Here is a 144,179-nt window from a genome sequence, read left to right as displayed (position 1 = left end):
CAGAGAGCTAAAACAAACTGGGTTTTTGAGAATGAAATTATTTTGTGTCCTCCATACTTAAGTTCCCTCTCAAGCTCTCTTGTTGGTACAAACACCCAATTTCTGCTCATGCTGGTGTTGCACCAGCTTTTATGTGGTTTTCAAGTAACTTGGTGCCAATTCCAGTTTCAATTTCGCATGACAGTTTGGCTCTACATAATGACTCATCCTTTAAGTTTTAATTCCTAATTCCTGAAACAGAGAGTCTGATTGGCCCAACTGGAGCCAGGCACTTACTCTGGATACAGTCACTTGTAGTGGGGAGAGAATCATGTGGTACCCAGGGCTGCCTTTCCTAGCTGTGAGGAAGAAGGAATTTCGAAGAGGAGGAGGAAGAACATCAAGGGTTGTTTAGTGCAGAGAAACATGTATACTTAGCAGGAAATGCTTGTGGTTGAAAAACAAAACAAAACAAACACTCCAAAAAAACCACAAAAGCAAATTACAGTATTATAGAATTCCATGTGAGGGACTGGAAGATGTTACTGTTTCATTTCTTGTTTCTTTTGTTGATTGCTAGCATTTACTAGTGGGAAGCAGAAATGGGTACCAACAATATAAGAAAAATTTACTGAAAAACCTTAAAGCTTTAGTCACCAATTTGTTTTTTGTTCAAATTAAGGAAAGCTTAAATTTTTACTTTAGTGGCCTGATATTTTGGGTTGGCTTGTAGAATATCATAGAAGCATGGTGTTAGATAATAAAAGCCCAGGTGGTCAGGAGGATAGGGATAGACAGAGGTTCTGATCCTTTTCTACCCATTAACACTGAGGGAACTTAATATAATACATTCACGTACCCAGCAAGATGACCACACAAGAAAACTGACAATGGAAGATGTGGGTCAAGATGTGGGCAACCCAAACCACTTAGGTAGAGGGTATACATTGGGAAGTCACTTTAGACAATTGCCTCTCAGTAACTAAGCTGAACATAGGCATATCCAATGACCTAGCAAGTCCATGCCTAAGTATTTACTCAGAAGAAATGAACATATATGTTCACAAGAGATATGTGGTAGAATGCACACTACTTATAATAGCCTCAAACTGGAAACTACCCAAATGTTCATCAATAGAACAGACCATAAATGGAAGCATATTCACACAATACTATACTGCATGAGAATGAACAAACTATAATGTAGCAAACAATAAGGATGACGCTCATAGACATAATTCTGAGCAAAAGAAATCAGGTACAAAAAAGAACATTCTGTATAACTCATTACCAAAAGGAGGCAAAAGTCATCTATGCATTGGAAATCGGGATAGCAATTAGTTTTGGTGGGCGTTTTAGGTGCTAGAGAGATTCTGTTTCTTGGTCTGGGTTCTTCCGTGTTTGTGAAAATTCGTTAACACATACACTGATAATTTATTCACTTTTCTTTGTTATAATTTGATTTAAAAAAAATCTTTAAAAAATTAATGATGCCGGGACCCCACTTCAAGCAATTATGACCCCCCTGGGGGTGGAGCCTGAGGACAGTCCTTTACAAAGCCCTCCAGGCAATCGATTGCCTGTACAGTCAGTGGGGAGAAGGACTGATTAGTAGGATGACCCTGGCCTGGGAACTGGGAAAGCTGGATTTGGATTCTGGTCTTGGGCAAATCATTCTTATGCTCTGGCCCTTGGTTACCAAGTAATTTAGCAGGTGGACTGTATGGTCTCGTCTAGCCTGTTAATCCTAAAGCGTTAGCATAGCTCTGTTAATCCAACAGATCAGTTGACCTAATAGGTTCGGAGGGAGATAGAATGAAAAAACCGATTTGGTGGGAGGCATGTGATAGGACTATGCTCCAGCTATTTACTGGCTTAGCCCAAGAGTGTGTCCGAGGGTGGTGATACGAGAATGAGGGCTGTGCTGAGGATACGGGAACCTACCTTAGTCTCCTTCACAATTTTACCTGTAGGTAAAACTAAGGACATTGAATTCTCTTTTTCAGTTTGAATTCATCGTACCTTTGGAATAGGCTATGAAGAATCCAGGGAATTAAGTTTCAAAAAATATCAACACTTGATGGAATCCCCTTATAGAACATCTAGTTTGGTAGTTTTCAGCCATTTAAAAGTAAGATCTGCCTCCTCCCACCCCCACCAAATAAACTTAGGCAGAATCCAAATTTATACACAAATAATAAAAGTGAATGCATTTTCTTAAATGAACAACACTTCATTTCTTGAGAAACTCTTACTACATAGAACTTATATAGTAAACTTTCTAATTTTAGAAATGGGGACGTGAGGTCCAACAAGGAGAAATTACTTGTCCTAAGTCACATTCACTAGTGACAGAGCCAAAGCAAATCCTAGTCTTCTGACTCAGGGATTTCTTTTTTTTTTTTTTAACTCATTCAGTGAGCATCTGAGAGCATCTACACTTTCCAAGTACTGTGTCAGGCTTGGGAGATCTGGTGCTCAACAAGCTATGTGAGTATGGGGTTACTAGTCTCTTATCTGGGCCTTGTCATTTGGGGTCTGAGCTGGTGTCTGTCACCTCCATCTCTGCTTGTTCCCTGAGCGGAGTCTGGCTCTTCATAGTTAGCCTCGGAATGGCATCTATGGCACTTGGCACAGTAGATTCTGAAGAGGTCTCCCCCCGAGCATGCTTTGGGAGTGGTTCAAGACAAGTGTGGTTGCAGGAGGTGTTAATGATGGGAGCAGTGCCACTTCAGTTTGCCCATCACTGACACATGTTATGCAGTCTGGGAACCAGTGCCAAGAAATGGCAGAGTCTTGGAACACCAGGCATCAACGGGCCCTCATGGGAGTGCTCAACACAGATATAGAAAGTGGCCCAAGAGGGGCACACAGAAGACATGTGATCATTACTCTAGTTGAGCCAATGACCTCAGCCAAGGACATGGACCTTCTTCTATTTCAGGGCAGCTGTGGTTCAGGAACCTGTGTTAAAAGCAAGGTTCATAAGAAAGACGGGACTTAGGCTTAGAGTCTACTTTGCCAGACCACACTTTCTACCCCAGCAGTTTTTAAACTATAGTTTACAAAGTCCTAGGTATTCCCAGGAGCTCCTTCAGAGCCATCGTAGTTGGGGGGTGGGGGTGTGCAATGGAAGGTCTTGATACTCAAGGCTCAGTGGATCTTGCTGCCAGGTCCCTAACTGCTCATTTTTCTCTCATCTAAGTAGAAGTTTTATGTAAGTGTTTAGTCTAATAAAGATTTTCTTGACTGAAGATGTTTTACAACCTCCACTCTACTCAGCACCTTTCCCTGATGACTGGTGAGAATCAGTTATTATATCTTCATGGAAAGCAATCTCACAACCTTTCTAGATAACCTACATTAGGAGAGTCTGCCTTATAAAAATTAAATTCTGTGTGTTGTAGTTTAAGTCTGTTCTGAGTATCTCTATTATCTCTGCAGTGGAAGATGGGGACCAGCTGATGCCAGGGCTGTGTCTTCCATGGCCCCAGCCTGCTTTCATGCTCCTTTCTGCTGTTCTGATGCTGCTCCCCAACTGGGCCCCACCCTGACACACCCTCTGTGGAGTGACAATTCTTTCAGGCTCCCCGATCTTCTCCCATACTGCATCTAACCAGTCAACTGCCTCATTGCCGCCAGATGTCACTGGGAGAGGTCTTGGCTCATTCCTGGAGAACTGTGTCATCACTAGGTTGAAGTTCAAGCAAGGTCACATCTCAACCATTTTTTTACCAGTTAGGTGTTCTAGTGCCTCTGCTCTTAGAAAGTCTGATATCCTTCTTTGAAGCATACGTCCTTCAAAATGAGCCCTACATCACAAGTGGCTATCAATACTGTTTCCAAATCTGGGCAGACAGAAAACTGGAAGGTTCTATCCTGCTGCGAGTGTCACCATGTTGGTTGTGGCCCCCATCCTCACAGCATGGTGCTGCAGAGCACTCTAACTGCAGCAGGGCAGTGCTCTGGACCCAAGGTCACAGGGCTCAGTTCTCTCATGTGCTGAGTGGATGCTTCCAGAGCATAAATATGGTCAGGATGGATCAGGATGGCTGGGACCTGAGGGATCCTGTGTCCTCTTCTATGTCACATCAACTGCCTTAATTCTGTGTTAAACTCAGGGCTCCAGCCCAGGACCCCCTTTTACCTGTGGCAAGTTCTTTCTGGGGCCACTGGCAGCCGGGCCAGTCAGGGCTATTTACTTCTACTCTTCCGTTCTGGGAAGAGGGGTGTGGTTGTGGTCCCTTCCCTTCCAGAACGGCTCCTTGGGGAATTGCCTCTCATCCTTTCCTGGCCCCAATATCCATGGCTCTACAGACGAAGGGGCAGGGAGAGGGAGCCGCCTTGGCAAGGCCACAGGAAAAACTCCATGTTCCTCCCTTTCCCTGGACAGGGGTTATTTTCAAGTGAATTTCCCCATAAACACAGACGTCCACTCCAAGGGGACTTGCCATCTTCAAGTCTGGACACTGAAGAGGCTGGCGTTGCCCAACCCTGCCCCTTCGGCCACCCCATGCAATCTACTTTCATTCCAGGGGTGGCTGGGCCAGTGTGACTCAGGCATGTGTCACCTTCTGTGGCGTTCCTGTCCCAGGAACCCAGCTTGCTCAGAACTTTCCTGTTTTCAGCCCCGTTCTCTACGTCCTTCGTCCTTCCTCTTCCGATAAAGCTCTTTTCTATCTCCGCCCACACACGCTGCCCATCTTTGGAGGCCACCCACTCAGAAACCCTGCTTCCACCCAGCACCTCGAGGATACCAAGTTGAAGGTCACAGTACCACCCAGTCTCGCTCCTCTTCTTTGAGTGCCCATTGCCTTTGCTTATCCCTCTCACTGCACCTTGCTGTTTAGTCTGAATCCTGGATCACCCTTTTTTGCCTGGTGTCCTTAGGAAATGTGTTTAGCCTTCGTGGCCCTGGCCTATTTAAAAAAAAAAAAAAAAAAAAAAAAAAGATGGTGATGGTTCTTGCCTCATACAGTGATTGTGAAGCTTAAGGGGGATCAGCCATGCCTGGCACACAGAAAGTTAGCTCTTCATTCAATAAATATTTATTGCGGGCCTGCTCTGCACCAGCCCCCAAAGATGCCATGGTAAACAGACCAAGTCCCTGCCTTCATGGAGCTCACATTTTAGTGGGGAAGAAACACAAGCAGCAAACAAATAAGTGTAGTAGCTGTTACGTATTAAGCAGTTTCTATGTACCCGTCATCGCTCTAATATTTTCATTAATCATTCCCTTTGATCCTCACAAAACCCCTCTGTGCTACATACAATTAGAATCTGCTGACAGACAGGAAACAGAAGGTCAGGGAGTTAGTAATTTGTCCCAAGTAATAGGTTAGAAGGTGGGGAAGCCAGGACGGAACCCAGGCAAGACTTCAAACCTGCTCTTAAGTATGAGGAAGAGAATAAAGCCAGCAAAATAAGAGGGAGGGGCTTGAGGGGGTGTGTGCTGAGGGGACAAGGGAGGGCAGGGAAGGCTCTGAGAAGGTGAAACTGAGCGAGGGTAGGTCAGGATAGGCAGAGGGAAGGGCAGACACGAGACTCGGGGTGGAACTGAGCTGGACATGTGTGGACCAGCAAGGCTGGTCTAGCCAGACCTGGTGATCGAGGGGAGGAGGGTGAAAGGTGAGGCAGAGGAGCTGTCAATACTGACTATTTTATCTGCTATGAGAGTATTTCCAGCCAATATAATTAACAGGTCCTGCGTCTCGCATTGGCCTGGAAGGAAGGGACTGTGCGTCTTATTCGTATTTGTATTTGCCCACAGGCCCAGCTCTGTCTTATTAAACAGTAGGCATTGAATGTTGTTGTCCTTGTGGGATTAGATTTTCAGACTAATTGGGAAAAACAGACTCTGCCAAAAATGAGAGCTGGGTTTGCATCCTAACCTGGCCACTTACTAGCACCAATGGGCAGGCCCTTGTCTCTCAATCTGTCCCACCATTGGTCAAATGCAGAGGTCATATTTTCCGCTGAAGCATTTTTTCAGGATTCAGAGAGAAACTGCATATGAAACAGCTGGTGCACAGTTGCTATTCTATAGTTGTCATCTCTTAACCTATTCCTTCTAAAACTCTGATCTCTTGCCCTTAGAACCATTCACCAATCACCCCAAGAAACTTTTTCATTTTTGGCTGCCTCGTGGCATATCCAGGGCCTGGGATCAGATCTGAGCTGCAGCGGCGACCTAAGCCACAGCTGTGGCAACACTGGATCCCTAACCCACTGTGCTGGGCCAGGGACTGAACCACATCCCAGTGCTCCCAAGATATTGCCAATCCTGTTGCACCACAGTGAGAACTCCAAGAAATTTTTAATTCCTTGAATGCCTTGGAAAGGGGGCCTACCCTGTACCCCAGGAGATGGCTTCTTCCTATTGTCTGGGCTCCACAGATGCTTGAGGGGTTACCCTGGACAAGATGTCCTGGCCAATCCTGGCTCTATGTGTCCTGTGTGGGGATCACCTTGGCAGCAAGCTAAGGTTTCAGGACCATGAAGCTAACCCATGCAGGGGCCCACTCTCAGCTCACTAATGCTGGCCAGTTGGGGGCAGCAAGGGCATCTATGGGACCTATCACTTAGAGCCCATAGGGGTTTGCAGTGCTGAGAAGGAGATCGGGTCCAGTTCACATCCACTGGGCCCCTGCCCAAGTGTACGTCTTGATTGCCTTCTCCCTGCCAACAGCCCTTTACGAGACCTCCTGGTCTCTCCAATAGACAAATGATTCTTAACGTTGCTCCTGGTTGGTTCCTAGATGGTAACATTACCTGGACACCATCAAATGGGAGGCGACCGCATTCACCGTTGGTCACTCTCAGCCCTTCCAGGAGCGGAGGCCTTTTCCTGGTCTCACCTGTGACCTAAGGCCCAAGACTCCTGTGACTCCTTGTACCTCCTGTCCTTAAACTTCTCTTGTGGTGAGTCACCTGAAGCATATGCTCCTCCTCGAGCTAAATTTGACTCCCCTGTGAGGAATTTCAGGGCATATGTGTTATGTAGGAAGGCAATTTACAACCATGCTTCAAAGTTAAGAGGTCCAGCTGGCCTGGCTGGGTGCATTCCACTCACTGCCCCCTCCAGCCCTCTTGCTGCTCAGCCCAGATCTTTCTGGCTGGCCCTCCAGTCCAGCTCTTCTGCAGCTGCTAAAGACTATTAGTTCTTTCTTCTGGATTCTATACTGACTGGGAAACCTCTGATATGTCCTCTACCTGAGGCCCTAAGCCCAGGGAAAATTACCAAAGTCTAGCATTTCAGTTAACTTCAAACAGCTACCTTTTTTGTAGGCAGGTACCCACTTACTCCTAAGGCCTTTTTTCTTTTACTTCCTCTACAGTCAAAGAGAAACTCACATTTATAAAACGACTCATCCAGAGGATTGTATATTATTGTATATTAGGATTACTGTTAGTCTCAACAAAACCAGGGAATGTCTAAGATGTTATATATTGCAATAGCCAAGACATGGAAACAACCTAAACATTCATCGATAGAAGAGTGGGTCAAGAAGATGTGGTACATACACACAATGGAATATTACTCAGCCATTAAAATGAATGCAATACTAGCATTTTTAGCAACATGGATGGCCCTAGAAATTATCATACTAAGTGAGGTCAGCCGTACAATGAGAGACCAACATCCAATGCTTTCACTGATATGTGGAATTTGAAAAAAGGACAGACTGAACTTCTTTGCAGAACAGATGCTAACTCACAGACGTTGAAAAACTTATGGTCTCCAGAGGAGACAGTTTGGGGGTGGGGGGATGTGCTTGGGTTATGGGATGGAAATCCTGTAAAATTGGATTGTTATGATCATTATATAACTACAGATGTGAGAAATTCATTTGAGTAATAAATTTTTAAAAAAAGATGTTAATTGAACTTTTTCATCAAGGCACATGGAAATTACTATTTGTGGGACTGAGTTTGGTTTTTGAGGTGCACACCAGGTTATGTCCTTTTCAGAAATCCAACCCAAAGTGGATTGGTTGCTCAGCTAAGGTGTTTTCAGTCTTACCACTTACAAATACTTCTGTAGGATAGTAAGAGTTCCTCTTTCATAGTCCTTTCAAACAGAGCAGGTGCCAATGGGCTGGGGTCAGAAAGACTAAACAGTGATGATCACAGGAAGGCAGAAGCTGGGCTGCAATTTAATCAAAATGGCAACTTTACTGTCATCCACCAGATTAACTGTAACAGAGCAAGCAGGCCTTCTGGCGTTACAATTATGGGCACAGGGCCTTGGCAACTGTTGCACTGACCAACACAGCTGAATATAAAATCCAATGGCTTGGTATGTTCTGGAGCCAAAGGCTGTGGCCCATTTAATTTTTCATCCTTAGTGCCTGGGCCTGGTCCATAGTTGGTGCTCAAATATTTGTTCAAAAATGAGTAAAACAAGATATGAACTATATATAAGCAGTATGAGAATTTTAGAAGAGACATTACTTTAGACTATCTCAGGGCCTTAAGGATGGGACATGAGGTGGCTCTGCAATAAGTTACTGGGTAGGAAAAATCTAAAAATCAACTTGGAGTGGGAAGCTGCCAGCATGCCTCCAAGATGGATACAGCCAGTCGCCTTGGTCATGGCAAATCTCTCTAACAGTGTCTCTTGGTTAAGCAATATAAGCAGAACCTACTGGCCCGGGAGAAAGGTGAAATGGGGACTTGCTTTCTTTTGGGGGCTTAGCAGTAGCTGCTTTATCCTTTGGTTTGAAGTGCACCAAAGGAGATAGGGTCAAATTCACATCCAAGGCCCAGGAATCTTCTGGGTGGGAAGGGACCAAAGCACAACCTCCTTTTGCAGAGGTTGGATGTGAGAGGGATCTGATGGGGGTGGCCTGGGGTGGCCAGGACCTTTAACTGACTGGCAGAAAATTCACTCCAAGGTCTAGAGTGTTTTGCTTTGTAACGGGCTTAACACAGACGGCTGTGGATAGCCACTGGAATCCAGCTCTGGGGATGTGGCTCAGCAGACAGGTTTGATTGCAGGAGCTGTAACCTGCAACCTGGGTCGGAACAGATATGTTCTAAAATGGTTTAGGGGCGATCTTTCAACTGCATTAGGGGACAAGAAGCAAAGGCAGAAGTGAACAGATTTTCTAGTTGTTTGCATTTAGAAAGCTCCTGGGATTCTTATACATATTATAAGAGGGCTTAAGATAAAGTTCCAATGGGAACATATAGGACCCTCCAGGGGCACCAATAAAAATTAAAAAAAAAAAAAAGTGTGACTATGTTTGTTCTCCAAGCTAATAAAGTGGTTCACACCAGTTATAGGCTGAGAAGCAAAGGAAGTTTGCCAGGTGGGAGGCACCCTGTGAGCAGAGTTGTGGAAATGGAAACAAGTCTGCTGTGTGGTTTGTGGGGTGGTGAGAAGTCTTGCGCTCACAGTGGGATGGGCTGAGTTGGCCAGTGGTCAGATATGAGCCTGTGTAGGGAAATGAAGTTAGATTCTGGATGGGTTACCACAGGGCAGGGCAGGAATGTGCAGGTTATTCCTAAGAGGCCATGGCTTTTGGAGCACTAAGGCCAAGAAGTCATTCTGGTGGTGCCCTGAGGGATGGGTGTTGGGGGGCATAAGCTGGGAGGCAGCGGGGCCAGGAGAGGCTTTGGTCCAGGGGAAGACTCTTTGCTGCCTTCAGGGTAGGGGTTGTGTCTTCTGCATCATGAATCCCCAATAGAGCCCCTGGCACATAGGTATTCAATAAATGTTATTGAATTCAATATCGGAATGCCATCATATGGTGGGAAGCAATATCTAGGTGTCATGCAGAGCTCTTGATTTCTGAAGTCAGAGACTCAGATTCCAAGTTCTAGCACTTCCTGTCAACAGGATGTGATGCAACTCACTGCACTTAGTTGGAATTTCAGTTCCTCAGGTCCAATGACCATTCAGCCACTGATTCACCAAGAATTTTCTGAGCACTCATCACGTACCACATGTCCTCTCTAGTCTCAAAGAGGAATGACTTGGGGCCCTTATCTTTGAAGGGCTCAGGACGTCACTGGAGTGATAGGTATGCAAACAAATCATTACTCTATGGCATGTCCTTTCATGGAGGATGAACAAGTATGGTTCCAGAATGACAATTAGGGACTCAGAATGATCCCTAACCTCTATTGAGCACTTACCACATGCCTGGAACTCTTCACAGTGCTTGCAGGTATTGGTTCATTTAGTCCTCAAAACAGAGCTGTGAGGGAGCTACTCATTCCATCCCCCATTTTCTGGAAAGGGAACTGAAACAAACAGGTTAAGTAACTTGCCCACGTTTCCACCATCAGTAAGTGGCAGAGCCAGGACCTAGTCTGACTGTGGGGTCAGAGGTTGGGGCTCATTGAAGGATTCATAGGGATGTGATGTTGGAACCTGCAGGCTGAGTAGGCGCTTGAAAGATGGAAAGGGGCAACAAGCAGAGGGACGAGCACATGCAACAGCATAAGAGGCTGAAAGAGCATTTGTTTGCTAGAGAAGAGACTAGCACAGAGACTAAAAAACAGAATGGACCCACACCACCATGGGCTTTGAGTGCTGTATGGGAGAACTGGAACTCCAGGAAAGCTTTCCAGCATTTTCCAAAGTCTACGAAGGAGGCCAAGTCCTAAGGGACATTAAGGTGGATTAAGTCATTAAGACATTAAGTCAGGATTCTCCACAGAAAAAAGAACCAATAGTAAATATGTGTGAATAAAGAGATTGTAAGGAATGGGTGGCTGAGAAATCCCAGGAGAGCCAATAGTAAATGATCCAGTCGGAAAGCCAGCAGGCCTGGGACTCAAGAAGAAATGGTGTTTCTGTGTGAAGCCAGCAAAGTCCCACGACTCAGCTCACCAGCCGGGCAGGAGGGGATCACTTTCACGTGGCCTTGTCATCCCATTCAGGGCTTCAGTTGATTGGACGAGCTCACCCACACTGGCGAACGCAGCTGCTTACTCAGACTACCAACTCAGACGTTACTCTCACCCGGAAACATCCTCCGGACACACCCAGAGTAATGTTTGGCCAAATGCCAAATGTCTGGGCCCCCCGTGGCGCAGCCAGGGGACACAGGAAATGAACTGTCACAGGTGTTGGGTATGAAAGAAAGGGGGTCTGCACTTGAAGAAGCTGCCGTGGGCTGCCCACCCTTTTCTCCTGCTTTACTAAGAGTTCCGGTTTTGTTCAGAAACAAATGCCATCTTCATGCAGCCACCTGCTGCAGGGAAACTGACCCACCTCCAGCCTGAGGGAGACTGGGCAGAGGGAAAGATCTTTCCTTTTGCCAGTGGTCGATTCAGGTGTGGACATGTGACCTGATTCTGGCCAGGGAGACCTGAATAGATGCCAGGGGCCTTGTGGAAAAATGTCTTCTCCTGCAGAAATGGTCTCTTTCTGCCTCGTATCAGGCCTCAATGGGATGCCTGGAACTGCCATTTCACGATGGCCTGAAGAGAAAGCTGACACTGGAGTTGCCAGTGTAGAAAACCTGGGGTAGAGAGGTAGGGTGGGCTCTGGAGGCTACGTGTCTGTCTTGTGAAGTATCACGAGCCTTATCCCAGTTTTGAGGCATCGTTTCTGTCACTTGCAGCTGTATCCTATCTGATACCATCATAAAATAAATGGGGGCTTGGCTTTACAGTGAATAAGGCTTTCTGGATTCCAGGAGTTCTCCAGGCAGTATGTGGAGGTGAGTCGTAACGACCCAAGAGTAGGAGAAAACGGGCAGCATCTCCCAAACGTGTGTGACCAGAGGGGAGTCCTGGTCCCACAGGCTGATGTTCGCAGAGATGCTGCCCCAGGTGGATGGAGGTGCGAAGCAAGCAGGCGACAGCATCCCAAAACTCACCCTTTCCTTCTCCAGACACACCAAGAGTTAGGTCTCTGGTGACCAAGAAGCATAAGGAACCTCAGAAGTAGCCCCACCTACCCCCAAAAAAGGTTACCAGCCCCAACTTCCTCTACCAATGATGCTCTTGTTTCCCTCCAGTTCTCGGATCCTGTGGGGCTTGTAGAATGTGGTTCATGTATCTGAACATCAAACCAAGTTTCCCTTCCTTTTCCGTCACTCGCCCACATCTATGAATGAAACTGAAGTTGGTGAGAGAGAGAGAGCGACACATATACACGTAGTCAACCAGTTGTTTTTCTGGAGTGAATTATTTACAACAACCAAATGACTGAATCCCTGCTCAGTGAGTCTTGGACTAGCATTCAATTTCACTCAGGCCCTGATCACATTTTTTTTTAAAAGTGCCACAGCCCCAGAGAAATGGCTTGAGGCCATAAAGGACAGTGTTAGAATGTTTTCTCTGCCGTTAGTGACAGGGTAGACAAATGGCATAAGATCGAAGAATCTGCTCCATCTCAGATAAGAAAAATTGCTTCTGTGTCTTTTCTTGAGTGACATTAAAATTCAGCATGGTTTTCAAACCAGAGCCACCTTGGTCCCAAAATGCAAAAGAAGAAAAAGAAGAGGAAAACCTGGGGCAGGTCTGTGCACTGAGCGACCGTATTCCGTGGGGACATGAGCTGCGCCATCCTGGGCAGGACGGCTACCCTCAGTTTCCTTTTCCACACTGTGGGGTGCTGGCAATCACCTCCCACGGGTGGCACGACGACGACGACGTGAACTCAGGGACGTGCAAAGTGCAAAGCCCCTGTGGTGAAGCATCCTGTGCTCTGGGGAAGTCACTGCTGATAAGCCGCCTCCAGGGAGCCGGGCGTGGCTGTGGCAGCCGGCGACTTCTCCTGAACTGGGGGCCTTGGGAAGAAGTGCTTTCTCGGTCACATCTCTCTTGTTAGAGGAAAGGCCCTGTCCCCATCCAAAAGCCCACGCCTCAAAGGGGATTGATTCCACTGGGAATTCCTCTTTAATCCTTAGAGGTGGCTCATCTGGGGTCTCACTGGTGATCCAGGTTCCCCAACTCACAAGTTCCTTCCTTCTCTGTTGACTAAAGTCAAATCCATGTGGGAGCTCCTTTAAAAAACCCAGCGAGGGCCAAGAAGGCCAGACGTGTGGACTTTTATGATGGGGCAAGGGTTGTGTGCTTCTTCCGATGAAGTAACTAGCGATTATAGGACAGGGACCAAGCCTGATCCCCCATCAACACAGTGAGATTAAAAATTAACATGCTCCTGTTTGCTCAGTTGCAATCTTTGAATTAGTCAATATCCAGAGGCTGTGCCGGTTATCTGATTTGCTGGCGGCCACAGATTCTGCTCGGAGACCAGCCCAGGTAAACAGCTAAGGCTGAGACCAATTGAGCAAGACTGGGATGAAGTACCTCTGGGAGCTGGAGCCTCACAAAGTGCTCAGGGATTTCTTGCAGGCCCTTCTGCACCTGGGTGCGGTGGGCTTGGGAGGACCCAGAGCCCCAGTCTTTCTAGAAGGCATTTACTCCAGGCATCCATCCCCAGGAAGGCCAAGGCTGCAGGCAACACCTTTTCCTTTTTCTCTCCCCTTTGCTGCCCCCCTTCCTCAACTCCCCAGCCTGATGTGGCAGCCACTCAGATGTAGGTGTGTGAGCAGGAGTCAGGGAGGGGGCTGCTCAGTGCTGGTGGGAGAGAGAGGTGTGACGGTTTCAATCTAGGTGTGACTCGCTCCCACTCCCCCTCATTTTGGGGGTAAAAATGTGAAGAAGGGGGTTACAGTGGAAATTTTAGTTATGGTTTAGTATCTGAGCACAGTTCCTAGAACATAGCACTCAAATATTTGGTGAATGCAGGAAAGAACAAATGTGCAGACAAGGGCCATGGAAGATCGGGAGTCAGGAACTGTAGTTTATGTTCTACCATTTGTTTATAGTTGTCTAAACCTATGTTTACCCATCATTATCCCTGTTCTCTTGCTTGTTTTCTCTTCCTTTCTCTCATGCATACAACAGGTAGTTCTCAACCAGGGGTGATTTTTGCTTTCCCTCACCCTCTGATATTTGGTGACGGCCAGAGAGATTTCTGGTCATTGCAACTGAGGGGATGCTACTGGCATCTCCTGGGTAAAAGGCCAGATGTGCTGCTGATCCTCCTACAAAGAATTACTTGGCCCTAAATGCCGATAGTGTAAGTTTGAAAACCCTGGTATGAAAAAAAAAATGTGTTGCCAAACTTAATCATGGTTATTGGGAGGTTGGAATAGAGGTTTGGAAAATTTTCCACTTACTAAATTTAATCTTTTGTGTTGTTGGAACGTTTTCACAGCATGAGTATCACGTTTATAATAAGAATCAGTAAGACATACAAGTATTTATTGAACACTTAGTATATCTCAGGAAGCATCTAGACCCTGGGAATATTGAGATAAATAGCAGATGCTATAGTTGTGGGACCCACAGTTTCATAGGGAAGATCAAATTGTACTATTTAGCAAGGTAGAAAGTGCTCAGAGCTTGTGGGAAGTTTAATTTTTTTAAGTTAAGAAAAAGTCCTTGGTGTTACCAGGTATAATTGCTGTGCAGTGTGGTTCCAAAGCACCATGAGGGCACTTCCTTCCTAAGGAGGAGGGCGTGAGACGCTGCTCAGGCCTAGGAAAGCCTAGTCTGGTTCTGGCCTCCAGGTTAGCCTCTCTGGTCAGGCCCCGCCTCTGCTCTGACTTCGCCAGCTTCCCCGCCCCAGTGGCCCTCAGCCCTGAAGGTGCAGGGGGCAGATTCCCAGGGGAGAATTGGATGTGAGGGAGCTCCCAGCACAGAGAGTAGCAAGATTCACTGACCAAGCCCAGTGTTTGTGCTGGAAACGTCTTAGGAGCAGCAGTGCGAGAAGCTCATTTAACTGAAGGAGCCCAGAGAGGGTAAAGGCTTGCCTGAGGTCACACAGTGAGTTAATGTGAGGGTTGGGACTAGAACCCAGTGTCTGATTCCCTATGTTTGGGGGCCTGCTGCTGCCCCAGGATAGTTCTTGCTTTTTTTGTCTTTTTGCCTTTTCTGGGGCTGCTCCCATGGCATATGGAGGTTCCCAGGCTAGGGGTCAAATCGGAGCTGCAGTCACCAGCCTATACCAGAGCCACAGCAACGCAGGATCCGAGCTGTGTCTTCGACCTACACCACAGCTCACGGCAACACCGGATCCTTAACCCGCTGAGCAAGGTCAGGGATCGAACCCACAACCTCATGGTTCTTAGTCGGATTCATTAACCACTGAGCCATGATGGGAACTCCAGTTCTTGCTTCTTACAGGGTTGGCCAATTTCCCCTCTCCCCTCCCATCACCATCACAGCCTCCAAGCATCTTTGCCTGCCCTTGAGCTTGGTCCATGTTCCCAGGCTAAAGTTATCACCTCTGAAGCTCTGGTAGGGGCTAGGAGATTTGAGAACAGCCTGTTCAGCACACAGGCTGAGCCAGGTGGAACTCCACCAGCCACCTGTGGGAGTTGGGCCAGCGAGGTCTTGAAAGTGGTTGTGAGGGGAAATCACACAACAGGAGCCTCCTGTCTGGGAGACTGGGGGCCATGCCAGCATGAGGAGCCTCAGGGATGAGTGTGTGTGTATAATTACACACATGTGTCAGCATAAATAGATGTGGATTAAGTGTGTGGGTGTGCAGAGCCACTGAAGAGTTAGATCCATATGTACTGAATTTAAAGGAAGGCCTAGCATACAGTGTTAAAGACGGGAGTTGCTGAAAGACAAGTTTAGTAATAATTCTATTTTTAGATCTAAAACTCCTTGATGGACCTTTACTTATGTTTGTTCAAAGATGCAGAAGGATACACCCCAAACCGCCAACACTGCTGACATTGAGGGATTGAGATTATTAAATTATTCTCTCCACAACAAAGAGCCTTTTACTTTGGTAATCATGAACTTATAGAAGCATGAGGTTTACGTGTACACACATGACCACATGAGTGTGCACATGTCTATGGATGAGGGAGGACGTCTCAAGGGAGAATGGCACTTTGGGTGCAAATTCCAGTCATGGGTCATGTCCTGTATCCCTCGCCCCTTGGAAAGAGCTCTCAAGGGAAGGGACCTTACTTGAGAGTTTTGACTGAAACATGGCCTGCATCACAGGTGTGGGCTGTTCCCGGGCTCCTAGTTAACCAGAAGAACTCAAATGAAAGGCTAGAGGAGAAGCTGCTGCCTTGCAGCCAAGACCATTGGTGGTTTAGAGGCTTTTCCGGGAAAACCCACATCCCCTCAGCATAGTGTTTGTGGGGCACCTCACAGTGTATAGAGAACTGTGTGCAGTAGGAAATTTTTCGGGTGTGGGGGAGATGGCTGCACAAAAGAACTTGGAAACCTCAGCCTATGTAGGTCAGATGCCTTCTGTAGGCAGAGCTGTTTCTCTCTCAGACCCAGCAGGATTTCCCAGGCACCAGGGCTTCCTGAGTTTGATGATGGCTCAGTGAAGTGGTTAAAGCTGGTTTCTTAGACCTGGGTTTTCAAATTCCCATCAAGGGCTCCAAGAGTCCCTTCCTAGCCATTGGGGTTTAGAATTTTTTCTAAAGCAAGTTACTGTGCATGTGTGTATGAGTGTGCACACGCACATGCACAACACCTAAGAGGCAGGGCTGCCCCTCTGAGGGGATGAGCCAAGCTTGATCAAGGGTTGTGCTGGCTGCACCTGGCCACAAACCAGCACACACACCATCTCTGCCATAGAGGCCGGCTGTTCCAGTGAGCTGACGTCCTCCCTGCCCTAAATGCTAGTGTCCCTTCTTCCCCCTGTGCTGTTTAGCAGCAGGTTGGGGAGTGGAGAGAAAGTGGGGCTCCCCATGTCATCGGACCCTCTCCTTTGGAAGGGTTTCTGGGGGTAAGGCACTGTAATAGGCTGGCGGGAATGGCAGGTGAAGGTGCTTTGGCATTTTTGCTACTTCTGGGTCCTGCCAGTGGGTAGGTCTGCCCTCCAAGAACTTGGGGCACAGAGGGAAGGAACTGTGGCCACTCCCCACCCCCAGCCCCCAGAAGCCAGGAAGAAGAGGGCAAAAGAGAGAGGGAGGGGAAACAGACGTTTCCTTAGAGGGCTTTCCAAAAATCCAGGAGGGACCTTGTCCAGCGCTCTCCTAACCACCTCCGGGCATGTGGCTGTGTGTGCTCAAGCCTTCACCAGGGCGAACTTGGGTTTCGTAATCAGAATGATCCTGGCCTCTGCAGCTCTCCTCTGTGCATAACCCGGGGGCGCTGCCATTTCTGTCTTCACTTGTGCTTCTCCTGTCTGCGCCTTCTTAGTTCTGGCAGACTCTCCCTCTAGCCTCCCAACCCCAGTCTCTGTTTCTGGGGGCTGGGGTGGGATGGGAGTGAGGCTTCTCCTAGTCATTCTTGTCTCTGGTTTCCCCTATGCACTTCAGCTGGACCCCAGCCACACCGCTGCCCACAGCTGGCGGGGCTCATCAACCTCAAACTGTTGTTTTCAAGACTCACCCCCCACCCAAGCCTCTTCACACTTAATAGCCAGATTTCCTGGTTTTCTTTGCCCTGTTTGGTTTCCCTAATGGGCCCTGAATAGACAGACTTCATCTCTGCTCACAGGGGCCTTGCTGCGGTTCTTACCCCTCCTGCTTTAGTCTAAAGCTGACTCTTTAAAGCCCACAAGTCCTAGAAGCTTTGGGAAGTCTTTCTTTTCACTTCAGCCCACAGTGACCACCCCATTCCCTGAATCCTACTCCATATTTGGCTCAGAACCACCACGGTTTTGCTTCTCATTGTTTTTAGGCTCCCTTAGGACGTGCATCTCACCTTTTACTTCCTGGCCCAACCCTAGGCTGAGGGTCTTTGAAATGGGAAAACTACATCAAAAGATTAGGAAAGAGTACTTAAACAGCCCAGAATCTTCCGTGGCTACGTTCACGTTTGGTCATGCTAGGTTTTGCCAACATTATGGCAGACACTGGGATATTCAAGTGTTTGGAGCCATTATCTAGTTTCTCCTCCTCACATGGACATAGCCCAGGTGGCTACAGAGTCATAGAACAGTGAAAGCAAATTTGGGAGTCACTTCTTGGCTCATTCTGTGATGTGATGAATGATCAACCATCGAAGTGGTTACACAGCCAGGTTCTTTCATCCGCCCCCAAGCCAAAACCCTGACACACAAAGGTTTGCAACAAAGAGAGAAATTATTCGCAAAACAGCCAAGCCAAGAGAGAAAAAACCTTAAGCCCGCCTACTTGAGGAGCCTCGGGTATTTATAGGCTCATGAATAAAGTAGCAGGGCGCTCTGAGGCGTGGTGAGCGCGGGAAAGCTGATTGGGAAAGGTTCAGCACTCCTTCTGCTCAGGTGCAACTAGGCTTTGGGCCTCGGAACATTCAAAAGGTCACCCAGCGGGCACTCGCGCATGCCCGGTTGGAGGGTCGGCAGTCCCCATCATCTTAACGAGCTCAGCTCCAACTAGACACAGCTGTCCCCAAGTTTCTGGAAAACAGCCCCGGCAAACGTCTTATTATTTAGGCTACCTGCAACTTGAAGGACTTGTTAGTCTTAAAGCAACCTTGATTAGTGAGGGCAGACCAAATGGATTTGGCTAATCATGACTTAGTGTTTCACACGGAAGCCAATTTCGTGACCAGGTGCTCCCTGGCTCTTTAGATCATCTCTAGAATCTTCAGTATTTCCAAGCGTGGGGGCATCCGCCCTTATTCAGAATGCAAATCTTCCTATGGTGGGGCCACATGCTGGTTGTGCTGTCACTCATTTGGAATCTACCCTGGTACTTCCTGTCCATGATGAGGGTGGCCTCTGTTTCCATAGAATAAGAGGTCAAGGAGGAGGGTGGATTTGAATGAGATTATCAGTAAGGTTCCTTATGATCTAGATTTCTGCTCCAATTATGATACATATCTTTTTTTTTTTTTTTTTTTTTTTTTTTTTTTTTTTTTTTTTTTTTGTCTTATTGCCTTTTCTAGGACCGCTCCCGCGGAATATGGAGGTTCCCAGGCTAGGGGTCTAATTGGAGCTGTACCCTACAGCTCATGGCAACGCCAGATCCTTAACCCACTGAACGAGGCCAGGGATGGAACCCGCAACCTCATGGTTCCTAGTCAGATTCATTAACCACTGCGCCACGACGGGAACGCCCAATATCTTTATTACCTTTGTATTGAGTCAAGTTGCAAGTGACAAAAACCCAACAGATAGATCCATGTGTCCATGCTTTTCCAGTAAGTATATCAGCCAATGAAGTATCAACATGTCTGGTGGACATCGTTGTCATTCCCCACAGCCATTCCACCCTTCTCTGCTGACAAAGCTCCAGTGTGACCAGCCCCAGGGGATGAATCTAAGATCATGGAAGCTTTCTGTATTGGGGGTTCCAAGACCACCCCCAGTTCCAGTGATCTGTGAGGAGGACTCATAGGACTTAGCACATAGTTACACTCATGGTTAAGGTTACAGTGAAAGGACACAAAGCCACAGCACAGAGGGAGGAGGTACATGGAGTAAAGTTCAGAGGAACCCAGGCACAAGCTTTCCGGAGTTTCTCTCAGAGGAGTCCCACAGGATGTGCTTAATTCCTCCAGTGAGTTGTGACAATACATGTGAAATTCTGTCTTCCAGTGAGGCTCATTAGAGACTTGGTGCCTGGGTTTGTACCAGGGACTGTCACACAGGCACTCCGCCTAACACATAGCAACATTCCAAACTCCTTAAAAGAAAGCAGGTGCTCAGCATGAACCATATTATTAGCATACACAGTTTTAACACAGTGAGTTATACTTGCAAGTTCTGGGAATGGTGGGAAACCTCCCCAAGTCCAAGTTTTCAGAGGCCTGCAAAGGGCCAACCTTGTAGGCAGACCTTCCTAGGGACAGCAGCCTCAGGCCAACTAAATGAACTCTTCTGCATCTTATCCATTCCTCTCTGATATTTGCTTTGTCATAGTCCCTCGCAGCTTTGAGTAGCCACATGACGCAATTCTGGTCAATAAATTGCAAGAGAAGAGTGTTAACGAGAATATCTGGAGCTGTGGAAGCCACATTTTGACAAATGCAAGGACGACACACTGATATAGAGGGAGCATATGGGCAAGTGAAAAAAAAACTAGGTCCTCGGTAATATCTTTAAACCAATGCACCATTTTGGGAAGAAAATACCTCCCCACTTCTTTTCTTATGTGAGAAGATAACATGTCTTTATTACTTAATTGTTATCTGGATTAAATTGAACGCAGGTTAAGTGCATTCCTAAGAAATGTAATATGTATTCTCTATTATGGGATGAATTTTGTCTCCTTCCCCAAATTCACGTGCTGAAGTTCTAACCTCCGGTATCTCAGAATACAACTGTATTTGGAGATAGGGCCTTTAAAGAAGTGATTAAGTTAAAAAGAAGGCATCGGGGTGGGCCCTAATCCCATGGGACTGGTATAAGGAGAGAACGTTTGTACAAGAACATGTACAAAGGGAAGCTCATGTGAGCACACAGGGTTCAGGAAGCCGAGGAAACCAAGGAGAGAGGCCTCAGAAGAAACCAGACCTGCTGACACCTTGATCTTGGAGTTCTAGCCTCCAGAACCGAGATACCCAGTCCATGGTATTTTGCTGTAGGAATCCTAGCAAACCCATACTCTCTATACATGTATATAGAGAGGGTAAATATAGCAAATTATAACTGACAGAAGCAGAAACTTAGAAGAAATGGTCAGATCTGGAGTCCACATCCAATTCTCAGACAGAAAAAGGATCCAATGGGGTGAATGAAGCAAGAGGATGGATCAGCCAGATGCCTTTGGAGGAGCGCTGGCTGCACCTACTCAATCTCTCCTCTTCCAGAGTCCCAAGTGCCTGCCTATATGACTGCACTCATTGTAATGAGATACTAATGAGGAATTATAAGTTAGGTGGTAAATGGATCCAGGACATCTGCTTACTACAAGTGAATAGACCAAAGAGAGAAGAGGGGCAGTCCCCATGGGGAGGTCCTGGAGCAGAGGCCAGAGAAGGAAAAGCTTCCTCTTGGTGTCCCTATAGGTCCCAGACAGACCACAGCTGGGTGTGGGCTTTCTCCAGAGACAAAGACTCTCAGGTGGGAATTAGGTGAAAGTAGTTACCACTGTGTGGCTTCTGGGCTGTTCACAGGGAAGATGATTAATTCATGTGGGATGGCTGGGACATGTCCTTGTGGTCAGAATTCGCTTGATCCTACTGACTTGGGCCTTTTGAGGATGCTGTGTATCCCCAGATTCCTGACTAAGGTCTGAGTGGGTCAGAGTAGCCACAAACCCAACTCAGATTAATTTAAGCAAAAAGGAGGATTTTATTAGCTTATGTAACTGGAAGGTCCAGAGCTGCAAGTGGCTTCAGCTGGATCAAGGGGCTCCTGCTGTTTTTCTTTATCCACCTCCTTGTTGATCTTGTTTCCATGAGGCTTCATTCCTCCCACTGGCTCTCTCTGCATGATGGTCAAGGAACCTGCGTACTCCTGCCAAAAGTGAATCCAATTATGAGACCATCAAACAGACCTAAATTCAGGAACATTCTACTAAACAACTGACCTGTATTTTTAAAAAAAATATCCAATGGCATAAAAGACAAAGGCAAAAGAGCTCTTCAAGTTAAATGAGTCTCATTTTCATTTATGAAAGCTAAATGCAATGCACCAACCTGGATCCTGGATTAGATCTTGGATGGGAAAAAAATTGTTATAGAAATATACTGTATATCAGGCAATGCTATTGTTTTAATGTTAAATTTTCTGAATTTGCTCTTTGTATGGTAGACATACAAAAGAACATCCTGTTCTTAAGAGATAAAAGCAAACTATTTGGGGATAAAGGAGGAAGATGCCTGCAACTTACTCTCAAATATAGTAATAATTACAACAATGTACTATATCTTAAATAGCATAGAATATGTAGAGAAGGGGAAGAGAGAGAATGATAAAGCAGATTTGGCAAAATGCTAATATAGGCAAAGGACATACTAAGTTCATTGTACTGTTCTTGCTACTTTTCTGTAAATTTCAAGTTTTTTGAAAATTAACAAAAAAAGGTGTTGAGAACAGAGCTCTGTCTCTAATGTTCTAACTGGTTAGCCTGGATCACATGCTCATTTCATTGAGATGAGAGTGCAACACTGTGATTGACAGTCTTACCAGGGACCTTTTGGAATGGGGAGGAATTCCCCCAAAGAATCCAAAGGAAAGTGCATGGGAGAGTGTGCTGGACATACAAAAGTGAAAACCGGTATATCCATCACCACGCTCTTTCAGTCTCTCTTCTCACAGTCTCCCAGATCCTCTTTGGTTGGTCTCCCAATGTCCACTTGTCCACATGGCTCCATCTTTCCAGACCATCCCTCCCTCCAGAATGATACCTCTCAACGAAAAGCTCCACACTTGGGACTTTGGGGTATTCTCCCCTCCTCTCATCACATCCACCTGGACCCCATTCCTCGTGGTCCTACTTTCTCTTAGTTTGATGAGAAAGGAATCTGTTCAAGTAAGTGTTTCCAAGAATTATCTGTGTGCTCTTCCCTCAGCTTACAGATTCACACTTTGGACTGGGCCTTACTTACTCCAGGCAAGAAAGCCAGTGGCAGGACTTTCAAACACAGAAGCAGTCCAAGGAGGTGAGTAACTTGGAGCAGGTGGGCCTCTGGCTTCCGTTGCACCCCACTGTGTGGGTGGCTTTTTCCTTCAACTCAGGCCAGGGTTTCTGACAGGGGGCTGACTGCTGTCCTTCTCAGTTAGAGGAAGCCAGGGTAAGCCAAAAGGAACCAGGCCAACTTCACTTCATTTCCCAACAGGCAGTTTTAACAATTGATTTGTTCCCAAGCAGGAAAGCAGAGTTAGCAAAGAGCTTGCTGCAACTCCCTCGGTGCAGGCTTGGCATGGATACCTCTGCATTCAGCCTTCTTGAGAACAAGGCAGAACTTAGGGAACCCATCTACTGAGCATGAAATTAGTAAGAAGAAATGAGGAGAATTCATCCATTCATTTATCATGTATTTATTCACTTATTTTTTCATTTATGAAAGGCTGAGCAGTGTAGTGGTAAAGGTAGGCCCACAGGAACATTCTTAAAGGTTGGGCTGTGTTCTGCACAACTCCAGGTAGTGCTGTTCACAAGGATCCTATATGGCAGCCCTAGGTTAGGGGCAGTAGTGTTGCAGTTTTATCACCTGGTTTCACATCTGTCTCCATCACCCCCAGATGTGAAACCAGGTGATAAAACATTCCAAATCCTCCGTGTGCTGACAGTCTCTGCCATAGTCCAGCCCTGCCCCCACCCCACCCTCTGTGGCTTAGTGACTTCAAAGGGGTGTTGTGAGGATTAAATGAGTGAACATGTCTTCAGTACACTGAGCCATCTAGACAGCACTGTAATGATCTCTTCCTAAAGTCAGTAGACTTCTCAGGAAGTTGTCTGGGTCTGGGACTTTCTCTCTCTCTCTCTCTCTCTGTGTGTTTGTGTGTTTTCCTGGACATTTTAAAAGCATATACCAGACAGCCTAGTATTTCTCCTATAAATGCTGTATGTGCCTGTAACAGAAAAGGACTAAAGCAAAAAACAAACAATGATGACAACCCACCCAAACACAACGCCATTATCACATTCATATAGTTAATAATTTCCAATATTCAGTTCCTATTAAAACTTCTCTCAGTTATTTTGTTTTTCTTTTTGTATCCAAAATGTGTTTATTAGGGTGGTTTATGCTCATCCCGAAGCATGGTGCTTTTATTGCTGCTTCTGTCTGAGGGCACATCCTTCCAGAAGCCTTGCATAGACTGTTTGCACTTGGCTATGGGCCATGGCATTTCGATAGTGTCTGGGAATTTTGAATCCACGAAGCAGGGTTTGAGGCTCTGCACCAGGCGCTTCTTGTGTTTCAACCTCTTCTCTTCTGGAGAAGGATGACGGGGTGAAGATCCTTCCAGAGGCATGTTCCCATAGGAAGGGTGGTTCCTGCAGGAAAGCTCACACTTTTTATAGTTGGTTTTCAAATCAGAATCCAAACACAGTTCACAAATAGTAGTTTTTTGCAGTGGTATCTGTCCAGAACTGCCTCCAACCCCTTCCCACGCACTGGCTTGGGCCTTTCTCTGGGTAGTACTACTCGTCATCTCTTGTTCCAATTTCCTGGTTTTTGTGAAGGCTTGATATCCACTTTTCAAGGTTGCTTGATTTTCTCCTTCAAGTGCAGACATGGATGGAGGCCCATTTTCCTTTTCTCAAAACACTACTTGCACATAGCTTTCAGGGGATTCAGGGGGATTGGAAGCTGCAGTGGTGTAGGTGGAGAATTCATTAAGCAGTAACAACAAACAGCACAAAGCCCACATCCTGGTGATTAAATGACCCTCTGCTATCTCCATCACCTGAGACTTCTCCCTGGTCTTTGCTTCTCTCAGGAATCCTGGCCCACGGCCATCTTGCTGCGACCCCTCTCCATTGCCATTGCCTCAATGTCGCTCCATCCTTGTGCTTCCTCACCCCTTCCTTTGGGATTGTCCACAGTGACCTCAGCTTCTTTTCACATTAGGCCGGGCACCGAGTTCCCTTGGTCTAATTCCTTTGCCTCTGGACAAGCCCTAGGACCTCTTACTGTGATGAAAATCCCATCAGAGTGTTTTGTTAAACAAAAGGCAGAGTTCTCCGCTCCCCCGCCTCCCATCCCTACATCCTCCCTAGCCTCTGGCACTGTGCATATCCCGGTGGGCACAGTTTTTCACCTGGACCATCCCAGTAGCCTTTTACTTGGCCTCCATGATGTCATTCTTGCTCGTTCCAATGCATACTTTATACTAAAGCTAGAGTGACCTTTCCAAGACACTGATGTGCTCCCACAGCTGCCCTGCTTAAAATATATCAGTGGTGTCCCACTGTGCTTCAGACAACATCCCAAATCCTCCATGTGCTGACAGTCTCTGCCATAGTCCAGCCCTGCCCTCACCCCACCCTCATCTCCCGCTTTCTCCATCCACTGGTTTTCCTTTCATTCCTTAAATACAGGCAGTTCTCTATAGTAGCCAGACCTTGGTCATGCTTTTTCTTCCACCAGCTCTGATCTCCTCCCCCCTTTCATCATGATACCTCCCAGCCCTCCTTTGAGCATTTGCTTAGAGAGCTTCCCTGGCTGTGTATTGTGCTTACACCTTCCTCTCCCTTTGTTGTACTTATACACTTAGCATTGTTTAAGGTCTGCTGTCCCCACTAGAGTGTGAGGTATGCAAAGGCAGGGACAATGACTGTCTGGTTCATTGCTCCATCTCCAACGCCTGACACAGTGTCTGGCACAAATACTCAACAAATAATTATAAATTCAATTGAACATCTAAGAGGATACCACGGGTGCCATGGACACTGGTAATAATGGAAAAACCCCAGTACTCCAAAGTGAAATCATCATTCTTTTAAGGATATCAACAATGCTGCATTATGCTCATTGCAGGTGCCAAGATTCTGCCATTTTGAAAGGGAAAAAGAAAAAAAAAAAAAAGTGCATCCAAAACTGCCCAGCTGGTGCTTACAGAAACATTGCTTTGCAATTTTTCTTCTTCACCCAGGGAAGAATATTTTTTAAGCCACATTTCCAGAATTATACAGTTGCATGCAAAATGCCTCAGCTCTTGCTGATGAAGTGATTTCTGTGGAGAACTGGCTGCCTTCCAAGAGGAAGGAAGGGCCCCTGAGATATCTCTGAAAAAGATGAAAGAATTTTTAAAATAGCAGCTTAATTTTGTACCACATATGGGATTTTCAAATTCACAGCTGGTTGGAAAACCATTTCCAGCTTCAAGCCATTGACTGACTGTCTCTGTGGCTCGAAGCACCCAGAGCTTTATTTGTCTCCTCGTTACCCAGGGGCTTTCTCTGCCTTTTTCCTCCCCCCAGCACCTCCTCCATGTTGAGTATTTCCAGTTGTGTGATAACTAGGATTTGACTAAGTGTCCACATAGAATAGAAACTCCATGGAGGTGGTACCACATTTGTGCTTTGTCCCTTTGACCCTGTGGGTAGCTGTATCTTAATATGTACTGTTGGATAAATAAGTCCTCCATCAAAAGGTTGAAGGCCAATCCAGAAAGCATATAAGAGAGAATCACCTACTGATATAAAAGAGAACATCGATACCAATCTAAACCCTCAACTTTAATATGCTTACTCTGGCCTGGGTGATACACACTCCAGTTCCTACTGCTGCATAATTACCCCAAGACCTACTGCTGCAAAACAACAACTGTCTTTATTAGGCTTACAGATTCTTTGGCTCAAGAATTTAGACAGGGCACAATGAGGATGATTTGTCACTCTCTGGAACTCATTTGGGATTTTTTTTTTTTTTCCAAGAAGAGGTACCTGTCTTCTTAAGCAGGACTGATTTTTGGTTTAGAAAATGATGTTGTTGGTTTTTTTCCCTTGGCTTACGAAATGATGGGTTTTTTTTTTAGTGGCATATGGAAGTTCCCAGGTTAGGGGTTGAATTGGAGCTATAACTGCCAGCCACAGCCACAGCAATGCTGGATTCAAGCCACATCTGCCACCTACACCACAGCTCCACGGTAATGCCGGATTCTTAACCCACTGAGCAAGGCCAGGGATCAAAACTGAATCCTCATGGATACTAGTAGAGTTTGTTAACTGCTGAACCATGATGGTTACTCCCAGGAAATGATATTTTTTATGTACAAATAGATAGGCAAGATGAAGCCAACATCTCCCATCTGTGTTAATTACCAACACATTAATAATTGTTTGTTGTTTAAAAAATTAAAGTTTGGAAAAACTTTAAAAATGATTTTACTCAGAAATTAATTAACATTATATAAAGACTGAGAAATCCTGCAATAAAGAAACCTTTTAAATTATAATTTGGACACCTATTAGGTGGCCAACAGGATGATAATTTTGGGAGACCTCAGTCTTTTTCCCAGTTCTGTACAGACCATCTCACGACCCTGGGAAGTTGCTTCTCTTCTTTGGGACACAACTTATTCCATTTGTAAAATGAGAAAGTTAAGTTAGATAATATAGAAGGTCTGGTGATCCCCAGGGGCAGCTACCAGTTCCCCAAGCTGCCCACAATTCAACCCACAACAGTGTGCATCCATGCACTCCACATTTCAAGAGAGTCCCCTTTCCAGATTGCTGACTCAATTTAGAAAACCTAGAGCAGATGCCAAAGGTCCATCTACTTTTAACCTTTTGGGATCATCCCTCCCCTTGAGGGCTTCTGCCCTCAGAAATGTGAACTGGCTTATTTTGCCTGAATGTACTGTTTTCGAAAGTAAATAAATCCTGGTTATTAATTACCTGACCTACATTCCCTGGGTCTGCAATGGCAGGGGGCAGAGCTAAGATTTCTAAGGAGGAATTGGAAAGGAGGGAATAGATAGCATTCAGGGTGAGGCCTAAGGCTCACATGGACTAGGTAGAATCTGGAAATTCTGGTTGAAGTTATTCTCCAGAAAAAAGCTATATTTTAGAAGAGTCCCCTAGTCTTTAAACACAAATAAGCACTGTCCTATTTTTTCATAGTTACAAGAAGTAATATGAGCTTATTATATATATCATAGTATGTAATTATATTATTTATTATGTATTATTACATATTATATTTCATTATATTAATAATTGTACTATATACAAATATACTGTATAATAAATAATAATATATATTGTATAGTATATAAAATAATTATATATAATGCTGTAATATTCATATAATACATATAACTACAATAAAACATTAGAGACATTAGACATTCATTTAGAAAGTGAAAATCGATAATGAAGATACAACCATTCAAAATCTATGGGATTCCACAAAAACAGTGCTTAGAGGGAAATTCATAGTGATACAGGCTTTCTTCAAAAAAAGAAGCAAAATCTCAAATTGACAACTTAAATGAATTAGAAAAAGAAGAACGAACAAAACCTAAAGTCAGCAGAAGGAAGGAAATCATAAAGATCAGAGAGGAAATCAATAAAATAGAGATTCAAAAAACAACAGAAAAAATCAATATAACCAAGAGCTGGTTCTTTGAAAAGGTAAACAAAATTGACAACCCCCTGGCCATACTCACCAAGAAGAGGAGAGAAAAAACCCAAATAAACAAAATAAGAAATGAAAAAAGAGAAATCACAATGGATACTGCAGAAATACAAACAAAAACAAAAACAAAAAACCATAAGATAATACTATGAACAACTATATGCCAACAAATTTGAGAACCTAGAAGATATGGACAACTTTCTAGAGTCTTACAGCCGCCAAAACTGAATTAAGAAGAAAGATATCAACTGAACAGACCAATCCCTAGAGATGAAATTGTATATGTAATAAAAACACTCCCTACAAATAAAAGTCCAGGACTAGATGGCTTTCCAGGCGAATTCTACCAAACACACAAAGAGTAACTTATACCCATCCTCCTTAAACATTTCCAAAAGGTTGAAGAAGAAGAAACATTCCCAAAGACATTCTATGGTGCCACCATCACCCTAATACCAAAACCAGATAAAGATATTACCAAAAAAGAAAATTATAGGCCAATGTCTTTGATGAATATAAATGAATATAAAATTCCAAACAAAATTTTAGCCAACTGAATCCAACATCATATAAAAAATATCATACACCATGACCAGGTGGGATTCATCCAGGGTGCATAAGAATGGTTCAACATATGCAAATAAATCAATGTCATACATCACATTAACAAAAGAAAAGTCAAAAACCGCATGATCATCTCAATAGATGCAGAAAAAGCCCTTGACAAAGTCCAACATCCATTCATGATAAAAAGTGGGTATAGAGGGAACATACCTTAAAATAATAAAAGTCATTAATGACAATCCAGAGCAAATATAATACTCAATGAAGAAAAGCTGAAAGCCTTGCCACTAAAATCTGAAACAAGACAAGGATGCCCATGCTTTCCACTTTTATACAAAAAATTAAATACCTGGGAATGAACCTGACCAAGGAAGTGAAAGACTTATATGCTGAGAACTATAAAACATTAATCAAGGAAATTAAAGAGGATTCAAAGAAATGGAAAGATATCCCATGCTCCTGGATTGGAAAAATTAATATAAAAATTGCTAAACTACCCAAGGCAATCAACAGATTCAGTGAAATCCCTATCAAATTACCCATGACATTTTTTTTACAGAACTAGAACAAACAATCCAAAAATTTATATGGAACCGCAAAAATCCATAACTGCCAAAGCAACTCTGAGGGACAAAAATCAAGCAGGAGGCATAACTCTCCCAGACTTCAGGCACTATTACAAAGCCACAGAAATCAAGACAATGGGGTACTGGTACCAAAACAGACAGACAGACCAATGGAAAAGAATAGATAACCTAGAATAAACCCAGACGCCTATGGTCAGTTAATTTTCCACCAAGGAGGCAAGAATATAAAATGGGAAAAAGACAGTCTTTTCAAGAGTTGTTGCTGGGGAAACTGGACAGCTGCATGTAAATCAATGAAACTGGAACACACCCTCACACTATGCACAAAAATAAACTCAAAGGGGCCTAAAGAGTTAAACATAAGACACCATCAAATTCCTAGAAGAGAACACAGGCAAAACATTCTCTGACATCAACCTACAAATATTTTCTCAGGTCAGTCTCCTAAGGCAATAGAAATAAAAGCAAAAATAAACCAATAGGACATAATCAAACTGACAAGCTTTTGCACAGCAAAGGAAACCATAAAAAAAAAAAAGACAACTTACAGAATGGTAGAAAATAGTTTCAAATGATGCAAATGACAAGGGCGGGCTTAATCTCTAGAATATACAAACAACTTATACAACTCAACAGCAAAAATGCCAACAACCCAGTGGAAAAATGGGCAAAAGACCTGAGTAGACATTTCTCCAAAGATGATGTACAGGTGGCCAACAAGCACATGAAAAAATGTTCAACATCACTGATTATTAGAGAAATGCAAATCAAAACTACCATGAGATACCACCTTACACCAGTCAGAATGGCATCATGAATAAGTGCACAAATAACAAATGCTGGAAGGGGTGTGGAGAAAAGGGAACCCTCCTACACTCTTGGTGGGAATGTTAATTGGTACAACCACTATGGAAAACAGTATGGAGGTACCTCAGGAAACTAAATGTAGAACTACCATGTGACCCAGCAATCTCTTGGGAATATATCTGAACAAAACTTTTCCTTGAAAAAGGCACATGCACCTGTATGTTCATTGCATCACTATTCATAATAGCCAAGACATGGAAACAATCCAAATGTCCACTGACAGACGATTGGATTAGGAAGATGTGGTATATATACACAATGGAATAGTACTCAGCCATAAAAAAGAACAAAATAATGCCATTTGCAGCAACATGGACAGAACTAGAGACTCTCATACTAAGTGAAATAAGTCAGAAAGAGAAAGACAAATACCGTATGATATCACTTTTATACTTGGAGAACAGACTTGTTGTTGCCAAGGGGGAGGGGGACAGGGAGGGAGTGGGATAGACTGGGAATTTGGGGTTAATAGATGCAAAATATTGCCTTTGGAATAGATAGGCAATTAAATCCTGCTGTATAGCACTGGGAACTTTATCTAGTCACATATGATGGAGCATGATAATGTGAGAAAAAGAATGTATATATGTATGTGTGACTGGATCACCTTGCTGTACAGTAGAAAATTGACAGAACTCTGTAAACGATCTATAATGGAAAAAATAAAAATCATTTAAAATAAAAAAAAATATAAAGTGAAAATCTCCTGGGGTTCTATTGTTGTCTCCACTCCGTTGCCCATAGCCCTATATAACAATTTGGTTTATATTCTTGTGGGTATTTTCTATGTAGAAACAAACATAATTATTATTTTATGGAAATGGGATCACACTAAACATGTGCTTTGAAGGTTGTTTTTCACCCTTAACCACTATTTTGGACATCTGTCCATGTTAGCACATATTGATCTGTTTCATTCCTTTTCTTTCTTTCTTTCTTTTTTTTTTTTTTTTTTTTTTTTTTTTTTGTCTTTTGTCCTTTTAGGGCCACACCAGCTGCATATGGAGGTTCCCAGGCTAGGGGCCTAATCGGAGCTGTAGCTGCCGGCCCACAACACAGCCACAACGTCAGATCCAAGCCGCGTCTGTAACCTACACCAGTGCTCACAGCAATGCCAGATCCTTAACCCACTGAGTAAGGCCAGGGATTGAACCTGCAACCTCATGGTTCCTAGTCATTCATTTCTGCTGTGCCACAACGGGAACTCTTGTTTCATTCCTTTTCACAGGAAGAGGTCTTCTTAATGCACTGAGGAATCTAGAAAAGGAAGGTAACCATGAAGGACAAAGGTTTTTTTTTATTTTTTTATTTTTAATTTTTATTTTTTTACATCTTCAATATTGTTTCTGCTGAGTTTAGGAAATGGAGAATACCTGAAATTAGTTTTCAACTACTTCAGATATAGTTAGTTAAAAAAAAAAATGACAGGAATGATGGCTGGATTGATTGCTGTAGGAAATCAGTGAATAAATGAAAGGTGCACCTTGCTGTTCTGACCCTTCCTTATTATTTTGCTTTTTGTCCATTTTGTCTTCAGCTGGACTGTCTGGACACTGGAAAACTTTCTGTGGTAGGTAGAACAGTGGCTTCCAAAGATACCCATATCTTACCCCAGGAGTCTGTGCACACGTTACCTTACCTGGCAAGTGGGACTTTGTAGATGTGACTAAATGAGGGGTCTGGAGATGGACAGAGTATCCTGAATTACCTGGGTGGGCCTGAGGTAGCCACAGGGTCTCTCATAAGTGACAGAGGCAACAGGAGGGTGGGAGTGCTGCACTGCCAACTTTGAAGATAAAGAAGGAAGAGGCCACCAGCCAAGGAATATGGGCAGCCTCTAGCAGATTCCCAAAGCAAGGAAACAGATTCTTCCCTGGGACCTCCCAAAGGAGAACAGAACTTTGACATCTTGGTTTAGCTCAGTTAAGATCCAATTCACATGTCTGATCTCTAGACCTGTAAGATGATAAAGCTGCTGGGTTTTTTTTTTTTTTTTTTTTGGTCTCTTTTAGGGCCATACCCATGGCATATGGAGGTTCCCAGGCTAGGGGTTGAATCAGAGATGTAGCTGCTGATCTACGCCACAGCCACAGTGATGGGGGATCTGAGCCGCATCTGTGACCTACACCACAGCTCACAGCAATGCTGGATCCTTAACCCACTAGCGAAGCCAGGGATTGAACCTGTGTCCTCACGGATACCAACTCCAAATTTGTGTTGATTGAAGCCTCTAGTTTGTGGTGATTTGTGAGAGCAGTGGTAAGAAACTAGCAGACCTCCATTCATTTGTTCATCTTACATGCTGAGATGAAATTTGGTCCTCTCTTGCATCTAAATAAAAAGACTCAAATTCTGTGTCTTAAATCATGATGCATCTATGGTTCCAGGTGATCAGGAACTAACCAAAGTCAGCTTGTGGGGATCATTTTAGATTATCAAAAGAAAAAAGAAAAATGGCAGAGGACAGCCCACTTGCCTCCAGGAGGACATACATGGACTTCCTGGTTTGAAAAGCCACCAGAGAGGTAGGTGGACTTAATATTCTGGCTCTATTTAATGGCTGGATCACAGAGGCTCTGTTAAATCACTTGCCCAAGGTCACAGAGCAGGCTGGGGCCTGGTCAGGGCTGAGACAATGTCTTCCAGAAGTAAAATCATGATAACTACTATTAACGAAGTGGGATATAATCTCTCAGAACATATACACACATTCATATACATTTACACTCACTCACACACACACCCTCAAAATCTGGATCATACCACAGAGCTATTCTGAAACCACATCTTTCCCCTTTCACAGTTAATGCACAGTGGCACCACTGCTTACTGGTTTCATTTCGTTTGGTGGATGAGGCGCTTGGTAATTGGAGGTGAGGGAGGTGGGGATAAGGCTCTGTGTAGTTAGGAGTGGAAAGGCTGGCCTGGACTACTGGGAGCATGGTGGTAGGCGGGGGTTCCCAGGCGTTTCCCTCAGGCTGACACACTGAAGTCTGGACAGCCAGAGTGAGTGCAGTTTGTGAAAGTCAGTGCAGGAGGTTACAAACTGAACATGAAACTATTTACCCATGCAGGTTTCTGGTTCACTTCACTGATTTGATGAGTGTTTCACATGCCCAGTCAAGTCACCGAGTCAGATAGGATTTTAACTGAGTTGACTGACCCAGCTCTGTGCTAGGTGGGGACCAGGAAATGCCTCTGTTCTCAAGTTTATGATATGCACACAATGAACCAGAGCAAGTCTGAAAATACTAAGAGCCCGCTGAGGAATGAAGTCAGGTGGGATGGACGTGAAGAAGAGGGAGATATGCCTTCTAGCTAGCTTTTTTGTTTAGGGGGTGGTGATGGTGGTTCTAGAAAAGGTTTGGCAGGGGAGAGAAAATTCTAGTCTGGGGAGGTTTGGAGGGCAGGAGACCTGGACTGGGCTAGGGCCAAGGGAGGAGGTGGTTGGTTGGAGAAGAGCAAGAAGAGCAACTCGGAAGCATTAGGTTGCGCAGCGACAGGACTGAGCAGGGCAAGATCAGGAGATAGTAAAGGAGCTACCCTCTTGGAAGCTAGTACTGGGGAATACACAAAATAAAAGTGGAACACACACTAGGCTTTGGAGTTGGGAGGTGGTCAGATAAGCACTTGATAGCAAAGTACATGGTGAGAACATAACTCTATAAAGATTAACAGTAGGGACCTTATGATAAATGGGGGAAGAGTAAGTCTATAGTCAGAAAGGCCAGACAGCTATGAAGGCTTGAGCGTCTAAGCCAAGGAAGGGTCTATAGGAATGCAGAAGAAAGAAGGGTCAAGTTGGAGAAACAGCATAAAGACGAAGTTTATGGATATGAGTTTAAAGAGAACAAAAAGTCAAAATGAGGCCAATGGTTACAAACCATGCAAATCAGAAGAATAAGATCACCAGTGACAGAAATAGACAAGTAAGGAAGGCATAGTGAAGGTCTTATAAGCAGAGGTGGCCTATATGCAGGTGGAAACAGCACAAGATTATGCTCCTTAAGGAACCCTATTGAAATAATTCTATATTTTTCTATTGCAATGTGTATGTGTGGGTGCATGTGTGTGTGCACATAGAAAAAAATCAATTTGGGTTGCCAACAAAACCGAGCAGCTTAACCCAGTGCTGACTAATGCTCCTATGGTATGTATATAACATTTGTAATATCTAAATGGCATGAAAACATTGAGTTGTATAACTGTCCTGAAAATTCTGGACAAGTTTTCTTGCTATGATACACATTTTAATGTTTCACAAGATAAGTGTTCAGAACCACGTTTGCTTCTTGTGTTTGTAAAGAAGAAGCAAATGATATTTGGAGCTGAATATCAGTCTCCAGCTGAAATACAATAGGCACTCAATACGCAAATATTCAATGAACAAATAAACAAACATTGGTGCAATTAATCAACAGAGAACAAAGTATTTAAAAATTTTACGCATTGGAGTTCCCGTCGTGGCGCAGTGGTTAGCGAATCCGACTAGGAACCATGAGGTTGCTGGTTCGGTCCCTGCCCTTGCTCAGTGGGTTAACGATCCGGCGTTGCCGTGAGCTGTGGTGTAGGTTGCAGACGCGGCTCGGATCCCGCATTGCTGTGGCTCTGGCGTAGGCCGGTGGCTACAGCTCCGATTTAACCCCTAGCCTGGGAGCCTCCATATGCCGTGGGAGCGGCCCAAGAAATAGCAACAACAACAACAACAAAAAAGACAAAAAGACAAAAAATTAAAAAAAAATAAAAAATAAAAATAAATAAAAGTATCCTTAAAAAAAAATTTTATGCATTGGATGGGCTAAAAAATAATGAAGGGACAGGCTTGTACAGGCTGAGATGAAATGGAAGAGGCAATTATTACTATAAACTTTTACAAATTTTGGACAACATAGAGCTACACAAATCTTAAAATATAAATGTCCGAGATCAAAAGAAAAACAAAGAGGACAATGAATGGATTAAGAAGATGTGGTACATATATATACAATGGAATATTACTCAGCCATAAAAAGACAAACTAATGCCATTTGCAGCAACATGGATGGAACTAGAGACTTTCATATTAAGTGAAATAAACTGGAAAGAAGACAAATACCATTTGATATCACTTGTGGAATCTAAAATATGGAACAGATGATCCTATCTAAGAATAACAAACAAGCAAACAAAAACCAGAAACAGATCATGGCCAAGAAGAACAGACTTGGGGTTCCCACGGGGAAAGGGGATAGAGTGGGATGGATGGGCATTTAGGGGTTTTGGGGATGGAAACTGTTATATTTGGAATGGATGGGCAGTGGGATTCTACTGTACAGCACAGAGAACTGTGTGTGATTGGGTCACTTTGTTGTACAACAGAACCCGATAAAACATTATAAATCAAATGTACTTTAGTAATAATAAAATAAAACAAACAAACAAAAAAGAAAAGCAAGAAGGGAAATCATCAGTTATAGGAAATGAGAAACAAATGAAAAGCCAAAAGCAGTAAGCAGGATTAGGTGATTCATGGGGTCATGAACCATCTAATGGATTTTAATGCCCATTTGAGTTCAACAGAGATGCCTTAAGCCTACTCAAGGCTAGGAGCCATAGAATGATTCCACTTCATAAAGCCTGTAATTTAAAAGGGTTGCATGGGGGATCTGATGTTGCATGGGGTATAGATTGCAGAGATGGCTCAGATCCCACATTGCTGTGGCTGTGGCTGGTAGCTGTAGCTTAGATTCAACCCCTAGCCTGGGAACTTCCATATGCTGCGGTGTGGCCCTTAAAAAAAAACAAAAAAACAAAAAAACAAAACTAACTAAATAGGTTGCTATGTCTATGAAAAGGGGATAGAAAAACATTGCTTATAAATCCCAATCCTGGGAGTTCCCATTGTGGCACAGCGGAAATAAATCTGGCTAGGAACTATGAGGTTGCGGGTTTGATCCCTGGCCTTGCTTGGTGGATTAAGGATCTGGCATTGCCGTTAGCTGTGGTGTAGGTCACAGACGTGGCCCAGATCCCGTGTTGCTGTGGCTGTGGTGTAGGCCGGCAGCTGTAGCTCCCATTGGACCCCTAGCCTGGGAACCTCCATATACCTTGAGTGCGGCCCTAAATAAAAGCAAACAAACAAACCAAAAAACAAAAAACCTCCAACCTGTGCCACTGGAGGTAAGGAGGTCCAAATTTACACAGGTGGAAAAGAAACCCTAATCCAAGGAGGTAATGTAAGATTTGGTGTGGGAAACCTCAGCCTTGATTGAGAACAACATGAGGTTAACTCTGCTAGGGTAACTTGGACTCTTCAGGACACAAAATTAAATAAAAATTGCAAACGTACAAAGTTATAAATCACATAAGGAAGCAAATCACTCTGAGAGCCAGTAGATGAACGAATATAAGAATTAGGACCACAAGAACTGAGGCGAATAGAACAATCTAAAAGTATCAACAAAATATGCTGGAAATTATTTTTAAAAAACCTTTTGAAAAGAAAGCACAGTATGAAAACAGGGAAGTGGACTTGAAAGGGAACTAAAAGAATTTCTAGACATGAAAAATATAGCCATTGAAATAAATATTGGTTAAACAACAGATTAGGCACAGAGAGAGATTTAATGGTTGAATGAAATGGTCCAACATATGTTTAAAACAAGAAAATTATAGAGAACAGGGAAGAGAAAAATTCAAAGAGGAAATGGCTGAGGAATTTTCTAAAATCGAAAGATAGGAATTCATAGTTTGAAGAAATAGCAACTCCTTAGAGGGATTAAAAAAAAAACACACAATATACACATTGTTTTTGATGTTTTGCAGTTTCGTGAGAAAAACATATCAAAAGTAGCCAGAGTAAAGGAGATTATCTACCAAGGAATGACGATTATACTGACAGCTAACTTCATATCAACAATGAAACCCAGAGACAGTGGATCCTAAGAGAACAGTAATTATCACAATAGAAATGCATGCTTGCGGGTGCAATCCCTTGCCTCGAGCAGTGGGTTACAGACCTGGCGTTGCTGTAATTGTGGTGTAGGTCAGTGGCTACCGCTCCAATTAGACCTCTAGCCTGGGAACCTCCATATGCTGTGGGTGCGGCCCTAAAAAAGACAAAAAAAAAAAAAAATGCATGCTTGATGAATATATCTTTCATGAACAAAGGTGAAATAAAGTCATTTCAGACAAGTGGAAAAATAATTTACTACTAACAAACCCTCATTAAAACAGCTTCTAATAAATATAATTTAGGAGGAAGAAAATTAATTCCAGAGGTGAGTGTGAAGAAAGTTAGAAGAGGGAATGGCGTGCAAAGAAATTGTAAATACCTGGTTACATCTAAACAAACTATGTAAAGTAACATTTTATGGACTGTATCAAAAATTTAAACATTTATAAAAGATAAAGGGCCACAACTAGAAGGCTTCTGCAATATATGAGTTAAATAATACTAGTAATAGTAGTAATACCAATACATAATGCTTATTATAAGTCAGTCATGATGTAAGTACTTATTTACATACATATATTAGAAAAGTATATATGTTTTATGTATAAGCATATATCTATATAATTCACATATACACACATTACATATATTTATATATATATACTAATGTAAGTATACATGTATATACATTCATATACATATGCTTCTATATGGGCTTATTTAACAATTCTGTGAGCTATGTATTTTTAAAAAAATTTTTTATTGTTATTTCCTCAATACAGTTTTTTTCCTACCATACAGCATGGTGACCCAGGTATATATATTTTTTCTCCCATTGTCATGCTCCATCATAAGTGACTAGACATAGTTCTCAGTGCTACACAGCAGAATCTCATTGCTAATCCATTCCAAAAGCAATAGTTTGCATCTATTAACCCCAAGCTCCCAATCCATCCTACTCCCTCCCCCTTGGCAACCACAAGTCTATTCTCCAAGTCCATAATTTTCTTTTCTGTGGAAAGGTTCATTTGTGCCATGTATTAGATTCCAGATATAAGTTATTTTCTTTTAGAAATGGGTAAACTGAGGTCAAGAGATGCTGAATAATTTGTCCAAAGTCATATGGTCATTGGCAGATCTGGGATTCAAATTGAATCAATGTAGCACCTGTTAACAAAGGATTGATATCCAGAATAAACAAATAGTTCATAAAAATCAATGAAGAAAGAAGAGAAAAAAAAAAAGCTAAGTACAGATGATTGACCTGGTCATTCACAGGAGACATCTGAATGAACTATAGATGTACAAAAATGTGCAACATCATTATCAATTTTGGAAATATAAATTAAAACACATTGGTCAGATCAGCCAAAAAAAAAAAAAAAAAAAAAAAAGTCTGCTAAAACCTGGTGTTGGGAGAACGTGGAGAATGACAACTCTTTTCATGTGGAAACTCATGCTGGAAGCACCACCCTGGAGAGCAACTGAACAATACCTGGAAGAGCTGAAGATGAGCAGCCTGTGACCCAGCCACTCTACACCTGGGCAGCAACCTTGGGGGCCTGGGCACACACACTTGGTACAGGCAAGGATGCTCATCGCCGCCTGGGCCACTCTGAAGAGAACATCAAAACGTTAGTTAGCAGGAGGATGGATCAACAAACTGTGATATTTTCATTTAGTAGGATTCTATTCTGCCATTGAAATGGGTGATTTACAGCTTAATATAGAGTCAGGGATAAATCTAGAAAAGATGATATTGAGTGTAAAAAGTTGTGTAATGATAGGGAGAGTGTGATATTAGGTGAGCAACTGTAACAATACCATACAATTGGCTTTTGAACAACCTGTGTTGAACTGCACAGGTCCATTCATACAGATTTTTTTCAATAAATAGCACATAACTACATGGCCTGTGGTTGGTTGAATCTGAGGAGGGGAACCATGGATACAGAGGAACCGTGGATATAGAGGGATAACTAGAAATGACATGCTGATTTTGGATTTTGACTGCACAGATGGTCATCACCAGAACCCCTGCACTGTTCAAGAGTCAAGAGTATGGTATTTAGAGAAAGAAGTATATAATACAGATGTGAGACAGCATGGGAAGGAGTCACAACAACTGCAAGTTAATGAGGAAAAGTGGGTATATTGTGATTGGAGAAGAGCAAAAAAAGGGCTTCAAATCCATCTGTAATTCTTTATTTAAAAAAAAAAACTGGAAAAATGTTAACATTTGTTAGATTTGAGTGGGGGAATGATTATTATGTCAATCTCTGAGAATTGTCTCTGTATTTGAAATGTTTCATCAAAAATAAACTGCTCATTTATTTTCGAATTTTAAAATGACATCTTCTTACACAAGATGAGACGTCTATCAGGATAAATGAGATCTCTATCAAGATAAATACTAAAGGGAGTTCCCATCATGGCTCAGTGGAAATGAACCTGACTAGTACCCATGAGGACGCAGGTTTGATCCCTGGCCTGGTTCAGTGGGTTGGGGATCCGGCATTGCTGTGAACTAATGTAGGTCGCAAATTCGGCTGGGAATTGGCGTTGCTGTGGTTGTGGTGTAGGCTGGTGGCTACAGCTAAGATTTGACCCCTAGCCTGGGAATCTCCACATGCCCCAGGTGCAACCCATAAAAGACCAAAAAATATTTATATATAAATAAATACCAAAGCATTGCTTCTAGAATAAGAAATATTTTCCTAACACAATTTTAATGCTTCAAAAGCACTTAGTGTTCTTGAACCTGCAGTCTTGAACCTGAGGTCTGAGAGTCAAACCTCCAGAAGGCCCCAGAAGCAGTGGTTGTAAGATGCTATCCCATCAGTGCCATGATTCCTCTGGCATCACAGTACACTGCTTACTATATGCCAGGCTAGCGTTAAGTGCTTTACACATATCAGTTCATTTAATCTTCCCTAGAACCCAATCATGGAGATAGATAGGTTTATTATTTCCATGTAACAACTTATTTTCACTTACTGAGGCATGGGTAGATTAAGTAACCTACCCAAGGAAACACAAAACCCAAACCCAAGTAGTCTGGCTCCAAAGCACAATAGTCTGGCGCTCTAACCACTCACTGGACCCAAGGCTGTGTGTCCTCTGGGTTAACTGATCTTGTACCCATCCCAGTCTTCTATTCAGTTACCTGTCTTCTTCCATCTATCATCCATGACATTTCCCCTGGAGTCTCATAATCTCCTCTCCTTTCATTAGGCATAGGAAATGTGGGCAAGGGAAAAAAGGGCCACATTAATTGTTTTTTGGGGGAATACTTGAGATCTGAAGTTGTCTATCTACGGCCAATGAAATGTCATATTTAGTCCATTTCTAGGTGGCCTCCATGGCACACTGTTGTGTGATCATCCAGATATTGGATATACATTTGTTTCATACTGAAAAAAATAATGCTAGAGGTTAGTTATATTTGGTGTCAATAACAACACACATCTTTTGAAAGTGTATATATTATAAATTTTCCTAAGCGCCAGTTTAAGAAACAATGTAACAAAGAATGTTGTGCTTTTATAAGATATTTTAAACTTGTGGTTTTAATTCATTGCCTAATGTTCAAAAAATGAACTGAAGCCTGGCTGGTTATATAACTTTAATATTTGAAAAAATTTATCCAGAAATTAACACCTTAATACAATACATATTTGTACAAAAAAGAAGGACTGTTAAAAACTTCTGATTATACAGACAAAAATATGATTAAGCAAAGATTAAAAAAGGACAGGACATTTTGTAAATACTGATAAATACTGTGCAATGCTTTACTGTGGCAGATACAAAAATCAAGAATTCATTAACAGGTTATATAAAAAAAAGCAACTACATGAATTTTCTAGCTGTTTAAATTAATGAAATATAACAGTAGTGGTTCTTTTAAAAAATGAGGTATTAATTACACTGTAAACCAAAACCAGAGCATAAATTAAAAAAGGCAATGTGCAATTTAGTGATAAATGGTTATAAATTTCAACAACAGACAACAAAAATTTTCCAGTTATTTATGGACTTTGTCATTTAAAAATCTGGCTTGCTTGTGTACTTCTTATTTAAAAATGACATAGCTATCAGTATACAAGCACATCATTAAACATGCAGACCAAGCCAACACAATTTTTCCATCTCTACCAAATAAAAACTTTTACATTTTATTTAAAACACTTAAATCTGGTTTCTTATACATGATTCTTTTGTGCTTATGAATTAGCAGTAACCTACATTAAACATCTTACTTTCTAGTTTAAGCAGTGTAAGAGAGAAGCAGTTTTATTCGCATATGGATTAAAAACAGAGGAAATAAAACAAACCCAACATGCCTTTAACTTTCTCAGGTGTTTCAAAAAATTTAAGAAGAAAAACCCTTTAAATAGTATGTCTAAGTGGCAAAGCGGAGTCACTTCTGTCTCAAAGAGAATAGTAACAAACTCCCTTTCTTCAAAGATTCACAAGTTGGCTTCATAACTGCAGAACAAGCTGATTAGTTCCTCCACCCTAAAAGAATTCTGCTGGTTGGGTGCAGGAAGAATAGCAATAAGATAGTAGTGTAACTCAGAAAAAATTTGGGGAAAGTGTTATTTGCATGTGAACCATATGCTGGTACTAAATGCTGGCTTCATTATTATTGCAAATATGTCTTCAGAGTTTTCTGAAGGAAAGCTATTAAAGTATAATAGAGAAGTCTTGAATTGGAAATATCTGTAATGTGCTAATAAAACTGCTTCATTTGCTGTGATTTAAAAAGAAAACCATTTAGTATCTGACTTTAAAATGCAGTTTGTTTTTACATGCTAATTAGAAACTCCAAAAAGGGTACTTTTGAATTCGCTATATTCAGAATCCAGTGAAAAACAAACATTTGGCCAAAATGTTGAACTTTATTTTTACACCAAGCCATGTCATTTTGACACAAATGTTATTATTGTATTCACTTTTGTCAAATATCTTACCATACCTTTTCCAAAAATTACTGTTTCAGTACAACTGTTGATCAAAAAATACTAGAAATAAGTCTTGTACATTGATCAAAGTATATATAAAAACAGTTCTTTTCTTTTGTGCTTGTAGTTAATGTATCAGTGACTAGTCAGATCTAATTTCCTTTCTAATATTCTGACTCTTAAGAAGAAATAATTATACAAATATTAGAGTACTCAAAGGAACTAGTTTACTTTGCATGTGCATGCAGACTAACAATAATTAAAAGAATATAACCTTGAATCCAATTAGTCTGAAAATAGTTACACTCTTGTACAATCATCTTTATTGATTTGTAAAAGCTGTATACACATCTAAAACCCTGAATTTACTTTGTAAAAATAAATCTTTAGCAATAAATGGCACTATCAAAATCCCATTATTCTCAGGCTATTATGTATTTACATGCTTTTCAGTGAACAATTGAAAAGAATCTTATAGGACCAAAGCCAGGATATCAAAAAACCCTGTAAATTGCATTTACAATTATACTGTTGTTTAACGCTATATGAAAATATGGCTACATGCCTTACATTAATGATAATGTAGCTATCTGTGTTGCTACTGTGTGCGAGCAGCACACAACCTGCCACTGGGCTCCACTCTGCCATCAATGTGTTCTTTTCTGCATGTTGCTTTCCCAGTGGAACACCTGTGACAAACTACTTATGGAGAATGATAAAGTGCTATAAAAAAGGACTGAATCCACACCTGTCTCTATCATCTGGTCTTTTCCTCACTTAAGCAATGTCTGTGTTTTTAGAAAACCATGCCTCTATTGAACATACTTCATATTTGATTTTTAAAAATTAGTATTTTAAAGTCAGTGAGCTTGTCAAGGTGTTTTGAGACAGAAACATGAAAAGGTTAAAGGCACAGTAAGAGGGAAGTGAATGCTACATATAAAATATATTTCAAGTCTTCTAGGTTACTCAAGTCCAAAACCTTCTGAATTTGAAATTCCAATGATCAATTTCTGTTTCAGGTCCTTTTTGCTCTTGTAGGGGGGAAGGCAAAGTTGATTGAAGCAGGTGTGGGCCACAGGCAACCTAGGGAAAAATTTTTTTTAAAGATACTAAATCTTAAAACACAGAATGACTGCTTAGCAACTTTTAGAGTACCTGGACACACACGTTCAAATCTATTTTACTAACGAGATGATGCGTCCATTCCTTTACTGAATACTTCTGGAGCACCTGCTATGTATTGGGGCTGGGTTTACAGCCCAGACAATGTCCCAACTCTCAGGAAACTTTCATTCTAGAGGCATTGCTTTTGGAGGCAGACAAATCTGAATTCGAATACTGTCTCCCCACTTTCTGGCTGTGAGACCTTGATTAAGTGGCTTCGTGTCCCCAAACCTCAGCTGCCTCATCACCAGGATAAGGAAAACTATCCTAATGGGTTGAAAGCATAAAAGAGCTATCTGCACAAAACACCCAGCAGAACCACAGATAATGTAACCGTTACTATTATTTTAGTCTTGACTGTCACAAAATAATATAAAGAACATTTCTGGGACAGCTGATACCTGTACTCCCAATATTGCTGCCCTCAATGCACATGCAACACTCATCCTCTGAGTCTCTCTGATCAGCTCTCCCAGGCCTCCACCCAGTGACACTATTATCTTTACTCAAGATTTCTACAGACATCTTAGATCCTTTCCCTCAGTCTCTGTGAACTCCAGAGCATCAGAATAGCTGCTGGTGATGGCAGTGGGAAGGGGAAGGACAGATTCCAGTTCAAAGAGAAAGGAAGAACTGACAGAACTCTGGGAATATGTGGGGGAAGAGGAAAAAAAAATGATTATAATCACAGTAGTGTCTACTCAAATCAGCTTTAGATATTACAAGGTGATTGGTAAAAGAATAGATCAGCATTAACCCATCAACACTACAGAAAATAATTAAAAGCCATCATCATCACCACATTCATATACAAAGAGCACTAGATTAAAAAAAAAAAAAAAAAGATGAGTACTAGAGGTATTCCAGTACAAAAGGACTTCTGGAACTAATTATAGTAGCCAAAAACTCACCTTAGTATTTTATATGAAATACCAAAGCCTTAAAGTATTTTATATAACACTTTTAAGTAAAAATGAAGGTCAAACATTCTACTACAAAAATCAAGCTAGATTTTAGAAGAGACTACAAAGCAGTTGACTTAACAAAGTAAAAAACTGATGGAAAGGAATTATTATCAGTAAGTATAAGTATGTCTCAAAATTAATATAGAACCTTAAGCCATAGTCTCTCTTATTTCAAAGCCATGTTTACTGCCAAGATTTTTCAAGATGACTTCAGACTGAAAGAATCCTCTAATTCTGAACCTATTTTTAGCAAAACCTAAAGATTAAAAAAAAACTACAATCTAGAAATTTACCAGTTAGTAGAAGTTTCATTCTTTGAGATTTTAAAGTTCAAATCAGCCATTCCTCCTACAGGAACTCTGTCGCTTCCTGTAGTAAAATGCAGTAACTTCTTTTGAAGATCAAGAGGAAATCCAAGCACAACATCCCAAAAGTATCTAGAGAACACCAAAGGAAATTTAAATAAAATGTCTTGACAAAATCCTGCAGATAAGAATAAAGTTATATAAAGTAAAGCTCTAGGGAAGCAGCTTCCCTTAAAGGTGCTTACACCCTTAATGCTTCTGCTATATAATTTTTATTTTCAACACAGTGTTATTAAGACGCTATTTATAAGTGTGGCATCCCTGTAATTCTAGAACCAAAATCATTTTTTAAAAAGGTCAAATCTCTACACTTTTGTAGAGACATATTTATATTACTTTCCCCCAAAGGGACTTCTAAGTGATTTCATATTTAATATTGTCACGTTATTTTCAAGAGATAAAATAAGGCAGTACAGAGTTCCCACTGTGGCACAGGGGTTAAGGACCTGGCACTGTCTCTGTGGTGGCTTGGGTTTGATCCCTAGCGTGGAGCAGAAGGTTCAGGTTCCGGTGGGCCACAGCTGAGGCTTGAATTCAATCTCTGGCCTAGGATCTTCCACATGTTGCGAGGGCAGCCATAAAATAAAAAAATAAGGCAGTAGGGGCTCTCCAATATTTCAGCGACTTATTTGATTCAAAGATTATAAATGATACAAATAAAGGGAACAGCATTCTCTTTCACTTTTCTCTTCAGCAGCCACTCTCGTAAGTAGCAAGAGCTTACCGGATAGTCAGGTCAGTTTTTGCATAGCCATCATATTGAGTACTTCTCTGCAGGGCGTGCATATCCAGTTCAGGACTTCCACAGACCAGGATTTCAACCTCCTCGGGACGAAGCAGCTGCCGATAATTATTTATCAAAAACGGTAATAAAAATTGAAGATTAAAAATTGAATTTGGAATTACTTGCACTGAATCTAACTACAAGAATGATTTTCTTACGGTAAATCAAACCAATTTTGTTAAAGAAAAAACCTTCTCTATTTATACATTTCCTACTGAGGTCAGGTATTTTTTTTACTCCTGAAAGTGTATAAATCTCGTCAAACTGTTAGGTTCCCCCTTTCACAAATAGCACTTAGCAGTTTGCCAGAAAAACAAGCAGATTACTAAGCATGAATCCAAATTACAACTCTCCCCCAAAGCCCAGCTTGAAGCTCTCTCAGGTACTCCAGCATTCACTGACATTCCTGGTTCCAACACCCATGAAGCCTCCTGTGTGCATGGTAGGGTTTGCGTATTAGGTTGGTCTGTATTGTGTTGGTCACTTGCTTTTTTCTCCCACATAGGTGGTCTCCCACCTAAAGAGACTAACACTTAAAAATAGAGACCTGCTACACTATTAATTTATTTTCCCTCTTGCCACCCCCATAACCATGGTGTATTATGGACAAAATCCAATTAGAAATCAACAGGTGCTCCATTTTCAAAGATCTAATAAACACCTGACAAGGATCACTCTGAAACAAGCTCTCTCCTATGAAAAACAATTCACGCAGAAGACCTCACTCCAAATCCTCCTAGTAAAATTGGGGGGAGGTGCAACTGGCTTGATGGAGTGTAGCCAGGGTGAAAAGAAAACTACACTTTTATCTTGTATTTCCAACCTGGTGTTCTCAACAGCCATCTGACCACATTCACATGGCTAAGAAAAAGTCAAACCGACCAGGTCCATCGTGACTCCAGAGACAAACTACTTCTGGTGGGTAAAAGGCAACTCTTGAGTTGCTGGAGGTACCTCTGATGCAGTAGGAAGCAGTTATAAATATGTTCCTTAATCAGTGAGAAGTTATGGCTTTTGCCTTGCAGCTTATGTGTTTAACTCTATTTTCTGTATTTTTGTCCCTCAGTATTTTTAGATACCCTTGAGATCTCATCATCCACTCTGCCTGGGGAAAATTTTCTGAAGTCCTAAGAGCCATAGTATCAGAGAACAGAATGGGGGCGGGGGGTGGCAATGGAGCTGACTTTTTCCCTTTGGAGAATTAAGGCTGAGAGACCTATTTTTATTTCTAGTTCTATCTTTAAAAAGTAGAAGACCTGTTTTTATTTTAAAAGCCTATCTACTAAAATATTTAAGAAATTATTTGTCAATACTACAGTATTACACAGCCTAACTGAAAGCATGAAGTTTTAAACTCACCATTAGGGCATTTGAAGCACACACACTATGAAATCCATAATAAAATGCAGCAAACTGCTTATAGATGGATTTGTTGAGAAGAAAGTCAATATAAAGATGTACATATTCTGGAAAGTAATTTTACATTTGTTATACAGTAAAAGTAAATGGCAAACACTAATGTACTTTAATTAAGAAATGGTGTCTTAACTTACCTTTCCGATTTTGATTGGTAACTGGAATTTTATCACCACCTGGCTTTAAATTATAGGACTTAATTATTCCGAATTCCTCTTGAAACACCTGATGAGAGATTCCAACACAGCATAATTATTGGTATGGCTGATATATTAACAGGCTTAAATGAACAAAATTTAAAAAGAACTGTTTTTCCCTCTCTTCTAAATATACAAACTATAACAAGTCTAGGCTCTAGCGATACCTGTATTAAGAATGAGGTGTCAGGAGTTCCCACTGTGGCTCAGCAGAAAAGAACCTGAATAATATCCATGAGGATGCGGGTTCGATCCCTGGCTCCGCTCAGTGGGTTAAGGATCTGGTGTCACTGTGAGCTGTAGCATACGTCACAGATGTGGCTTGGATCTGGCATTGCTGTGGCTGTGGTGTAGGCCAGCAGCTATGGCTTTGATGCAGCCCCTACCCTGGGAATTTCTGTATGCCACAAGTGCAGCCCTAAAAAAAAGCAAAGCAAAAAAAAAAAAAAAGAATGAGGTGTCATGGAAACATTTTGCGGTAACAAGGTAGGATCTTAACCCCCTTTGGGTGGTACAGTTAAATACCTTACTGATGGTCACAAAACTCAAGTGGCCATTTAGGTAGCACTCAGGTCTCTGGAGCTGCATGGATTTTACTAAAATTTCCAACTCCCCGTTATTGTTAGGGGGAGTGGAAATGAGTTTTGTTCTGTGGCCATTAGTTTCTGTTCCTAACTTCTTGTATTGAAGGGAAAGGAGAGGCTTGTTTTTAGAAGTTGAAAAGCTCTGAGAAAGTAACTGAGTCAAGGGCACCCTCACCTTTGGTGACTTTGAGCACTTTGTTTGACTGCTCATCTACATGCATCTGCTTCACCGTTTCTACTTTTATCCGATTAAGATCCTTTAAGACAGGGGATGGTATGTGTTGATCAATCCTTGTTCATCTTTTCTAATGATGGGTATATGGTAACAGAGGGTATTCTTCATATATGAAGTACATAGCTAACAGAACACTATTGCCCTTAATGGTACCTGAAATGTGGAATAGAAATCTTCCTCCACATTGCCTTCATATGACAGGAGTTCGCTTAATCCATGGGCCAACTCCTATAAAGAGAAATCTGTTATCTGTGTTTTTAAATCAAATGGCACTACCTAAAATACTTAAGTGAATCTACTACAGTTCATTTACATGTGAGACAGAGTAGCTAAACTCAGAGTTTTGAAAGAAAGATAATATTTGAGATATATTTTCCAGGGCACAAAATGCTTGTAAATGATTTCTACCATGTAAAAGGCTTGGAAAAATTTATTGGAAAAGCTTGTATAAGAGGAAAATATCCAGTTATAGCCACAGAGACATAACTCTGGGGTCTATTCTTATTCAGGAAGCCTAGAGCACAGTTTCCATCATAATTCACTGCTATCTGCAGCACTGCTATTTATGAATTTGTAGTATTTCTCACTTTCAGCTTAGTCTTAAAAAAATCTGTTAATGTGCTAGGATTCATCTTTTAAACATAAAAATACACTGTTTATACATGTTAAGTGGCTTTTACATTTTAATGACAGTGCCCTCCTCTCCCAAGAAAATGTTGAGAACACTGGAAGAAATATTTTCCTACATTATAACACATGTTTTCCCTGAATAGAGATTTAAAAATAGAAAAGCTAACCCAAGATTTAAAAAGTTTTGTTTTAAATATTAGTAGAGAAGGTAAAGAATAGGGGTTAGAATGCTCTAACATACTCTACATTATAAATTTTCCATTCCATTAAAACCAGAAATTTTAAAACACATCTAGGCTGGCATATATTTTGCTAGGATTTTCATCATATGTTTTAATTATAATAAAATCATGGATATTGAAAATTATAATTGGGAGATTTGTAGCTTTTTAAACAATTCAAGGGACTAAGAGGTGAACCCAATAGAAAGGATCTGCCATCCTCTTTCAAAGATTAAAGTTTTAATGACAAAACACCAAGACAATTAGGTAATAAACTTATATATACTCAGATCTGCTTTGTTCAGGATTGTAGGTCTTTGCATTTTCAAGATTCAATTTTTGCTGAATTTTTTTTCTTTATCTATACTCAGACTCTTACCTGTATTATGCTATCTCTAAAATATTATTACTTGTAGAGTTGGACATTTTTATGATTTTGTAAATGTAAAATTAAAGAGTGTGTGAAGACACAGACCATTGGTTTTATACACTGTTTGGATACCCTGGTATTATTTAATGGAACATATCCGAGAATGAGTTAAGCAGAAAGAAAAGAGCTATTATGGTTGCCAATTCAAGGTTATATTAGCCTTTCCTCCATATTCAGCTAAAGCCCTCAAAGGTAATTTTCACAAGGCTCTGTGGGGAAGATTTTTTCTTGTTTCTGGACAACTCTGATGCTTTGAATCCTGGATCCCTTCTCTAGGGAACCAACAGGATTTTCATTGACATGGTCATAGAAAAGCATTGTCTATTAATACTATATTGAAGGCTCCATCATCGAATATTTTGCTTACTTTCTGTATTGTCTTTATTCACAGATACTGTGTTTAAGAAATCTATCACTATAGATTTCTCTTTGCTATCCTGTTTAATCTTCTTGAAACACAGTGTACAAATACAAATGGTAAACAAAGTACTGAATAAGAAAGCATTTAAAACTTCTTATAGGTATATTTTACCATTTAAGAAATAGAAATTAGGTGCTAATTTTTAATAGATGCCATTAATAAATTGATGATCCATTTATAAATTAAAAAAATTATCTACATTCCACTATCCTAAAGAAACAGCATTTTCTCGCTTCTTTTCAATCATTATTCATATATGTAGAAAGTTTTTTTCCACAGTTGCTTCATAGCATATGCACAATCTTGATTCATTATGAGACATTTCAAGAATATGAAATTAACTCAGTGTCATCTTTAGCTCCACAATATAAAACAACATACTAGTATAGTCATTCATAAAATATATCCATTATTATTTACTAAAAAAATGGATTTAAATGAGTCAAATTCAAATAGCTTTAAATAAAATCAGACAATTTATTAGTAAAAGCCAATAATAAAATTAGGAAATTTACCGGTTAAAAAAGTATGTGGGACAAAAAAAAAAAAATCTCCGGTATCTAAAATGAGAAGGTAGCTCAGACCTTAGTATACGTAGTACATATTATATACTAATTAGTATATATTAGTGTATAGATATTCCAATAACTCACATTGTTATACAGAGAAGGAAATTAAGTCAACTGTCCAGGGTCATAGGAAGTATGTGGCCAAAATACAATACTATAGAGAGCAGATCTTTTAGTTTCTTAAGGAGAATCTGCTCTATTGCCTTTTGTAATTTTTTTCCAACTATTGAGTTTTACAGAAATATGAATTTAGGTCTCAATCTGAAAGAAGCCAGACCAACATCCAAAAATGTGTCTGATTTCACATGAAGAATGGTTGCTAATTGATCACGTGTTCTGGAGAGGGGCCTCAACTTTGACCATTAAAACACACAGGTATTTAGATAGGCCCGTAATGAGCAAAGGGAATGTCCACATCCAGGTACATGCTGGGAATATTATGGGGAATTCTCTGCTGAACAATGGCTAACCAAACGCAACTGTAGGAAGCCTTATTACTATAGGGGACTGTCAGGATGATGTGTATACTTATCTATTCTTTACTAAATGTTAACACTGGATTAAATCTGATGATCAGAATTCCAATTTCTGAATTGAGGAATGTTATGAGATAGGCCTTGAAATTCATTAATTTTATTCAGATGTTGCAGATGCTGTTAACTGCATTGCACAATGACATATTCATAAGAGACCACAGAAACAATCAAGCACTAAATACTTTATTATCTCATGTAATTCTACATGAGTTTTACTACCCCATTGTTCCTATAATGAAACTTGAGCTCAGAAACGTTGAACAACTGAGCCAAATTCACCGAGCTAATAAGTGGCCAAGTCCAGATTCAAATCTTTGCCTCTGACGCAAAGCCAGTTCTACTCTGCTGTAGGAACTTAGAAGTGTTGCAAAGTGGGTAATGTGTCCCTATAAGGAAGGAAAAAGCTAGAAGAAAAAAGAGATGGGTTACAAAGGTAGAGGAAAACCATGTTTAAACCTAAGAGCAGCATGAGGAGGAGAGAGACTGTAGTAGAAGAGAGATGATTTAGCATTCAGGGATGAGATGCTAAACAACTTTATACTTACAGGCATAATTTGACATAAGTCGTCAGTGGTAACACTGCAGATGCCTACTGGCGTATTTTGATCACTAGGAACGATGGGAGGGCTCAATAATTTCTTGTAGCAGCAGGGGGGAAAACGAATATCCAAAGTAATGCTGTTATAAACAGCTAGTCCCATAAGCTATGCATACTAAATGTTAAGCATTAACATAAAATCCATGACAACAAGTGAGTTTTGAATTATGCATCAGTCTATTTCTTGCATACTTCCTTCAGATCTAAGACTTTCTAATTAATCCCACATACTTCCTCTTTCCTTTCACTTATTTTCCTGTTAATTTCCATAATATAATTTCTTGATTACAAAAATCATGTAAAAAGGAGAGGTTCAGAGGTAAACTTTCACCAGAAAAGTTAATCTAAGGTCACAAAAGAGAGCCATTTCTCTAAATTACTTAACATATAAGAACACATTTTCTAAATTTAAAAAAAGATGTTGGTGATTTTATAAGCAGCAACAATTTATTCAGTATAATTCACTGCAGAACACACTACTGATTTTAGAATCATTTTAGCTATTTTAAAACTAAGTACAGGCTATGGAGACAGAGCTGTATCGAGAAAGCATATGGACACACACAGAGACCTGTACACACACAACACTGATAAACTAATAGGGCAATTAATCTCCCATATATTTATTACTTGGTGTTTACTCAAAGTGTTAAAGTTAAAAAGCTACAGATGGTATATTTACAGACTTTGCCCAACTATGTTTTGTTTATCAGTTTAGTTATATGGCAGAAGGTAACTTATCCACTTGTTAAAAGAGGGGTTTTAGATCAAATTTCATAATATTTCAACTGTCAAACAAAGATTATAATATCAAGTTCTTAAGGAAGTCATTAATTTTATAGGCTCAAAAGGAAATCTAAACATATGGGTGGGATAAATTATTGAAAGCAATTAAAAAATTAGAAGACAGCCAACATTTTAATATGCTAAGGCAGGATAAAGGCTAATAATTGAAGGAATAGATATTTTTTTTATAGGTAACCATGTCTGAGAAGTGTGTTCTAGGGGAAAGATAATGAAAGTAAGTTCTAATATATGTCTATAAATGTGATAACAGCAATGACCCTAATAATCACAATATTACTGTAGTTACCACTTATGATCATCTACTATGGTGATAAGTTCTAAGCCTTTTTCATTAAAAAATTTTAAAATAATTATATAATTATAAAAAATTACAATTAATTATAACTATAATAAAAATTAAACCTGAAGGAAGGGTTTTAACAGATGAAGAAGTAAGCTTTATAGGATTTGCTTCAGGGCATTTCCATACACAGAAGAATCATGTTGCATTTCACACTAAAGCTGCTGTGGTTGAAGCAGGGGTTGGGGAAGTGGGCAGGAATTCTGCTGGAGTCACTGAGGTGTCATGCGGTGCAAATAGGGTGGAATTTGAAAACCCTGCACTATATTATGTCGCCCCTATCCTTAGTTCCAATGACCTTTTGGGAATTCTACTTTTAAAAAATTGTTAGATTATGGCTCTTCATGAAATCTTCGAGACATTTTGTAGTTATTACTCTAAGTTTTACTATAACACTTCTTGTAAACTGCTAAGGCCTTAATATTTAAAAATATTTGCATTAGAAATACAATACTGTGAGAACTACTAGAACAATAATATGGAGCCAACTATATCTCTTTAATCATCATGCCTGTTACTTCTCAATTTTTAGTGTTCCTTACATTTGATAGATCTCTCAACCACTTAATGTGATCACAATCCACTGTCACCTCACATTTTTCCTTTATATTATCATGCCTTTTACAGTATCGATCTTACTTTCCATAGCTTTTTTTTTTTTTTTTTGGTGAGAAAAATAACATAATAATGAGACAGCTATCACTTAATTTTAGATTTAATTGTTTAATTTGTAATATATAGCATATAAATACACTTAATATGCTCTTTCGGGTAATGGCTGAATAGAAACTAATGCGTACTGCAAAAGAAAACAATAAGCAAATCCACAATATTACATATACCATTCTAAGAATGTGGTGTAAGGTCTAATACTTCATTACAAATATTAGAAGGCCAAAATATCACCCAAATCTAAGCCATGATAAGAATGTAAAATATGACAGACATATTTATCAGGAAATTCAAAAAGCTCATAGCACAGTGAGAAGCATCACTGACTCAGGCCTTCAATGAAGTTGAAACATTTGACAAATGATTACTGTAGATAAGAGAACAAAAACAGGAGTCAAATAATTGTTAAATGTTTCATACTGTGCACTTGGCCCTTTGGATCTTTAGATATGATGACACATACAAAATTTCAAATTAAGTTTACTGCTACAATGTGTGGTTTTCTCCCTCCTACCTTTTCTTCCATCCAGCCTCTTGATTTTCATATACATTCTTCAAGATTTATTTCAACAAATGGAGCAAAGATGGACATTCAAAGTCAAAGTGCTCCATCAGATCACTCTAAATCTCTTGCCAGCACCTCCCATAACTCCTGGAGCGCCCTCTGCTCCCACTAAGTGGACCATCACCTTGCTCTCTAACAGGCCAGAACAATGCAGGCAGGCTTCTTCCCCAGCCATTCTCCCAGTCTACATCTATCCTCTCCAGTCCTGGGTTAATCAAACATATTGGTTCCATTTTAAAATCTTTACCTTCTCTGGGAGGAAAATATTCAATCTTCTCCTTATCAGAACCCCTCAGCACTTAATGCTAAATGTCCATCTAGACGGTAAACTTCTTAAAGGTAGATTTTTTTTTTTTGTCCTTCTTTTAACCTAAGTATCTCCAGTGTTTGCTCATTTATTTACTCTTCCCTCCTTTCTTCCACGGACAATTATATTTTTGAGTTTTAAAAAATGAATGTACAAGGCTTTCCTGTCCAATCTCCCACCCAGTGCAGGAATACCTCCGTAATATACCAGACAGGGATCAGAGGATGGCACAGGAATTTGCATAATCTTAAAAAACACTATAAAATAATGCCATATGCATTAGATGCTCCTATTCCACTCAATTTTTAACTTTAATAAATATCTCAGGATTCGAGGCCACATTAAGAGAGTTAATTCCCACAATTTCAACTTAGGAATCTGAGTGAAATAAGCACAAAGTGAAAAAATTAACAGAAAAAATGGTTCATTATGAATAAGAAAGATACTGTGACTTTAAAAAATGTCTTACATTTCTGATAATTTAGGCTATATAAGAAATAGGAAGTGATTTTTATTCTGAGATAAAGTTTTCAGAGAAAAATGCCAACAATTTAGTCATTCCTTCCGATTAACTAAATCTGCTGATATTACATAGCTGCAATGTTACAAATAATAAAGATTACTGAAAATCTACTAGTAAATTTGACAAGTCTGTTTAGTAGAATAAAAATGCTTAATGAGAACAGTTTTCCAAAATGCAGATAAAATTCTTAAAAATCTCTAGTCTACTAGCACCTCCTAGTGGAAAGTTTAAAGGATACAATTCCAACCAATCGGAATTCAGAATAGTTATCACATTTAAAACTGCTAAACCAATGGCAGTATGAATCCTTATGATACGTAAACATGCCTGGAAAATAGAAACATAATTTCATCAATATGACTGATTTAAAAATCAGAGTAGTAAACATGTATAGGACATCTCATCTATTAGAAGCAAAACAGTTTAGCAATAGTTCTGTTACAAACCATCTTTTGTATTAAAATATATCAAATATATGTCCAGAGAGTGTGCATGAGCATGTTACTGCTCAATGATATCCTGAACCACGGGTGGAAACAGGGTAAAAAAGACAAACTAAATCAATCAGTTGATTTTCTTTTATAAAAATTATAGTTTTACATTTTATAAGTTATGATCAAAATTAATTTTGAGGATTGAGTGGAGATTTCAATTTATCTGGGTCATCTCTATTTCCCATTACCAGAGAGATGCAACATATACATATTTACAAAATTAAGAAAAATAATAAGAAAAACACTTAAAACTCTCCTTTGAAGAAAAACATTTAACAATACTAAGGATTAAATAGATGTTTTCTCTTAATAAAATAAAATTTCAAAGATTTAATGATTCTTATTAAAATGGCTCATTATTTAATGAAAGAGCCTTTGAATATTAGTGCAGAGCAAACAAATTACTGTTTAGTTTTTTAATTTCAGACGTGCTTTTTATTTCAATGACAAATTTTCATGTATTTGGTTTATTCAGAAAAGACGTGAATGCTTCCTTGCAAATACATACTTTCAGTCTTTATACATTTTATGTAGGATCCCCAGTAAGATAATATTATGATCATCAACTTGGTCAATTTTTAAAACGTAACTAACAGTCTTTAAAAAATTATTCAACATTTATGGTTGACTAAAAAAATCTGTAAACTCACAGGGTAGATTAAAAATAAGAGTGACTACTTGAATCTAACAATTATGAAGAAACACTTTCATAAAAAATAACTACTCACCATAGTCTGGATGAAAAATTTGCCGAATTAGAAGGAGGAACCATTCTTTAGTCAAGCCACCCATATCTAAACCAGCTTCCCCTACAAATGTAACTTTCAACTTCTTTTTCAAGTCTGCTCTTTTCCGGGTTAACTATTTGAAGAAATTATATAATAAAGGAGAACAAAGGGCAGTAAAAAGGAAATTAACTTTTTAAATTCTGGGAAATGTATTGGGCATTCTTTATCTTATTTACAATGTCACAAAATCCATCCATCCATCCATCCATTCATCCATCCATCCATCCAGTAAATCTGCCAAATGCTGTATGAGCCAGGTATTGTAATGTTTGTTGTATAGATCAAGAAACAGAATTAGAGAGGTCAGGTACCTTGCCTAAGGTTACTGCCTCCTGGTACCATATGCCTCCAAGATTTTCATTTAGTGGAATACAATATAAAGTAATTCATTTCCTTTTCTTTAACTTGCTTTCAACACAAAATTTAAAAAAATCACATAACTAAATCAAACATTATCTTATAATACCTGCATGAAGATCTGGCTAAAGAACTGAACATGCCTGAAGCTCTGAAATACATGGACATACAATCAAAGTATGTTTGACTCTAAATAGATCCCAGTATATCCTTGTGGTCAGACTTCTAATTTTATAGATGAGTGATCTGAGAAGTTAAAACTATTTGTTATACACCCACAGTCTAGAATCTAGGTTACATACTCAGAAACATGAATTACACAATTAAGTGTTCTATATGAAATCCTTTTCTGAAGATTTAATAACAAACCACCAATAAACATAAAAAATGAACATAAGGCTTAATTGTGAATACAGATCAGTTTTTAACTATGGTATCAAAATAGAAGGAGGCACACTTATTGGCATACTGAAATAAAAGACAGCATACTAAGATTTTAGTAATAAGCCATATTGTCAAATTTACTAAAGCTTTAATCAATCGATACTATTCTGGAATAAATGATCTATACCTCATCAAGAGAATCGCTAACCAGATGCGTCCGCCTTACTTTCATATTTAGAAATAACATATTCATATCAGGTCTCTGTCTTCGAGATACTTTATCCACCAGACTTTGCTAATTAAAAAAAAAAGGCAAACATTTTCATTTTTACTTAAACTATAATTTCATTTAAAACATTTAATCACTTTAGTATAAATCACTTTTATTCTCCTCTATGCCATCTCTCATATAAATTTCATAAACTCAATTATATAAATTTTGATTTATGAAGATGCCTTATTGTTTCATTCTGGGACAAGGAAAACTGAAGGGGACCAAAATGGAGGGCCAAAAATAATTCACCTTCTATAGTTTGTGTTGCACTACTGTTTTTCCATGTCTCATTTCTTAAATAGTAAAGTTTTCTGTTTAATAAATACAAAGTGGGAACATATGAAACAAGGTATATACTTCTGATGATAAACTTGGTTTAGACTTTTTTAGACACAGGATTACTCTAAAAGCATACTTAGCCTACTTTAGAAAGCAATTTTTCAACATCTATCAGAAACCACTAACAATATGCATATCCTTTGTCCCAGTCATTTCACTTCTGGGAATTCTAAACACAGATAATATATTATACAGGGAGATGTTCATCACAGCATTATCTATATAAAAGCAAAACTTCAGAAATATCCTAAGTATGTACCTATCTAATGAAATATACCTATCAAAAATTATGGTCATAATACTATGTAAATAACATGTTTAAGGAACAGACAACTGAAAAAAGCAGGGAAACAAAACTGCATATATAATAGTTTCAACTCTGTTGCCTTTTAAAGATAATATAAAAATATCAAAAGAAAATTTACTAAAATGTTAACAATAGTTATGCTTGGATGGGAATATGGATGATTTGAAAAAATATAAGATGTATATAAATATCATTTACAAAGCCTACATGCTTGTATATTTAATTTACCTACATCTTTTTTCGGACTACCTCATCATCTATGGTAGCAAAGAAAACAAATTATTGTGCAGATAAAAGATGAACATTTCAGATATTTTAAATACCTGCAGCAATTTGCTTTGTAGATAAAAAGTTTAATATCATAAATCTATATAATAAGGCTGCTTTCAGGATTTTTGTAGATTCCTAGGATAATAACACACTAATTCCCTTCTTCATCTCCCCAGTGTTCAATTCTAAAGGCTTTCGATAGCTTTTTTTCTTCTCTGGGTCCTCTCTTTTGTGCTCAAACAGATCTATATTCCCAGGATAGTACCCTGTACCAAGGACCTGTTTTCCAACCTTTTCCTATCTCCTGTTCCTAGCTTAGCTCCTGAGAAGCTGTCACACTGGAAAGATCCAACACACAAACTTAAACTAGAATGCTAATGGGAGACAAGGCCTAGTGGCTATTCCTTCCATCAGCAACTCATATTGAATAGAAAGGGCTTCAAATGAAATAACCAACATCAGTAGGTTTTTATACACAGTCTGATGAGGAAATTAATTTTAGGCTGGGGAATCTTTTACAAATTTAGATTATACTCTGTAAGCTCTTGCTTATATTTAATTACCTATAAGACTGCCCTTGTGTTAAAATAGTCACTAGTCATTAATTCTAAGCGGCATGGCAGTTTCCAAGTTAAAATGCTGGGAAACACCCATAACTGAAAATGCCACTTGAACCTTCCATCTCCACTCATTTGAGTCCATGCTCTGTGGAAGTCTTGGCCTCTGGCACAGTCAACAGCTGCCACTCTTTTAATTGGAAGGAAACCTCCACCAAAGATGATATTTAATATTTTAAGTGTGAGTGACATAGCAGAAAACTTCTCAGAGGAACTTAAACTTTTAGCTCTTTAGATTTTTTTCTAATATAAAAAATCATAGCCCAAGGTAAAAAAAAAAAGTACAAAAGGCACATGAAATTGCATTAAATGTAACTAAGAGAAAACATCAAAATGACTAGCTATGTCGACTAATCTTTGAGCCAATATCTACCTGAGATTAAGTAGTAATTCTGGTGCTAAATATACTTGTTTAAATCTACTTTTCAGCAGGTAGTTCAGCTATGTTGCTCCCTTGGTCCTCTTAGGCAGTAAAATTTCTTCTATTTTCATTCTCAGTGTAACCTGACTCTGGGATGCCACTAATCACTCAAATCTTTTGTCCTGCTCTGTGACAGGAAAAAAATACTCACCTTTTGATGATTGACTGACAAGTACACAAATTCTTATTTTTATGGTACTCTGAAGCATTACAATTTATGCCTCAGGATTCTTTTTATATTCTTGGACAAGACATGCAAATCATTTCCTTTTGTTCTGTGGGTCCTTCTTGGGTCTCTTTATTTTATGAAGACTACAGCCAAACATCTAAGTTTTGAAGTTATAAGTAATTATGTCACAAAAGAAGATACTCAAATATATGGGCATTTAAATGTATAGTCTAAGGCTCTAACTAATAAAAAAAAAAAAGATCTCAACCTGATTACCTATCAGAGTACTTATCTTTCCGTGCTGTGCTGAAACACAGGTGGTAAGGGATGGAAAGGACAGGCCCAGAGATGAAGTTCATCCTGCTCCATTAAGTTGCCTAAAGCCAACCTGCTACCTCAGTTTCCATGGGCCTCTATGCATTTTGATTTCCTCAGAATCAATCAAGCATCTCTCACCTCCTTTGGACATATTTCTCAGTTTTCCAAGACTATATTTTTTGTCACACCTTCTAATTTTTTCAGTTGTTACTATTCGGTTGTAGTACATGTGCTGCCAAAGTGAGCACTGCTACTATTTGGTTTTCAGAAAGTCTAAAAACCCTGTCAGGGGTTTGAGTGGTTTGCTTTTAAGGACACTCCTTTGCTTGTTCTCACTGTAGCTCTCACAATGCCCCACTAGTCACCATGAAAGACGGTACCTACAGAATGATGTCCATCAAGTTCCCAGTATTTGGGGTTTGAGAGGTATTTTTAATCTTCCTGCTATATCTATAACAGAATGAGAAGTCGATGAGGGGAATCTTTTTCCCATATTTGCACAAATTTAAGTACTTTTTGAGGGAGTATAGTATGAACTTTACTTTTAACATTTCCTGATTATGCTAGAACAATTCACAAGACATTTGACGTATTGGTTAAATTATTTACTATATTGATTATAGTCAGCATAAATGTTTTCATAGCTGGCTTACCCTTGCGATGCTTATCATCTGTTGTTCTGAGTCTCTCTGAATAATGATTTTTTTTGCAGCTATAGAAATAACGAATGGGTACTGACAGAAGGAAAACCTGCTCAACAAGTGAAAACAGAAAAAGCAAAATGGTGTATTTTTAGCAAACTTATACTAAGGGAATCTAAGGTACCCCTTCTAACAATATTAAACATTACTTTATTGTGTTTTACCATTTACAAAATGATTTTATGTGCATCATTTCTTTTAATCCCCACAGCCCTGTGAAGTATGTTTCATGATCAGATGTTCAGTGCCTTTATTCTCCAGTGGAAGCTACATCTAATGTTCTGAAATGTGTTAATCACTTACACTGTTTATATAAATAACCTCAGTTTACATAGTCACATGTATATCATTACCTGTGAAAAATACGGCCAACACCAGAACCAGGAGGCAGAAGTGTTGATGAAGTATTAGGACAAAAAACTTATGTGCAGAAATTAATATAAGAATCCACTATTATATGCATATTTTTGATGTGTGAACTTCAGAAGTGAGGAAATCTAGCAATAACTATAATAGGAAAAGCAAAGTAATAATTTTAAGAGTGATAAAAGTTAGGGAAAAAAGTGTGTTGCTTTAGCATGATAGCTAATGATACAGTAATGTGCAACGTTACGTATTTGTAAAAATACAACATATGATCCAAAGTTGTGAGACTAGCTTCTTTCCTGCGTCAGAGCTCGTTCTCTGTTACATAAAAGACCTGCAAAGCATACAGAGAAATGCACTCCAAGAGAACTGGCATGGCAGGAACGACTTTGCAGAACTTAGACTCCCACCACAAGTGCCTATGCTGAATCTATCAGTTACAGCTGGAGTGCACCCAGGGACAGTCAGCAAGCAGGACACCTGTGACCACTGGGTACACTGAAGGCATCATGAGGAAAAGGACGACAGTCCCAGTGTGAACTAGAAATGAAACGGCTTTCCCCTTGGGATGAAACTGTTAAAAAGCAGTAAGAAAATTGTTCAGTACTAACGTGTAATAATTCTGAGTCACCAAGTGTTACCAAACAAGTGGCAAGTGAAAAGAAGTGCAGTGAACTTAGGATATATGTTGGTCTTGCTATGTACTTTAAAGCAGTGCATCTTAACCTTTCCGTAGTCATGGCACAGAAACAAATGATACTATGTGTATGACACAGTGAGATAAACAGATGGACAGACGCGTGACTTGCCCTGGGGCTCTGGTCCCCATCTAGGTCCAAGTTAGCTTCCCGAGGGCTGAAGGGATCATAGGATCAAACCTCTGTAACTCATTTTTGGTACACCAATGATACGGCACAGTGGTTAGAGGAACTCTATATTAAAATATGTCACTGAAATATGTACACTAACTCTTGGAATTGTTTTGTGTTTTGTCTACAACATAACAATTATATTAAAGTAGCTCAGAAAAATCTTTGTAAAATAATCTCTGTCAAGGAACTATCCATCACACTGACCATGGTCCTCGGAAAGGGAATTCTTATTCGGAGTGTTCAGAAGTGGACTGATAACTGTCCAGAAAGCCAATCTATGTTTTAGGCCAATTATGGCAGAAAGGGTCCCTGGAAGCTTGAACCAATTTATGAACTAAGCCTGGGTTTTAGGTTACATATATCCACACTCTATCTTGTGGTCTCTTTTAGAATAATGCATTCTGCAGCATATCTTATGGTCTGGGAATGAATTATGTCTGGAATAGTCTTGCAGGTTTAATCCAAACTGTAAGTATGGATATAAGGCGCGGGGTAATGAAGAATTTGGTCAATGTTTTAAAAATCGATTATACTGCTGTAATAAATCATTTCTGGTGAAGCCCTTTCTGACATCCATTCTTTTTATACTGTATTTAAAGGACAACCCCTTTTTCTACAGAAAAGGGAGAAAAGGAGTGAATGTGTGTATGTGCACATGTGTGATCATTCTGTGAGATCAGGCACCGGCACTCTGCAGCCCCACGGGGCAAATACAGCCTACCACTTGCTTGCGAATAAAGCTTTTGGGACCCAGACACCCCTTCTTTTACATAGTTTCTGAGGCTATTTTCATGCTATAATGGTTGACCGAAGACTGCATTGATTGAAGAGCCAGAAACATTTATCATCCAGCACTTTGCAGAAAGTTTGTTGACCTCTGTGCTAGGTGACAGCACATAGAATAATAAGACAGAAGAAGTTGCATACTAAGATAGACTTTTCTCTTCTTAAAAAAGATGTTATTAATCAAACCAAAACCACATTAATATATTAATATATATATTCATCCAAATGTAATAGAAAAAGAAAATTCTGTAAGAAATATGATATTTCAAGGCTAGACAGCTAAACTACACTTTTAAGTTTACATGTAAAGTTATGTGTATATTTAAATTTATTTGCACAAACTTAAAAGCCAGTCATTATTTTGAATAGTATTTTATTTAGGTGAGCAATCAAAAGAGCTTTTGATCGTACCTGTGGGAGTTTCCAAAGCTCTGCCAGGTGTGGTATTCTTCCATGAGATCAATGTGATCCAATGTAGAGTTATAGAAATCAGTATAAGGGATAAGGGGAGGGTGAACCAAATTGTTTGCAGTATCTGTAAAGATAAGTTCTAACATAATGATCTTTCCCAACATGTGCCTGATTCATTCTAATATGAAGAACATTTTAATGCCCACCAGATAGCCTTGATCTAGAAATTCCTATTTTAAGCAATTGTAGTGCTGAATGAAAAAGCCAGTTTTAAAGTTTTTGTCAAAATGCAGCCAATAGTTTCTTGCTTTAAGAAAAAACGTGTGTGGCAATTACAACAGCATAGTAAAGGGAGCCAGCTAGTCCTCCCATTTCCCCATTAGTGTGTTCTAAGGGGTCCTCAGGAATTAATGGAAGTCTCTATAGTCATAGGAATTACTCCTTAGCATGCCATATGCAGTTGTTGGCCATAAAACAGAATACTGCCCAAGAAAATGCATAAAGGTTTTTCACGCTTATACATTAATTGTGAAATCCATTAGCAAAGTAGAAAATAAATTACTACCACTCTTCTCTTCAAAGGAATGGTTTAAGATGTAAGAAGCCCTCCATAGTATTTTGAGATCCTTTTGGAAATGTCCTTATATTTAACAAAAGAAAAGTAAAGACGACTGAATAATAAAACCTACTAAGTAAAGCCAACACTTTAGATGTTGATGGGATCCACCAGGAACACTTTGATATAGGTGGAAATTCTTCAGGCTTTGCAGGAAACAGGCGTAAAGAAATAAACTGCAGCAATCGCTCTACCAATTGTTTGAACCTCTTCTGGGATAATCTGGTAAAGATTTTGAAATAGTTCCAATCAAAATTCACATTTTCTATTTTGGCAATATATTTGTTAGACATCAAAGTTTGTCCTTTATGCACACAATTTTAGAACAGTCCCCCAAATTCTATTTCTTAAATTGCCAAAAATTTGCAAAAGAGGCAAAAATCTTACCTTGAATATTATTTCTTAATTAAATAAGAAATAAACACCCAAATTACTATAAACTTAGCATTAGACATTTCACGTCTAAGGCTTTCAATAGTCAGTCAATCCTCATTATTCACTGACACTGTCTTCTCAAATTCACCAATTTGCTACAATTGAATTCCAATCCCCAAATCAGTAATTCTGGCATTTCCATGGTCGGTCATTTCCTAGCTGTGCAAAGAGTGGCAAAAGTCAGCTGTCATGCTGAGGCTGAAGAAGGTGACACTCTGCCTCCTTGTTTTTGCTCTCTTACTGCAAACAAGTGTCCTTCACTCACTCTATTTAGGGTCAAGTCTTTCAAACGTGTGTGCTTTTGTTAATGATTTTACTGTTTTAAAACGGCCCCCAAATAGAATGCTAACCCTCCATGTACTGCTCCTAAGAAGAATGTGACGTTCCTTATGGAGAAGGTACTGGTGCCAGATAAATTCACTCAGACATGAGTTACGGTGCTGTTGGCTGCGAGTTCAATGTTAATAAAACATAATTCATATCAGATAAGGTATCTTTAAATAGAAACACAGATAAAGCAAGGTTATGCACTGACTGGCTGATAAAAACAGTGTGACCAAAGGCATATAAGAACCTAACCCTGTATTTCCTGTGGGAGCAATTGGTTCAGTATTCACCAGTTCAAGGTTTACAGTATCTTTACAGAACATAACTATTGTTAATAATGAGAACTGACTGTATTTCAAGTTAATCTGGGAAATCTTTTGCTTCCTTAAATTTTATTAGTCATGAAGAAAAACAATTGTTAATGTAAGCATAGTTCTGTGGAAAAAAGTATTGTACTTTCACAAATTGATATTGATGTCGAACACATTTTAGGGAAGGAAAAAGGCATCATATAAATGATGGTGAAACGTATTGATAGACAGGAAATAAAAAGTCAGCTTAAAATACTAATGTCTGAGCAAATCCAGTCACCATCTTTGAGATGTATGAAAAACCAGCGATAGGAATGTGCTGTGTAAGATGCAAAAGCAGTGGACAGAACTCTCAGTAACATCTGGCACAAGCAAAATGTTTAGTTACATACAAAACAGATTTTTAATATATCCTCTATGAGGTACTAAAGAATATGCTTATAATTGGCTTCTGAAGCACTGTGAATTAGGTATCGTTTCTACAGACCTAAAAACATTGACTCTGTTTTATTATAAAATTACTAATAAACTTAAAACTGTAAGATTATAAAAGTTCTTAATATCATAGAATAATTTACTTTTTAAACCAGTGAACTAGGAAATGATGGTCAGCTTCCACTAAGGTAGCTATCTGTCGTAGCAAGTGAGCATAGATGACATACGTAGATGTGTTATTAAACTGAGGATTCTGAAAAAGATAGTAAAGATAATTGTGTTAAAATTTTGTTAACATGTAAAAGGCAAGACACTAAGCATAATGAACTAAGTGGCAAATTTGGAAAAACTAAATTTGAGATTATGAAATACTAGGTGAAATCCTTTAAAACAGCTACCTATTTGTTCCATTATTTAATTAATGGAGACTTGAATTTCCACTGTACCACAAGGGAAAGAGCATGGGCTTTGCAATTTAGATCTGAGGGCTATTCTACCACTTACTAGCTATCTGCCGTGAGGAATGATTCCTAAACTTTGATTCTCAATTTCCTCATCTGTAAAATGGAAATGATAATACCTATCTTAGCGGTTGTTTTGAGTAATTAAAAAAAAAAAAAAACTGTATGTAAAATACCTAGCTCAGTGCCTGGTATAAATGGTGGCAATCACGATTATCCAATTAAAAAAAACCCTGGTTTTTCCTTGATTAAAGAAGCAGAGAATGCTAGAAAAATAAAATCTGGTTATGAAACTTTTGCCATTGGGCAATGAGATATTTGCATATTTCACAAAGAACAAGGGGAGGGCCATATAATAGCTTCTGGGAACTTTGAAATGTTAAAGGAGAGTGTGTAAATTAGGCAAAATCTCTAATTATATTTCAAAAATCTAAAACTATCACGATGAACATTTCAGAACTCCATGGGGAAAATCAGTGTTATTGAAAAATAAAGTGAAATTGTGAAAAATAAAAGAGCATCATGTGTTTTTCGACATTGGCTTACTGGCAGGATGGTTCAAAATCAGGGAGTGACCCCAGCTGATAACCTCATCAAGTGACAGATAGCTCATAAGAACAAGATGTTGTGAGCAGAGCTTAATGCTAAATACACTCACTTAAAAATTTGAGCTTCCTGTTGTCACTGTCTAGCTTTTACTATCTCTATGTATATTTCTTTTTTCTAGTTTTGTTTTTCTCCTCTTCCCTCTTTACTTCCTTCCTCTCATTACATCTCTTAACTACCTCTTGTCAATTTTTTTTTTCAGATGTGCTTTTGGCATGTGGAAGTTCCCAGGCCACAGATCAAACCCCCACCACAGCAACAACCCAACCACTGCAAGGACAACGCTGGATCTTTAACCTGCTGCACCTCAAAAGAACTCCCCTCTTGTCTATCTTCCACTTTTTTGTACTTTTTCTTTTTTTCCTCTCTCCTCCTCCTTCTATCCCTATCTTGCATATTTCCCTTTATTGGACATAATATTTTTCCAAACGTCGTAACTTATTTAATAGAATTTTTTGTTATCTTTAAATGAAATATTTATTATTCTTTACAATAAAGAATAATACAATTGTAAAGAATAATACAAATGTAAAGAATAATTGCAATTTACAAAAGAATAATACAAGTGTAGTATGAAAGCTATGGGAATAACATACTTCTTTCTCATCTCAAAAAAATAATAAAAATTAAAATTTCATTTGTTTGGACTTTATTTTTTTGTATCAATGAATCTCTATATCTCAAGAGAAAAAGTTCACCATCTTTCGCTTTAGCAAATGTAAACAACCATTTTGATTTTTCTATTAGAATTCTATCTTCTTTTTTTGTCTTTTTAGGACCATACCTGCAGCATATAGAGGTTCCCAGGCTAGGGACTGAATCAAAGCTACAGCAGCTGGCCTACAGCACAGCCACAGCCATGCCAGAGCCAAGCAGTGTCTGCACCCTATACCACAGCTCACAGCAATGCTGCATCCTTAACCCACTGAGTGAGGCCAAGGATCGAACCTGTCCCCTCATGGATACTAGTCAGATTTGTTTCTGTTGACCCACTACAGGAACTCCTAGAATTCTATCTTAAATATTTATGAAAATACATAGAAAACTCAGAAACCTACTAATTGGGAAGTAAAGTTTTGGAGACCCTTAAAAAACTAGTTACAAGAAAGGAGGTTTATTGGAGGAAGAAGAAGTGCTTCCATTTTGTTTATTCCAGAATCCCGCAGCAGGAAGGCAAGAACTAAACTCAACTATTAATCCTGGAGAAAATTTAGTCTCCCACTGTTTGTTATAGCTTTAATTCTCTAGTTACAAGTAATTATAATCTAAAAAGTATCAAAAATGTTGCTCAAAAAATACTTAATATTTGATATGATTTCACTTACACATGCATAAATTGAGACATGAATTACACAACCTCAACCAAATCCTTGCTTTCTTACCTGTAAAAGTATAAAATATGCTCTAAGATCATCTTTTGTTCGTGGACTGAAAAAGAAATAAGTGTAATTGATTACAGATGAATGCTTAATCTTATAGTACCTAATAAAAATGATCAATAAATGTTTCTATAAGAATTGATTTGATAAAAGCCAAAAACCAGACTTAATATGTATTATTATTATTTATAATGTATTCATAATATGCTGGGAATATAGGCTCTTCTGTGCTTATGCTAGGCTGGTTCTGAAGATACCTAAAAACTAAGTTGACCAGGCTATAATTTTATGGTGTAAATATCATGACTAACGCTGGAGAAAGTTAGAGTCTCGCAAATAATCAATGATTTTAGAATACTTATGTTTTTGTTTTAATAAAGGATAGCTGATACCTCACTTAAAATATTTATGCATCAGAGAAAGAAAATATCCTTATGTTTATAAGGTCTAGTCCTGAAGTGATAAAACAACAAATGTCAGCAAATCAAATTACACTTTAAATACATCTAGTAAGTTTCTAATTAAAAAAGAATCATATTTTGAATACCTTTGAAAAGTAATCTAAAGTTTTTTCCATGTAAATCTGGATTTTTCACATTATCAAGTTTGACCAAAAGTTTTTATTATTGTTTCTTTCTCACCCTCTCAAGATCTCACATTTACCCAGAAGTAACTTCCTGAATTAAAGGTGGTTCATCTATATGTAAACAGATGCAATTCATGACCCTTGACTGGACCCTGAGTTGAAAAACAAAACCCAGATATTAAAGAACACTTTAGAGAGAACTTGGGGAAATTTAAATGTGGACTGTATTTTAGAGAGTATTATTAGATGAGTGTTAAATTTGGTTGGTGTGAGATGATGCTATGGTTACACAGGAAAATGTTATTAAGAAATACATGCTGAAGTAATTAGGGGGTGAAGTCTTCTATTTACTAAAAAAAAAAAAAAAAGACCAAATTATTTATTTTTCTGTTACAGTTACAAAATATATCTGAAAACATATGCCACTGCTCAAAATGTACTAGAGGATTTTTACCAAATGTAAAGACATAACATCTGAAATACATATGTAACATATGTATTAAATTTTGAAATGGATATGTATATACATGTATATATAATTTTAAAATTAATAGTAATATTTCTCTGTGGAAGAACTATCTTGACTGAATAAAGATTTAAATTATTTAGGTTTAAATCAAACCTAAACTCTTTCTTACTATTCTACATAATAGATTATTTTTTTAGTGGGACTACTGTTTTGTTTTAGAAATTATATTTGAAATACTTTTAAAAGCTCAGAGCAATTCATAAATATTAAAATTCCTGGTGATAGGAGAGTTCTTTTATAGCTGTACCATGACAATTTCCATTTTCCTGTCCTATGTACTAGTATTTTAGTACAGTATATAATTCTGGGTATATATAAACTATGGTTAAGATTACAGGCTCTTTTGCCAGACTGCCTGAGTTCTAATTCTGTCTCTGGCATTTACTGTGTTTACCTGAGAAGTTTAACTTCTCTGTAAATTAGTTTCCTCAACTGTGAAATGAAAATAATCTTGTTATCTATTTCACAAGACTGTAGTGAAGATTCAATGAGAAATGTATATAAAACTGTCAGAAAGGTGACCAGCCCATAGGAAACGGTCAATAAAATTTAGATCTTGTCACTATAAATCCAAAATAAAACAATATTTTATATAAAACAAAATAAAACATGATCCTTTGATAGGAAAGTCCCATCAAATTCTCATTTTAATCTGTCTAGGGCAAGTGTGATCGGAGGGGACTGAGGTCCCAGCTAAGTGTTCTTTCTCTCTACAGTCCAAGTTTTTCTCTTTTATTTATTTATTTATTTATTTAATTTATTTATTTACATGGCCGAACCCGTGGCATATGCAAGTTCCCAGGCTACGGGTTGAATCAGAGCTGCGGCTGCGGCCTACGGTAACACCAGATCTGAGGGGCATCTGTGACCTACGCTGCAGCTTATGGCAACACCAGATCCTTAACCCACTGAGTGAGGCCAGGGATTGAACTTGTATCCTCAGGGAAATAATGTCAGGTTTTTAATCTACTGAGCCACAATGGGAACCCCATCTCTTAATTTTCATTGAGGCTTTATGTACTCAACCAGAAACATAAAATTCAAAGAAAATACAAATTATTATTAGAATGATAAACTAGGAAAATAATGTTAAAAATCACATGAAAAATATAGTATTATTTCAATTGTTTTAAAGAGATGATTATGAAAAAATTGCAAAATGTTAACATTTTTCCTTTTTTTATAATCCTCTGCCATAATAACCATGAATTTCTGTGAAAGTTAGAAATCAATAATAACATATTATTAAAATATACAGGCTACATTTAACATTATATTTAAGAATTCTAGTTTGGTATTATTTTCAAATTGGGTTTAATATAAACATCACAATTATAATTTAATAGAGTCCTTTGGCTTTAACAGGAGCTTTTAAATTGCTACTTTTAAGTAATATCAATTTAAATAATATGTACTTTTAAAAGTCTATTTTTTGTGTCCTGCATATTCAAAGTTTAAAACATTACCAATTATTTACCCATCATTCCTGTACATAACAATTCAATATTTAGTTGCAAGAAAAAAAAATATTTCAGTAGCTAAACTTACATTTTCTTTTACTGGAAACAAGAAAAAATTTCTTCTGGTTACCAGGAAGCCCAAGGCTATATTTATTGCCCATATTCTTTCATAGTTTACTGATGTTAACTACCCATCCTATTTTTGTTAAGCACATATGTCTGTACACAACAAATTTTATGTAAGATTTTAAAGAATTCAAAGATCTTCAGAAACTCATCTGTAGACTCTCCTAAGAAGTCATAAATGTCAAGTTAAAAAGCTTTGTTATAAGTGATTTATAACTGCTTTCTGATCTATGTTTTTATTGTAGCAACTAAAATCTTTTCTGAGTAAAATACATATATATTAAACATGATGAGACGGATTAACTAACAACCTATACTGATTAGCCAACTATTAGTTACAATTACCCTTTCCATTCTCGTAACAAGCTGTTAATGATCCCCTTTAATACTGTCTTCTGAATGTCTTGAGGCTGTAGGCAAAAGAAAATCATGAAATAATTAAGATTAGCTACTTAGGTAACTTTTGCATGTTAATTATATTTACAGATCTGTGTCAATAGCTAAAATCAGAGTTGGTGGCCAAGGACTGCCAATTACAATAGTCTCCCTGTCACATCAAGAGCTCTAGGGAGCATCAATGACATGAGATTACCATGAGAATCCTCCCTGGGATTTGCACCATACAACCTACGCAAATGCACATGGCGGTCCTTTGATGACCACCATCGGTTTTATATAATGGTGAAAAACAGAGACAGAAAAACAATTTCACTTTCTTTGGATTTATAGCATAAAGTCATGAACCCAAGTCCAAGAATGGCATGTTTAACAATATAAAATGATTGCATACATTTGGACATATTTAGTCATAACAAGTTATAATTAGCAGTTAAGCCCACAACTCCTTATTAAGTATAATCAAATTATGTATAATAAAAAATAAAGATTTTTGTTATAGGATCTGAAAAAGGTACTAAATAACATGCCTTTAAAGTTTAACATTTCAAATACTAAAAAATCTTATTTATTACTAAACATGTCACATAAGGATCAATTAAAAAAAACACTTCTAGATTGTGCTTTAGCCTATGAGAAATAATGATTAAAACCTTCATTAACTAGAGGCTTTAAATATTCATTAAAATTTCTGTCGTACTGTTAATGAACATCAAGAAAACAAGCATATATCATGGATTTATTTAAAAAAAACCACAATTATCACTTCTAAGCACTTAGCCTAGCACCTTTCTTTATACTCATCTTTAATATATCATTACTTTCTCCTCCTCCACCTGCAACGATGGGCAAACAGCACCCTGAACAGTGGAAGTCTCCAGGAGAAAATCCAACAGATGTGTGATTGGACACACTGAGCTTATGACACAAATCTTCAAAGGACCCTCATCACCACTGTCAGTCCCTCAACATTTCCTGGTTCATTTACTTCCCTATTCTATATGACAACAAACTCAAACTTTCTTACCATTCCTCAAAGCTCCAACACCTCCTTCCCATCATCTCTCTCAGCTATGACTCTGCCACTCACTCAGAGAGAAAACACATGCACCCAAATGAGCACAGATTCACTGTCCCACTATCAATTCCACCAATATACCTGCCCTGCACTTGACCAAGCACAACCCCCTCACTTGGGCTCTATAACCCACCCCCTTTCACCCCGTTAAGGACATGGTTATTCAGTTTTCTCCTAGTCCTCCTGCAGCATCCATTTCTTCCAGTCTACTAGGTCATTCCCATCAGCAGAACACTACATCCTAATATCATCTGCATGAATTTGTCTCTACACTTTCACTCTTCTTCACCCTCATATATGCCCTAAGAGGCTGACTACTAAGACCTACAGCAACCAGATTCCTTTGTCTTTTGTCTTCTGCTTGGATTCAGCCCAAAGGGAACACTGACAGAGGAGGAAAGAGAGGAAAGCAGGATATTTATTCTCTCAACTCTCTTCCTACAAGGTCACCATGGGCTGGCTATGTCCCTCAACAGAAAGTCACCTCTCCTGCAAGGCAGCCCTCTCCAGCCCAGCTCCGGTTTCACTACACTGCGCTACCCCCTTATTCTGCTAACACATTTGTAAATAGTCCTCTTAGGGTTACCAATCTGAGTGTGTCATCTGTTTCCTGCCAGGACCCTGGCTAATATATTGCTCATATTAAAAACCTTTCATTTGGACCCATGTACTCTTTCAGCTAACCCCTCATTTCTCTGCTTTCATTCACACCAAACTCTTCAAGAGTTGTCTGTATTCACTATACCTACTGCCTCTCCTCTCATGGTCTCTTCAACCCATTTTCAAGTAGGCTACGCTTCCACAACTCCAGGGAAATGGCACTTATTAAAGTCAGTCATCAATTATTTACCTTATCAAAGACAATGGTTTTCTGTCTAAATCTTAGTAAATCTCTTAGAAGCATTTGACAAGGTTAATTATTCCCTCCTTGAAGTGCTCCCCGCCCCATGCCTCAGCCCTAATCATCTAAGCAAACCATCCACTTAGTTTCCTTCTTCTTTCAAGCCCCACATCCAATCTACCGAATTATGTTCAATTGTTTTATAGCATCTCAGAGTCTGAACATTTCTCACAATTTCTGCTGCTAAAATCCTAGTCCAATCATTGATCTTTGCTTAGGTTTCTGCAATGCCTCCCCAACTCCTTTCTCTTGCCCACTACAGACCATTCTCCATGTAGTATCCAGAGAGATCTTTCTAAACTGTAAATCATGTCATGGCATCCCTTTGTTCTCAGCTTAAAAGCTTTCAATAACTTCCTGTTACAATAAAATTCAAACTCACATGGCCATATAGAGTCTGATCCCTGGGCAGCTCTCTAACCTAGGCCCTTCTTTCTCCCCAAATCACCAAGCTTTAGTCACAAGAGCCTTATTTCTGAATTTGCCTACTGTGTTTCTTTCCCAGGGCCTTTGTATTAGCTGTAAATTATGTTAATGTTCTTCTCTCACAGGTCTCCTGATAGTTTTACTCCTTTTCATCCTTAAGATCTCAAATGTCACTTTACAGAGGCCTTCCATGAGCTTTGTAGATAAAGCAACCCCTGGTCACTCCTTAACATATTACCCTGTCTTCTTAGAGCAGTTATGAGTACTGAAATTTTCTCCCTTCCTATTTGTTTTTATATTTACTATCTACCCACCTCTGTCATTAGAAATTAGAATGAATGTAGACTCTTTTGAGATTTATATTATACGCATTTTGTTTAACATTATATCCTTAAGAGTTCCCATTTTGGCTCAGTGGGTTAAGAACCTGACATAGTCTCCATAAGGATGTGGGTTCCATCCCTGGCCTCACTCACTGGATTAAGGATCCAGTGTTGCCACATGGGCTGTGGCAGAGGTCACAGATGCAGCTCAGATTTGGTGTTGCTGTGGCTGTGGTGTAGGCTGGCAGCTGCAGCTCCAATTCAGTCCCTAGACTGGGAACTTCCATATGCTGCAGATGCAACAGCAAAAAGAAAAAAACAAAAACAAAAACCATTATATCTTTAATACCAGGACGCTTGATACATATGTGCTGAGTGCTCGACTCTTGTAATTACTTGAAATCTATCCTTCCAAGGTGCAATTAAAAATCAGCCTTTTCTGGTACAATCTTCCCAACTCTAATGACTTCTTCTTTATCTGATCAGCTGTAACAGTATTTATTTTTCTAAGGTCTAACTGTCTTTCTGAAATGAGCAACAGCTACTTAAACTTTCTTTTGGTTAGTATGTGTTATAGTATATCTTCCTCCCTATCTTTATTCCCAGCTTTTCATATTCATATTTTAGATGTCTTTTGTAATTAGCAAAAAAAAAAGGTGAATTTTTAAAAATCCAAAGTGACAGTCCCTGTCTTTTAATCAGTGAGCTTAAATTAACACATTTACATTTGCTATGATCACTGATATTTCTGAATTGTTTCTACAATTTTACCTTTTGTTTTCTATCTTAACACACTTTTTACACTTGTTTTTCATGCCTTTTAAAAAACTGATCACATTTCATTTCTCTACTTTTTAGCTTGTTTTCTTTCCTCACTCCCTCATTTTCCTATTAGGAGCATTGCCAAATTTTATTATTTTAGAGGTTATTTTAAAACACTATCATCCATAGTTAACAAGTCTAAAGTTATTATCCTCATCTCTTTTCAGACCATCTTCAAATATATTTAACTCCAAAATCTTCCCCTGTTTACACATTATTATTCTCCAGTCTTTTGACTTTGTAAAATTACACTTGAGATACTAATTTTATGCAGTGTTTATTTAGATTCCCATATAAATATTTACCTATTTCTTCTCCATCATTCTTTCTTACATCTCAGATCTTACTTCTGAAATCATTTTCCTTCTCTCTGAAGTATATCTTTTAGAAGTTTCTTTAAGAATATGTCTGTTGGTGGTAAAGTCAGTTTTTATTTACTATAGGCATTTTCTTTACATTAGTCTCATTCTCAATACTTTCTCTGGCTATGTCAATGTTTTTACTATTTTCTTTCAGCGTTCTGAAAATATTACTCCATGTTTTTTGGCTCTCACTATTGCTGTGAAGATGTCTGCTGACAGTCAATTTCAGTTTTGACTTTGTGGATGACCTGTCTTTAGTTATTTATAAGATCATCTCTTTATTATACATTTTGCAGTTTCACTATAACGGGTCTAGGTTTACATTTCTTTTATCTTGCTTAGTATATAGTGCTTCCTATGTTATTTGAAGATTCATGTCTTAGCAACCTCAACCATTAAATGTATCTCTATTCTTTCTATTCTCTACATCTGAGACTCCAAATAAAATGTATCCTAGATGTTCTCATTCTACCTCTGTATCCTTACTTTTTGTATACTTATCTCTTTTCCCCTGTGTCTACTCTAAGGAATTTCTATCTCTTTTCCCCTGTGTCTACTCTAAGGAATTTCTTCTCCACCTTTATCTTCTAGTTTGCTAATTCTTTTCTCAGCTGTCTCTTATCTGCTGTTTAATCCATTTACTTACTGATTTTTCTACTTCTAAAAATTCTATTTGATGTCAAATCTCATTATTTTAGATAGTCTCATTGTTGATAATCTAAAGAGCTGAATTCCTAGGGGATCTGTTTTTTTCCCCCCTCATCTTTTTAGGGCTGCACTTGTAGCATATGGAAGTTCCCAGGCGAGGGGTCAAATTAGAGCTGTAGCCTATGCCACAGCCACAACACCAGATCCAAGCCACATCCATGATATATGCCACAGCCTATGGCAACACTGAATCCTTACCTCACTGAGTGAGGTCAGGGATCAAATCTGCATCCTCATGGATACTGAGTTCTTATCCTGCTGAGTCACAACAGGAGCTCCCTTAGGGGTTCTATGGTATTTTTTCTGACTTTCATTCATAGTTAATTTTTATGATCAGTGATTACTGATCATATTTAGTTTATTATATTCTTTGGAAGTCCTAGGGCTTGAAAGTAAGGATTTTAATTCTTCTAGGAGGAGGACAAGATGATAAAAACACTGGGGAATGGACACTCTTCAACCATGGGACTTTAGCATCCTTTCATCTCTGGTTTACCCTGGGTCACTTATTTAACAACTTCAACTTACTCATGAGACAAAGCGTAGGCTCCAAGTTTCAGTGTGACACCAGTACAGAGATTGCTTACTGCTCCTCTCCCCAGTTTAAATTGATTTTTTAAAAACTTTGAATAAATTTAAAGTTACAGCAATGTTGCCAGTAGAGTACAAAGAACTCTTGTGTACCCTTTACTCAGATTTGCCAATTACTCATGTTTTATACATCTATATTATCATTCATTCTAACTATATAAATTATTATTGTCTAAGTCACTGAGAATAAGTTCCAGACAATTTTTCCAAACACTTATGCCTAAATACTTCAATGTGTGGCTCTTAAGAACAGGTATCTTTACTTATATAACCATAGTACAATGAACCAAATCAGGAAATTTAACACTGATACAATACTATTATATAACCTCCAGACTTTATGCAAATGGAGACAACTGTCTCAATAAAATTGATAGAATTTTTCCCTGACCAGGATCTAATCCAGAAGGGTGCATAGCATTCAGCTTTCATATCTCTAGTCTTTAGTATCTAAAACTGCCCTTCATCCTTTTTAAAAAAATCTTTGCTGAAACTGACATTTTTGAAGAGTTGAGGCCATTTGTTTCGCAAAATACCCTTAATTTAGGTTAGATTTTTCTGTATTTTCTCATGATTAAATTCAAGCTATGCATTTTACTTATACATGATACATCCTTCTCAGTGTATTACATTAAGAAGCACTTGATGTCAGTTTGGTGATTCAGGTAACTGGTTAAGACAATGACTTAATTATTACTATGGCGGTTACAAATAGTAACTTTTATATTTATCATTCCTTCTACACTAATTACTTCACATTCTACTATTAAATTGTCCTTTTCTTTCTCTTAAATGTATCTGTATGTTTATCTATCATCTACTTATTTATTTACTGTCAGTAGACTCACAGATTCTTATTATATTCAGTGGGTTATAATACATTATTGTCATTTTTATTTTAATGTCACTTTGTCTAAGATTTGGTAATTGGGTCTTCAACCTGGCTCTTAGGTCATGCCTCCACTATTTATTTATTTTTTTAGTGCAGTCTTAAGACTTATAGAAAAATTGTGAAGCACAAAGTTTCAAATATGTCATTCCCTCATCCTCACACACAATTTCCCTTATTATTAAAAAATTGCATCAGTGTCATATGTTTGTCACAACTGAACCAATATTGTATAACATTATTATTACCTGAGTCCACAGTTTACAGTAGGGTTCACTCTGTTATACACTGTATGGGTTTTAGTAAATGTATAATGACATGTATTCACCATTAGGATATCATACAGAATAATTCCATTGCCCTAAAAATCCCATGCTCCACCTTTTCATCCTCCCCTTGCTCCTTAGTCCCACATCTTTTTACTGCCTCTACAGCTCTGCCTTTTCCAGAATACAATATGATATAAATCATAACTTCTTTCACTTAGCAATATGCACTGAAGGTTCCTCCATGTCTTTTCATGGCCTGACAGCTCATTTCTTCTTACTGCTGAGTCATATTTCATTGTATGGACATACAGTTTGTTTATCCATTCATCTATTGAAGGACATCTGTGTTGCTTTCAATTTTTGGCAATTATGAATAAGGCTGCAACAAACATTCATGTTTAAGCTTCTGGGTGAATATAAGTTTTCAGATCATTTGGGTAGGATACCTAGGATACCTATACAACTGTTGGATAATATTGTAAGTCTACATTTGGTTTTATAAGAAAGTAAAAATATAACTGAATCAAATTTGTGGAACACAGCAAAAGCAGTGCTTAGAGGGAAATGTATAGCATACATTAATATGTTAGAAAAAAGAGACCTAAAATCAATAGTTTAAGCCTTCACCTGAGGAAATGAAATCAGCAAATCAAAGAGAAGGAAACACATGAGGAAAATTAGAGCAGAAATCAATAAAAGTGATTAATAAAGAAAAAACAATGAAACCAAATGCTGTTTTTTGGAAAAGATCAATAAGACTGATAAACTTCTAGCCAGGCTAACCAAGAAAGGAAGAGAGAAGACACTAATTACTAATCGTACAGGAGAAAATTGACAGAACACTATAAACCAGCTATAATGGGAAAAATAAAAATCATTATTTAAAAAAAGAAATGAAAGAGGGATCTTTACTACTGATTCCATAGATATTAAAAGAATAATAAAGGACTATCTATTATAAACAACCCTATGCCCACAAATATGATAACCTAGATAAAATGGACCAATTCTTTTTTTTTTTTTTGTCTTTTTGCCTTTTCTGGGGCCGCTCCCACAACATACATATGGAGGTTCCCAGGCTAGAGGTCGAATCGGAGCTGTAGCTGCCGGCCTACACGAGAACCACAGCAACGCGGGATCCGAGCCGCATCTGCAACCTACACCACAGCTCACAGCAACGCCGGATCCCCAACCCACTGAGCAAGGCCAGGGATCAAACCCGCAACCTCATGGTTCCTAGTCAGATTTGTTAACCACTGAGCCACAATGGGAACTCCAAAATGGACCAATTCTTTGAAAGATACAATCTCACAAAACTTGCACAAGGAGAAACAGATAAACTATTAATAGGTCTATATCTATTAAAGAAAATGAATCAATAATTAATAACCTTCCAAAACAGAAAGTACCAAGACCAGATGATTTTACCGGTGAATTCTGAAAATTGAAGCAAGGATATCAATTCCTTATAGTTTCTTCCAAAAAACAGAAGCAGAGAGAATATTTCCTAACCCATTCTATAAGGCTGTCATCATCTTAAAACCAAAGATATTAAAACAAAACAAAACTGCAGATTAGCTTCCCTCCTGAACATAGATATAAAAATCCTCAACAAAATATTAGCAAAATGAAATCCAACTATGTATAAAAAGAATTATGCACTATGACCAAGTGGGATTTATTCCAGAAATGCAAGTCTAGTTCAACATTTGAAAATCAGTTAATGTAATTTATCACATTAACAGGCTAAAAAAGAAAAATCGGACTTCCCATTGTGGCTCAGTGGGTTAAGAACCCAATTAGTATCCCTAAGGATGCAGGTTCGATCCCTGGCCTCGCTCAGTGGGTTAAGGATCCAGCGTTGCCACAGGATGCAACGTGGGTCACGGATACATTGCTGTGGCTATGGTGTAGGCTGGCAGCTGAGGCTCTGATTTGACCCCTAGCCTGGGAACTTCCATTTGCCACAGGTGTGGCCCTAAAAAGACCAAAAAGAAAAAAGAAAAAAAAGAAAAATCATATCATAACAACAGATGATGAAGCATTTGAGAAAATCCAATACCCTTCATGATATTAAAAACTAAATGAAGCAAACAAACAAAAACTCTCAGCAAACTAGGAATAAAGGGCAGTTTCCTCAACTTGATAAAAAGACATCTACTAAAAAAACTACACATCATTCTTAATGGTGAAAAACTAGATATTCCAGATTCCTCTTGTATTTTCCCTACCTCAGTCCTGGAAATAGCCATTTCTCTAGGGAGTTCTGATTCCTTTTAATGAAAAATATTATTTAGAAATCATGTATAGCTACTGGGGAACTATTACTTTTAGGCCCTTTCGGTGGACAGGGTTAGGAAATAAATAAAAACATGCCCCTACAGATATATCATACATCTGTTAAAATCTCTAGGCTTATTACGATGCCTCAAGACCAAAGTTATTTTAAGCCTTCTCCCATCACATAGTTGTATTTCTCTTCTCCAAAAGTGAGAAACATGATTTCTAACATCATCAATATTTAAGTCAGTAATGCATAGAAGACAGTTTAAAAATTGTTAACCCATATCACTGGGGAAAAAAAACTATAAAAAGTTAAAGAGTTATAGTTTTTTTCAAAATTTTCAATTGAAGATAAAGTACTATGTATAGCAGTTATGTTGCTTAGTTTTTTTTTTCCCCAGTATGGTTATCATATTCATTTGAAATGTAATTTATTCTCTGTGTGTGTGTTTGCATTCCATTTTAAAGAGTTTTCTTCATGTTGTGGATTTAATTTTTTTAGTTTTATATAGAACATTAACATCATTCCAAGTCAAGAGAAATTAGAGACGTGTACCTAAGAGTGGAACTTTGGAGTCATGGTATATGCATATGCTTAGTGCCAGTGAATAATACCAAGCAATTTTCTTAAGTGGTTTTCCATTTCTCTGATGATAAATGTTAGTAAGTACCCTTTCATGAATTTAATAATGAAGTACTAGAATTAGGAATAATAAAAGACATTTGCTATTACTTCTTCTATTTGAAACTATACAAGAGGTTCTAGCAAGTGTAATAAGGCAAATATGTATCTCTAATCATCCATCCATCCATACAAGATATAAAGACTGAAAAGAGACAAAACACTCATTTTTCACAAATGACATGGGTATATGGAAAATCCAAATAAATATACTGATATATAAATATAATGAGTGAATTTAGCAAGGTAACTAAATAAAGATAAACATATAAAAATATTTCCATTTACTAGGAACAATATAGAAAATAAAATTATGACAGCGTTAAAAAAATCAAGTTCCTAGGAATTCCTGTCACGGCACAGAAAAAATGAATCCGACTAGAAACAATGAGGTTGTGGGTTCGATCCCTGGCCTCACTCAGTGGGTTAAGGATCCAGCGTTACCATAGTAGGTCACAGATGCATTGCTGTGGCTGTGGTGTAGGCCAGCAACTGTAGCTCCAATTCGACCCCTAGCCTGGTAACCTCCACAGGCCGCAAGTGCGGCCCTAAAAAGCAAAAGCAAAAAAAAAAAAAAAAAAAAAAAAATCAAGTTCCTAGAGATAAATATAATAAGAAATGTGTTAAGACCTTTACCCAGAACACTACAAAACATTACCAAGGGAAACTAAAGAAGATTTAAGTAATTCATCTTAAAGGGAAATACGATGCTTATGTATTGAAAAGTTGTAGAAGGGTGGTGTTCTTCACAAGGTGATCATAGCAGTGAGGTCCTCAGACCATGGTCCCCAGATATGGAGGATCAACATAGCCTAGAACTTGCAGAAACACAAATTCTTGGGCTCTGTACTAGACTTACTAAATCTGAAACTGTATATTAAGAAGGCTTTTCTGTGATTCTGATAGATGCTAAAATTTGAGCATCAGTGATCTACAGATTCAGCACAATTCCAAAACAACCAAATCTCTTAGCTCCTTTCAGTGAGTCGGTGAAGCACGATTTTTATTTTAGCAAGCCTTTCTAAACAGGGACTGACTATAGAAGTATTTTCTGCTGAATTCTATATAGGAAATAATGTAGAATAAATTATAAAAAATATAAGAATAAAATACTCTAACTTCCTGAGAATTCCAACTAAATTTACCATAAAATTATATTAAAGTTTCTCAGGTAAATATGTTACAAGATGAGTTTTACAATAATTGTGTAGCTGCTTTTCGAATACAGACAAGTCAAAGAATTGTACTATCTGCATGTGTTCATAAATAATACTTACAGTATTAAGTAAGGCATCATATACAGCATTCACAAATTTAGCATTAATCCCAGAGTCTTCAAGAGTATTAAATGAGGCAGAGGCATCTTTCTGCAAATCCAATTAAAGAATTAACTATATATAACACAACAACTAGTCTAAGAAATATCTGAACCATAAATACTCCTTCGTAATTTCTAATATTTTTCAATATGATGATTAAAAAAGAACTGTCTTGGTAAAATTGCTAAAAATAAAAATATAAAGATTAATAATTTTCTTTTTTAAAACTGAAAGAATGGGGTCAAACATTAGTATAAATAAAAAGAAAACATATTAAAAAAAAAAGAGTTCCCGTCATGGCTCAGCAGAAATGAATCTGACTAGGAATCATAAGGTTGTGGCTTCGATCCCTGGCCTCGCTCAGTGGGTTAAGGATCTGGTGTTGCCATGAGCTGTGGTGTAGATCACAGATGTGGCTCGGATCTGCTGTGGCATAGGCTGGCAGCTGTAGTTCCGATTAGACCCCTAGTCTGGGAACCTCCACATGCCATCAATACAGCCCTAAAAGGCAAAAAAAAAAACCCAAAAAAAACAAAAACAAAACAAAAAAAAACAAACCCAAAAAATAAAACAAAAAAACCCAAGATTATCACATAAGTAACATTTGTGATATATATATAATTTCAGAACTAATACATATTTATGTTTGCTTAAACAGTTGCTTAGGCCAATATTGGGTAGAAAAAGAGGTCAATTTACAGTATCTTTTTTTTGGAAAATTTAAAACTAAAAGTGAAAAATGTGCTTTAGGTATGATTACCTTAAATGCAGCATTTAGTTCTGGGAAAGAATCAAATGTCGTGAGATAAAAATCATGTACTGTTTTCCAGTCTCCTGATGACTTAGATTTTTCTACATCTTCCCTAAAATAGAAACATTTATTAGCCATAATAGATAAAAATATCATTCAGATAAAATAGCATTAATTTTTTACAAACAAATGTCACCAAACATGGAACTTGAAATAATGAAGCTGGATAAAGAAATATGCTCCAGTTAATGTAAATGTAGTTTATGAATTTGTAATTCTTAATTGGATTAAGATGTTAATCCACTTCCAACTTTCCAATTTATCTGCTTTTTAAAAAGTTCATTTCGACATGCTCCTTACAATCATCATTGTTTCTTTCCTTCAATTTATAGCCGAATTTCTTAAAAAATTTTGTTTACATTCTGTCCCTACTTTCTTATTCTTAGTCCTTCAAGTATCCATTTGGATTTTTTATTAATAACAAAGTTTTTATGGTTTATGTGTCATATAGTAGATGAAATCTTATTTTTTAAAAAGGAAACATTCCACTATTTTATTACCACCTTGATCTCCTCTTGCTTGTTTTGAGTCATTTTCTCTTATTTAGTGTTTCTTTTGCTATATTATCTACCCCTTACTTGTTATATATGTTTGTTTTCACCTTCAACTTGAGACACCTAGTGTTTGGAGTCTTCACTCTTAGCTAATACCTTATAATGAATCACAAGTTCAATTAATTTCTCACATAAAAAATTATGCGAAGTACTGACATGCAGATGAGAACAGTGAATTGACACTTACTGAAAGTCTTTCATAGTTTTAGGCTGAACTGGAGGGACAGGTTCTGGAAGAACTGGCGCCTTCATTTCAGATGACAATGCATCTACAGAGACGCGCTGCTTCTGTCTAACATCAAGGCAAATAGGTGGCAGATCTCTCACTGTGAAGGATAAAAAAGCATTCAAGGTAATTAATCATAAATTTTTCCAAGTTATAAAATGCCAAGCTAGATCAGTATGAACAGAAAACAAATGGATTATTTTGTATTGGATTCACCTTTACAGAAAAACCTACCATAGTGAAGGGCACTTACTGGCTCTATTGCCACCCTACCCAACTTCACCCACAAGAGATAAATCAGGCTGTATCTGACATGAGAAGCCATCTATAAATGCAACATATAGTGCCTTTCTTCCCCACCCTCTTCTCCAATAAGTTGTCTTGCAGGAATTATTTCAGTGAGACTAGATTTTTTAGTGCTAATTTATTAGCTTTTTTTTTTTTTACCTTTTTAAAAAAATTTAATTGTTTTTATTTTTTCCACTATAGTTGGTTTACTGTGTTCTGTCAGTTTTCTACTGCACAGCAAAGTGACCCAGTCACACACACACATATGTACACAATCTTTTTTTGACATTATCCTCCATCCTTTTCCATCCCAAGGGACTAGATATTGTTCCCTGTGCTATACAGCTTTCTAAATACAGGGGACCCTTGAACAATATGAGAGTTTGGGCACCAACCTTCAGTGCACTGGAAAATCTGCGTGTAACCTCACAGTTGGCTCTCCACATTTCAGAGTTCAGCATTTGCAGATTCAACCAAACACGGATTCTTTACTGGAATTTTAGCATTTTATTATCATGTGCATGAACATGTTATGTACTTTTCCTTTTTTTTCCTCAAATGTCCACCAGTTCATTGTTTGCCTTTTTGTTGCGTTTCATAACCTTACAATTGTAAAATAAAATAAATACAGAAAAATCTCACAAATGTTGGCCTAATGAATTACTATCAGGCAAACACCTCTGAAACCACTACCAGTCAAGGAATGGAGTGTCACCAGCCCCTCCATTCTCCATTCCAATTTCAGTTAATTTCTCTCAATTTCTTTTTATTTTTCATTTTTATAAACTTTATATATTTCCTTCTTCTCACTTCTCATCTTCTAGTTCTCTTAAGGCATTACCTGTGGATGTTTGTTAGCTTTTGTGTTCCTTCTAGTTTATTTGTAAAATGTTTAAAAAAACTCTAATTCTTTCCTTTATTGTCACCTCATTTTCCAATTTTTGCAATTCTGATTTATGGTGTTCTTTCAAATGTCTAATTTTCTTAATGAATTTACTTGAAATAGTATTTTATCTATTTTTTGGTGGACGTGTTTCTGAGGGGCCATCATTGTTCAAGTGGCTGTTATTCTGTTTCTTATTCTTTTTACTACAATAAAAATTTTGTAATTAAAAATTATAGCATTTGACCTTACTTCTCTGTAGCCAATGTGATTTGAAATTAATTTTCCCAAACTTTTAGAAGGAGGTGTAGCTCCCTTTGTTGTTTATATGCAGAACTCAAATACACTCTTGGCTTGTTTTCTGGAATTTCCAGGCCCTGTTTCCCCTTCTGCTTTTATTTAGGTGCTCTCTGTCCTTAATCTCTACTGTCCCGGTGTTGCTCGGATTTGATCCTCATCTGAGAATGCCGTCCCCTACGCCTTTGCCTTGAAAGGAACCCTACTTTGGAGAATTCACAGGGGTTACCTAGTCCTTTCAGATCTCAGTATGGGCCCTCTGCATTCACCTGCTCTTGGCAAAATCCCTTCCTGTTTCAGCTCTGGTTCTCAAATGAATAACTGTTGCTCATTCTGAAGCTCTCCTGTTCTCAGGTCCACTAAACAGCCCGGATGCTTCTTCCTGCTTATACCATGGAAATCTGGTTTTGGTGATTTGTTCTGCTATTTTGGTGGGTTTACCGGAACATGTTATGAGATAATTCTGTGGTAAATGGTATCCATGATGTTGAATTTTGCTATACAGGTAGTGTTTTCCTGGGGAATTCAGGCAAGATTAAAAAGGCTGTTCCTGATGCTACTTTCACAAAATCTGTTTGACTTTTATTTCTGAAAACAGAAAAATATTTAACTGATACTCGTATTGGTTAATTTTATCAACCTATTTCTTCCTTTAGTATTTTTTTATGGTTTGTAAGCCTTTCCTCTCTAGAGATCAGATGACCATGTATCTCTTCTAATTTGTTTTCTTCATTGTAGTAACTGTTCAGTAAGTGTTAGCTATCATTATTTCTGTGTTTTATTATATAAGAGGTAATGTAGCATAAAATATAAAATAGGATTTCCCTCTATGGCTCAGTGGAAACAAACTCAGCTAGTACCCATGAGGATGCGGATTTGATTGCTGGCCTTGCTCAGTGGGCTAAGGATCTGGCGTTGCCATGAGCTGTGGTGTAGGTTGCAGACACAGCTATTACTGTGGCTGTGGCACAGGCTGGCAGCTACAGGTCCAATTCTACCCCTAGCCTGGGAACCTCCATATGCCATGAATGTGGCCCTAAAAAGATTTTTAAAAAAAGATATCTATATATATATATATAGATATACATATATATATTCTTTCCTAAATGGCTCATTTCAGAATACTGTTTATGAAAGCATGTCATTGCACATTGTTTTTTTTTGACACTTTTATCTTATATTAAGTTCTTTTATACACTGGGACCTTCTACTGGGCTATGCATTAGATTCTACTGACCTGTTTAGTTTAATAATATCTATCAATATCTGATAAGGCATTAGGACTGGTGAGAGATGATGGTGGCTTAGGCCAGAGTGAAAGTAATGGAACTGATGAGAAATGGTTTTATTTGTGACATATTCTGAGTATAGAATTAATAGGATATTCTGTTGGAAGACCTACTGAGAGAAAGGTAGAAATGCCAGGATTTACTGAGCCAAAGTTGACTTTGATAATTTAGCCTAATTGGGTGAATGGTGGGGGCATTTACTGCCATAGAGGACACCAGAACAGTTAGAGGAGGTTTTCTTTTGGGGGGGGGAGGGGAACCAAAAGTTTTCTTTTGGCCATATTTTAAAGGTGAGATGCTTAGAAGACATCCAAATGCAGATGAGTGCAGTGGAGATGTGAAGGTTTACAGTTTAGCAAAACTGTGGGATTAATGAGATCCCTAATGAGAGTGTAAACAGAGAAGAAGCCTGAGGACTGAGTTCTGGGCACTGAGGCCTGGAGCAATCCAAAGCTGGAAGCTAATTAGTTCTCCTTTTATTTCAGAGTGAAAATATTAAAGGCTTGACTTTCATTTTGAATACAGCTTAGCCTTATTTCATAATTTAAGAGGCAGTATTCTCATACTTGCTATTTTCTAAATGTATAAAAGTTCAATTTTTTAATGTAGAAATTAAGGAATCTATTTAAAAAATTTTCGGCCAATATGCTCAAATTTCCATTATTAATTCTAGTTTATGCCATTGTGGTCAAGGAATATAAACTTTTAAATTCTTCACATGAGTAATTTACTGAAAACAATTTTGTCTACATGTTGTGAAATTTTCTTTTTACAAAATCTATATTCTATGTGAAGGGTACAAAGTGAGTTAACTACAGCAACCAACATAATTAATGGAGAAATATTACAAAAATTCTTTCATGTGGAAGGACTGGAATAACATGGGAATAGGTTTATTATCAGCACTTTTATTCAACATTGTACTGGAGGTCCTGGCATGCATAAAGACAGGAAAAAGATTTTAAAGACCTAAGATTAGAAAGGAAGAAATAACAGTGTCATCTTCAGATCATATTGATTATAAACACAGACAAATCCAAAAGAATATATAATTAGAAATAGGAGAAGAGTTTAGCAAGACGGATGGATAAAGAATTTCAATATATAACCATCAACTGCACTTATAAATACCAGCAACTGGAAAATATAATACTCAAAAAAATTTGTAAAACTATGAAAAATTAAGTTCTGATAAATTATAACATTTCTGTAGAGAAAATACTAAAACTTTGCTAAGAAATTAAGACCTAGAAAAATAGAAAGCAATACCACGTTTATGGCTAGAAGTGCTGACCATCATAAAGAAGTCAATTTTCCCTAATTGATCTTCAGATTCCACACAAATCACTAAAAATTCCAGCAATATTTTGGAACTTAGTGAAGTGATTCTACAAGTCATATGGAAGGAGTTCCCTGGTGGCCTACTGGTTAAGCATTTGGCATTGCTGTGGCTTGGGTTCGATCCTGAGATGGGAATTTCTGCCTGCTGTAGATGCAGCTAAAAAAAAATTATATGGAAGACAAACAGGTAAGAACAGCTAAAGCGGAGTTCCCATTGTGGGGCATTGGGAACAAATCTGACTAGTATCCATGAGGATGTTGGCTTGATCCCTGACCTTGCTCAGTGGGCCGGAGATCCTGTGTTGCTGTGGGCTGTGGTGAGGCCAGCAGCAGCTGGAGCTCTGATTTGACCCCTAGCCTGGGAACTTCCATATGCCACCAGTGCAGTCCTTAAAAGCAAAAAAAAAAAAAAAAAAAGAATAGCTAAAGCATTTCCGAAGAAAACAGGGAACTTGCTATATCAGGTATCAAAAATGCTGAGGTTAGAGTAACTGCCTTACCAACAGAGGATTAGATAAACCGACGAACAGAAGAAAGAACCCAGAATCACGTCCATTCATACATGAAAGTTCAATACATGAAATATAGGGCAGGTCATTGGGAGAAAGAAAGGATTTGAAAATATGGTTAACCACAGGGGGGAAAAATGAAGTTGGATCCCTATCTCATACCTTAATAATTAGAAGAATCCTGATTTGGGGACAGAGAAAATTTTCTCTAAGAAAAACTAAAAAGCACAAGTATAAAAAATTGATTTTTTTTTTTTTTTTTTTTTTTTGCATTTTAGGACTGCACCCATGGTATATGTAAGTTCTGCTAGGGGTCAAATCGGAGCTACAGCTGCTGGGGTTGAATCAGAGCTATAGCTGCTGGCATACACCACAGTCAGAGCAACTTGGGATCTGAGCTGCATCTGTGACCTGCACCACAGCTCACGGCTATGCTGGATCCCCGACCCACTGAGCAAGGCCAAGGATCAAACCCTCATCTTCATGGGTTCTAGTCAGATTCGCTTCTGCTGTGCCACAACAGGAACTCCAAAAATTGATATTTTTGACTATGTTAACATTAAGAACTTCTGATTATCAAAGATTCTTTAAGGAAAAAGACAAGTTTCAAATTGGAGGGAAAATCTGAAACACACACAAAGGATGAGTAATATAAAGTAATACAGTTGTTAGACTATAGAGATATTTCCTAAAAATCATTGAGAAAAAGAGAAATAATCCAAAAGAAAAATGTGCAGAAGAATCTAACAGCCATTCTAGAAAAGGGAATACATACATTATATACACATCAAAAGATGTTCTGTCCCATTAGTAATTAAGAAAATGCAAATAAAGAATATAAGACACAATCTTATATCCATTTCATTGGCAAGAATTAAAAAGTATGATAACGTTAGAGAGGATGTGGATCAATTTGATATTTCATGTATTGCTGGTAGGAATAGAAACTGCCACAAACACTTCAAAAAACTAAAAAGCGGTTTGGCATTATCTCATAAAGATGATCATTTACTGCAGTGTATCAGAAGGCATATACGAGCATACTCACAAAAGTGCTGTTTCAGGAAAAAAAAATCTGAAAATAATCCAATTATCCATTACCCAGAGAATTGGTAAATACATTGTGACATATTTATATAATATTTACACAGCATGCAGTGCAAATGAACTATATGTTATGTTACATTATACTATATATCATTTCATATCTATCGTATTATTCAAATAAAGCAACAACAGAGTCATGCATGGACCAGTGCAGCAGCATGAACCAGAATAATTTTTTAATTGAAGCATAGTTGATTTAAAAGGTTGTGTTAATTGCTGCTGTCTGTGTTATATAATAAGATCTTGTTGCTTATCTATCCTATATGTATTAGCTTATATCTGCTATCCCACTCCCCCTTGGCAACCACAAGTCTGTTCTCTACATCCATGAGTCTATTTCTGTTTTGCAAATAAATTCAATGGTGTCATATTTCAGACTCACATGTAAGTGATATCACATGGTGTTTGTCTTTCTCTTTCTGACTTATTTCTCTTAGTATGATAATCTCTAGGTCCATCCATGTTGCTGCAAATGGCATTATTTTGTTCTTTTTTTATGACCGAGTAGTATTCCATTGTATCTATGTACCACATCTTTATCCATTCATCTGTCGATGGACATTTAGGTTGTTTCTATATCTTGGCTACTGTGAATAGTGCCAAGGGGTGCATTTATCTTTTTGAATTATAGTTCTGGATATATGCCCAGGTGTGGGATGGCTGGATCAGATGGCAATTATATTTTAGTTTTCTGAGGAACCTCCATACTGTTTTCCACAGTGGCTGCACCAACTTACATTCCCACCAACAGTGTAGGAGGATGAACCAGAATTGTGATTAATCAAGTTCTGTACATCTGAGAATCAAAAAATTTTTTTCCTAGAATTAAACTTTTTTTTTTTACTTCAAGAAAATTATAGACTCCCATGCAGTTGTAAGAAATAATACAGAGAAATAATAGAGTGATCTCATGTACCCCTGATATAGACAGTCATCGATAGTCAAAATACAGAACACTTCATCAGCATATTGTCCTTTTATAGCCAGACCCACTTTCCTCTTGCCTCTACCTCGTTTAATCCCTGGCAACCACTAATTTGTTGTTGTTTTCTTTTAAAAGACACATTTATTCAGTGTCATGATCAGACTATTAGACTCAGCAATCAACAGCATGGGTGCAAAAAAAAAAAATCTACATTAAAACTCTTTGTTGGAATGACTTACAATTTCCACAGAACAGAAACTAAAATAACCTGTTATTCAATTAGTCACAAATGCAGTCTTTGAGTATTTTTGCTCATACACAGGAGTATTGTATAAAACATGTCTTCTTTGTAGCAGCTAGGCCCTGCCACCACTGTGCTTGGCTGAGTTCACAAACCTGTTGTAATGTGTAGCTTCCCTGTCACTTCTCTGGTTCTCCTTTCCTGCTAAGCTTTGTTTCCTGGCAGTAATAATTAAAACCTTCTGCCACTGCCAACAGCTATGGCTGCTGTTGAAAATCCCATAGCCACCTTGATTTCATGGTTTGGCAAAGTACTGGCCTCCACTACCATAGGGGCCAGAACTTCTGCCTCCAAAATTTCCTCCTTTCACGGGTCCAAAATTTGAAGACTGACTGTTTTAACTGCCATAATCACTGTAGCTTCTGCTACCTCCAAAACTGCTTCCATCATTAACAAATCCATTATAGCCATCCTCACTGTCACTATATCCACCACGACTGCCATAAAAGCCACCTCAACCACTGAAGTTTCCCCATGACCAAAACTGTCATTTCTACCAAAACCACCTCCATGGCTACCACCAAAGTTTCCAGAACCACTTTGACCTCTTTGGTTGTATGAAGCACTAAACATCTCTTGCTTGGATAGGGTTTTTCTTATTTCACAGTGTGGTATTTCTGAACGATAATCTTGTCTATGGAGTCATGGTCATCAAAGGTTACAAGAGCAAAGCCTCTCTTTTTTGCCACTGCCTCCATCAGTCATGATTTCAATCACTTCAATTTTCCCACACTGTTCAAAACAATTTCTTAGGTGATGTTTTTCAGTGTCTTCTCTAATGCCACCAACAAAAATATTTTTCACAGTTAAGTAGGCAAGGGTCTTTGAGAATCTTCTCTTGAGATGGCCCTCTTGGTTCTACCTTGTGTGGTCTTGCATTCATGGCTGCATCCGCCTCCACACTGGCACATGTGACAGACCTGAAGCCTCTGGAGCACTTGGTGTTTAGGTACCTCATTACCAGTCTGTGAGCCTTTCCCATTGCTCAGAATGGCTCCTCAGACTCTAATTGGTTGTTTCAAAGTTCAAACCTCCAATGAAGAGCTTCTACAGCTTTTCCGGATCTTTGGGGGACTCTGACTTAGGCATGAATATAGTGGAGAAGAGGCCCTAACGATGCTTACTTGGCAGCATCCATGGGGAGAAAGTTATTTGGTCTTTTATTTCTATAAATTTGCCATTTCAGAAGTGCCATATAAATAGAATCGTTATCTATGTAACCTTTTGGAATTGGCTTTCTTTTACCCAGCATAATTCTCTGGACATTCCTCCTGGCTACTGCATGTATGAACAGTTTATTCCTGACCAGTAATCCATAGTATGGGTATACTACAGCTTGTTTAATCACTCAGTGAAGGACACATTTGTAGGTATGAATAAAGCTATTATAAAGATTCATGTATGGGTTCTTGGGTGAACTGAATCCTTATGACTAAGAACCCTTTTCTAGCCCTAGATCCTGAAGATCATTTCCTATGACTTTTTTTTCCCTAAATGTTCCAAAGTTTCATATTTAAGTCACTTATCAACTTTCAGTTAATATTTGTATAAGGTATGCTATCTGGGTCGATGTTTATGCACATCCAATTACTCCAGTATCAATTGTTGAAAAAGCTCTCTTCACTCTATTGAATTGCTTTTGCCCGTTAGTCAAATTGTAATTGGGCATACTTACATCACTCTATTTCTGGGTTCTTTATTCTGTTCCTTTTACTCCTGTAGTTATCCCTCCACTAGTACCTTGTAGTCTTGATTACTGTAGCTATATAGTAAATCTTGAAATGAGGCAGGCTGATTCCTCCTCCTTTAGTCTTTTTCAAAATTGTTTTAGCTTTTCTATTTCCTCTAGTGTAGTTTTTCTAGTACCCTTCCATATAAATTTGAGAACAATCTTGTCAAAAACAAAAAATGAAATCTTTCTGGGATTTTGATAAGAATGCATTAAACTTGGATATCAATTTGAGGAGAACTGGTGTCTTTTAAGTCTTCCAATCCATGAACACAGTGTCTCTCCATTTATTTAGATCTTTTAAAATTTCTTTCATTAGCAATGTGTAATTCTCAGCACACATGTCCTATAATCCTTTCCAGATTTATACCTAAGTATTTTATTCTTTTTAAAGTGATTATAAATATTTTCAAAATTTCAGTGTACATGTATTTATTGCTAACATAAATGCAATTAGTTTTTGTATATTACTGCATATCCTTCAACTTACTGCACTCATCTATTCTAAGAGCTCTGTTGTTGATTCCTTGGTTTGTTTTTTTTATGTAGATAATCATGTCATCTACAAATAACAGTTTTATTTCTTACTTTCTGATCTGGGTATCTTCTTTTTCTCGCCTTATGTTGCTGGCTAGAACTCCCAACTCTATGTTGAACAAGGTGGAGAGAATGGACATTTTTGCACTGTTCTCAATTTTAAAGGGGAAAGCATTTTAGTCTTTCACCATTAGGTAAAATGTAAGCTGTAGGTTTTTATAAATGCTTTTTACCAAGTTAAGTTAGATCTTCTCTCTCTCTCTCTTTTTTTAAATCATGAATGGGTGTTGAATTTTGTCAAATGCTTTTGATATGATCATGTGATTTATATTATTAGGCTGTTAAAATCGTGGATAACATCGATCGCTTTTCAAATAGGGAAGCAGCTTGCATTCCTTCAATAAACCCCACTTGATCACCATATATAATTCTTATATACTGCTGAATTCTATTTTCTAGTATTTTGTTAAAGACTTTTGCCATCTATATTCATGAGGGATATATTAATCTATAATTTTCTTTTTTAAAACTATTTGGTTTGGTATGGGGGTAACATTAGTTTCATAAAATGAAATGGGAAGTGTTCCTTCCTTGTCTATTCTTTTGGAAAGGTTAGATAAAATTGGTATTAACTGCTCTTTGAACATTTGGTAGAATTCCCCAGTAAAACCATCTGGACCTGGATTTCTTGATAGTTTTTAAATTATGAATTGATTCAAAATACTTTCTCATACTAGATGAGTTGTAGTAGTTTGTGTTATAGTCATTCAACCTACATTTCTCATAATGGATGAGGTGTAGTTGTTCATGTTTTTTGAGGAACCAGTTAATGTCAGCTAAGTTGTCAAATTTATATGTGTAAAGTTGTTTGTGGCAACCTCCCAACTCCCTTTTTAAATGTCTGTAGGGTCTGTTGTGAGATCCTATTTCATTTGTGATATTGATAATCTGTGTCTTCTTGTCAGTCTTGATAGAGGTTTGTCAATTTTATTTATTTGTTTAAAAAAAAAAAACCTGCTGTTTCATTGGTTTCTTTTTTTTTTTTTTTTCTTTTGCTTTTTAGGGCCACACCTGTGGCATATGGAAGTTCCCAGGCTAGGGGTTGAACTGGAGCTACAGCCACTGGACTACGCCACAGCTACAGCAATGTGGGATCCTGAGCAGTGTCTGCAACCTACACCACAGCTCATGCCAAAGCCAGATCCTTAACCCACTGAGCAAGGCCAGGGATTGAACCCGCATCCTCATGGATCCTAGTCGGGTTCATTAACTGCTAATTACGAAGGGAACTCCCGATTTTTCTCTTTTCAATGTTACTCATTCTTTGTTCTTATCTTTACCTTTTCTCCATTCTGCTTACTTAGGATTTATTTTGCTCCTTTTTTCTTAGGTTCTTGAGGTGGGAGCATAAATGTTGGTTTTGAAACTTTCTCTTTTTCCTAATGTATGCATGATTGCTATACATTTCTCCTTTCCTTATTGCTTTGCGAGTATTTTGATATGCTCTTTGAAAATTTTCATTCAGTTCCACTCATTTTTAGTTTCCCTTTAGATTTCTTCTTTAACATATAGGTTATTTAGTAATGTGTTGTTTAGTTTCCAGATGCTTGGAGATTTTTCTGCTACTGATTTCTAATTTGATGCTACTGTGGTCAGCAAACATACTCTGCATTATTTTTATTATTTTGGGGGAGTCTTTTTTTGTCTTTTCTGGGGCCACAACCACAGCACATGGAGGTTCCCAGGGTAGGGGTCCATTCAGAGCTGTAGCTGCCAGCCTACGCCACAGCCAAAGCAATATGGCATCTGAGCTGCATCTGCGATGTACACCACAGCTCACAGCAACGCTGGATCCTTAACCCACAGACCGAGGCCAGGGATCAAACCCGCAACTTCATGGTTCCTAGTCGGATTTGTTGACCACTGAGCCATGATGGGAACGCCCATACGCTGTATTTTTTTAATTCTTTAAAATTTCTTGAGTTTTGTTTAGTGGCCCAGGATGTGTCATTGTTGGTTTATGTTCTGTGGACTTGAAAACATAAACTTGAAAAGCATGTATATTCCCTGCTGTTGGATGGAACATAAATGCTATTAGCCCCTGTTGGTTAATGAACAGTTGAGTTCCTCTATATTCTATACCTTGCTGATTTTCTGTCTAGGTGTGTTAAATCCACAATTATAATTGTCAAATCCAACTGTGGATTTTTCTGTTTCTCTTTTCACTTCTACCAGTTTTTGCTCCACATAACTTACAACTCTATTATTTTATGTAATTGCTTATCTTCTTGATGATCATCCTTTTTATCATTACACAACATCCATCTCTCTGCCTCTACTAATTTCTTTGTTCTGAGTTTACATTCCTGATATTAATATAGCCATTACTGTATTGTTTCCCATCCTTTTACTTTCAACCTGTCTATATTATTATATTTGAATTGAGTTTCTTGTAGACAGCACAAAGTTGGGGCAAGTTTTTAATCTGTTCTGCTAATCTCTGTCTTTTAATTGATGTATTTAGACCATTTACATTTAATATAATTATTGCTATGTTAGGGATTAAGTCTGTCATTTATTTTTGTTTTCATTTTTTCTCTTATTTTTCCTGCTTCCCAGAAGGTTACTTAAGAATTCTATTTTTTAGATTTCCATTTTGATTTATCCATAGTGTCACTGAAAGGTTGCTCTAGATATTACATAATAACTTAGTTTACTTCTGTCATCATTTTACCAGTTGGAGTATAGAAATTATACCTGCTTATACAACTTTTTACCCCTTTCTGTTCATAATTATCTTAAGTATTTCCTTATATTCATTTAGAACCAAACTCTAGTCAGTGTTATGCTTGTTTCCACTATCAACCATAAATTATTCATTTAAAAAATTTTTTGTAGTTGATTTAAACTATTCTTTAAATTTCTGCTGTACAGCAAGGTGACGCAGTTACACAAATATATATACATTCTTTTCCTCACATTATCCTCCATCATGTTCCATCGCAAGTGACTGGATATAGTTCTCTATGTTATACCATAGGATCTCAACCATAATTTAGAAAACAAAAGACAAAGGAAAGTCTATTGTATTTCCCTATTTTTTGCTTATTGTTGCTTATTTTTCTTGATGTTTTAGGTTCTTTATTATTTCCTCTCTGCTTAGAAAACCTCTTAATGCATTTTTTCTTTTTAAAAAAATGTTTATTGAAATATAGTTGACTTGCAATGTCGTGTTAGTTTCAGGTGTACAGTAGTGATTCATATATATATGTATATATGTATATATACTTTTAAGCCATCTACTGGCAACAAATTCTCATTTTTCTTCATCTTAGAATGTCTTCATATCCTCTGTTAGTCCTGAAAAATATTTTCACCAGGTACAGGATTCTGGGTTGGCAGTTCTTTCAGCCACTTCCTTTCAGCCTTCATGGTTACTGATAAGAAATTTGCTGTTATTGAAAGGTATTCCCCTATAAGTAAAGATGTTGTGTTTCTCTGGTTGCTTTAGTTTTCGGAGGTCTAATTATGACATGACCTGATGAGGATTTCTGTGGTTTTACCCTCTATGGGATTTTCTCTGCTCCTTCAAGCTATGGATTTATGTATCTTGCCAAATGTGGGAAGCTTTCGGTCATCTTTTGAGTACTTTTTCAGCCTACCCTCTTTTTCTTCTCCTTTCAATAACAAGAAAGTAACACCTTTTGTCTGAAACAACTCACTTTTTCTTTCCAGTCTATTGTCTCTTTGTTGTTCAGACTAGGTAATTTCCATTGTTCTATATTCCAGCTCATTTTTCCTGTCCCCTCCACTCTGCTGTTGAGCCCATCCACTATGCATTTTACTTTGGCTATTATATTCTGGTTACTGTATTTTGGAAGTATTAATACTTCCAAGCCAACAGAATAGATTAACACTCTATAAATTCTAAATTCTACAATAATGAAATGTATCTATACAGAACTTAATTCCCCTCTAATGTAATCAGGATATATTTTCAACCAAGTTTGATTGATTCAACTAAGATGACTGATACAATGGTATCAGCAGTAATAGCTATAAAGTCCTCCTTTCTTCCTTATTCACTCTCCCAATCAAGCATCTATCCTTGGATCTATAACGTACTTTAACAGACTGAGACAGATTTTATTAGTGTTTTAAAATACACTTTTCAGAGTTCTCACTGTGGCTCAGCAGTAACAAAACCAACTAGTATCCATGATGATGCAGGTTCAATCCCCGGCCCTGCTCAGTGGGTCAAGGATTTCGCATTGCTGTGAGCTGCGGTGTAAGTCACAGATACAGCTTGGATCCTATGTTGCTGTGGCTGTGGTGTAGGCCAGCAGCTGCAGCTCTGATTCGACCCCTAGCCCGGGAACTTCCATATGCCATGGGTGCAGCACTAAACAGAGAAAAAAAAATACACTTCCCTATTATAAGGTAGTCCAGAGATGCCAATTTCTTATATGCAGTAGCAATGGTTTTCAAACTTTACTGTATATCAGAATGACCTGATGACTTTGTTGAAATAAAACACAGATTACTAGGCCCTCTCAAAGTCTGTGATTCAGTAGGTCTGGGATTGGCCCAAGAATCTGCATTTCTCACAGGCTAGTCTGCGGATAACCCTAAGAAACATTATTCAGTGGTTTAAGGAGAGAAAAATTATGCTGACAATATAAAACAGATGATTAAATTTCTCTAATTCAGTTCTGTAATTGATTTTTATAACCTTTATTAAGTATGGAAATATCCAATTTCTAGCAATTTGTACTTAAGCCCAAATTGGATGGAAGTTTAATTTATTAGTGAGTAAAATTAGGTATCTCTGCACATGATTTCTTACGGGTTTTGTTTGGAAATCTTTTTTTTTTTTTTTTTTTTAGACTTTTTTTTGTCTTATAGCACTGACTTTTTTTTTTTTTTTTTTTTGCCATTTCTTGGGCCGCTCCCGCGGCATGTGTAGGTTCCCAGGCTAGGGGTCGAATCAGAGCTGTAGCTGCCAGCCTATCTATGCCAGAGCCGCAGCAACGCGGGACCCGAGCCATGTCTGCGACCTACACCACAGCTCATGGCAACGCCGGATCGTTAACCCACTGAGCAAGGGCAGGGACCGAACCCACAACCTCATGGTTCCTAGTCGGATTCGTTAACCACTGCGCCACGACGGGAACTCCTGGAAATCTTTATTAAGGGCAAAGAATGTTGCAGGAAAACTCTCTCCAACACCAGTTTTATTACGAGTATCTTTTGAGGCTCCTCTACACTTTCTCTTCCTCTTCACCAGGCATACCCTTTCCTATCCCTTCCCACACACCTTCCCAACCTGGCTATAAACACCCACTATTAGATACAAACAGACTCATTCATATATAAATTAACTTATTCACTCACAGAGCATATATACACATTTTTATACCCACTCATTTTTATTAATACCATGCTGAGGTGGAAAAGTGAAATTCTAGTTAGTAAGAGAACTGGGTTTTGGCAAAGACTGGGAGTGGGGAGATTCTTATATAAGCAAAATTGTAATGCCAAAGCTAAAAAGATTACAGGGTGAGGTTAGAACCAGAAGTCCAGATGGAATTTATTTTTAGTTAGAAAGGTAACTTGGACTGAAGAGTAATGCAGAAGGTTAACCTACTATGTTAATGAAACTTGAGTCAGAAAGAAAGGCAGAATCCTTTCCTCACATTAGTGAATGAAAGCCAAACTACAGGATGTGACATTCAGCTATTAAGAAAGGAAGAATAACAGCTCACAGCTGCTCTCATGTCCCTAAATATCAAGGCATTGTTTCCAGAGACAGGCTTTCAGCCTGTTCTCACAGATGGTTATTAAAATCTAATTCAAAAGAGAAAATCAATAACTGTGGTGATGAAGGATTAATTAAATCTCAAATTGATATTATAAATAGAACAGGCAAATCTTTGCCTATCATAGGCAGCTTTTTCTGCAATATAGAATATTGTAATACACTGAAAAAAGTCAAAATATATTTATCAGTGAACCTGTTATTTATGTTTCATTAGCTAATACTTGGGAACACTCTGTGCTAAATTGATAAGCAGTAATCATTTTCCCTTTCTTTTAATATAGTGTTGCCAATTTTAGTGGGTTGCTTAGAAACATTAAGTAAAACACTTGATGCCATGCAAGAAGAGTCAGGGTTATGGTGGGGGTTGTATTATACGTTTTTTAATGTGAAGATCATAATATAATGATATGTAAGGATGTGAGATTATTAACCAAATTTTACACAGCTCACTGTTTTCAGGAAACTATCACAGGCTGACTCTGATTGAAGACCAGTAATATATAGCTTTCCACAACCGCAGCCACCAAACTGAACACTAACATTGTAAACTGGCCACATGATGAGGAGACTTGAAGACCGTTTCTGGTCAGCCAGCACAGGTAGCAAGGGCAGCAACAAAGGTAACGAGAGTCTCTATGTGGGTTAGATGTTCAGTAGGAAGAACCTAGGTCTCCATTCTTTTTTTTTTTGGTCTTTTTGCTATTTCTTGGGCCACTCCCTCGGCATATGGAGGTTCCCAGGCTAGGGGTCGAATCGGAGCTGTAGCCACCGGTCTACACCAGAGCCACAGCAACGTGGGATCGGAGCCGCGTCTGCAACCTACACCACAGCTCACGGCAACGCCAGATCTTTAACCTACTGAGCAAGGGCAGGGACCGAACCTGCAACCTCATGGTTCCTAGTCAGATTCACTGCGCCACGACGGGAACTCCTAGGTCTCCATTCTTTATCCCCCTACTGCTGGAGAGGAAACACTGATATAAAGGTTTGCTGCTGGTAACACACTGTTGCAAAAATGCTATAACCTAAGCTTCATCCCAAATAATGAGTAATTAAATAAGTAATAAATGAGTAATGGAAAAAGCACTAGCATTGGAAGTAAGGGCCTAGGTCCTATTGTTGGCTAGGTTACATTTATAACCTTGGGCAAGGCATTCAAACTCCTCAGGCCTTAGTTGTGACATTATAAAATCAAAGAGATGGCCTAAGCCTGTGGTTCCCAAGGCTCCCAAGAACTTCAAGAGCCAGCTCAGGGGGATGGTGCTGTGTGGATGTGTCTACCCAGAGCAGCTCAGCTTTTCTCTGCTAACTATAATGATGCTCTAAGCAAAATTATTTTTCTAAAAGTGCTTTGTTATGAAAATAAAAAATAACAAAAACAGGTTTGAAAACCATTAGTTTAGTAATTTCTTTTTTAAAAAATAATTCAATGAATTTATTATATTTATAGGTGTACAACCACTATCACAAGCTAATTTTAGAACATTTCCATCTCCAAAACCCTCAGTCCACCCCTCTCTCCCACCTACCTGTCCCCTTTGGTAACCATAAACTTTGCAAAGTCTGTGAGTCTATTTCTATTCTACAAATAAGTTCATTTGTATCCTTTTTTTAAGATTCCACATATAAGTGACATCATATGATGTTTGTCTTTCACTAAGTTCACTTAGTATGATAATTTCTAGGTCCATCCATGTTGCTGGAAATGTCATGATTTCATTCTTTTTTATGGCTGAGTTATATTCCACTGTATATACGTACCACATCTTCTTTATCCACACCTCTGTCTTGGCTATTGTAAATAAAGTGCTGAAATGAACATTTAGGTTGCTTCCATGTCTTGGCTATTACAAACAGTGCTGCAATGAACACTGGGGTACATGTATCTTTTCAAGATGGTTCAATAATTTCTAACTTCCATCCCTACAACTTTTAAGAGCAAAATAGTCAGGACTTATAAACCAATCAAAAAGGTAAAAAAATTTCTCTCTGAGAGTGAACTCTATAATGACTTATAATAGAAAAATTGAAGAGGCCCAAAAACTTAACAGGCGTGTGTCATCTAAACACTTGTTTTGGTTATAACTTCCTGCCTTACAACAAGGTAAAAGGAGATCTGAACTAAGAGTCAGAAAGACCTGGCTTCTCTTTCTGGATCTATATTTTACATTCACACGGTGTGGTGGTTTTACAATATGTCCATAAATTCTTTGATATTCCTATCAAAAGATGAAGTCTAATTCTTCTCCCTTGAATATGGTCTAGCTTTACTAGCTCCCTGCCAATGAAAAATGTGGCAAAAGTGATGATGTATGGCTAGATTACAAAGGCAATAAAATTTCTTCTTGGCTGTCTCTTTTGGGATGCTGGCCCTTGGAATCAGGTACGATTCTGTGAGGAAGCCAAGCAGCCAATGAAAAGGCCTAGTGTAGGTATTCCAGCTAGAATCTAAAGTCCAAGCCTACAGCCAGCATCAATCAGCAGCATGTGAGTGAACCAAGCCTTCAGGTGCTTCCAAGTGATGGAAGACAGAGACCAAAACAAACAAAAGCAACTTGGAAGAATCAGAAATCATGCAAGTATAGAAAAAAAAAAATTTCTTTAAACCTACCACTAATTTACTAAAAGGAATAAGACGATATAACCGAAAATAAAACAAACAAAAAGACGATATGACCAGGAAATAATAAGGTTCTATAAAAGTAGAGAAGGGAAAAAAGAATTCTTGTTAATTAAAAGCATATTAGCAGAAATAAAATACCTAATAGAAGAGTTTTGAGGAAATTCTAAAAAATATAGAGCAAAAGGATAAAGAAATGGAAAGTAGGAGTGAAAAAAACTAGAAAACTAGGAGTTCAGAAAGTTTGACTTTTGAACAGTAGGGGAATCTGGAAGGCAAGGATAGCTAAAGGAGATGGGAAGAAATCATCAATAAAAAATTTCTAGAAAATTTCTTGGAATTCAAGGACATGAGTTGTTTGATGGAAAGGGCCTACCTAATACACTGCATAAGAGATGAAAACAGACCTACACCAACATGGAGCATTTTGCAATTTCAAAATCCCTAAGACAAAGAGATGGTTCTACAAGATTCCAGAGATAGAGATAGACAGAAGTAGAGAGATGGAGATAGATATCTTACACAAAAGACCAGGAATCACAATGGCCAAAGATGAGAACCTAACTCTGCACAAATCAGAACACAGTGGCCCAGGAGTGAGCAATTCTGATGCCTGTCGTCACCCAGACCCTGACTGCTTTTGTGCTCTTCTTAACTGGAGACAGAAGGAACAGGTGAGCCTACCCCATACCTGTACTTTGGCTTGGCTTGCCAGCGGGGTGATAAAATCCCTCCCCTCCACTTCTATCTCATAGCTCTAGCCCACGGTACTCCTGACAGCTGGAGAGGCTATATTTCTGCCTGACAACTAATACACAGTCTGAACCACAGCTGTCAGATATCCCAATACCTGTCTGTTGTTTCCCAGCTCTCACTCATGACCTTGTCCCCTGACTACCCCAGAAGGGACTCACACATTTTGGGGAAGCCAGGTCTGATTCAGAGACCCTGTTCAGATTACTATCTCCTGGGGGTCTTAACCTAAGAGTGGCAGCATTGCCCCTTACACATCCAGGTTTGTACTTGCAGTTTGTGCTTGCAGTTTTTCAAAACTAAATGAAAAACTTTTTTTTTTTAAATCAAGGGAACAGTAGCTACCTCTGGATGGAAAGGCAGGGCAATATGATTGAGGTGGGCTCACTGGGGCTTTTAAGGGGGCTGGTAATGTTCGTTTTCTAAATTTGAGTGCTAAGTTCATGAGGTTCCATTTCATTATTATTGAAACCATATACAAATGTTGACTACATGCTTCTGTATGTGTGATATGCTTCAAATGTCAAACAATTTGTACAGTCACAGATGAGGTAAGAGTGATAGAGACTTCTGCCCTATCATAATCCCTGTCCCTAGAACTTAGATGCTTATATCTATTATTCCTCACATTTACTGAATTTCATAAAATGAATGCTCTTAAATGCTTTTTTTTTCATTTATCTTTGCAAGCTTATGAAGTAGCTTCCTTATTATCCCATTTTACAGATGGGAAAACAAGCACAGAAAGGGTAAATAACTTTTCCAAGATCATACAGCCAGTAAGTTACAGAGTCAGGATTCAAACCTACCCTGGTAAGTTACCAAACCCATGTTATTTTCACTGCTGACTCAAGTCAAACTTTCTATCATGTATAAGAACAAGTGGCAAAACTGAATCCTAAATTTACATGGAAGTAGGAGCTAGTAAACCATAAAATGTCAAACAAAATTCAACAAGGATCAAACAAAACCATTTGGTATCTCGGGAAATTAACCCCTTAAGCCAAAAGGCTCAGGTGAAGAAGCTCTTTTACAAGGCATAATGCCCCATTCCCCCTTCCTACAGATGAGCAAATGAAGGTTCAGAAGGGCTTAAGTTTAATATCTAAGGTCCCAGTGATAGTTACTGGTAGTAATAAACTCAAAGACTCAGTTCTTGCTTAATATCATAATTGACAGCCTGTGAGTACTGGGCAGATATGAGGTGAGCTACAATTTGAAGGAGCCCCCTGGCAGTTCCATACTCTGTATTGCTTCTGACTACTTCAGTAGTGGCAAGTCACTGGAACAGGGACAGACCAGAGTGGATTAGTCATAACAGGTGGTGTTTATATCATTGTCTATAGGATGACTTTTCTGAACAGTTGGCAAAAAATAAAACTGAAGGTGGGAGAGAGAAAGGAAGAGAGGGGAGGAAAAACCCACTCTGACTCACAGGGCTTTAGCCATCAGAGCCAAATAAAGTGATACATTCACTGGTATTTTGAGATGTACTTTTTACTAAGTTCAATGCTGTGTGTGTTTGTAAAACTGCAATAAAAACATACATAAAGTGTTCTTTTATTGGGCCAGTTATAAAAATACTCAAAAAACCTTTTTCTACAAGGTTATCTCTTGAATAAATAGAATAAATGCCTTATACTGGACATATCTTGGGGAAGTTATTGAAGCCCTGAGATAGACTACTGGGCAATACAGCCAGAAACCCAGAAAAAATCCTCCTATATATTTCCTCATTCAGTAAACTGTTTACCGAGTAACCTTTATGTGCCATGGTCACTGGATCCTGGAGATAACACAGACATTGTAAATGCATTTACCCCTGGACCCAGCAATCCCATTTCTATAAATCTGCATAGGAACAAAATGACATCTGTACAGAGCCATTCACTGTGGCATTGCTTACAAGAGCAAAAGATAAACAACTTATTTTTAAAAAGATCTTAGTACATCCAATGCAATGGAATATAGTTATAAAAAAAGTAAGGAAGCTCTTTATCTACTGATATAGAAAGAAATCCAGGGTGCATTAACTAACAAAAACCCAAAGTGCTAGACCATATGTAGGTAGGTACTTTTTAAGATCAAATGGAAAATTAGAATCTATATTTTTATTTGCTTTCATTTGCACAAAGAAACACAGGAAAGAATAAAAAAGACAAACCTGAAAAAATATTCATGATGTTGATGTCAGAGAGTGTTTTGCCTATGTTTTCTTCTAGGAGTTTGATGGTGTCCTGTCGTATATTTAAGTCTTTCAGCCATTTGGAGTTTATTTTTGTGCATGGTGTGAGGGTGTGTTCTAGTTTCATTGCTTTGCATGTTGCTGTCCAGGTTTCCCAGCAATGCTTGCTGAATAGACTTTCTTTTTCCCATTTTATGTTCTTGCCTCCCTTGTCAAAGATTAATTGACCATAGGTGTCAGGGTTTATTTGTGGATTCTCTATTCTGTTCCATTGGTCTGTCTGTCTGTTTTGATACCAGTACCATACTGTTTTGATGACTGTGGCTTTGTAGTGAAATGAGCCAGAAAGACAAAGACAAATACCATATGATATCACTTATAACTGGAATCTAATATCCAGCACAAATGAACATCTCCTCAGAAAAGAAAATCATGGACTTGGAGAAGAGACTTGTGGCTGCCTGATGGGAGGGGGAGGGAGTGGGAGGGATCGGGAGCTTGGGCTTATCAGACACAACTTAGAATAGATTTACAAGGAGATCCTGCTGAATAGCATTGAGAACTATGTCTAGATACTCATGTTGCAACAGAAGAAAGGGTGGGGGAAAAAATGTAATTGTAATGTATACATGTAAGGATAACCTGACCCCCTTGCTGTACAATGGGAAAATTAAAAAAAAAAAAAAAAGAATAAAAAAGACAGTCGGGAAGAGTGTGAAAATGAGACATTTGAAACATACCTATTTTTAGAGTTTTGCTTTTTGGAACATGTATTATCCATTCAAAAATTTAACTTTAATATAAAAAAAATCAGACTAGCCCTTTCCCTCTCAAAAAAAAAAAAAAAAAAAAAAAAAGCTAGTTAAGTCACAGATAAGTCAACAAACCAATGCAGCAAAGTACACTAAGTTCTTGATAGATATATCTGTCCCATAGGCATGGTTAAGAAAAGCCAAATCCAAGATTACTCACTCTGACCTAGAAAAGGATCGTGGAGTTTTGGTGCCAAATCAATTCATTCTCCCAGGAAGCCTGGGGATGGGGTCATTTCAGGTCTTCGAGATACTTCTTCTAAGGTAGGAATCCTACAGCAGTTACTGCAAGTCCTTTTCTCTCCCCAGATGGCAAGTCCTGTGCTGGGTCTCTGCTAACAATCTGCTTCCTGGTCTTCTCTGGGGCTGCTCGTGGAGGGACTGTGAAAACCCTGTGGTCCTTCACCTGGGAATAGATGCCAGCACCCCACCACACACAGATCTAGCACCCTCTGAGCGGAACACCACCCTGTTCTCCCCCTGGCTCTTTCACAGCAGCAAGGAGCATGGGACCCATTTCTCCAGAGTGTGTAAAAACTGCACAGCTCACTGTCCCATTGTGGGGCTCTTCTAGAGTCAGCTCGAAATGGGCTGAACTGGGAGAAGAAGGTGCCCCCGAGCACTATCAGAGTTCATGTCCACTCTGAGTCACCAAGGGCGCGAAGAGATTTAAAAAGTATGAGGAAGGACTTTTTTCTTTTAAAGACGGCCTGTGGTGTTTAAAGACGTTTTAAATAATCTGAAAGGGGCATAATCAGTTTAGAAAGGGGGGTACAGGGGAGTAAGAGCGGGTGGAGTGCTCACCCCGCTCCACAGTGACTTATATTTGTACTGTTTCTCTGAAGATGCATCATCTCAGCAGCTGTGATAGTAGGTAAAACTCCTACACTGCTCCGCTCTTTAAAAGGACAGCCAACTCGACAGGCACACCTAGTCATGTGATCCACAGGGAGGAAAGGCATCCCTCAGCTGTTAGGTAAACCCACGCTGGGCTTTTGCAGCTTCTCTAATACCACTCGAAGATCAGACCGGGAGACAAGCTGTTAGAGAATACCCAGCATAGGTCTCGCTAGAGGGAGGAAAACTGTAATAACTGCCAAGAATGATACATCTTTGAAGAAACAACCTTATTGGCGAGAGAGGCTTCCCAAAAGATCAAGGAATTATACACATGCTTACATGTGGAAGACTCAGTCAAACCTCCCACTCAATAGAAGACATCCTCCTGCAGCAGCCCTGACATATGAACTCTGTGTCATGCCCAAATTCAAGTGGCATCCAGACAAAGCAGCTAAGAAGTCAGCACTAGGAGTTCCAAAAAGAGGCCTCTTCCTCTAGAGTGATGTACACAAATACTGCAAGTTCAGGTCGGGGCTGAGTCCAGATTCCACAAGAATGGAACAGATGAGGGAGAAGCAGACAGGCGGTGGGAGCTCAAGTAGGTGGACCACATTCCAGATCAACGCATCCACCCAGGGAGGCGGGAGGCAGGTGTGGGCAACACGTTGACAAGTTGGGTTCAGAGATCAAGATATGGAAGGAATGGAATATAGGAATCAGTGGTAATCAAAGGCTAAGGAATCTTGCTTCTCCTTAGCAGGCAGTTCAATGTTCATTAAGTTCCTAACCCTTTGCTGGAGGCTGAACTGTGTCTGCCAAAAAGATATGCTGGAGACCTAAATCCCTAGGACCTGTGAACATGACCTTATTTGGAAACAAGGTCTTTGCAGATATAATCAAGTTTAGATGACTGATCCAGTGACTGGTGTCCTTATAAGAAGAGGGAAATTTGGGCACAGAAAGACACGCAGAGGAGAAGGTCTTATGAAGACGGGGCAGAGACTGGCTTGAGGCATCTACAAAGCCAAAGGACATCAGAATTACAGGCAACCAGCAAAAGCTGGGAGAGAAGTGGGGGAGTGATCCACTCTCAGAACCTTCAGAAGGGACCAATCCAGCCAACACCTGAACGTCAGACTTCCAGACCCATGAGAGAATACATTTCTGTTGTTTTAGGCCACTGAGTTTGTGGTACTTTGTCACAGCAGCCCTAGGAAACAAACACATCTTTCAGGGGGCCTACTGAATTCACAGTGAGAAAAAGTGAGTTTCCTTCTTCCATTTCCTCCTCCTACTTCCTCTCTTCCTTGCAGTCCATAGTCAGAGTAAGAAGTGCCTTTCTCTCCTTGCTGGAGTCAACACCTCAACACTTACGCTTATATTCTTCCTTGATCCTGTCCTCACACCACTTCTCTATTCTTTCTGTCCATTTTATTATTTTATGTTCCTACTGCAACTTCATTCGTGGAGTCAGATCGTTTCGAATGACCATACTACCCTACAAGATTCCACTGTTCTTTCAGTTCAAGCTACTCGAAGAGCGGTCTACACTACCCTAGATCCTCCACTAATCCACATCTTAAGTCTTCACCATTTGAATTCTCCTCATAGAATCCCACTGGAATTGTGCTCAAAGTTACCAATAAAGCACATCAACCAACAAATCCTTGGCTCTGTCTCAGTGCTTACTCATCTGATTCCTTCCGAGCAATGGCACTACTGACCCGATCCTCTTTTAATTTTCTTTTCCCTTCAATTTCCAAGCCCTGGCACAACCTGGTTCTCTTAATTCCTTCAAGGCTCATTTCCTTTTTGGTCACCAACTCTTTCTTCTTTTACACTACCTTTGGCTCTTTTTCCTTTTCTGTCTGGGCCATTCATTAGCTATGTAAATTCATGTGGGGAACCCTCTGCGGCTTAAGTGCTGCTTACCCTTGAAGTAGGAAAATAATTCCTATCTCAGGCTGCTGCAGGGGCTACATGAGTTTATATATACACAGTGCTCAGAACTGTGCCTGTGGAGTTCCCGTCATGGCGCAGTGGTTAACGAATCCGACTAGGAACCATGAGGTTGCAGGTTCGATTCCCGGCCTTGCTCAGTGGGTTAACGATCCAGCGTTGCCGTGATCTGTGGTGTAGGTCACAGATGCGGCTCGGATCCCACATTGCTGTGGCTCTGGCGTAGGCTGGTGGCTACAGCTCCGATTAGACCCCTAGCCTGGGAACCTCCATATGCCATGGGAGCGGCCCAAGAAATGGCAAAAAGACAAAAAAAACAACAACAACAACAAAAAAAAAAACTGTGCCTGCCACGCAGCAGGCACTAGGAGTTCTGGTGGGGCTGCTGCTGTTTCTGCTCCTGCACACACTCTCATGGCTCTTTCCCTCTCAGGTTCTCTCTTGTTCTACTCTAAGCAGTAAACACTTGCTAAGACCCTCTAATGGACAAGGCAACTGCCCTAGGGTCTGCAAGGGTTATGTTTATTCCCTCGTGAAACATACAGTCTTGGAGATTAAAGTAAACAAACGATACTACACCCAACTGAGAAACTAAAAGAGGTAAGGGAAAAACCTCAAGTTGTAAGAAGGGAAGAAGTCCATTTGGTTAGGGAGAATCAGCAAAGGTTTAGTAAAAAGGTAGCTCTGAAGAACAGCCAGGATCTGATAGGTAGAGAGGAGGGGGGAGTGCGTTCCAGGCAGCGGGAATGAACTGCAAAAACTCTGAGGTAAGATATAAGGCAACCAGGAGAGAGTAGCTGAAATGTAAGTTACAGGTAGGAGAAAAGTGGGAGACAAAGTTGAAAAGCTGTCATATTACGAATATCCTTGAGCATCAAGTTAAAAATTTTTTAAATTTAATTTTGGAAGCATCAGGGAGTATGGAGATGATGTAATTAAAGTTGTATGATTAATGTGATAGGATTAGTCAGGCAAGGGAAACAAGTCATCAGGAGTTCCCTCTATCTGTCAGAACAAAAGTTTTGTTGTCAGAAGATGTGGGACTGAATTGTGGTTCTGTCCCTCAGCAGCGTGCCCTTGGCCAAGTCACTTATCCTGTCTGAGCCCCAGTTTTCTTACTTATAAGATGGGTGCGATAAACAGAATGTTAAGATGGCCCTATGATTTTCAGCCTCCTGATGTTCCATCCTGATTACACTGTAGTACATGATGAAAGGGATGGGGCAGATCTAATTAAGTCTACTAACTGACCTTAAAATAAGGAGATTATCCAGGTAGGCAAAACCTAGTAACATGAGGCCTTTACATGCAGACAGTTTTCTCCCATGGGTTGCAGAAGACAAAGTCAGAGACACTAGAAGTAGAAGGGGATTTGACACAAGGGATCCTGCTACCAGCTCTGAAAGGGTAACCGGAAATACAGCCACGTAGCAAGAGGGGCTGTGAGCAGCCTGTGGCAAGCTGTGTTGTCTCTGGGAGCTGAGGAGCAGCCCTGGCGGACAGCCAGCAACGAGAAGGGACCTCAGTGTTCCGACTGCAAACAACCTGGGGAGCTTGCAGGATTCTTCCCCCAGTCCAGCTCCACCTCCACCTTGAGAGACCCCTGAGCAGAAGACCCAGTCATACTCACAAAGACCTCTGACTTAAAAGAGCTCGAGCTAAAGAACAGCGTTGTTTTTAAAGCCACTGGGTTTCTGGTAATTTGCTATGCAGCAACAGAAAACTATATGGCAGCGACTCTAATATCTATTTTATTTTATGTGATTGCTATGATGTTCAAATAAAATTACGTAAGCATTTTCTCTAAATTATATTACACAAAAGTTACTATGTAGTTAATATGTATAAAATAGACATCATCTCTAATTCCTCTCCCCCATTGAATAGGCTCATTTTCTTTATTTCTAAAATGATATCACAATTGTAAGTTTGTTTTGTTGTGGGTTGGGGGACTGCAATGTACAGGCATTGCCGCATTCTTAGGCTAATACAGAGTGATGAAATATGCTTGTGTGTGTATGTGTGTGTAAATAAAAGAAGGTATGAAAGGCAAAGGTTGACAAATGAGATAATGTAAATACTAACCTGCAAGAGTACAGATAGGTCTTGTGATGCCTTGGAGTGTCAACAGAAAATATGTTTAAGAATAATTTATGCCTCATGCAGCAAACGGACACAGGCAATTTACCAGAAACCATGTCCTTAAACATTTCTAGGCTTATTTTGTTTTGTTTGGGTGTGAGGGACATTTTAACTGTTGCAGATTTGTTCTATCCCAGGCAAAGAGCACTTCAAATTATGCAAGTAATATATGTTCTCTGTGATGAAACAATATAGAGCTGTACAAAGAAATTGAGTGTAAGTATAATATCCAACCAATTCTGCTTTCCCGAGGAAACCAGGAACAAGTCGATGGGGATCCTTCCGTACTTCTTTTTCTGTTCAAAGAAGTATACAAGGTTTCCCTACACTTAAAAAAACTGAAGTCACATTCTACCTCTAACTGTGTAACTTGCATTTTTCATTTTACAATGTCGTGTATTGCTTCGAGAAAATTTATATATATGTCACAAATCTCTTAAAAGAGGCATGGTGTTTACAAAATGGATTACCATAATTGAGTCAACCAATTCATTTAGATTGCTTCAAATACCACTATTATAAACAATGTACACTCCTTCCATATGTCTTTGAACACATGTTATTTCTTTGGCATAAGTTCCTAGAAATGGAATACTGGGTTAATGAGTATATGAACATTTAAAAATGGAATATATGTCAATAATTTGCTCTCCAGAAAAGGTGAATCAATTTCCAAGCCCTCCATCCATAAAAGTGGCAATTTTCACACTCCCTGGACAACACCACAGACACCCATCCCTTCATTCTCTGCACATATTGACTTCCTTGGGTCAATAGTGCTTCCTTGAATACTAGTGAGATTGGGCATCCTTTACACGTAATTAATTGCTCGTATTTCTCTTTTGATTGGTCTATGCATACCCCTTTCCCTATTGGAATGTTAATGATCTCTGTGATTCAAGGATTTGTTTTTCACTATGACATTCTACTTTAACTTTGTTTATGACATTTTAAAATTCTTATAGAAGTTTTAAATTTTCTTATTATTTTCAAACTTATCAATTTTTTGTCTTATGGCTGTTGGCACTGTTATCATTGTAAGAATTTTTTATAAAAACAATTTCCTGTGTTGTGACACATCTGAAGCTATTATTTTCAAAAGTATGGCTAGTTGGCCTAATTCAATTTTCTGAATAATCTAAGACCAATCATTCACAATGTGTTTTACTGGTCCATCTCCGTCTCTTTGGCTGTCCTGGTGGCAGTCCTATCACTGGTACAGCTTTATAACATATGGTCCTATGGAGGAATGGGCTCCCCCATTACTTTTTCTTACATCCTTTCATTTATTCTTACAGATCAAATAGTGCATCATTTTTAAAGTTTCCTCCAAAAAAAAAAAAAAACTGTTGAAAAATTCATTAAATGTTAGAGAGTAAATTAGGTGTGTCTGATATCGCTATGACATTTAAGTTTTTCTATTCAAATCACCTTTTAGTCTTCCGATAAAATTTTATAGTATTTTACACATAGGTTTCACTTACTTTCTCTTAGGTTTATTTCTAAATATTTCAAATATTGTCCATTAAGTCTCCTAATTGATTACTGCTCAAATAAAGGAAATCTATTGAAAAATTCTGTATATTTAGATTGCATCGGCTCCCCAACCAAACTTTATTATTCATGAGCTTTGTATTTCATTTTCTTACTCTAGGTAACAATTACTACTCTTTTCTGTAAATATTTATAGAGCTCATTTCTTTTCCTCATTGTTTTAACTTACTAGACCTAACAGAAAAATGCTTAATAAATAAAATCTACTTTTTAAATAGTTTGATAATATATTTTCAGCCAAGATATACAGACTATGTATACTTTTAGTAATTATAATTACATTAATTTTTAAATTTTTAAGTTTTTTACCATTCTTGATGTTAGGGAAAACAAGATGTGTGGGTGAACTTCTGTTTTCAGTGGCTTCTTTCTTCTGGTTAACAGTTGAAATAAAACTGCTGAAAGTAGAAATCTGACCTTTGGATCCTCTGTCCAAACCCTAAAAACAGAAAAGTTAACACTGTAGCATAATTCCTACTAGTTATAGTTAAATTATTTTACAGCAAAAATCATGAACATTTATAATAGAGACTTTAATTTGATGATAAAGAGATAAAACATGTATATAATATTGACTTACCTTTTCTAGGACCAAATGGTTTTAAGTATAAAATGGAAAGAGTCCTTATCATGTAACTGCTTACAAACCGATAAAGTGTGGAAATGAGGATGACAGTGCCTTCCTCATGAGGTTACTGTGAGGTTTAACTGAGATAAAACAATAAACGCAACTGTAAAACAATTAGCACAGCTTCTTGTCTTTAGTGCATGCTCTATTCATATTAACTGCTATTTTAACTTGGAATTTAAGTAACACCTTTTTTTGTGATTTTCACAAATATTTGTTTCAGTAGTTAACATGCATGTGGTACTTCACAGGTTGATTCATTGAAGGTTTCCTTGTCTTTTGAGGCAACTTGAAAAGTTCACATAAAAAGATTAAACCCTTTAGAGTTGATTTCTCTCTAAACATATGTTTGGACATGGGTGTAAGGGGATTTCAAAAAATAGGGCTAGGTACTTAAGTGCAGATAATCTGGCAATCTTCCTGTAGCATAGAATCTATTCATTAACACACTTTCCACAAAATAACTATAAAATTCAAAATATATAATTAATCTGCACTTTATAAATAAAATCACCAGTGCAACATTCAGCTATAAAGTTATCTCCGGACTCGGAGTTCCCATCCTGGTGCAGCAGAAACGAATCTGACCAGGAACCATGAGGTTGCAGGTTCGATCCCTGCCCTCGCTCAGTGGGTTAAGGATCTGGTGTTGCCGTGAGCTGTGGTGTAGGTCGCAGATGCAGCTTGGATCCTATGTTGCTGTGGCTGTGACATAGGGCAGCAGTTGTAGCTCTGATTCAACCCCTAGCCTGGGAAACTCCATATGCTGAGGGTGTGGCCCTAAAAAGCAAAAATAAACCAACAAACAAATAAATAAATAAATAGAGTTATCTCAGGACTCATTCTCAGCTCTCAGCCCTTCCCAACTCATCCTATATTCCAGCTTCCAGATGCTTAATAGAACACAATAGTTAACTTCTTCTCTGACATTCACTTCTTTATGGTAAAGGTACACAATTTCTTTGCTTTCACAGAAGAGAGTTTCTTTTTCATCTCCTCCTTCCTCATTCACCAGACTGATTTCCATGTATCTTTTTAGAATGAGCTCAGATGTCATGCAGCAAAGAATTCACACACACCAAATATTCACTCTCTCACACCCCCTACTCTCTTGCAGCTAAGTAGAGCCATCTAACTAATTCTAATAGGCCACAAAGAAAAGTAATGTCTACCATTTGTGGACTAGAAAGTAACAATGCTTTCAAGGCTGTGGGCCAACCTCTGGCCCCTCTCTCCTTTCCTTCACTGTGACAATCATAGAAGCTGCAAACTGAGATATTAGAGCATCTATCGCCTTGGGTCCCCGAGTCACTGTGTGGAGCAGGGCCAATGCTGACCAACATTAGATTACACCATTATCAATAAATAAACCTTTACAATTTTCAAACACTGAAGCTTGGGGCTACACTGTAAATGCTGCATAATCCATCTCCCATAACTTCTGCAAAGCTTCTTCTGGTGGTCACCATTTCCACAAAATTCAATCACTCTTATTTATGCCTTATTTAATAATTTACTTAAATTATTCCACTGAAACTGTAATTGTTCTCATACTGGTCCTTTATGCTGGACTAGAAATTCCTTATTCATCACAGAATTTGACATCCAGTGTTGCACAGATCCTACACTTTAGAGTAAATTTATTCTGTATTCCTTTTTAAGAGATTATTACAGAAAATAACCCAGAAAAAAAAATCAGATATTATACACAAAGAGAATTTCTGGACCTAAGAGATTTTTAGAAATGAGTTATTTAACTCCTTTATTTCACAGATGTGGAAAATGGAAGTGAGACTCAGCTAAAGTCATTCAGCTAACAAGCACCAGAGATGTATTGGGCTCTAAATCAGAACTTGAGGAGTACTTCCATGAGGAAAGCACATGTATGCAATTGTGCGTGTGTGACCTCTTTGGCTGCTCACAAAATTTGTTTTGTTCCTGGTTGTTTGCTTGCTTTGCTTGTTTTTGCTTGCTTCTTGGCTAGATTTAGGCTCAATGAAATCTAAGTCAATATTTCTTTGTTAGGATTAGCCTACATAGTCCAACCTATAGAGTTAAACATATTGCCTAACCTTCTAATAGACATAAGATATGAATCTGAAGTTTCAGAATCACAGACAATATCATCTAGGGTCTTGAACAGAGCCTATGAGACACTGTGTGCTCCACAAAGGATTATTCCAATAATAACACCATACTAAACAAGTCATGTATTGAGCACCTGGTATATGCCTACTACTATATTAGGTGCTTTAAAACAACATTCCTATGAATTATGAATTTACACCTCATTTTACAAACAGGGAAACTGAAGTTTCCACGAAAAATATTCACAAAGCTGGTAACTGGGAGTTCAAACCCTAGTCTGAATGACCTTGATGTCGTAATCTTAAACCACGATAGCTCAGAGTCCCTGGCTACAGTAGCTATCACTCACTAAGCATTTATCATGTTACACATAGCAGCCTGTTCTCACAACAATGCTTGTGGTTGATATTATCCTCTCTACTTTCATGGATATATGCTGAAGGAAACTGAATAGCTTTAGGAGCAACCCACTTAACCAGAGGAAATTAACATAAACAGAAAAACTAACTGCATTTTAGGGAAACCTGTTATTCCAGCAATTTTGGGAAAGACTCAATATTTTACTTTATTTTTCTGCCCCTTCTTTTTAAAAAAATGTTTAAGTGATTTTTATTTTTTCCATCATAGCTGGTTTACAGTGTTCTGTCAATCTTCTACCGTACAGCAAGGTGACCCAGTCACACATACATATATACATTCTTTTGCTCACATTATCATGCTCCATCATAAGTGATTAGATATAGTTCCCAGTGCTATACAGCAGGATCGCATTGCTTATCCATTCCAAAGGCAATAATTTGCATCTATTAACCCCAAAATCCCAGTCCACTCCACTCTCTCCCCCTCCCCCTTGGCAACCACAAGTCTGTTCTACAAGTCCATGATTTTCTTTTCTGTGGAAAGGTTCATTTGTGCCGTATATTAGATCCCAGATATAAGTGATATCATATGGTCTACCCCTTCTTAATAAAAAGAGATCCCAAAGAACACTGCTTGGTTCACCAGGGAATCTTTAAATAATAATATAACAAGTAACGGATTCAATTAACAAAGCCATTTAACAACTATCAGCTCTAATTGCTAATAATTTATAATGTAGATTCCCAAGGAAGAGAGAGAAAAACGGAGAAAGAGATTAATAAAATAGTGATACACAATACTTTCACATAAAATAGTTTCAGTAAATTACATAGTAAAATAGTCTTGGTAAATTAAAAGAATATACTCAAATTCATAGAACTAGTTTGTTGATTAGAAAAATAAAAGTAACCTATACATTCGAAAAAATATATCCTTCCTTGCTATAAATATCAGGATACTTAAATGAGAACTGTATTAACTACTGAGGTCAAGTTTTCTTATTTGTATGTTTCATACTATCAAAACATCTTAAATAATCGTGGGAACAAGTGCCAAATTTGATATACTATATGTTTTGATATGCATAATAATTAATAAAAGTAACCAATCTGTAATATGGGGTCAATGAATAGCTTCCCAGTAACAGAACTTTGCCAACTTAGTTGCAAATATCTACAATAACTTAATATATCAAGGGCTTTTTTTGTTGGTAACTGTCACCGACATTACCTACGGCTGAGCAACAAGAGGATTTAGGGAGCACTGTAGTTGAGATACAGAATCAGAAAGGGAGACCCAGTGAGATGAGACTGGGGAGGTAGGCAGGGACGGTATCACGAAGCCTTGAGGCTAGGCAGTACCAAGTCTATCCTAGAAGGGGACGGGGAAAAATCACGGGGGACTTGTGAGCAGGGAGTGACATGATTACATCTACATCTTAGTGAAATCACTCTGTCAGCAATGAAGGGAACAGACTGAAGGGGAGCAATACCAGAAGTAACATCAGGCCTGGTGAGAGAAATAAAATCTGGACTGAGACAGTAGGTAAAGGGAATGAAGAACAGCAGCCTGGGCCAAAGCAATGGCAACACGGTAACACTAATTTCAGGTCCAAATGTGAAGCATGAGGATTAGAGAACCGGTCCATAAATTCTAAATTAAATGAGATGAACAATGTAAAATGCTTTATTTCAAATTTCAGGAGAACAGACACAGTTTGACACCTCACCATGAAGAAGAAGGCATATGATTAAAGAACATATAAAAACTTGAAGAAATCCTAGACTGGCTTATAGATACATGATTCGTGAGAGACAAGAAAAGGAACCAATGGTCACTAGGCAAAAGCATGCTTCTTATGCCAAAATAATGTAATTTTTCTACCTGACAGGGTTACCATGATGCTGCTGTTACACAGCAAAGGCTATGCAAAACTAATACAAGGACAAAACCCTGGGAACTACTGGCATACATGACATGAGCTGACAAAAAAGATTAAGAATGAAAGACCAAAAATGCTAAGAAATCCAAGAGAAGGTAATGCATTAAAAATTAAGGAAGGATGGAGTTCCCATTGTGGCTCGGTGGGTTAAGAACCTGATATAGTGTTCATAAAGATGTGGGTTTGATCCCTTGCCTCATTCAGTGGGTTAAGGATCCTGAATTGCTGTGAGCTGTGGCTTAGGTTGCAGATGCAGCTAAGATCTGGCATGGCTGTGCTGTAGGCTGACAGCTGCAGCTCCAGTTCAACTCCTAGCCCAGGAATTTCCTTATGCTGCAGATGCAGCTATAAAAAGCAAAAAGAAAATTAAGGAAGGGTCAAGTTTCAAGGAAAAAAGAGGTCAACAATGCTGAATGATGAAGAGTGGCTAGGTCTAAAATGTGCGTCTTAGAATGAACAGCAATGAAATCTTGGGGACAAAAGAGACAACAGATTCAGGGGAGTGGTGGCAGCAGGAACTGGATGAAATGAATTGGCAAATGAACAGGAAGTCAGGAAATGAAAGCAATGAGCAGGGTTTGCTCTATCCAGAAGCTTCACGGAAGGGGAGAAAGGCCAGTGGCTGGAAAGGTACAGGTGTAAAGAAAGATACACTGAGCATGTTGCCAGTGTATCTTTACCATGGATGCCAAATCCAGCATTCACTTCCACGGTCCCCATAGCGTTACTGCTATTCTTTGTGCAGCAATGGCCGTGGATTGGGGCAGAGACAGGCATTCAACCAAAAGGCAGCCATCTGTAGGCCAGGTGGCCACACATTAGGTGGCCTGGCATAAAGGGCATTGATGCTTCCTAGTATGTTAATTAAAGGCGGTCTTTCCAGATTTTAGATGGAAGAATATGGAAGAGTGACCAGCTAAGAGTGAGAGAACATTAGAGGCATAGAAAGCAGCAAATCTCTCTTCCTATTTGCTTTCTGGTTCTATGTTAATAAATCCCTTTTCCAAAAGGAGGTATATATGGCCTGATTTTCTGTTCCCTGTAATCAAAAAAGCTTAAACAATAATGAGCAAAAACATCCTCAGTCTAGTCAGCCTCTTGGCTTGTAAGATGACTATGCTCTTGATATTTTACACTTGAGATGACATGAAATTAATCATGGACGATTTCACAGGGTGACAGTGCACTACAGATTAATAAGAGCAAACCCTCAAAATAGCAGATGCCCCACACCAGCTTACACAAAAGAAACCTTACCCACAACCTGATACTTTCATGAAAACACATGGCAGCAGGCTGTGTGGTGGTAGACTGCATAAAAACTAGAGAATCAAGAAGCTACTGGGTATTTTAGGGCTATCAAACTTCAGCCTAAATGAAAGGTTAGAGAACATTACGAGTCTTCTAAGAACTGGATCTACCACAGTTCTTACATCTGGTTCCCTGAGGAGCTTTGGAAGTGTTATCCAAGAGTCCCGCGGAACAGGAGCACTAGAGATGACGTCCTGGAATGTGGCCAGCCTACCAACAGTGGGCTGCATGTGTTGAAGACTAGAGAGTAGCAGGATACCCAGCCAGCTGTTACAGAGGAAGAAGAGTACAAACAGGGAACATAGGGGAAAAACACAAAGGATTCATCAAGGAGAAAAACTCAAAATACTTAAACCTGGCATAACAAACAACAGACTTGACTCCCCCTAGGCAGAAGCTAACCAGGAGTTTACCTGCTAAAAAAATGTGATGTAGTAATTGCAAAACTCATCAAAGACCATATTTCAAACATAGCTAACAAGGACCTCAATGGCTTTTTTGACAATATAATCACACAGATTATATTTGAGACTATAATTTCAAGAAATTAAAGACAAATGCTTAGAATACCTGTTTCGCTCCTGTTAACACGTAACTAAGTATTGTCAATCTTATTTTAAATTTTAACATATGAGTTCCTACTTTCAACTTTTACTAAGGAACAGATCACATCTGAGTTCAATTTCTGATTTATCATATTTTTCAATTAGAAGCCAGTAAGAACGATATTCATGGTTTTCCATGATAGCTTTTGCACTGAATATCATGTTCTATTATATTCAAAATTCTGATAAAATTTACTTTGCTTATGCTCTATCTCCCAAAAGCTGCCTTAGGAGAAAAAACATTTTTATTCACATTCTCAACCAATCTTTGATAAAAGAATAATTGCTGACTCTCTTTCATTGTGAAACACTTCTTAAAGCCATAATATCTCACTGCATTAGAGTCTCTGAAGTAAAATATTTTAAATTGAATTTCTATGTTTACAAAATTCATTATTCATAATACATTTTAAACTACCAGCTTTACAAAAGGTGGAAATGCTAGCATTTGAAACTAGATCAAGTGAAAATTAATACTGCATTCTAGATATCTCCTTAGGTTAGCTGACAGTTTTATTTACTGCAGATATAACACACTGCCAATGCAAAGGTATAAGGACTCTACACAGAGCTCTTTGGTTTGGTGGGTGACGCAAAGTTGTCACAAGGGATCCAGTCACCAGGATATTTTAAATTACGTTCAATATTTTCTTTTCTTAATTTTTTATTTTGCTTTTAAGTTTTATTAAAGTATGGTTAACTTACAAGGCTGTGATAACTTCTGCCATACAACAAAGTGACCCACTCATACAAACACACATAATCCATTCTGATTCTTTTCCCACATAGAACTGGGTAGAGTTCTCTGTGCTATATAGCAGGTTCCTGTTGGCCAATCATTTCATATACCTCAGTATGCATACGCCGATCCCAAACCCTCGGTCCATCCCTAAGTTCAGTATCTTCTATTTGAGAAGAGCTGTACATAACGTATTTCAGAAAATGTTCCATAAGATAAATGACCAGGTATTTTCAAATGTCCAACAAGACTTGGCTAGTCAGAAAATTCACTTCTGTACAATACCTGTCATCAGTAAGACCAAATAAAAAGCATTAATGGTAATAGCACAAAGGGAAATTCTAGATACATTAGTGTACTGGTTCTCAAGCTTTCTGGTTTCAAGAACTCTTCATACTACTATGTATGAACCAATTCCTTTTAAAATAACAATAAACCCATTTATGGACAATATATTTTCCCAAACAAAAATCAGTGAGAAGAGTGGCATGGTTTACATTTTACAAATTTATTTTTTAATATCTAGTTTCATAGAAGACAGCTGGATTCTTATATGTTTCTGCATTCAATTTGTTGCAATATCATGCGTCACATAGCCTTTAGAAAACTACACATACACTCACGAGAGAATGAGTGAGAATAAGACAACACAAATAACATCCTAGTCTCATTACAAACAGAGGTTTGATCTCATGGACAACTAAAAGGATGCTGAGGACCACACTTTGAGGATGGCTATAGGAATACGCAGCAATGAGAACTAAGAATGAATCTAAGATGGAGTTCCCGTCATGGCTCAGTAGTTAACGCATCTGACTAAGAACCATGAGGTTGAGGGTTCGATCCCTGGCCTTGCACAGCAGGTTAAGGATCTGGTATTGCCGTGAGCTGTGGTGTAGGTCAAAGACACAGCTTGGATCCCACATTGCTGTGGCTGTGGTGTAGGCTGGTGGCTACAGCTCCGATTGGACCCCTAGCCTGGGAACCTCCATATGCCGCTGGAGTGGCCCTAGAAAAGACAAAAAAAAAAAAAAAAAAAAAAAAAAAGAGAATGAATCTAAGAAATCTTGGGAGAACAAGAAGACAACACTTAAATCTGTGCTAATATAGCCACTTGCCCTATGTGAATACTGAGCACCTGAAATGCACTCATAAGTGTAAAATATAGTTTTCAAACACAGTATGAAAAAGCTGTAAAATATCTTATTAAGTACCTATACTGATTAAATGTTGAAATGGTAAGTTTCTGGATATATTGGATTAAACAAAACATAATATTAACATTTATTTTACCTCTATTTTTATTTTATTTATTTATTTTTTTGTCTTTTAGGGCTGCACCCAAGGCATATGGTAGATCCCAGGCTAGGGGTCGAATCGGACTTGTAGCTGCCGGCCTACGCCACAGCCACAGTAACATGGGATCTGAGCTACGTCTGCGACCTACACCACAGCTTACGGCAACGCCAGATCCTTAACACACTGAGTGGGGCCAGGGATCAAACCTGAGTCCTCAAGGATACTAGTCAGATTAGTTTCCACTGAGCCACGAAAGGAACTCCACCTCTTTTTTTATTCTTTTTAATGTGACTATTAGAACATTTTACATCATATATGTGGTTCACTGGACACCTTTCTACTGGACAGAGCTGATACAGATGAAAGCACACTTTCCTAAACTAGATCCAATCCAACATACAATCTTAAGAAATTATTATTCAGATTCACTGTTTCCCCATGTCATTCAGGAAGATGTGCTGGAAACACAGCAAATTTAAAAATGGTATAAAATACAAAGAAAAAAGATATCTGGATAAATAAAAACTGAGTGACTTGTGTTGGTTATTTTGGATATGTACATAGGGATAATGGCAGTCTATGCACTTTTGACCCCACCTCACTGAAATTTATTTTTCAAATCCAAAGAGGAATACTTCAGTAATACATTGACTGAGTGCTCCTAACATAAAGCCTGTATCCTTCAGACTCAATGGGTCCAGGGACTACCCATGATAACATAGAAAAACCATTTACAAAAGAGTGAGCGGCTTCCTGAGAAAGACAGCAAAGGTTATCGCATTAAAAGACTAGTGAGCAAATGCATATTTATGTTTTAAATTAAAATAAAAATCATTTAATATACTTTGCTTTACCAAATTTTAAAATAAACTGACCTAAATTACCAGTTAGGGCCATATCAGATGAGGGGCCTCAACTGTACAAATACAGTATATAGACTTAAGTCTACAAAGGACCATTTTAGGCCCTGTAACTGGCTAAAGATTTTCGGTTTTCTTTTTTGTATGTTTTTGCACAATTCCTTATTGAAATGGTGGGTTATAAAATCAGTGCTTCACATCATTCAAGATGTGAAAAGTTGGCCACTTTCAAGGTATAAACCTACCTTCAAAACTAAATGCACCTGCCCAGTGGAACTGTGTCCTTTAAGTGATAGAAAGACCATCTTTCAAAGGAGACTAGGAAGCCAGAATGTGGATTTTGAGACAAAATTTTAACACCAAAAAAGTCACAATGCAATTGATCTTATAGATAACTGAAATTTAACCCTACTTAATACAAAAGAAATGTTAGTTCTGAAGCTCAGAAACTTCAGTCTTTGCTTTTCAGGGAGCAAGGTGGCCTGGCAGATCTTATACACTTACTTTACAACGTGGGAAAAAAAGAAACTGCATCAACCGATTACCCTTGACACTAAAATACTGCTTTTAGAGTGTGTGATTTGATGCCAGCACAATTCTCAATTTATTGTTCTTTAATAAAAAGCATCTGGATCAAAACCAGTTACTTGGAATAGCTTCCTTGAATGACTAGGTTCAAACTTCAGACTTTTCAATTACACTGAATCAGTAAAATTTCAACAATTTCTATTTTTAAACAGCATGTTCATTTATTATCATCATTCCCCCCAGCAATGTTTTTTGACTGCTTACTAAATTGTCACCAAATTACAAATATCAATTGAGGAACAACTAGTTATTCACATAAGGCTTAGCAGTCCAACATATTCACGGACAAGAAGAGATCCTTCTGATAGGAGAAAAAGTAGAAAAATTCAAACTTTCCAGGGCTTTCTCAGCTCCACTCACTTCTTCACTTATCTTCTGGTGATCTTTCTCTACTCTCTCTTCTTCAGTTCTAAGTAAATACAAGCAAGTTAATTCCCAAATACTATGCCAAAGTAAGGGGCTACACTATAACACTAGTGGTACCCCTTTCTGAAACTATGACTTTTCCTTTACAAAAAGAAATTCATATGAACCCAGGCATACTCTAGCCCTAAAGAGTGCAGAGAGCCCATGTAATCCCTTAATTCAGTGATTCAGAGTGTGTGTGTGTATGGTGTGCTAGGAGGGAGACAGCTGATACAGCTAGTATCTATAGAGCTTGAGGCTTGCTATACAGGGTTGTAAAGGAAAGTACTGAAACCACAGGACAGGAGTGGAGAGGGCTGCCTGGCTTACTTGAGTGCTTACTTAGTCAAGGCTCTTTCTTAAGTACATTATGTGTATTAATTAACTTGGTCTTATCCACCCTATGAGGTAAGTTCTATTCGTATTTCCCCATTTTATAGAAAGAGAGCTACAAATAACAAATGTAGTAGCATACTGGGCACTTTGGAAGGTCCTCTGGTTCATAACTTAGAAGGACCATTTTATTTCAATTGTTAAATATAGTCAAATTATTTGTTCTAACATCTTGAATTAATTAGTAATGGGAGGATAAGCAGACAAGTACAATACGGCTTTACAATGGAAAAAAAGTTGACAAATGACTTTACAACCCACTCAAAATTAGAAACACCCTGGTGATGAATTTATATAGCTATAGCCCTCCCTTTCCGTGTTTCAAGACTCTTTTAAATATTACTTTTCTTTAATGAGATTCCTTTATTTCACATAGAAATTAGTGATCCATTCCTACCATAATTAAAACAGAAATTATCAGATATCCCAGAATACATCTGTCTTTCCCATAATAGCTGCATCTCTAGTAACAAAGTTGCCAACAAATTTGTCATCTAACCACATCCTCTTTTCTAAAATAAGAAATACTGCTGTACCTATGGGTTCTTTCAATCACATGGTCCCTGACCATAGACATAGAATATATGGAATAAGGGCAAGAGCATGGGTTTTTTTCTGAGTCAGAAAAGTCTCAACTGAATTGAAACTGAGCTTACACTTCGTGAGCCATTTTTCCCTTTGGCAGAATACCTACAGGTAATGTGGTTCCCAGATTCCTCTGAATTGGGAACAGTAGCTTCCTCACAGTCACAGCAGTTAGGCGACTGATTTTGGTTGCACTGACTGAGCTGAGAGATAACATGGAAAATGCTTAGCCCAGAGTAGGTACTCAAATAAATACCAGCAATTATTTATATTATTTCTAGGTATTGCACATATGTGTATAGGATGTATATTTTAATATCTGTGGTTTATTAAATTGCTTAAATCACCTTTACCAGCTAGAGCCTTCATTCTTTACCATCTCATCTCTTGTTTAGAACATAATGGACAAAGGGTACAAGATTTTCCAAAAATAAGATTGCTGTTAATACCTAGAGGGGCCGGTTTCATCACACATACACATGTTTATTTGCAATGCTGCTGGCTGGACTGCTTTTTTAAGTAAATGTTTTCGTCTGAGAGAATTTGTCTGGAAACAAGAACCCCTTTTATTAATCTCCCTCTCTCTCATTCCTGTTACCTAGTTAGGTTCCCCCTAATTCCCTTAGGCCTTACTATCTGGCCACCAACCTAGGGGATGCACCATCACCTTGAGTATGAACGACAAAGCTCCTTCCTTGCCTTCTCTCTCCTCCCGTCTAACCACCTCTAATCGCTACCACTAATTTCATTATGTTGTTCCTCTATTTAAGAAATGCCAATGGTTTCCTGCTAAGCATGGGGCGGCGGGGGGGGGGGGGGGACATTCCCCACCTAATAATCTGGTCCAGCCCCCATGCAATCTCACTTACCTCCCACAAGTTCCCAGCATGCTTCCATTGGGCTTGCTTTATTACTCCCTAATTCTTCCCTTTTAGCCTTGTTCATGTTTCCCCCACTGCATTACTTGACCCATTTGCTTCTGCCCATCCAAATCCTATCATCCTTCAATGGCCAGCCAGCTTAGATAATTACCTTTGCTTTGAGGTCTTTCTTCGCAGTTCTGCACACATTGATTTCCTTTCTCTGATTTCCTATTGTGCAAATTGTTTCTATGGCACAAATTGCTTCTATGGCTTTTACACATTGCTTTGCTTTGTTGTATTTTCATGTGTTAGCCCTGCCTACCCTGAGGCAAGAATTTTTTTTTTTTTTAACTTTGTGTTTTCTGTAGCATCTAGTCCAAAGTGAAACATAATAGTTGTTCAATAACTGGTAGTTACATTTTGGTCCAATGGCTCCATCAAAAAGGTTTATATGCCCCAACACAAATTTCTCACTATTGTTTCCCCCCTCACCTGACAAGTCTCCAGACCTTCACTGGGAGCAAACTTCCCTTTATAATCTTAAACCAATTTCCTTCCTTGCCCTTCACCTCCCTGACCTAAGTCTAGCTCTTTCTTGAACCCACTTAGTTTCTTGCAACTGACCCATGAGAACCTCTCTTTCTCTTCTCAACTGATTTAAATGCTGAGTTGACACAGACAAACCCATCCTCATTTGTCACTATTATTTTCTCCTTCCCCATTCACCAATTTTTTCTAACTTTTGTATTACATCAGCAACTCATGTATACTATTCTCCTCCACTCCAATCTGTCAACTTCAGTAAACAGTCACATCATCAGCCCTTCATATTCCTTATTCTCCTTAGCTCTGTAGGGCTGCATCACCACCCCACAGCCACAAGGCCAAACTCAAACACAGACAGTCCTCTGAGGCTCTATCTTGGGCTCTTGAGCATCCCTAACTAGAACCTCCTTAACTGCCATTTCTCTCAGTTGCCCACTACACCTGACTTTTGCTGTACCTCCGTCACTTAATCTATACCTCTCACTACTCCATCTCAAACGCTGCTCCACAAACTAAACGGTCTTGGGGCAGCAGACTCCAAGAAGCTTTTAATTCAGGACACAGAACCTCAATGTTCAATCTTTGCTACACCTGGGAATTAAAAAAAAAAAAAAAAAAAAGATTGGGTAATTGGTTTAATGGCCTGCATTTGGGCCTGGGCAACCAGGGCTTTAAAAACTTCCCAGGTGATTCCACGGTGCATCAGAGATTGAGAACCAGTGTGTTAGGGTGAGAGCTCAGAATTGGGACTTTGACATGCTACCAAGTAACTGGGTGGTCAGTCAGGTCTGACACTACTGTGGTAGGCATTTCCTGGCTAGAATGGACTTCCTGCACACTTAGGTGGTCTTAGGCTAGATTACATTATGGCTGTTCCTTCCTGCACCCTCAGCCCTATCCCTGCACCTTTCTTTAAAGGTCCATGATACAGTCACAACTCTCTAAGTTTAATCAGGATCATCACATCTTGGCCTTATACTTATTTTAGGGAGCCATTACTCTTAAATTATTTCCAAACTCTCATAAAAATGTGATACAATGATCTTCGGAAAAAGCTAGTACTGCAGGGCTATACTACAAGAGTCATAAACTCCATCTACATAGACAGAGTTGTTAACTTGGGGCAAAAAGGAAGAATCACTAAAATGGTTCAAAGAAATAACTTTGCGATGCAATCAGGTTCCTAAGCAAACCTCCAGAAGCTCTATTTGCTCCACATGGAAGCTGGAAAACAACCAAGCAGGCCACAAGCTGTCTTTCCCTGCCCCCCACACCAAGGCCTTGCCCACTTACCGCCCTGGCTTTCTTGCCCTCTGGGAGACCAACCACAGATTTTCTTAACTAAGGCTTTTCACTGCTATGGCTCAGAATTTCAGCTCTAGAAATCTCTGACAAATAGCACACACCACACATCATCATCGGTTAAGTTCCTCATCTTCTCCTTGCTCTTCTAACTCCTGGTGCAAAACCTGAGAAAAAGTCCTTTTCTCTCCTGATATGACTAAAAACATCATTGCTAATGACAAACCTCTGTCAATTCAAAGAAGAGCCTTAAATTCTGAATTCATAAAAAAAACCCCAAAAACCTATCGTTAAACCCCCCCAAAAAAAATTAAAAAAAAATTGCACAATGCTACCACCCTGCTTGTAAGGCACCAAAACTGCCTTCAGAATCTCGAGTTTTACTAGGCATCCTTATACTCTTCCAATTTAACCTATGTCTTTTCAAGGTTTGATTTAAGATTTTTAAAAATTTCTTGAACTAGTCTTCTGATTGGTCACGCTCGTCCAGATTCTTTGATTCGCACTTTCAAAATCCTCTAAGCTTTTAAAACTGAAAGATTTTAGTAACTCACTTGGTGATAAAACATGTACCCTACCTGAACTCTGACAATCCACCCTGAGCTGCACTATATGAAGCTGCAGAGAGACCTCAGCTAATTCAGGGTGAACAATACATCCCTTTCACTACAGAGCTATTATTATGCTTGATTATGGGGAACTGGCCAGGACCCCACGGTAGATGCTATACATGACATATATACTGAATTACCTTTCTACAATCTGAAAAACTCTGAATTTCAAAAGCCCATGGGTTTGAGTTAACAATCTGTAGACCTGTGTCCACACTGTATCAATCTCTCCAAGCTTTTATTCCAAGTCTTCAATTTTTCAGTTACGATGAGGTAAGTTTCAGGGATCATGCTTACTTGAGGACCTAACCCCATTCGTGTAACTGTTCCTATAAGCATATATGCATTGTTTTAAACTGACTTAGAAATGATCTGCTGAAACACTGCCTATTTGCCAGTTAAGAACCTCCCAGATAAGCTCTGAAAGCCTAGGATTCCTACAGCAGGAACTGGGTCTAAAAGCAGCTGGGTGACAAATTCCTTCAAAGCATTTCCCAAAGTAATTCCTACTCACAACTCCAATTTACCAATCAACCACAGTAATTTTTTAAAATTGTCATTCTATTACTGTCTGCACTCTGCTGTGCTGATTTAACATAAAAAGCTTGCTCTAACAATTTCCAGTTATCACAGTCCTTAGACATTTTTGAAAAACCTGCCGAATCAAAACATTATTCCTGTAATACTTTAAATTAGAGTGAGCTATTTTCATAAGTTCTTAGTCACTTAAGAGGGAGGTTTTAAGAAAATGAATTGCAAGCAGGAATAAAGAAAATGTATCCTGTTCTCTAAACTTTTACTATTTTGTCACACAGGGCTGCATAAGTCATGGTCTTTAAAAGTATGAAAGTTTCAAGAAGTAATTTGAATATTGTCTCAAATAAAAATCTCAAAAATCAGAGGTTAATTTTGTGCGTGTGCTCCAAAGTAAACAGTCATAACCACCAGTAAAAATAGGGAAGGGGGGCTGGCCCATTACATCATCTGGCAATATGCAGTTTCAAGCCAGAGAGCGCTCCCCAAATAATCCTTAAGAAAATCCTGCTGGGAAATCATCGCCTTGAAGCTTAGATCACTTGAGTCTAAAGAAAGGTTAAAAAAGCCTCCCCACCTTATGTCACATGTCTGTACCATATGAAAAAATAAAACCATCATCGAGGCATCCACCCCCCACTACCCTGACTGTAAAGGAAAGGTCACAATTAAGTGGAAACTCGCCGCAAAGCGGGTTCAATCCGAAGGGGGAAGGGAAGGAAAAGCGAACCAAAGGGGGAAATATTCGCTTCCACAATGCTTGCAGGCAGGCAGCTCAGTGGAAAATCTACTCTCGCCTGTCTGACACCTTATCCTCATCCAACAGATGATGCTGGCTCCAAGGTGCTGGTCATTTCCTAAGAGAGAGTGCCCCCACCCCCAACCAAAAAATAACCGAAAGCAGCCAGGAGACCCCGCTACCCCGGCATTTCCCGAGGGTGGAAGGTGCTGCTCGCGAAGTGATCGCGGCTGCCCAGGAGGCACAACTCTGATTTCGGCCAGAGGAAGGGCAGCCAGGGCGTTTTTCCCCGCATGGGTCCGGGGGTACCAGGAGGAGACGCGGGTCCCAGGGCGCCCCTCGACCCCCTCCCGACCCGCCGTCGGGGCGCCCCGCGGCCCCCGCCCGGCACCTACCGCAGCCGCACCGGCGCCCGCCGACACGATGGGTGGCAGCTTCTCGCGCTCCGGCTCCTTCCCTTTCTTCTCCTCGGGCGCGGCCGCCACCACCGCCGGCGGCGCGGCAGGCGAGGGCACCCGATCCGCCTCACTCATGTCTGGCCGGGCGGCGGGAGCGCGAGGCGGCGGCAGCGGCCGGGGTGCTGCTTGGCGTTGGCGCTGCTGCCGCCGCGGCCGCGAGAGGGCTCTGGGCCGCCGTGTCCAACCACCGCCGCTCCGCCCGCGCCCGCGCCGCGCCGGGAGCGCGCCCGGATACCCCGCCCCGCCCCCGCCCCAGCTCCAGCCCCAGCGCGCGCCCGGCCGGCCCGCAGCTCCCGCCTGCTCCTGGCCTCGGCCGCCCCCGCCCCGCCCCCGGCTAGGCCCGTGGGTCGCGGGTCCCGGACGCTGGCCACTACCTCCCTCGCCAATCCCCGGGACTCGGGAGACTAGGCGCCGAGGCTAGGCCGCCATTTTTTTTTGCGGATCGTCGCCCGAGTTGGCGAGAAGGGGGTCCGGACTAAAGGGTCGGGAGTCGGGGGTGTGGGGAGGAGCGACCAGACGAGGCCTGCCTAGGGTCGCACGGGGATAGAGCGTGCCTCCGTGGGGGCGGGGCGAGTGCGGCATCCTCCACTGCACCGACAGCCCTAATTTGGGGCGTCTAGATTCGTGGGACCTGCTGGTGGTCTTTACGTCCCCAGCGCCCGCAAAGCCGTCGCCTTGGGGCCAGTGCTTGTCCCTGCCACCCCTGCCTGCCCGTTTGCCCCAGGAGAGAGGTCTCTGAGCTCTTCCTCAGGAGACCACCTTTCCTTTGAAGTCGACCGACCCTTTCTTTCTAGATGCCGGGCAGCCCCCACCTCCAAGGAAAAGCCTCAGAATGGAGGAGGGGGAGTGAGACGTCTTGGGCTCCACCTTCCCCACCGCAGGGCGGGGCAGCCAGGCCACACTTTCCATTCCTGTTCCTCTCGTCCCCACTTGGACTGCCAAATCCGCCTCTCCCTTCCCGTCCCCACGCGCCTACATCTCGCTCTCGCCCTGCTTCCCTTTGCTGCCTCTATCCCTTCCTTGTTCGTTTCCTTTTATAAATTACAGATGGACAGACTCAAGCGCGGCTGCACAATCCTTAATGTCAGATCATTAATATGGGGACGAACTTTAAAACTGAAGAGGAAAGCTTTAATTTTGATATTAAACCACCCCCACCCCCACCCCCACGACCAAGCCACAGAGACAATTTCCTTTCCTTTACGCCCCCTCCTTTTCCTTTTCTCAGTCTACTGGAGCTGCGGAGACAGCTGCTGATCTAAGAGAAGGGAGAGAGTAAGAATGCTCCGCATTGCCTATTAAAAATAGGGAATTACTCGACATTCACATCTTCGGTTTTTTCGGTTGTGACTTTTACTTGAGGTTGAAGAATCAAAGATATCCGGATCCAAATAAAAGAACCAAAAATATCTCTGAAATATATTTGGGACGATGTTTGGGTTATCTACTGTTTTACAGAATTCAGTTATTAGCATAACTAAGTACTAGTTACAGTGTATCACGAAATGGAGTTGCCTGTTTTCCAGACGCAGTTGTAACAAGCAGATCGAAAGCAAACCCTGTAATGAGTATAATAATGAGTACCTTCTAAATGGTACATTCTGACTTTGATTTCTAGAAAGCCTTTCTAGTTTTAATATAGTTGCTGTCATCACCTATTTAAATGCTAATTAGCAAAAGGTATGGAGTAAGTGCCGTATAGTTAGCAAAAATTATTAAAGTGCTAATTAGCCTTGGGAGAAAATGAGGTGGACTGGGATTACTTTGAAGCATTCTCCTTTCTATTTTTCTTGAATTCTTTTTCAGGATTTTCTTTCCTTCTTAAATCTCTGAAATAGTCATCCTACTTTGGAGGAACTTACAATTATTTCCTACTTTTAGCAGGTCAGTGTGTTAATTGATCTTTTGATACCGCAGCAACTGACATGTTATTTTATAAATGGAAGTCTTTATTTTAACTACTAACTCTGCTGCCAAGCTAGGTTGATAGAACAAATACGAGGGGAAGACAGTACAGGGGGCACTGTATATCCATGGCCTCTGCACCCACAGATCAGGAATATTTAAAAAAAATTTCCATAAAGTTCCATAGAGCAAAACTTGAATTTTCCGTGTGCCATCAGCTATTTATATAGCATTTACATTGTGTTAGGTTTTGTAAGTAATATAAAGATGATTTAAAGTATATGGGACCATGTGTATAGGTTATATGCAAATATATACCACTTTATAAGGAACTTGAGCATCCTTGAATTTTGGTATCCATGGGGCCCCTGGAAACAATCCAACTTGGATAGGAGGGGCAACTGTATCCTTTTCCCTATTGTTTTCAACTAGATTTAGTAATTTGCAATTAAAATGCTTGGATGGAAACCACTTGAATTACATGCCTTATGCTTTCTCTTTCCATGTGCGAGACTAAATAAAAGTGTGTCTGTACATGTAGTCACATTCAATAGAACAAAATGCTTCAATATTGGCAAAACAAGGCAAATCAGAAATTTTAATTTCTGCTACTGCACCAGAATGGATGATCCATTTCTTAACAAGTCTGCTGATTAATTCACCTGTGAGTTACACACAAAAACTAATTCATCAGTGTTTTCTTTTACTTTCTGTAAAATACATTGTACCACCCCACCCCTCCTTCAGGCACACGCACTCCAGGATGGGGCTTGGAGAGTGGGAAAGAGGCTGCTGGAAAACTGCAGAGTGATGGCCCCAGGGAAACTCATGGGCTTGAGAAACACAGTCCCAACATGCCACCAACAGAGCCCAGTTTGGGGAAGGAGGGTTGTGGAGCAGGCCACACAGAGAACTCTGGTCGTTCTGTACAAAGGTATGGAGAAGATGCTTTTCAGCTCTGCAAAAGTGTCAGTGAGAAGTGCATCACGGATGGCATCCAAGTACAAATGCATTAGCCCAGGAAAAACTGGGAACGAGGCAGCAGAAACATTTCACATTTCTAAATCTAAATGGAAAACATGAGCTCATTAATTATACCTATGGGGAATTGGAGTTGTGGGGTGGGAAAGTTATAGAGCCAGTCATTTCTGTGGAAGAAAAGCCAAGATCAAATTACAAGGTAATGGGAGGTCTGCATTCAATTGTAATTGTATACAGTGATACTAACCCAGGGAACAACAGCAAAGTTCTGACAGGTTGGTTAAAAGTGGTTTGTAACTGGAATTTCTGCTGCAGTGCAATGGGGTCAGCGATGTCTCCACAGCACCAGGACCCACGTTTGATAACCCCAGTGGGTTAAATGGTGACATAGGTCACAATTGTGAAGCGGATCTGATCCAAAAAAAAAAAAAAAAAAAAGACTGAGGCATACAATGGATGATCATCGATCTTTGTATTTTGGATCAGACCTGTCTTCAATCTGTTCTTTCTTTCTGGGTTCCCGTGGCTATGGACCTAGTCAATCCCTCAACAGCTCTAACCCAAATTATTTCCATAGCTTGCCACTTGGTCTTGTCTTCAGTGTTTTACCAGCTCCAGTTGCTACCAGAATGGCCTTTTCCAAATACAAAACTTCTTGGCAGTCCTTTCAGTGACTTCAATACTTCAGTGACTTTTCAAAGCAAAAATCTGAAACCAAAAATCTATAACATTCACCTGAATTATACACGAAAAAGACTTTTCAGTTGTTTGTTTTTTCTGCTCCCAGTGTTGTACCCAATTTATACATACACCTATTTCACGACATTGTAGTTATTTGTTCCCCCAGTAGATCAGAGTATGGAGGGGAAGGGCCATGTCTAGTTACTCCTTGAATTCCCATTTGAAGCACACTATTTGCTGTGTGCTGTTGAGAGGCACTCAGTAAACTCAGGATAAAGGGAAATAAGATGTTTTTTACTGTGGCTTTTAAAGGGCTCTGAAAACATTTTCCAAAGAGGAATGACAAAAAATGCTTCAACTGATGAGCTGCACTCTTTCTGTCCTTTTTTTATTGAAGTATAGTTTATTTACAATGTGTCAAGTGTACAGCAAAGTGATTCATTATTTGGAAGATGTTTGCTTGCATATATTCTGAAGAATGAAGTTAGGATACACTAAAGTTCATTAATAAAGTTGCCACGAATTTGGGGTATTCTTTTAAAGCTCAGATGTAAACCTAGACCTGTGCTATCCAATATGGTGGCCGTTCTTTTTTCCATCGTGGGTTATTACAAGATAATGAATATCCTGTGCTATACAGTAGGTCCTCATTGATTATCTATTTTATGTATAATAGTGTATATCTGATAATCCTAAACTCCCAATTTATCCCTTTCCATGCTCTTCCTCCTTTGGTAACCTTCAGTTTGTTTTCTATATTTGTGAGTCTATTTCTACTTTGTATATAAGTTCATTTGTATTACTTTTTTAAATTCCACATGTAATTGATATGGTATATTTGTCTTTGTCTGACTTACTCGACTTAGTATGATAATCTCTAGGTCCATCCATGGTGCTATAAATGGCACTGTTTCATTCTTTTTCGTGACTAATATTCCATTGTATGTATGTATGTATGTACACCATCATCTTTATTGAGCTGCCCTCGTTTAGATGATCTGGTCTGGCATTGCTTCCTAAAAGTCTTGATCTTCTAGAGCAGTGCTGTCCAATAGAACCTCCTTCAATGGTCAAAATGTCCTCTATCTCTACTGTCCTACATGCAGCCATTAGTCACATGTGGCTACTGAGTACTTGAAATGTGACTATTGTGATGGAGGAACTAAATTATTAACCTTGGTTAATTTCAGTTATATTTGAATAACCCCGTATGACTAATGGCCACCATATTGGATAGCACAGGTCTAGAGTCACATCTGAGCTTTAAAAGAATACCCTCAAATTAGTGGCAACTTTATTAATGAACTTTAGTATATCCTAACTTCATTCTTCAGAATATAGACAAGCAAACATTTTCCAAATAATGGAGGAAGGTCTAAATGAGCTCTAAAAATCTAAGCCTAAAAGATTTCTTTCTTTCTGGGGGGTTTCTTTTCTTATACTGTTTTCACAGAGGTTTGTCTTTGTGCATGAGACAAACTACAATTGGCTACATCTTGCCTTAGCCCAGTGCTGTATAGAAATGACCTTAGTCCAGTGCTACATAGAAGGAAAAAAAAGAAAAGAAAAAATGTTGGGTCATATGATAGTTCTATATTTAATTTTCTGAGGCACCTCCAAACAATTTTCCATAATGGTTGTACCAATTTATATTTGCATCAACAGTGTAAGAGGGTTCTCTTTTCTCCACACCCTCTCCAGCATTTGTTATTTGTGGACTTATTAATGATGGCCATTCTGACAGGTGTGAAGTAGTACCTGACAGTAGTTTTGATTTACATTTCTCTAATAATCAGTGATATGGGGCATTTTTTCATGTGCTTGTTGGCCATCTATCTATCTTTGGATAAATGTCTGTTCAGGTCTTTTGCCCATTTTTCCATTGGGTTGTTGGTGGGTTTTTTTGCTGTTAAGTTGTATATGTTGTTCGTATATTTTAGAGATTAAGCCCTTGTCAGTTACATCATTTGAAATTATTTTCTCCCATTCTGTAGGTTGTCTTTCTGTTTTTTTTTTTTTTTTTTTTTTTTTTATGGTTTCCTTTGCTGTGCAAAGCTTCTCAGTTTGATTAGGTCCCATTGGTTTATTTTTGCTTTTATTTCTGTTGCCTTGGGAGACTGATCTAAGAAAATGTTTGTACAGTTGATGTCAGAGAATGTTTTGCCTATGTTCTCTTCTAGGAGATTGATGGTGCCTTGTCTTATGTCTAAGTCTTTAAGCCATTTTGAGTTTATTTTTGTGCATGGTGTGAGGGTATGTTCCAGTTTCATTGATTTGCATACAATTGTCCAGTTTTTCCAGCATGACTTGCTGAAAAGACTGTCTTTCCCATTTTATGTTTTTGCCTCCTTTGTCAAAGATTAATTGACTGGAGGTGTCTGGCTTATTTCTGGGTTCTCTATTCTCTATTCTGTTCTGGTTTGTATGTCTGTTTTGATAGCAGTACCCCACTCTCTTGATGACTGTAGCTTTGTAATATTGTCTAAACTCTGGGAGAGTTATGCCTCCTGCTTGGTTTTTGTTCCTCAAGATTGCTTTGGCAATTCTAGGTCTTTCATGGCTCCTTATACATTTTTGGATTGTTTGTTATAGTTCTGTGAAAAAATGTCATGGGTAATTTGGTAGGGATTGCATTGAATCTGTAGATTTGGGTAGTAGGGCCATTTTTACAATATTAATTTTTCCAACCCAGGAACATGGAATATCTTTCCATTTCTTTGAATCCTCTTTACTTTCCTTGATTAATTTTTTATAGTTCTAGTGGGATGGACTGGGAATTTGGGGTTAGTAGGTGCAAACTATTGCATTTGGAATGGATAAGCAATGAGATCCTGCTGTGCAAGTGGAAAGTTGATAGAACACTGTAAACCAACTATAATGGAAAAAAATGAAAATCACTAAAATAAATAAATGAAAAGAAAGAAAAATGTCAACGGCAGTAAAATCTAGATGTCTATACATGTTTTCAAGTTGGTTTTGGATTCCCTTTTGAGACATTTCCAAAGGAATATCAATATCTAGGTACATATATTCATGCATTTTCTAAATCTTTTTTTTTTTTTTTTTTGGTATTTTTAGGGCCAGGGGTCAAATAGGAGCTATAGCCACTGACCTACACTACAGCAACAGCAATACCAGATCTGAGCTGCGTTTGTGACCTACACCACAGCTCATGGCAATGCTGGATCCTGAACCCATTGAGTGAGGCCATGGATGAAACTGCGTCCTCATGGATACTAGTCAGATTCCTTTCCATTGAGCCACAGTGGGAACTCCTGTCTTCTAAATCTTAATCCCAATTTTACCTGTTTTCTACTCATAAGGGCCAAAAACAAAAATCAAACAAAAAAGCCAGCTAAATGTTTTACCTGATGACTGAAGTTGTTGATTTATTGTGACAATAAATGGCACAATAAGTCATCTCATGCATGATGTACCTGTTTCAAATTTTCATGAATCTGGGTCTAAGCTCAAAGAAACTCTATATGTTCTAATGTTGCTGAAGACATCAAAACAAATCAGAATAGTAAACACTGTTATTCATTCTTTCCTTTTGTCTTGCCAGCAGAACCCCAACTTAATTTGGGATGGCAATATGCCCAGTTAAGAGGGATTTCTTTTCTGGACTTCCTTGTAGCTAGAGGTGGCCATGTGGCATAATTCTGATCAATGAAATGTAAGCAGAATGTTTTAGCCACCTGCCTGAAATGAGGATATGGTATATGAAAATGGTGCTACAATCTTATAACCATGAGGCTGCAAATATGAGGATGAATGTCAAAATACTCAGGAAAGTGTAGTGGAAAGAAAGAAGGAATCTGGAACATTCCCAAAATTGGGGAACTGATAAACCTGCTTGAATTGTCTATATCTGGACTTCCTGTTTTGTGAGACAAATTCTTAACTTGTTTAAATCTATTTTTACTGGTTTTTCTTTCACTTGCAGCGAAACACATTTCTGGTACACTCCTCATGCATGTGCACGTGCACACACACACACACACACTCACACATACGAATCCACAATTTTTTTTATTTGATTCCCAAACTAGTAAATTGATTGAATTTCTACTGGTATATAACATGTTGTCAGTTATGAAGACACAACCCTAATCAAGTAAAATATCTCATCTTAATCCCAAGATTTTTCAGAAATTGCAGTAACTTTTGTAAAAGCATGACTTTTATTGTTCAGAGTTAGAAAAACTGGCTCTATATTTCAACTCAGGGTGTTGGAAAGCATTAAAGTATGAGTTGTGAAAATTGGTTTTTCTGTCTGGTTCATCCAATTTTTAACTAATTATGTGGCCTTGGCAAAATCACTCTGTCTTTGAGTTAGTTTCCTGAGCTCCACATGGGTGTTGTGAAGCCAGATGAGAAAACATACGAAAGTGCCTTTTGATTTAGGATGCATTTTAATAAGTTGAACTTAATGAGTTCTCACTGGGTACCAGAGAATCTGCTAAACACTTTCCAAGGTTTGGTGCCTATATTCTTCTTAGGAACCTACTTTCAATATTGCCGTAAAATAAGGACTCATCCTCATTTTAAAGGTGGAGAAATTGAATTACATCTAGTAAACTCTATAGATTTATCCCTTTACTTCCCATAAAGCACAGAAGAGTTACTTGAAAATCTATTTCTGGCATTTTATTCCTTTTGAGATGCCATAATTGTGTACCATTTAGAATGCTCTAAACTCATAGATTTGGCCATGATAAAGGATGGCTACTGAAGGCCTACCCAGTACTGCCCTGTTGCCTGACATCCTAACGAAACATTTTCAGCTGCAGATACTGAAATAATCACCCTTGATTAAGGTGGCAATCCAAGTTGAGCATCTTTGGCTAACAATTACTGTTGCGTCTAGATGGTTTTGAGGACAGATGCAGATGCTCCCCAGCCTTTTGCAATCTTCTGGCCCACAGGCTCAGCAAACATTATTGAATAGATGAATGTTAAATGTTTCGCTGAGATCCTGCTTCAGGGAGCCCTGAAAATGTTACCATGTTACAGTCATGTTTTGATCAGGAGAGCTACAGAGAATATTCTGGAAAAGTTTGAGTAAATCTTATGATATTTAAATACATCGAGTATTAGAGTTTATTTCTGACTGGCAGGCAAATATGAAATTGAGATTCCCAGTATTCCCACTATTTAGGTGGAGGCATTAGCACTGATGGGATGCATAGCCATGGTAAGTTTCCTCCAGAAATGAAGGAGATACATTAAACCTTTCTGGGGCAATGCTATTTCTATCATATTTTTTGTTCATAGGATGCTGAAGTCCTGAGTCACTTCATCAGCAGCAGGATGAAGGTACCCTGTGAAATGGGGATTGCCAATACGAGGACACCTTCCAGAATGTCAAGGAGTTCCTGGCTTCAGGGTTTGCGCTGATGCTTTCTGATGATTACGGACCATTGTTTCTTATCTCTGACCCTTCTTTTCACCATGCTGGAGCTTTGCTTAGTGATGGAATTGCAAAATGGCACTAAAACATCTACTTGAAAAAAATGCTATCACCCTAGAAGTATTAACACATTGGCAAAAAAAAAAAAAAAAAAAAAAAAAAAAAACCCTCATGATGAAAGATAAGCAGCACCATGACTACCTTGATACACACATGCTTTTATAATTATACTGATTATAAACCTCTTTTGGAAACCCATTTCTGTGGACTAATGTGAATCCCTTATGATGGCCCTATTATAGTGTTAGATTTTTTTTTTTTTCATTGCTGTGGATGGGACGCTAATCCATAAGCCCAGAAAAGCCAAGGTGAATGTCAATACCTTCAGCTATCTCCCGCTATAGGTATTGTGCCACTGAAAGTTTTAATTTTAGAAGGCCTTCCTGACCACCTTTTTCTAGCTGATAAAATCTATAATTCAATCACCAATAAGCTAACATTACTGACTGCTTACTCTACGGCAGGCAACATATTGGACTAGGCACTTAGGATAGAGGATGGTGAAACGGTCTCCAGAAAATTACATATAGGATTTTCCACTGTGGCTCAGCAGGTCAAGAACCCAATAGTGTTCCTGAAGATGCGGGTTTGATCCCTGGCCTTGCTCAATGGGTTAAAGATTCAGGAAGCTGTGGGTAGTTCTCAGATGCGGCTCAGATCCATTGTGGCTGTGGCTGTGGGGTAGGCCTGCAGGTGCAGTTCCAATTTGACCCCTAGCCCAGGAACTTCCATAAGCCACAGGGGTAGCCATAAAAAGAAAAAAGAAAAAAAAAAAAAAAAAAAAAAGGAAGTTTACAACGTAGGGCTACTTGGGTAGCCAACTCTCTCGGTAGCTTCTTAAAAGGCAGACTTTCTGTTTCACCCAGAGATTAGGACTGTCAAGTTGCAAAATCTTCAGGTGGAAAAGGGGGATGGCTAGGCCTTCATTTTGTATTCAATAAAACGGTAACCTCTGGAATATGAGGGTACCACCTGTGTGACTGTGGAGTCTCAGAAGTAGATTAGGTGTTGTGGAGTCTTCCTAATACCCATTTCCCCTTCTTTCGGTAAATACACACTCTCCACCCCCACCCAGTATGCTTTGGAAGACGGTGCCTCCACATTTGGTGTATGGGTGGGCCCATTGCTCAGCGTTAATCAGTGCAATCCCATCTCTCCAGCATAGGCCTTGGTTTAGGAATGGACACCTGACCCAGTGAGGGATGAAGGAGTGTATTCTGGGAACTTTTAGGGAAGATGTGACCTAAATCACATAGAGAACTTGCAGGAATAACCTCTACTCTCTTCCAAGATGTACAGGAAGCAGGGAACTAGGGATACTGCTCTTTAGAACGAAGCTGATACCATGGAAGGCAGAAAAGAAAGAAAAAAAGGAACCAAATGTTTAATGATATTGATGAGCCACTCAATTCCTTTGGCTCATTTAATGCCTGCTTCTTTTGAGAAAAAGTTATGTGTGTGTGTTGTTTTTTGTGTGTTTGTTTTTGGGTTGTTGTTACTGCAGTAAAATAAGTCCTAGCTGTTGTGGTAACTGTGAGGTGGTCCCACGAATCCTCATTTTAAACAAGTTACTCCAGGAGATTTTAAACTAAGTGGCCATGGACCTCGTCTAACATATTTGGATAGATAACATTTTTCAGACAGTAGAGGTGTTTGCCTCATAAGCTTAGTTTTGAAAACTCCCAAGGAAAATGTGTAGGTTGATTTTAAGAAGTTTAACTAAATCATATTTAATGACTTGTATTTTGAATATTTGACACATTTGTCCATAATGCATCCATCAAGGATAAATGCTCTTGAAACTTAAAGTCACACATTTTCTGCTTGCTATCACAAGGAATGACTTTATTGCAACCACAATTACAATAATGACACAATGTCATTGCTACCACAATGACAACTCATGTGGTGAAGTGGAGAATATGAGTTTTAAATCATCATTTCTTAGTGAAAACTGAACTGTCACCTTAGGAGTCAACAGATCAGAAAATTTATATGAAACTAACAGTTCGTTCACTCTTCAACTTCACTAAAGTAAAAAATGATGCGTAAAATTGATATGCAGCATTACTGTCATCTTGTCCTTTCAGATACTGATTGTTACCGAGTCCAAGCTCATGCTACCTGCTGTCTGACAGGCCAATAAATTGAGAGACAAGTTGTTTGGGCCAGGAAGAATGACTGTATTCAGAAAGCCAGCAGACTGAAAAGATGGTGGACTTGTGTCCCAAAGCACCGTCTTGTTTGAGTTAAATTCAGGCTTCCTTTATACCGAGAAGGGAGGGAGTAAAGTCAGACATGTTCAGGTTCTGGTCAGCCTCCAGAGGGGACGGGTTAATTGTTTTCCTTCCTGCAGCCATTCACAGGTGGGCCTGGTCAGAATGTTCCTTGTGAGCTAAAAAAAGGTATTTTAGCTCAATGCTCACTGCCTGAGAGGCAGGGTTCCCAGAGATGGCCCATTATGCGTAATTTGAGCTCATAGGCAACATCCCTTTAGCAATTAACTTGTGATAGAATACAAAGATGCTTCCCTATTACAGCATCGGCTCACCATGTTTATCTTCTGTTGACAAAAAGAGCAAAATACTAAAATTTAATGAATGGTAGATAAAAATGGACAAAAGGACATTGTATTGTTTATGAACCCATACCTTGGAGGATCAGGCATAAAAAGATTCCAGTAAATGGCAACTCATTAATATTAATATCGTCTTTACTTGAAGGTGCTCATTGTATCTGTGATTCACCTGTTACTTTTCTAAAAAGATGTTTTTCCAAGGCAAGAACATGCAGGAAAAAGGGACCAACACAATCTTAAAAATTGCTCTAAAATTCCAACACGTAGTTTTTAAAAGACCTCCATTTGATGAAATAAGATAATATGATTCTAAAAACCTTATCTGTGACACAGGTCTGAAATCTTTCTGTCTGGCAACAGAGGTCTCTAAAAGGCTGATTGCTTGAGGCAGAAATTCCATTGCTCAGTATGGTAGGGAGAATTTCTGAAGTGGGCCTCAAGGATGTCCCGCCCTAACACCCAGCCCTTGTGACCACGAGGCTGTTTCCCGAGTGTGTTATGTGACACAGCTGACCCAAAGAGAGAGCGATTCTCCAGGTGGAACTCATCTAATCACAGGACCCTGAAAAGCAGAGTGCTTTCTCTGCCTGGCTGCAGAAGTCAGAAAGATTCAAAGTAGAGGCACGTCTCCGTGTGCTATGGCTGGCTTTGACCCTGGTGGAGACAGGGAGGAGGAATATAAGCAGCCTTAAGAAGCTGAGAGCGATCCTGGAGACTGTCAGCCATGAAACAGTGACTTCAGCCCTACAACTGCAAGGAATTGGATTCTGCCCACAGTTTGAATGAGTAGAACTGGGATCTTCCCAGAGGTCCTTTGCACAAGAGCCCCGCCGACCAACGCTTTGACTTCAACCTTCGGAGACCCTAAGTAGAGAACCCAGACAAGCCCGCCTGGACGTCTGACCCCCAGAACCGTGAGTTTATAAATGGGGGTTGTCTTCAGCTCCTAAGTTTGTGGTCATTTTTTACATTGCAATAGAAAACAGATATAACCAGGAAATACGTGACCGGAATATTTAATGTAGAAGGAACCTCAGAATGTATCTCGTGCACTGTTCCCTAGGCCAAAATCTCTAGACACAGGAAACAGTGGGAAACCACAAGCTATTCTAAACTTGTAAAATCTATGTTAAGTTGTATATTTATTATCAAACACTGCTGCACAGATGTACTTGATCCTGATGACCACCAAGTTTCTCTGTTTCCAGCCCCGCAAGAACATAAGTACCAGTTGGGCAGGGATGCTCTTTTGTTCACCATTGTCCCCAGTACCAAGAAGATAACCTGATACCCACTGGGCACTTAATAAACACATAGAGAAAAAAACGAGTCAGGTTAGAATTATATCAAGTCAGTATTATAACAATTATTCAACTGTTGCTGATTATTTATGTTTTGAATTCATTAGAGAGATAATGAACTTACTTGTATTATACATGCAGTCAGATTAGCCAAATCATTCAAAATATAGGCTTCATGGGTGGGGAAAGTAATACAAAGGACTTGTTAGTCATTAATCTGTCTTCCAGGAAACGTGTGGTTTGTCCACACCCCACCGCTAAACATACAGATGAGGGAATTAGATTAAATAAGTCTGTAACTGTTAGCTAAACTGTGGTCCTGGCTCTAAATATTTGTGCTAAGAAGTTATTTCATCAAACAAAAAATCTTTCCAAATTTAAAACTGATAAGTGCTACTGCTAAATCAGCCATGTGAAGAGAGTGGAAACAGACTAAAAAAAGCAGGCTTCAGATTCACAGTTATTGGAACATGAACTCAGTTCAGTTTAATTGAACAAAACTCACTGAGCACTGACTATATATATGTAAGATAAATTAATATATTATGAAGATGAACACACATGCCTGGATCCTGGAGGAAATCTGGTGTAGGAAGGGAGCAAAGGCATAGACCCACATAAGTACTATACTAGGTAGAATGTGAGGGGAGCTGTCAGGGAGGTGCAAAGAGCCATGGGACCGAAACAGGAGGAGAGCTTACCTGAAGCTGGAAGGGACCGAAATGCTTCATGAAGGAAGCGTCATCTGGCACCCTTGCAATAATCAGTGAATGGAGTTTCCTCCAAAGTTTATTTACACTTTTTTTCAAAAGAGATGGCGCATTAGAAACTTGCCCCTTGAATTCTTGCCCTCTCTATGGCCTGAAATCTAAACAGAAGGAAAACCAGCTGTGGAGTTGCCATGCCTCAAAAATAAATAGGTGGAAACTTTTTAGACTAAAAGTTGCAGTCAGTCTGTATTTTCTTAGCACCCCCCACCCCCACCCCTTGGCTAATTCACTTGTCCCTCAGGTTTCTCTTAAACGCAGTGATGCTTAACTTTACCTTTTTAAAGCATTTTAAAATATGAAGAGATAATAGCATTAATATTCAGAAGGCTGCTTCATATCTGAGAGGAATAAAAAGCATCTCTAGCCACACCTGAAGCTGGTAATTGTCTCTCCCCAGATCAGGGAATTCATCCTAGACTCTGCACTCTGTCACTTAGCTTCTATTCAAATGTTCATTTTACATTTGTGGAATGTTCCCGCAAACTTAAATACTGAATCAATTAAAAAGGGATGGCAAAAAATTACAAAGAACATCAGAAATAACATACCGTTTTAAAAAGCTACTCATTCATCTGAAACTGCATCAGTGGGGTTTAGTAATCTTGATTACATTGTCCTCTAGTGGTGACATGCGGGTATACACACCATAAACTTTGAGGCAGTCTTAGTCTCCATTGTACACTCAGCACTGAGGTCGGCTCTGAGAATACTGAGAAGTTAAGACATAGTTCCTACTTTTGTCGGTGTCTTGGTCAAGCGGTAGAGGCATTTAACCATAGCATGGTGTGAAAAGGTACTAAAGCAGAAGTACATAGAAAGATCCATAAGTATGCAGAGGAGAAAATAACTAAGTCCCCTTAAGTGTGTCTGGAAGGGCTTTTCAAACAAATTAAACTTGAGTAGCACTTTGAAAATGTATAGGAGTGTTCCAGATGTGTGTGTGTGTGTGTGTGTTGCTTCATGAGTGAAGGAGCAGCCCTGAGTAAAGGAAGCTAGTCCTTTATTAACTATTAAAATGCTTGATATGATCAGGTGATAGCTAGGTGCCTTTCATATGAGATTCAAATGTGCAGGAGCCTGTTGTTAAAATCCTGCTTCCCTATGTATACTCGTAAGAGCACTTCACAAACTTACTGCAGGTTGTATATGAGAAAGATTGGGACAAACTAATCAAGCAGGCATTTACATTACTGTCAAGATTTTGTTGGGAGTTCTCTGGTGGCCCAGTGCTTAAGGATCCAGCATTGTCACTGCCATGGCATGGGTTCAGTCCCTGGCCACCCGGGCACTTCCACATGTTGCAGGTATGGCCAAAAAAATAAAAGTTTGCTCTGCTATGATTATATCTATCATGATTGTAACAATATGTACCACTATATGATACAATTTTTATAATAACTTGTAAATGATTGTGTTCTTAATAATACAGATTACTCTTAAAATACACACTATAGTTCCCATCCTCCTCCTCTTCCTGGATGTATAATACTGACTTTTTTAAAAACATCTTGTTAAAAATTCCTATGTTCCTTAATTTGTGGGTAAAAAAAAAATCAGATTGAAAAATACAGTTACCTAACTATCAGACTCCAGTGTTTTGTGGACTTGCTGACTTACTTTGTGGGTGTATCTTTTCCTTTTGCTGTGCTGAAAATGAAGCACCTTCCTGGCTTTTGGACTTCTAGTCAACCTTTTGTGCAAAGTCCTAGGCCAACCCAACTCTGCCACCATGGAGCTACATGCCTTAGGCAGTTTCAATTATCCATGATCCAAGATTCTTTGCTCCCCAAAAGCAGCATCTTGTCAGGGGCAAGCATGGGTTCTGAAGGCAGACAGTTTGGGACCAAATCCTAGCTCTGTTGCTTACTAGCTGTGTGATACTGGCAAGTATCTTGGTTGTACTGAGCTCCAGTTTCCTCATTTGTAAAAGGGAGATATTAACATGTACCCCCAGGATGGCTGGAGGGATTAGTAAGACTACATGGAAAGTGCTTGGCACCAAGAAAGTGATCAGTAAAGATTCATTCCCTTCCCAATATCCATTCACTGTAATAAGCATAAGCTCTTCCTGACTCCTACTTAAATAGGAGCACAGTAAAACAACTTTTACATGGATTCCAGTTTGTGCAAACTACCTACCATCCAGAAAGGGTCTTAGCATTTGAAACACAATCTCATATGCCTCATCTCATTGAATCCTCACCCAACCCTGTGAGGGAGGGCATCTTGACATCTTTCACCTACTGTTCACTGAGAGTCTGCTCTGTGCCAAGTAAAATGCAGGGATTAAAGCACTCAACCCCCGCCTTCCGGAAAGCTCCTCAGTCAGGTGGGAGGAGGCAGGTGAGAAAACAGCTACAATTCGGCTCAGTAAGTGCTGTGATACGGGTGGAGGATGCTAAAGGGGCAAGGAGGAAGGGCACTTGGGGTGAATTTGGTCCTTGGGGTGAAGTGGGCAAGTAAAGTGAATTGGGAAGAATACATAAGAGTTTCTCTTGTGAAAAAAGAGAGAAAATATGTGTGAGGTTGGGGGGTAGGGAAAGTGGGAAGGTGAGGGAGAGGGTGGAGGAGGGGGGTGGGGGAAGGGGACTTCTCCAGAAAGAGGATTTGCAAATTCTGGAGGCTAGATGATGAAGTCCACACTTGTGATCAAATACATCTTCTAGGTCATCATATTTTGGTCCTTTGTTAATGTGTATGGTAGATGCAGTACTGTGAAATGAATGAGCTTTGTGCCCCAGGTAACTGAAATTTCTCAGAGCTGGTACCTCTCTCTGAGATAACTTAGCCATGTTCCAGTTAAAGATGAATCAAAATGATGAAGTGCCTGTGATTCTAAACTTAATCAGAGGAATAATAAATAATTGTCCATGGAGTCATGTGCTCAAACTATTTTATATACAGAGATATTCCTGTGATGTGTTTTTCCATAATGAAACCCATGCATTTTGTTTTTTTTTTCTTTTTGTATATACCACATTTTTTTTTTTATCAGTTGATAGGCATTGGTTTGCTTTTCCTGTGGAGCTATTAAGAATAATGCTGGTATGAGCATTTGTATACAAGTCTTTATGTTCAAAAGGAATTTTTTATTTTATGATTTTTATTTTTTCCATCATAGTTGATTTACAATGTTCTGTCAATTTCTGCTGTAAAGTGACCCAGTCACACACATATATATATATATATATATATATATATATGCATTCTTTTTCTCACATTATCCTCCATTGTGTTCTATCACAAGTGACTAGGTATAGATCCCTGTGCTATTCAGCAGGATCTCATCGCTTATCTACTCCAAATGCAATCGTTTGCATCCATTAACCATAGACTCCCGGCCATCCCATTCCCTCCCCCTTGGCAACTACAAGTCTGTTCTTCAAGTTCATGAGTTTCTTTTCTGTGGAAAGTTCATTTGTGCCATATATTAGATTCCAGATATAAGTGATAATCACATGTTATTTGTATTTTATTTTCTGACTTACTTCACTTAGTATGAGAGTCTGTAGTTCTGTTCTTGTTGCTGCAAATGGCATTATTTTGTTCTTTTTATGGCTGAGTAGTATTCCACTGTGTGTGTGTGTGTGTATAATCTCCTTAATCCATTCATCTGTCAATGAACATTTAGGTTGTTTCCATGTCTTGGCTATTGTGAATAGTACTGCAGTGAACATATAGGTACATGTATCTTTTTGAATGAAAGTTTTGTCAGGATATATGCTCAAGAGCAGAAACCCATGCATTTTTTAGATGATGAAAATTACCTTACAAAGTTGGTTAGCTAACGATAAGACTTATTCATT

General features: G+C 38.9%; 1 protein-coding gene, 1 long non-coding RNA gene and 1 pseudogene across 7 annotated transcripts; 1 reads left to right on the top strand and 2 right to left on the bottom strand.

The window, feature by feature from the left end:
* Positions 40,468-126,888, bottom strand: HECTD2 (HECT domain E3 ubiquitin protein ligase 2). 6 transcript variants are annotated; one of them, XM_003483528.4, is made up of 21 exons: positions 126,622-126,887; positions 110,138-110,267; positions 81,898-82,036; positions 81,106-81,208; positions 80,304-80,393; positions 69,642-69,706; positions 66,599-66,644; positions 64,293-64,402; positions 62,715-62,863; positions 62,026-62,149; positions 59,543-59,639; positions 56,362-56,469; positions 55,374-55,506; positions 54,390-54,478; positions 50,885-51,043; positions 47,686-47,760; positions 46,654-46,741; positions 46,460-46,566; positions 45,041-45,156; positions 44,245-44,388; positions 40,468-42,905 (listed from the first exon to the last, which is right to left on the bottom strand). In XM_003483528.4, exons 1-21 carry the CDS (start codon positions 126,757-126,759, stop codon positions 42,785-42,787), a joined length of 2,331 nt encoding a protein of 776 aa, XP_003483576.1. In that variant the 5' UTR covers positions 126,760-126,887; the 3' UTR covers positions 40,468-42,784. The 6 variants fall into 6 exon arrangements, 4 of the variants coding, with proteins under 4 accessions (XP_003483576.1, XP_013839003.1, XP_020930100.1 ...); XM_013983549.2 differs by lacking the exons at positions 40,468-42,905; positions 44,245-44,388; positions 45,041-45,156; ... (1 more) ...; positions 46,654-46,741; positions 47,686-47,760 and having other exon boundaries at positions 50,917-51,052; positions 126,622-126,888; XR_001301127.2 differs by lacking the exons at positions 40,468-42,905; positions 44,245-44,388; positions 45,041-45,156; ... (4 more) ...; positions 54,390-54,478; positions 59,543-59,639 and having other exon boundaries at positions 126,622-126,888.
* On the bottom strand, positions 88,881-92,240 carry LOC110256889 (annotated as a pseudogene).
* LOC110256868 lies at positions 135,131-135,833 on the top strand. The gene is made up of 2 exons (XR_002338930.1): positions 135,131-135,448; positions 135,529-135,833. It is a non-coding gene; the product is annotated as an uncharacterized LOC110256868 (long non-coding RNA).

This window comes from Sus scrofa, chromosome 14 (genome assembly GCF_000003025.6).
Source record: "Sus scrofa isolate TJ Tabasco breed Duroc chromosome 14, Sscrofa11.1, whole genome shotgun sequence".
NCBI lineage: Eukaryota > Metazoa > Chordata > Mammalia > Artiodactyla > Suidae > Sus > Sus scrofa.
This window is presented reverse-complemented; position numbering and strand designations above follow the sequence as displayed.

Excerpts from the sequence above, each read along its gene's own strand:
- HECTD2 (XM_003483528.4), bottom strand. The coding sequence starts at position 126,759 with ATGAGTGAGGCGGATCGGGTGCCCTCGCCTGCCGCGCCGCCGGCGGTG. Across the intron at positions 66,645-69,641 it reads TTGTTACGAGAATGGAAAGG|TCCACGAACAAAAGATGATC; the intron begins GTAATTGTAACT and ends TTTCTTTTTCAG. Across the intron at positions 62,864-64,292 it reads CTAGTTCACTGGTTTAAAAA|ATTATCCCAGAAGAGGTTCA; the intron begins GTAAATTATTCT and ends AATCTTTACCAG.